This window comes from Pituophis catenifer, unplaced genomic scaffold (genome assembly GCF_029215685.1).
Source record: "Pituophis catenifer annectens isolate HBS135680 unplaced genomic scaffold, rPitCat1.0.hap2 SCAF_1, whole genome shotgun sequence".
NCBI classification, from domain to species: domain Eukaryota; kingdom Metazoa; phylum Chordata; class Lepidosauria; order Squamata; family Colubridae; genus Pituophis; species Pituophis catenifer.
The window spans coordinates 336,321,057-336,432,760 of record NW_027256881.1 but is presented as its reverse complement, the minus strand read 5'-3'; the positions used below and the strand labels follow the sequence as shown (position 1 = coordinate 336,432,760).

Below are 111,704 nucleotides of genomic sequence, written 5' to 3'. Positions count from 1 at the left end.
CTGGGGGGATGGAGTAAAAATTATTTGAGTTATTTCTATATCCTCATACTTCCATTTGATGAGTTCCAATGGACAAAACTAGAGGAGGGGGAGGGGGGAAGAAGAGGAGGAGGAGGAGGAAGGAGAAGGAAGGAGAAGAAAGGAGGAGGAGGAGGAGGAGGAGGAGGAGGAGGAGGAGGAGGAGGAGGAGGAGAAGGAGAAGGAGAAGGAGAAGGAGAAGGAGAAGGAGAAGGGGAAGGGGAAGGGGAAGGGAAAGGGGAAGAAGAAGAAGAAGAAGAAGAAGAAGAAGAAGAAGAAGAAGAAGAAGAAGAAGAAGAAGAAGAAGAAGAAGAAGAAGAAGAAGAAGAAGAAGAAGAAGAAGAAGAAGAAGTAGTTATTTATTATCTTACTATTCAGTGAGAAAATGGTGGACAGACTCAAGCTCCTAAACCACCAAAAGACTTTATAAAGAACCTGGTTTAAGCATAACCTGCTTGTTAGGACTTTCACATTCTCACCACATCATCATCCGGTCCAAAAACTATTTTTTTTTCTCTTCTTTTCAAAGTTAGAACAGCCATTTGTGACATTCTTAAGCAGGAAATTGTGGCAGGAAACCAGCCAGTGATGGCTGCAAGTAAACATAGCAGGTAGATTGTGTCTCGGTGGGTGTCTGGATTTTGCCCCCCTAAAGAGAAATATTTCACATACTCTTATCTACTGACAATACATTGAAGAAAAGTTATTTGTTGCGGTGAAGGAATCCTCTCAGGCAAAAGCAAAGATGTACAGATGCTTTAAAATCTCTGTAACAGTTTGTATTATTTGCCTCTTCATTGATCTGGATGGTAAAATGTAAAATGACCGTCTTATTAAATGAGGTTAAAACTCCCCAGTTGTAACAACAGGCAAAGCACAGAACCAGAGCAACAATAGTATCTTCCCTCTTTTACACCCAGTCTCTTATATTTAGACTGTTCATGGAGGTTCCATGCTACAACTACTGTATATATATTTTCCATCTATTTAAATCCCTGTAAAGTAGCAAAATGTAATCCCTTTGAATAAAAGCTCCATACATAAATAGACTTCTGCTGTGTTGGCACAAGTATCTGAGCAATCCTAAATTTCTTTTTCCAGCAGTGGCCAACCCATAATGCTCTTTGGAATTTCATAAATTATTGAAGGCAAAAATTCCCTCTTGTTTTATTTTAAATGTCAATAGACACTGCAGGTTCTATTCAGTTAACACAGAGAAGAAAAAGAGCTTTGGGCATCTTTCAGATTATTATTATTATTATTATTTGCAATTTATTGTGCTGGGCAAGCAATTTTGTTTCCCCAGCTACAAACAAGATCTTCCTCAATTTACTTGCTTATATTTTACTTACATTCTACCTACTCCGTTATTTCCCAGAAACTCTATCCAATATATTCTATCTAGGATGGCTTAAAGGAACAATGTTATCAGTTGTAACAAAGCTGTAGTCGATCAGCAACAGATATGGAGGAATAGTTGAAAGCACGGGGAATGCTTATTTTCTCAAATTAAAACTCTTCAGCAAACATCTATCTGGCTTCATCCACAAATCCCACATCCAGACATGCCCTGGTAACTACTTTTGTAAGACTTATTCCTTCCTTCCTTCCTTCCTTCCTTCCTTCCTTCCTTCCTTCCTTCCTTCCTTCCTTCTCTTTTTCCCTCCCTCCCTCCTTTCATCCCTCCCTCCCTTCCTTCTTTCCTTCTTTCCTTCCCATACAGGTAGTCCTCAGGTTATGACCATAATTGAACCAGAATTTCAGTTGCTAAATTATGTAGTCATTAAGCAAGACGTCACACCACCAAACCTAATTTTACTACCATTTTTGGAATGGTTGTTAAGTGGACACTTTAAAAATCCGCTACCCTAAAAATCCTGGAGAGTTATTATTGCACATCGGTATGGACAATTCTGAGTTATTGGGATGAAATATAGAATGAACCTGTCCTCCCCCATTGTGGGGGTCTCACTAGTTCTTCACATATTCAAGCATACGTGATGGTACCCAAACAAACAAGTTTTATTTATTTGTTTGTTTGTTTGTACATCAAATTTAGAAACTGCCCATCTCACTCACAGAGTGATTCTGAGCAGCCTGCAATTAAAACATAAAAACATTAAATGTTTATCCTCACTTTGCTTAGTATAACATTAAGACTGATCTCATTGGATGTTGTCCCACAGAACCAGTGGTGGGTTCCTCCCATTCGGTCCAGTTCGGCCAAACCGGTAGCGGTGACGATATGTCGTCACCGAACCGGTTCTCTCCCACCCCCCCACGTTATTCTTACCTTTTATTTGGTACCACTCCCCAATCTATTGCTGCCTCCTGAGTCCTAGCTGATGACTAGAGGGGAAAAAACTGTTTAAACTCTTGCCGTGGGGCTTCAAAGGGCCGTTCTACAGTTGATCAGTATTAAAAACAAACAAATGAGTTGGGTCGTAAGTGCGAGGACTGGTCGTAAGTGTGAGGACCTTCCAGCTAGCCACGCCCACCTGGTCACATGACCTCCAAGCCACGCCCATAAAATAAGCCACGCCCACAGAACCGGTAGTAAAAAAATTTAGAACCCACCCCTGCACAGAACCCATACAGGAATTAGATAGGGAGTTTTAAACACCATCAGGGAGGACTCTGATTAGAAGAAACTTGTTAAGGAGAAATTTATTTATTTATTTATTGAATTTATATTGCTGCCTATTCGCCCATGGCAACTCAAGGTGGCTTACAGAATATAAAACCACATTTAAAACAATAAAACTAATAAAAAGAATCAAATAAATTAATATAGTATAATATAATAAAATCACCCCCCACCCCGGCGACAGCAGATCACATGAGCCATTTAATGGGCTCCATCCTGCTCCGGGTTCCCCAGACCCACTGGCAGAACCAGATCTTCAGCGCCTTCTGAAAGAGAATTAGAGTGGGGGCCATTCTAATCTCTGGGGGAAATGATGTTCCTGTTGTGGCTCCGTTACCTGAGCCTGTGTCATTGGCAGGAGAGGACTCCGAGAGTGAAGGAGACGAGTTGGCAAGGACCCTCTTCTCTGGCAATGCCTTCGGTGTCCGCCGAAGATCAAGAGATAGGGCTGGGGCCAAGCATGTCCACGCAGCCACAGGTGGACAGTAATGAGGGAGATGAGTCTTGGCTGGATCCTCGGCAGCGTCGCAGAGATAAGCGCACACAACAGAAGAAGAGGCGTGCCAGAGATTAAGCTGAGTCACTGGACCACACCCCACAGGGTATAAAAGGGGGTGAGGTGGCCATTCAGACACTGTGATGGACAAAACTAACTACTATCGAGTCACATTGCATCTTTGGAAACAACATTATCTGCCTTGGATTTAATTACGGACTGGACAATTCTTGAACTGTGTGTATCTTGTTTATGAGTAAAGTTCTTGGCAAGCAGCTACTGGCCAAGCCTCTTATCGGAAGAATTTGTTGTCTGCCAGTTTATTTAACCCCCGTGCGTGTCTGAGATGGGGACAGAACAATTCCAGAGAGAGGGGGCCACTATGGAGAAGGCCCTTCTTCTGGGTCCCAGCAGGTGTATCTCCCTCGGGGATGGGACCCGCATCATTCCCTGCCTCCCCACTCTGATGGGTCAGGTAGATGTGACCGGCAAGAGACGGTCCCTCAGATAACCTAGTCCCAAGCCATGAACAGCTTTAAAGGTGACAACAAGCCCCTTGAATTGCACCCGGAAGCAAATCGGCAACAAATGCAGCTCCCGCAGGAGAGGTGATGCATGTGCACACCGGAGTCTGCACAAAACCATGCAGATCGTTGCATTTTGCACCAACTGGAGCTTCTGGATGCTCTTCAAGGGCAGCCCCATGTAGAGCATGTTGCAATAGTCAAGACTGGAAGTGACTAGGACATGACTGTTACTGTGAGTAAGGACCGTTGGCCCAGGAAAGGGAGTAACTGGTGCACAACCTGCAGTTGCACAAAGGCCCTCCTGGCCATGACCACCATCTGCTCTTTGAGCAGGAGTGGTGAGTCCATGAGAACCCCCAGATTATGCATAGGGTCTGTTTGGGATAGTGCCACTCCATCCAAGACCAAAGGTGGCAATTCTCCCTGAGCCAATGAACCCCGTCTGAATTTTTTGTCACATGACCATAGGGATGCTGCAAACATTGTAACTGTAAAAATTGGCCATAAGTCACTTTTTTCACTGTTGTTGTAACTTTGTTCGGTCACTAAGTGAACTGTTGTAAGTCGAGAACTACCTGTATACTGTTTTTAATATTTCATAAGATATAGAATAAGATAGATAGATGATAGATAGATAGATAGATAGATAGATAGATAGATAGATAGATAGATAGATAGATAGGAGAGAGTGAGAAACATAGATGGGGCACATACAGACTATTACATATCCATGTTATGCTTGGATTGCAATATATTGTAATGGTATGTGAGAATGACTGTGGGAGACAGAAGGAAGAACTGCAGCCTAGACAATATTCTGGGAAATGAAACCTGTGTCTGAAGCATAAAGGATGGGGAAAGCATCTCAGAAGGGACCCTCTCTAGTTTTCAGGAAAGTAAAAGCAAGGACAGGAGGGGTACTTTCAGATTTGCAAGATTCTGTTAATACAACCCTACAATAAAAATAAAGTTAGTAATCACGATCATACTTTTAGTCTGGACTACTTCAAAAGGCTAACTTATGTACATTTACATGCTGGCATATGTTGGCGTTCAGAAACAAAAAATCTTCCTGATACTTTTGGAAATTACTAGTCACAAAGGATCTTACTTGACAGCTGCTACGGTTCAAAAGCAGAGCATAGTACGATCTCGATTTGAAACTATGGAGAGTTACTATGTACACAGACAAAACTACACACTGCCTTGATCTAGAATCCAACTTGTTATTAGCAATTTCCTAAATTCTGAACTAGGCAATTTTGTGGTGCCCTTTTAGTTCTCCACAAAAGAATAATTGCTATGCTGGATCAGGCCAATGATTCATTGTAGGGACTTTCTCAAATATTAAGTTACCATTCCCTCTGCTCCTCCTTGAGTCAGCCGAACACTAAACAGACATAAAACACGCTGTCCCTGTTGCCAGTCCATTTCCTGACTTTATGGTTTATTTTCCAAATTGTATCCCCAACTTCCCTCCAAGCTAACGGGTAACCAAACCTAACAGAACTTATTCAACTTGAGAACCTCCTTAGACAGTGAAGAAATGAGAAAAGACAGCTTTATCACTGGGGTGCAGCTAAGGATAATTGAAGCCTATCATACTCATGAGATAGATCATAGAAATACAGTGGAGAAAAAGGATTGCTTTTCCTAAGAAAGGTGAAAACAGTTACCTGAAAATTCAACCTTTAGGAAAAAAGTATATTTTTAAAAAACATATTTAAAAATTTAGGTAATTTAAATAGAATAGAATTTATTGGCCAAGTGTGATTGGACACAAAAGGAATTTGTCTTTGGTGCATATGCTCTCAGTGTACATAAAGAAAAAATAAAATATATTCGTCAAGACTCATAAGATACAACACTTAGTGATAGTCATAGGATACTAATAAGCAATCAAATCATACTAGGAAACAATAAAAACAATATAAGTTGTAAAGATGCAAGTATAGCCATAAGTGGGAAGAGATAGATACTAGTAAGGATGAGAATAATAATAATAATACAGTCTTAGTAGTTAATTTGACAGTGGGAATTAGTTGTTAAGCAGAGTGATGGCATTCGGGAAAAAACTGTCCTTGTGTCTTGTTGATCTGCTGTGCAGAGCCCTATAGTGTCATTTTGAGGGTAGAAGTTGAAACAATTTATGTCCAGGATGCGAGGGGTCTGTAGATATTTTCATAGCCCTCTTTTTGACTCGTGTAGTATACAGGTCCTCAATGGAAGGACATTGAATAGGACATTAAAATTTACACTATTTATATAGTATATAAAATAAATTGGAAAGAAATTTGGTAGGCATAAAATATAGATCAACCAATTCAGGAAATAGTAGGCCATGGGGAGGGAAACTCTTCTGAGCTATTCCTATATCTCTTAAGGAGGATTCCTCACTTATAAATGGCACTACACTCCGACTCAGAAAAGTTACAAAATCACATGCTTCCCAAATGTCTGGAAAAGGAACAAAAAGTTCCTTTTTGTCTGGATGGACAAAAAGGAACTTATTTACATCTTTGATGAGAACGCCCTAAAATAAAAATCTTTTGGAATAATAAGATACATGAAATAATTAACTGTATTAAGTCCAAACTATTTGTAGCAGAAGTAAAATTAAGTTTGTTGTCTATCTGTTCGGGGTTAAGTTTGAGAACTATATGAAGGCATAAGTTAACTACTTTGCTGACAGCAGCCAAATAGTCAATAACTCACTGTTAGAAATCAAATTCTTCCTCATCCCTTGACAAATAGTTAAATAAACTCTGGCATTTGATACCTATGAAAAATTAACACATAAAAGGAGACGATTTTAAGAATATGCATCCCCCCCCCCAATTTTTAAGACTTGTGGCATTTCTCCTAACAGTACAAAACGAAAAAGAAAGAAGATCACTAAACCATGAATAAGCCATAGTTTGTAGTAAATGAAAAATGGCCCTTGATCATTACATGTTCCCTTGTCAAATGTTATCAAACAGAGACCCAGAATTCAGAATGAGAAATGGAATTGAGGTTTAGCAACTGCTACCCTTTTGTTTCATCTCCAGATAATCTTACCTGATTTTAAAAAACAAACCGGGTAGACAAAATAGGCCTTCCTTCAGACTTTTTCTTCTTTTCACGGAACCAATCAAAAAAAGACCATGCAGTTAAAGATGCTCTCTGTCTCACAGCAGAACAGCAGGCGTTTGGGTGGCCATGTGGGTAGAACGGAGCTGTTTGCCCTCAAAAAGCAGACTGCACCTGTGACGTCACTGGGAGGCTTCACTTTCAAGTGAAAACCTGATTTCCTCCTTACCAAAGCAGGAAAGTTTGAAAGGTGCACATTTAGATGAATGCAAACGGAATTCGTGATGCTCTGAGGAATACAACCGTCACCTTAAAACACATTTGTCATTTCCTTCGCCGACAGGGCATCTGTACTTTGTCAGAGCTGCTCAGCAGGCTGAAATTCAACTGGTAGAACCATTTCTATCCTGCCTGGTCTAAAAAACTACCAGTGTTTGTTTTCCTGACTGCCAGATCACTATGGAAGGCCCAACAGATTTTTAATTTTATTTTTTTATTAAATTTATATGCCTCTCACATCTCGCTATCCAAAGAGGATTTGTACAGTATATGGATGTTTGGCAGCTGTTCCTAACAGTAAGGATTCACTCAAATTCTTTTGCTTCTTAAAAAAAAAAGAACATTTTTTTTTTAAAAAAACACCAAACTATCAGTATAAGTTATATAGATTTTGAAATTTTTAGTGGGTGGGTTGAAATAGAGACTGATCTGGATGCACATAGCATCCTATAAACTAGGTACTGTGTTTCCCCGAAAAGGAGACCCTGTCTTATATTTTTTTGAACCCCGAAATAAGCACTTGGACTTATTTTTGGGGAGGTCTTATTATTTTGGGGCTTGTGGAGCAAGATGCAGCTCCTCTTGCCATCTTACCTGATTTCCAGCTCTGTGTTTAAATATTTTTGGGGAGGGCTTATTTTCGGGGAGAGGCTTGTTTTAGCGCATGCGCTCAAAAGACCGATTGGGCTTGTTATCAGGGGATGTCTTATTTTCAGGGAAACAGGGTAGTCATTTATGCATTATTAAGATACAAGGGACTAGACCAGTGGATATAGTGCAAAAGGAGGCTAATCCGATATTTCATAAACCACACTAGATGAGTTTTGCAGAACATATTAAGGCAAACAATGATTTACCAATTGTGGTGGTTGAATTCATACCAGGACACTAATCCAAAACTAGACAAACCCTACTATAGTTAAGTACAGGGGTGAAATTCGCATATGTGAGCGTGCGCCTCCTCCACGCATGTGTAGAGCTTTCTGCGCTTGCGCAGAGGGTCAAAAACAGGATGTGGTGACGTCTGGGCAAGTGAGTGGAGCCTCCCACTGCCAGCGCTACCAGTTCGCCCGAGCCGGATAGATCTGACTGAATTTCACCACTGGTTAAGTATGTCGTACAAACTCTGCTTCAATTATAGACTCTGTTACACTGTATACTAAAGCATAGTTTAATCATCATTTGTGAACAAACCAAGTAACCTAGTTCAGGCATAATATCAAGGGTTATAAATCACAATGGCTGGATTAACATAATCTACTAAATCTAAATTAAATCAACAATATTATAGGTTCATATAATGAAGCTAAATAGTTTTCTAACAGCAAGTATTGAACATCAACACAGACGGAAATGCTGAATTTTATTGATTATGTGCCATCAAGTCATTGTCAACTCTTAATTACCACATAAATAGGTTTTCCCTGTGACAATCTACTCTCATCAACACTATCTGAGTTTATCATTCTTGCTGCTGTCCTTCCCTTTCTTCTACCTTACCCAACAATAGAACCTTCTCCAGAGAGTTAGATATTTGCACAATGTGTCCAAAGTAAGACAACTTGAGTCTGGTCATCTGTGTCTTGAGTAAGAACTTCAGGTTAATCTGTTTGATCACCCATTGTTTGTTTTCTTTGTTGTCCATTGTGTTTTCAGGAGTCTTCTCCTACTCCAATATTCAAAACTGCCAACACATTTTTTTTTATCCTACTTTAAAGTCCAACCTTTACTTCCATAGAATGCCAGAGAAAATACACAATTCTGCTTGCACAATTCTGATCTTTGTAGATATAGACACATCACAGCATCTGATTATCTTTTCCAAGGTCTCTGTGGCCACTCTACCAATTGGTAGTTTGGGGCCTATTTATTAACTGACGGTTCTTTTATTATTAATGGTTGGTGATCCCAAAAGGCAGAAACTATCCATCACTTCAATATCTTTGTTGTCAATTCTAAGGTTGGTTGTTCTACCTGTTGCCATTAGTTTAGCCTTCTTTATATTTAATTTTAGTCCCATTTTTTTCATTCTGCTCCTTGAGTTTTATTACCACAACTTGCAGATGCTTTGCATTTTTGGCTGTCAGGGTAGTGTCATTAGCACAGCACAGCACAGATCATCCTCATCATCAATCCTCATCCTCATTATTATTATTATTTACTTTATTCATTAAATATGAAACTCAGTCAACTGAACATTCAAAAATGCATCACAGATACCATTGACTGGTGCTAATGGTTGATACGGGTTGCTGCCAGCGTCCTAGGTATCAACCAATTACCTTCTTAAGATGTACAATGTTCCAAGTAGCGCAGTTTTTTTGCAGTTCCACTGGTGTTATTACAGGAAGCTGCAATTTGTTGATGTATCTTATAAAATTCTTGGACATGGTACGAAGTGCCCCAATGACAATGGGTATCACTGTTATGTTTCATCCATAGCCATGTAGTTTCGATGGCCAGGTCACGATATTTCATGATTTTTTCCAGTTCTTTTTCTTCGACTCTGGCATCTCCTGGTACCGCGATGCAGAGGTGGGTTCTAAATTTTTTTACTACCGGTTCTGTGGGCATGGCTTATTTTGTGGGCATGGCTTGATGGTCATGTGACAATTATTTAGGATTTAACAGAGGTACTAGTCTACCAGGCTTTTAACTGCTTGCAGAGCTGTACCGATCTACCCATTTATTTTTTGCAGGCACTGATCTACTCATGTATTTTTGCAGGCACTGATCTACTCAGTGGGAGTATCTACTGATCTACTAATGGGAGCGACATGGCGTTCCCATGTAACACCTCTCCTGCGCGAGCTGCACTGGCTCCCGGTGGTCTTCCGGGTGCGCTTCAAGGTTTTGGTTACCACCTTTAAAGCGCTCCATGGCTTAGGACCCGGGTACTTGCGGGACCACCTACTACCACCAATAGCCTCCCACCGGCCGGTACGCTCCCATAGAGAGGGGCTCCTCCGGGTGCCGTCAGCCAAACAATGCCGACTGGCGGCCCCCAGGGGGAGAGCCTTCTCTGTGGGGGCACCTACTATCTGGAACGAGCTCCCCCCAGAGATACGGAGGATCCCGGATCTGCGCACCTTCCGCCGCGCCTTAAAGACCTTACTATTTCACCAGGCCGGCCTGGCCTAATTTTCCCCCTCTTTTATAAAAGATTTTTAAAATTTTAAATATCTTTTAGTATTTATATATTCAATTTTAAATTGGTTTTAAAAGTTTGGGGTTTTAAATTTGTCGGGGCCAAAATTATTTAATTTGATTTTATTCTATTTTTTAAATTTTGTATTGTATGTGTTTTTATTGTCTGGCTGTGCACCGCCCTGAGTCCTTCGGGAGTAGGGCGGTATAGAAATCTAATAAATAAATAAATAAAAAAAATACTCATGTATTTTTGCAGGCACCGGTCTACTCATTTGTTTTCTTTTAACTCTGATCAGCTGTAGGGCGGCCCTTTGAAGCCCCGCGGCAAGAGTTTAAACAGTTTTTTTTCCTTCTAGCCATCAGCTGGGACTCAGGAGGCAGCAATAGATTGGGGGTGGGGCCAAATAAAAGGTAAAAATAACGCGGGTGGGTGGGTGGGGTGCGGGGGGGGCACGGGGGGGCAGGACCGGTTCGGTGATGTCATATCATCACCACTACCGGCTCGGGAGAACTGGGCCGAACCGGGAGGAACCCACCACTGCCGCAATGTCAATAAATTGTACGTTTCGGTTTTCAACAACTGTGATATCTGGCGTGTTGTGTTCCAAGTGACGATCTGTCTGTATTCGAAAGTCCCACAAGATCTTTACCTTCTCATTTTCTATAACTTTTTCCACTTTATGTTCCCATAACTTTTTGGATACAGGTAAGTCGTATTTTTTATATAATGACCAGTGGATTAATTTAGCAACTCGGTCGTGTCTAGCTTTGTAATCAGTTTGTGCGATTTTGCTGCATTCACATATTAAATAGTAAACATTTTGCTGCATTCACATATTAAACAGTTTCGACTCTGTTGTTGCAAAGTCGGCAGTTTGGATTGTCAGTGGATTTTTGTATCTTTGGTTATTGAAGACCACTCGGAGGCTTCATCTGGTGCAGAATGTGGCCACGCGGGTAGTGATGGGAGTGCCCCGACACTCCCATGTTACACCTTTCCTGCGTGATTTGCATTGGTTGCCGGTTGCCCTCTGGGTGAGATTCAAGGTGCTGGTGATTACCTATAAGGTCCTACATGGCTTAGGCCCGGGATATTTGGGGTACCATCTGCAGCCAGCAACAGCTTCCCATCACCCGGTGCGTTCCCACAGAGAGGGCCTCCTCAGGGTGCCGTCGGCCAGACAGTGTCAGGCCGACAGCACCTTTCTCTGTGGGCGCACCTACCCTTTGGAATCAACTGCCCCTGGAGCTCCGGGTGGCCCCCAACCTCCGCTCTTTCCGCCGCGACCTGAAAATGTGGCTGTTTTGTTTGGCCGGCCTGGACTGATGGGGTTTTAATTCTAATTTAATTTTAACTTGTTAGTCTTAATTGTACTTTTAACTGTTATATTATGAGATTTGGATTTATTTTTTTATCTTTTTATTAGATGTTTCTTAACTGTTGTGAGCCACCCTGAGTCCGGCTAGAGATAGGGCGGCATATAAATCTCATTAATAAATAAATAATAAATATGCTCTCGGTGTACATAAAAGAAAAGATACGTTTGTCAAGAATCATAAGGTGCAACACTTAAAGATAGTCACAGGGAACTAATAAACAATCAAATCATATTAGGAAACAGTCAATATAAATCTTAAGGAAACCAGCAACAAGGTTACAGTCATAAGTGGGAGGAGGGTGATAGGAATGATGAGAAGATTAATAGTAGTGCGGACTTAGTAAATAGTTTGACAGTGTTGAGGGAATTATTTGTTTAACAAAATGATGGCGTTTGGGAAAAAACTGTTCTTGTGTCTAGTTGTTCTGGTGTGCAGTGCTCTATAGTGTCGTTTTGAGGGTAGGAGTTGAAACAGTTTATGTCCAGGGTGCGAGGGGTCTGTAAATATTTTCACACCCCTCTTTTTGACTCGTGCAGTATACAGGTCCTCAATGGAAGGCAGGTTGGTATTAATTGTTTTTTCTGCAGTTCTAATTGAACTGATACAATGAAAACAGTGTACCTCCATTACAACAACCACAGAATCAAAGCCCCACCTTTCTATACGTGCATCACAATCAGGGGTGCTATTCAGCAGGTTCTGACAGGTTCTGGAGAACTGGTAGTAGAAATTTTGAGTAGTTCGGAGAACCGGCAAATACCACCTTTGGCTTGTCCCAGAGTAGGGTGGGAATGGAGATTTTGCAATATCCTTCCCCCTGGAGTGGGGTGGGAATGGAGATTTTGCAGTATCCTTCCCCTGCCACACCCACCAAGCCATGTCCACCAAGCCACGCCCACAGAACCAGTGGTATAAAAATTGAATTCCACCACTGATCACAATGCTTGGAAAAATGGCTGAGGCTTCGATTGCATGGTTGTGGCTGCCATCTTGATCTTATTTTAACACCACCCCACGCCAGTGGATGTCTCTCTTTACCAATCGAAAAAGGCAAGGAGCCTGAGTGGTGCAGCAGACTAATGCTACTGTTAAAGGTAGTATTTAGCTTCTAGCTGCCTGCAATTACTGCGAGTTCAATTTTCACCAGGCTCAAGGTTGACTCAGCTTTCCATCCTTTTTAAGGTAGGTAAAATGAGGACCCGGTTTGTGGGGGCAATAAGCTGACTTTGTATAAATTATACAAAAGTATGAAGGCTATTGCTTAACGCATTGTAAGCTGCCCTGAGTCTCCGGAGAAGGGCGGCATATAAATAAATAAATAAATAAATAAAGATGGTGGTTGGGGCTGTGAGATGATGCTTCACCCATTTGGGATGTGTCAAATGGTTGGGGCATTGCTTCTGCTGCTGCAGGAATTCTCTGGTTTTTCTGACTTTCCCCTTACAGGTAGTCCTCGAATTCTGACCATAATGGAACCCAAATTACAATCATAAATCATGCTGGTCACCAGGTGATGTGTGCCTGATTTTATTATCTTTTTTGCAGCGGTCATTAAGCAAATGCTGCAGACATAAAGCAAAGCCATTGTACCCAATGGGTGTTTTTTGCAAGAAATCAGAAGTAAACGCCAATTTCCAGCAAAAAAAAATGTCGTAAATCATGGTCACATGACCATGGGATGCTGCAAACAGCTGTATATGCAGGTCAGTTGCGAAGTACCCAAATGTGATCATTGACCCATGGGGGGGGGCAGCCATCTGGGTCTGAAGTAGGCTGAAGGAAGTCTGTCACAATTTTGAAAGGTCACTAAATGACACATCGTAAATTGAGGACTATCTGCAGGCACCAGGCATTGTAGTATTATTTTGAATACAGAAGTAGATCTATTAGGGAATACATGAAAACAAAAGAGAGACTTGCCTGTATCTAAGCTTCCTCTTGTTTGTTATTTGCCCAATCCCTATATAGGGCCTTTGTTTTTTTTTCTATTGGATTATTTTAACATGGTTGCTGATAGGATTCTTTTTATACTGTATTATTCTTTGCAAATTTGTGGTTAGCTGCCCAGTTATATCTTTAAAATGGCCGGTCATATACATTTTCTAAATAAATAATTAAGAGAGGGAAGCACAAAAAAAAGAGAGAAAGGAAGAAATAAGAAATGTCCTTCTTTCTTAAACACAGGACTTGTTTAATTAGCAACAGGGCAGGTGAAAATCAGAAACAGGAAGGAGTTTAACTTTCATAATTGAGGCCGAGCGGTCAGAATAGGCCTATGTGTGCAAATGTATTTTCCAACTCACATTCAGCCTTAATTCATCCACCTGAGCTTAAACATGAAGTAACCACAACACAAAGCCAAGGTGTGATTCTCAGAATGTTGCACGTTCCTTTCTTGTTTGCATTCTCAGACTAGAAAGGTGTAGGTGTTAATTTGTCTGAGTCTCATATTAGAAATCTCAAGATTCTTCCCCAGAAATGGGGGGGGGGGATTGAACCAGTGGCGGCATATAAATCAAAAAAAGATGGCGGTTCGGACCGGTTCTATAGAACCGGTAGTAAAACTGATAGGAGGCTCCGCCCACTGACCCTGACATCATCAGAAGCGATCTGCGCAGAAGCAAGGCACGAGCAAAGCGAGCACACGCATGCAATCCTGTTGCGAACCGGTAGTAAAAGTAAGTAGAACCCACCCCTGGATTGAACCACTATTTAACTGTAGGTAGCCCCCATAGATTAGGTCTTAAAAATAGTGTACACTACGTCAATCCTTTCCTGAGGATTTGAACCACAGGTCTTGAACCTTTGCTTCTCATATCTCAGACATTAATGAAACCAATGCTGTAGTGCCTCCTAGTGGTCAGTAGTAAATATAACTATGATCAGTAATGAATACCGTATAACCATGTTAATATAAAGCATGGTTGACTAATTTCCTACAGAGCCTGTCATAAAATATTATACACCCTGAAAGTATTTTTTTTAATTTAATTTTATTATTTCTTTCCAAGAGGCCCTCAAGACAATCACCCAGAATAACAGAATGTTGGGAGAAAAATCCAGCCCAGTTCCAGGCCAGGAGAAATACACTGAAAATAAAATGGAGGCAGGCTGCAGGAAAAGAAGTCTCTGTTTATTTGGTAGCCAGAAACTAGTGACAGCAGCATGTTTCTGGGGTGGCTGATAACATGGGGATGAGAGTAGGTGGGTTTTTATACATTTTGGGGGGCTTTGTGATTGAGATGCCTATTCCTGTGTAAGAATATGTCCTTTGATATTTTAATGGCTGTTGCCAGATTCCTATGGGGTCATGTAGGGGTCATGGCTGGCTCTACAGGCAAAAGGGGAAATGCAAATCCAAGGTGTTTTGTTTGTCTGAGCTAATCTTGTCAGTTTGGACTCCTTGCCTCTTGTGTTGCTTATTTAGGGTTTCTGGCTGCCCCTTCCTTATGAATAGATTGGCTCAGTCTTTCTGAATGGATACAAAATCTCCATTCCTAAAAACTGGCCTCTTCATGCTTCTGCTTGAGGCTGTCTTCCTATGGCAGAAAAACTGGGGGTTGCTTTCTGCCTTTGTTAAGATTTTTCTCCTCTAGCCTGCCGCTTTTTAATATTAAGAATAAAGAATATTTTAATCTGGGGAGGGGGGGGCTTCCTACAAGAATAACAGTTGGAAGGGACCTTGGAGGTCTTCTAGTCCAACTCCCAGCTCAAGCCAGCAACTCTACATTAGTGGTTAAACTAGTGGCACAGTGGTTAAAGTGCAGTATTGCAGGCAAACTCTGCCCACAGCCTGGAGTTCACTCCTGACGGGGCTCAAGGTTGACTCAGATGTCCATCCTTCCAAGGTAGATTAAATTAGGACCCAGATTGTTGGGGGCAATATGCAAATAATGCTTCGACATTGTAAACAAAGAGCCTTGGTAGTACAGTGGTTTAAAGCACCCTGGTTATTAACACAGCTGCCTGCAATTACTGCAGGTTCGAATCTCACCAGGCTCAAGGTTGACTCAGCCTTCCATCTTTTCTAAGGTAGGTTAAATGAGGACCCAGTTTGTGGGGGCAATAAGCTGACTTTGTATAAATATACAAAAGTATGAAGGCTATTGCTTAACGCATTGTAAGCCGCCCTGAGTCTCCGGAGAAGGGCAGCATATAAATCAAATTAAAAAAAAACAAAAAAACCCGCCCAGGGGGTGCTCTAAAGCTCTATGGGGAGGTATATAAGTCTAAATGCTATTGCTATGGCTGTCTAATCTCTCCTTAAAAACCTCCAGTGATGGAGTACTCATAACTTCTGAAGGCAAGTCACTCGACTGATTAATTGTTCTCACCAGTGGTGAAATCCAATTTATTTTTACTACCGGTTCTGTGGGCGTGGCTTGGTAGGTATGGTGTGGCTTGGTGGGTGTGCCTTGGTGGGCATGGCAGGGGAAGGATACTACAAAATCCCCATTCCCTCTCCACTCCTGGGGGAAGGATATTACAAAATCCCCATTTCCACCCCACTCTGGCGCCAACCAGAGGTGGTATTTGCCGGTTCTCCAAACTACTCAAAATTTCCGCTGCCGGTTCTCCAGAACCTGTCAGAACCTGCTGGATTTCACCCCTGGTCTCACTGATTCATTTTGGATCACCGTGCAACTGAACTATTGCAATTCACTTCATATGGGGCTCCTTTTAAAAACCACTCTGGAGTTTCAGCTGGCCCCAGAATGCAGTGGCATGGGTAATTATGGATAGAACATAAGCTGCCCATGTGTCACTGCTACTTCATGAATTACATGGCTGCCCATTAATTACAGGTGCAATTCAGAGGGCTGGTTATCACCTATAAAGCCCTTATAAAACCAATTGCAGGGCTTAGATATTTAAGGCAGGGCTCTCCAACCTTGGCCACTTTAAGCCTGGCGGACTTCAACTCCCAGAATTCCCCAGCTGGGGAATTCTGGGAGTTGAAGTCCACCAGGCTTAAAGTGACCAAGGTTGGAGAGCCCTGATTTAAGGAACTGCCTGACTCCTGTAGTTTCAGTCTATGGGACACTTGAAGTCTCGTAGATTAAACAGTGGCGTCTAATGGGACACAGAAACCTGCCCTTTTCTGCCATTGTAGCTGCCCTCTGGAACCCCATTCCATTCCAAATGCATATAGCTCCATCCTCACACTGTTAAAGTGAGCCCATTGGTCTAGTGCAGGGGCCTCCAAAATTTGGCTACTTTAAGACTTGCGGACTTCAACTCCCAGAATTCCTCAGCCAGCATGGAATTCTGGGAGCTGGCTGATGAATTCTGGGAGTTGAAATCCACAAGTCTTAAAGCTGCCAGGTTTGGAGACCTCTGATTTAGTGAAATGTTTCTCAACCTTGCAATGTTTAAGACATGTGGATGTCATGTGGAGCTCCCAGAATTCCCCAGCTGTCTGCGTTAGCGATTAAAGCACCAGGATAGAAAACAGGAGACTGTGAGTTCTAGTCCCAATGTAGGCATGAAAGACGGTTGCTAATTAAGTCAGTCACTCTCTTTCACCTCAATTCACTTCATAAGGGAAAATAGGAGGAGGAAGGAGCATTTGTCACCTTGAGTTATTTATAAAAAGAATAAAGGTGGGAGGCTTTTTAAAGAAAAATATTTAAAAACCTGGCTCTGTCTGCAGGTCCTGGGCTAGAGTGAATGATCAGTCCCTTTGTGACTCTCTTTGTTGTGTAACAGTAACAGTAATAGAGTTGGAAGGGACCTTGGAGGTCATCTAGTCCAACCCCCTGCTCACACAGGAGACCTGTACTAGGGATTCGAACCGCCAAACCGCCGACCTTTCTGATCAACCAGCTCAGTGTCTTAGCCACGGAGCCACCTAGCCAGGCAATTGGGAAATTTTGTTTTTCTCTAAAACTTGTTTTGGGTTACAAATAGTCCCCGACTTACAATCATTCATTTAGTGACCATTCAAAGTTGCAATGGCACTGACAAAAGTGACTTATGACCGTTTTTCATCCTTATGACCAGAGGTGGGCGGCACATGAATTAGCAACCGGTTTGCCCAGCACTGAAAAGGTGAGCACACGCGGCTTGCCTTCTGCAGCTTGCTTTCTGTGCATGTGCTTTGCTCTCTCGGGCAGCTTGCACGCATGCATGCGGCTTAAAAAGTGCAGCTAAATAGGACAGCTTAGCGCCAAGCCGCAGGTCGCAACCGAACCAGTCAGAACTAGCAGCAGTCCACCAATGCTTATGACTGTTGCAGCATCACCACCGTCATGTGATCAAACATGAATTCTTGGCAACTGGTGTGTATTTATGACAGTTACGCTGTCCCGGGGTCATGTAATCGCAACTTCCCAGCCAGCTTCTGACAAGCAAAGGCAATGGGAGAAGCCACATTTGCTTAGGAACTGCACGATTCATTTAACAACAGCAAAAATTCACCTAACGACAGTAGCAAAAAGGTCATAAAATAGGGCATAATTCACTTGACAATTGCCCTACTCAACAATAGAAATGTCGGGCTCAGTTGCCATAAAACAAGGACTACCTCAATATTTTATAGAGGTGTATCTATTGTTTTTTGTTGTGGTATCCTGTAATCTGTCCAGACTTGTACAGATTATAGTGGCCAGATAAATTAATTAACTGCTTTTCTGTTTTCCACTATTCTCAGAACAGCAAACAGAGGGGAAAAAATGGAGAACTAAAAACAATACACCAATAATAATATTTACCATAACAGTATTGACCAATAGCGGGAGAAACCAAATTCTAACATGCACACATCAATGTACTCTCTTAAAGACGCACATTTTTTTACTTGCTTACATGATGAGTGGAAACTGATTAAAGATGAAATTCTTATCTGTAATGGCAGATGTTCCGTAAGAGATACCAACATTGAGAAGGGAATCTTTTCTGAGAGATTGGCTGACTCATAATTTATTTTAAATCGGAAAAAAATCCGTAAAACACCCACCCCAATTTACAGCAAAACAGAGTAAAAATATTTCAGAAATAAATGCTCCTAGCTTAATGGCTGGTATAATAATTCAAGCATGGAATTATAATGACCGGTAGTGCAGTGGTTAGAATGTGTTGGAAACAGGATGAGTTGGGCATCCACTGAGGTAAAAAAAAAGGCAAAATGGCAGCCCTGAGTCATACAAATGAAGCCCCACTCCTTTTTATGTATTTCACAGAAAAGCAACCCTAGCTGCATTAACAGAGAGAGAGAATAAAGATCACATGAAGTGTTAGTGCCTCTTTGTAAGGCCATACTTGGATTACTGCATCCAGTTTTGGTCACCACTGTCAGATGTAAATGCCTTATTCTCTAATGTGTAAATAATGTATATATGGAACATCAGGGGTTAACTTATTCTTTGGACTTTAATGTATTCATAATTTACCACTCCCATTCCTGGCTCCACCCCTTGTATATATAAGGAGCCATCCTCCCCATTTTACTTGCTTCTATCTTGAATATTCAGCGAATATAGAATGCCTATTATGATTAAAGAAAAATATATTTAAATCTCTAACTTCTATTATCTTTATTGAGTCTGATCCTGAAAATATTGCAACAAGCTGGTAGCAGAGGATGGTTAATTGACTCAATAAGTAATTAAAAATGTCCAAGAAAGATAGGCCCAACACCAGGGCCTACAGCAAAGAAATAGAAACTGATCAAGAGACGATCAACGAATCCACTAATGCGATTTCGAGAGAATCCGAAGAATACACCACTGAAGAAGAAGAACTGATGAGTGAAAACAACGACCAGGAAGAAATCGAGATAGAAAATAACGAACTCAGGTCAGAGATATTAAAGATACTAAAAAGCCAAAAGAATGATGAAAGCCTCATCGCGGACCTCCAGGAGATGCTGAGAAACAGCGGAGCAGCGAGAGAGAAAAACGTCTTTAAAGAAAAACCCAAAGATCAAAAAACTGTGAGTGAAATGACTACTGAGAAAATAGTTGTAAAAAAGAAAAGATGTGACATCGCGCGAAATTTTGAATGGCAGCCATCTTGGTTTCAACGAACTTCAAAAGAGAGTGAAGCAGAGCCAATCAAAACGCTCAGTTCAAAATTTCTGGCGCGAAAAACGCTATCAGACGAAGAAAGTGAAAAAGAAGTCTCAAACTCTTCAGATGAACCAAAATCAGAAAGTGAAGACGATTTAACAAAGTCTCAAGTAAAGTCAGCAATGAAAACGCTTTTTGCTGCTTTTGGGCCAAGATTGAAAATTTCCAAGACATCAACAAAGAAGCAAGAAATCAAACCGACAACTCAAGACCTGCACGCTCCCATCCTGACTTCGAAAACGACGACACCCGAGCCCAGAGAGCCATGCCGATTCCGTCCTACACCGCAGACAGAATCGAGTGCCAGCGCACACAAGAGAAAGAGAAGAACCGTCGCCATCACCAAAGCCCCAAAAACCGAGCCAGAGACCGACTCATCTGAAGAGGAGCGGATCGAGAGAGCTGAAATGGAGAGAACCTTCCACAACGGCGCCAAAGAAGAAATGAGCAACGCGCATGTGCAAAACTACGTAGACAGCCCCGAAAGACTTGAACTGGCCAGAGAACCGCGCAGACTCGTTACAAGCATCCCAATGCCGTTCTGTAATTTCCTGCACTTGAGAGACCACGGACTGCCTCAGGTTGTAAGTAATGGACAAAATAATGTGGGGAATTTACCCAGTGACTTCCCAAAACTTAGAGTTGATGGCATTAATTTACAAGAGTGGTACCAACAGCTTCAGGTTATTTTTATGAAAGAAAATTTACTATTCTTTATAACTAGTCCTCCAAGAAGACCTTGGACTTTAAAAATAGATTGTTTACATCATAGAGCATTTTTCATAATAATTTCTAGCGTGTCTCCTGCAATGTATCATAGCATCAAACCAAACCTAACTGTATCAGAAATAATTCAATGCATGTTTAATCTATTTCACAGCGATAGCGTAGCCACAACCACAAGAATGTCTAAGGATTTCTTTTCTTCTAGAGTGAAACCAGGGGTTTCTATAAGTGAGCATTTGATAAATCTAAACAAAATAAGAGCTGAGTTGCAATTGAGGGGGGAAGTGATTTCAGATCAAACAATGAAAAGTGTTATTATCAATTCACTTGATCCATCATGGGATAGCTTTATGTCACACTTAGATACCATTAATTTGGGATATTTATCAATAGAAAGTCTATCTAATAAATTGATAGCAGAAGACAATTCAAGAAAAAATCGTTCCAGTAACCAAACAGAACACAAATCTTTTAGAAAAGTAGTCTTTCAAGATAAATATAATGAGGCCTTTAGATGCCACAATTGTGGATCCAGGGAACACAGTAGAAGAGACTGTCCCAAAGTCCCAAGGGAGAGACATAGGCCAGAATATAGGAGCAAATACAATTACAGACAATCTTCCACAGATAGACACAAATATAGAAGTCCACCAAATTACAGAGAAAGTAGAGGGGGTAGAGAAAATTCAAAAGAGAGAAAATCTGGGTCACTAAATGGGCTAAATAAACAAGACAGCATCAGAACACAACAAGATGAGAACAATAATTGGCTTATTGATTCTGGTGCAACAAATCACACCACTAACAACAAAAGTATATTATCTTCATTTACAGAAGATAAGTTTGTGATAAAGGTAGCTAATCAAGAAAAGGTTCAAGTATTAGGCAGAGGAAATGTGACCTTGCCTGGTTTAGGGAAAATAGAGGGGGTATTATTAATCCCAGAAATACCTCACAACATACTGAGTGCTATAAAACTAAGCAGAGAATCTGACATCAATATAGTTTTCTCAAAGGGGAAAGCAACTATAGAAAAGAACAAAACAAATGTAGGCACTGTGATGATAAAAGGGGGTCTACCCTATCTGATAACCAAAGAAAGATGGTTACATAACATTGATTCAAATATGGAAGATTGTATTGAAGCAGATGATGAAAATGTCAGTAACAGTGACAATGATGAATGTAAAATAACTCATGATAACAAAAATGCACACAATGAGAAGAAACCAAAAATAGGTAAACCAATTCATGATGAGTGTGCTCACATCTTACATAGGAAGTTAGGACATGCAAGCTTTCCTGTAGTACAAAAAATGACTGAACACGCAGAAGGTGTCAAAATAAAAAATTGTGAAAATTATTTGGAATGCTCAGTATGTAAATCCACCAAACTAAAAACCAGTCCCAGACCAAAAAAATCTAACAGATCAACCAACAATATTTTTGATTTGGTACATATGGACTTAGTTGGTCCATTAACTCCATCAATTACCTATAGAAAACGTTACTTCCTAACAATAGTGGATGATTACAGTCGCTATGGTTTTGTTTACACATTAAAGCACAAGGATGAAACCTTTCAGAAATTTAAGGAATTCTACAAACGCATAGAAACACAACATAATATCAAAATAAAACAAATTATGACAGATAGGGGATGTGAATTCATGTCTAAAGAATTCTCCCAATGGTTAAAGGATAGAGGGATGCTACATTTCACGTCCAATCCATTTTCTGCATTTCAAAATGGGATTGCAGAGAGAAAGAATTCCACACTACAAACCATGATTAGATGCACATTAGAGGATGCTGGTTTAGGCAAACAATTTTGGTCAGAAGCCTTACATTATTCAAATTACACTCAAAATAGGACATGGTCCAGTATTGTGAATAAGACACCATATGAGGTGATGTACAATAGAAAACCCAAATTAGCACACATGCACATATTTGGAGTTACTGCAGACGTACACATACCTAAACAATTGAGGAGAAAGGGAGAAAACGTATCCAGGAGATTAAGATTCATGGGATACGAAACTGGAACCAAAGGGTACAGATTCATTGATAATAATAACAAATTTATAGTATCCAGAACAGCTGTGTTCCATGAGCAGGCCAATTGGTCTAAATTGCACCTTAATGAAATATTTCCTAATAAAAGCAAAGATAATATATCTTGCGAGGAAGGAACAACAGAAAATCAAAGTATTAACAAAAGTAAGAACAAAACCAAAACTTGGACAAATAGTCAGCATAAAATAAAGACAGACACATTAACAAAAAAGGAAGCTAGATATTTGCATGACAACCATAGCAAACCTGAAAGAAATATTAGAAACAATAGAAACCAAATACCAAATAAATACAAAGATTACATAATGCATATGGATGAAGAACAAATAACACCTAATACATATGAGGAAGTATTGAAACTTCCCCGTGAAGAAAGAGAAAAATGGGAACTAGCTATGGAAAAAGAGATGGAAAGTTTACAAGGATTAAATGTATTCACACCTGCGATCGCACCTAAGGATAAAACAATTATAGGTACCAGGTGGATTTATAAAATTAAGAATTTAGAAGGAGGTAATACCTTATACAAGGCCAGACTAGTTGCACAAGGTTATGCACAAAAATATCCAGAAGACTATACTGACACATATTCACCAACAGTGAGAACAGAGAGTGTCAAAACAGCTCTTGTAGTAGCATCTGCACTCAATCTGGACGTGTTTCAATATGACATACAGACTGCATACTTACACGCAAAATTAGATAAGGAAATATATGTAAGAGCACCACACAGTCAATACACTAATAAGAACGAAATTTGGTTATTAAATAAGAGTCTGTACGGATTGAAGCAATCTGGCAAAAGATGGTACGATTGTTTGGTAAAAGTACTTAAGACCATGGATTTCAACGCCACCACTGCTGATAACTGTTTCTTTGTAAAAAAGAGTAATGATCATATTGAATTTGTATTAATTTATGTTGATGATATTTTATATATTGGAAAGCATAAAGAGAGCAGGGAAATCTTTGTAAATAAGTTAAACGAACACTTCTCATTAAAATCACTAGGTAGAGTGAACAAATACCTTGGTGTACAAATTAACAAAACAAAAAGGGGATTCAAACTTACTCAGAAAGATAAAATCATTGAACTCCTAAACAAATGTAACTTAAATAATGCCAAAACATGTGACACACCCATGCAAACTGATTTTCTCAGAAACATTGATGAATCTTCCCCTGAGTTTAAAGACAACACATTTTACAGATCAGTTATAGGTTCACTCCTTTATATATCTAATTGGACTAGGCCAGATATTGCATTACCTCTCAATTTATTGTCAAGATATGTTAGCAGACCAACCTTGTATCATTGGGAAGCTGTCAAAAGAATTTTAAGATATCTGAAAAGTACATTAGATTTTTGTTTAATATTGGAACCCAATAATGACAAAGAACCAAAAATTACTTGTTATGCTGATGCAGATTGGGCTGGTGATACATCATGCAGAAAGAGTACCTCTGGTTATGTTTTTCTATTGAACGATTGTCCAGTTTACTGGTATACTGGTAAACAAGAACTGGTAGCCACTTCTACCACAGAAGCGGAATATGTTTGCTTGTCTAAAGCTGCAAATAACCTTGTATGGTTCAATGATTTGATCACAGATGTTTGGAAGAAACCTACTTTACCATTTATTATGCATGAAGACAATAAAGCGGCCATTGAAATATCTAGATCCGATGCAATTGGACAAAGGTCCAGGCATATTGATATAAAATTTAAGCACGTGAGACAACTATCTCAAGACGGATTCATCAAAGCAATACATTGTGATACTTCTGAACAATTAGCTGACATATTAACAAAACCCTTACCTTCTAAACAACACAAATATTTAACTTCTAAATTATATGTATTATATTGTCCTGAATCTGAATGTAACTGGTGTTGTATAACGAACCGGCATTTAGAGGGGGATTTGTCAGATGTAAATGCCTTATTCTCTAATGTGTAAATAATGTATATATGGAACATCAGGGGTTAACTTATTCTTTGGACTTTAATGTATTCATAATTTACCACTCCCATTCCTGGCTCCACCCCTTGTATATATAAGGAGCCATCCTCCCCATTTTACTTGCTTCTATCTTGAATATTCAGCGAATATAGAATGCCTATTATGATTAAAGAAAAATATATTTAAATCTCTAACTTCTATTATCTTTATTGAGTCTGATCCTGAAAATATTGCAACAACCACAATAGAAAAAAAGATGTTGAAAAAGTACAGAGAAGAGCAACAAAGATGATTAGGGGGTTGGAGTCTAAAGCATATGAAGAACAGTTGCAGGAATTGGGTATGTCTGCTCTAGTGAAAAGAAGAAGGAGACCATGGTAGCAGCATTGCAATGTTTGAGGGGCTGCCAGAAAGAAGAGGGGGTCAAACTATTTTCCAAAACACCAGAAGACAAGACAAGACAAGCAATGGATGGAAATTAATCAAGGAGAGAAGCAACTTAGAACTTAGGAGGTATTTCCTGACAGTGACAATTAACAAGTGGAACAGCTAAGCTTGCCTTCAGAAGTTGTGGGTGCCCCATAACTAGATGTTTTTAAGAAGAGATGGGACAGCCACTTGTCTGAAATTGTAAAGGGCCTCCTGCTTGAGCAGGGGGCTGGACTAGAAGACCTCTAAGATCTCTTCCAACTCTGTTATTCTGTTACATCATGGCCACCATCTAGAATATATATATATTTGTCTCTCCGTTTGGATGCCTCTGAGTCCAGAACAATTCCCAGAACTTAACTGGGAAAGGGCACGTCTGCCAATTTTTTTTTCCAAGTGAACATTTATTACATTCCATTTCTGCATCTGCCTGTAAATATTTTTTAGACATTTGCATAAACATTCGTATACTTTGTCCTCGGCATAAAAGTTTGTGGTTATTTTTGTATTCTTTTCTCTTATTACATACAAGTCTGCATCCCTGGATTAACCATTAAGCAAAATAAGCACAAGTTTAAGGCACCAAGGGAAGGGCGGGCACCACAAAGGGTTTTTCTTTAAGACTACCATGGGCTTAACTCTTTCAGTGCCATAATCAGCTTAGTTTTCAGCACTGACATTAGTCTTATCAGCTGAACAATGGAAGAGCTAAGGAGCATCATTGTTAAGTCGTGAATAGAGCATCAATTGATTTTAATTCAGCCAGCGTGTTGCAAGCAATTTCCATTAATTTACATCAGGGGTGTCAAACTTGATTTCATTGAGGGCCGCATCAGGGTTGTGTTTGACCTTGGGCGAGGGGGGGACCTGGGGGGGGCATAGCCAGGGTGGACATGACCAGCTTGACGTCACTTATGTCAGGGGCATCTGTCATGGCCCGAGCGCTCTGCCAGTGAAAACAGAGCTTGGGTGGGTTGTGTGTTTTCACTGGCGGAGGGCTGCAGGAGGCCATTGCAGCTGAAAACGGAGCTTGGGCAGGCCACGCGCGGCCTTCCCGAGCTCCATTTTCACTGGCAGAGGCACTGCGGGCCGGTCCTTTGCTGTTTCCAGGGCAGCCCTGCAAGCCAAATCTAAGCACTCAGTGGATCAGATCTGTCCCTCGGACCTTGAGTTTAACACCCCTGATGTACACCTTTTTATACTCAAGTTTTCCTGCATGTAGAAATCTTCACAAGCCTTTTTTACCTGATACATGGATTTTGGTGAGCCTATTTTAATATAGGGGCGCGGTGGCCTAGCAGTAAAGATGCTGGCGTGATTGACCAGAAGGTCAACAGTTTGAGACCCAAGCACTGTGTGATGGGTTGAGTTCCTGTTCTTGCCCCAGCTCCAGCTAACCTAGCAGTTCTAAAGCATGCAAACGTGAGTAGATAAACAGGTACCGCTTCAATAGGAAGGCAACAGTACAGATCTAAGCACTCTGGGGGTCAGATCTGTCCCTCGGGCCTTGAGTTTAACCAGGAGGAATCTGGTGGGTTCCTCCCAATTCGGCCCAGTTCTGCCGAGCCAGTAGCAGTGACGATATGACGTCACCGAACCAGTTCTGCCCCCCTGCCCCCCCGCGTTATTCTTACCTTTTATTTGGTCCCATCCCCAATCTATTGCTGCCTCCTGAGTCCCAGCTGATCTGCTAGAAGGAAAAAAACTGTTTAAACTCTTGCCGCGGGGCTTCAAAGGGCCACCCTACAGCTGATCAGTGTTAAAAGGCAGTGTGGTGGTAGACCGGTGCCTCCAAAAACAAATGAGTAGACCGATGCCTGCAAAAATAAATGAGTAGACCAGTGCCTGCAAAAATAAATGGATAGACCGGTACAGCTCTGCAAGCAATTAAAAGCCTGGTAGACCAGTACCTCTGCTAAATCCTAAAGAATTGTCACATGACCATCAAGCCACACCCACAAAATAAGCCACGCCCACAGAACCAGTAGTAAAAAATTTTAGAACCCACCCCTACAACAATATCCTGTACGCCTTGGCATAGACTCATGTCAGCCATATGACCATGGAAGTGTTTATAGACAGCGCTGGCCACTGCCCCCTAGAGTTGGACACAGCTAGACAGGGGAAACCTTTTCTGTTTTTTAAAAAAGCCTATTTTAAAATCTTTGGAGATTCTCAGAGCAAGCCATTACAATGGCATTCTGCCTCATGCCTTACTCTGAAAAATGCAAGATAAATCAGTGGTTCTCACAACCTGTGGTCCATGGCCGCCTGGGAGACCCCAATGTCATTACAGGGGGTCCGTGAAGGCTTGAAGAAATGTTGTCCCAAAGGTGCTTTTTCAAGAGGCAACTGGACTTTCTGGTTTTTCTTTGAAGACGTTTCACTTCTCATCCAAGAAGCTTCTTCAGCTCTGACTGGATGGCGGGGAATAGAAGAACCATCCAATCAGAGCTGAAGAAGCTTCTTGGATGAGAAGCAAAACGTCTTCAAAGAAAAACCAGAAAGTCCAGTTGCCTCTTGAAAAAGCAGACTGAGACTCTCCATAGACATTTGAAGAAATGTTATGATGTAAATCTTGAGTTAAGTCTTGGGGGTCCGTGCCGTGGCCATGGTCTGTGGCCACAAACTATATTTCAAGGGGGATCCGTGGTGAAGAAAAGGCTGAGTGTTATGTCCATATAAGGGCATCCGCCCTGATTGGCTGCCAGCCATCGGGCGGGAGATTTGAATCCCTGTCTAGGGGCGGTGCGTCTGCCGGGAGCGAATATAAGGAGAGCTCCGGCAGCGCGCCAGCAGTCTTCTTTTACTTGTTACTATGTAAATAAAGTTGTTACATGTATCGAGCTGGTCACGTCTTCTGTTCCTGCGCCTGATCTAACACTGGCGACGAAGGACTAGAGAAGAGAACCTGAGAAAGACTCACGGCACGATCGCCCAAAGAGCTGAAGTCACCTCACCACAGCGAATTCCAGAATGGCTACCCCGCAAGCCCCGATGACCGCGCTGAACCCGTTCGACCCATCCCGGGAGAAGTGGAGGTCATACATGGTCCGATTCCGGCAGTTCCTGCGAGGCAATGGATACCAGAACCTCGATGATGAGAGGAAAAGAGCCCTCTTCCTGGCTCATTGCGGATCGGACGTCTTAGAGATGGCGATGGACCTCGTGGCACCTAGGGACATCGAGGAGATGTCCTGGAATGACCTGCAGGACGTCTTACAGGAGCACTATGCACCTACAGGCACCCCCATCGCAAACAGGTTCACCTTCCAGCAAAGAAACCAGCGGGAAGGTGAATCAATCAAAGAATTCGTGGCAGCGCTCCGCCAACTCGCTGCCAACTGTGAGTTCGACAATGTGGACAATGCCATCCGGGACCGCATTGTGTTTGGAATGCGAGATGTGGGGCTGCAGAAGAAATTCCTCAGCAGGAAGAAGATTCCGCTTAAAGACGTCCTCGACGAGGCAACAGCGGCGGAAACGTCCGAACAAGCAGCCGCTGCAATGGTAAAAGCAAGAGGGATCCATAAGATCCACAAGTCGGGCCCAACCTCATCGGACGAGGCAACCACTCAATCCGAGTCTGATGAGGAAATGGCCGTCCACAAGGTGTCCCGCCCTCCCAGGCGGGAAACCCCACCGCATGGCGACCGCGGAGAGCGATGCGGCAGCTGCAGAGGCGACCACCCCAGAGCGACCTGCAGATGGAGGGACGCGACCTGCCGCCGATGCCTGAAGAGGGGCCACATCGCCGAGGCCTGCAGAGCCACAGACCCAGCCCCAGAGCCGCCCAGACCGCGATTCCGGGAAAATCGCAAAGATAACCAGAGGACATCCAAACGGTCCTCAAACCAGTCCCGGCGCGGGGAGGAGGAATATCCCCGAAACAGAACGGTGCACCAGACCACCACCATTGCTCACACAAGCGACGAGGGGACCACCAAGTTCCACGTGACGCTGCTAGCAGAGGGGTCTCCGTGCAAGATGGAGGTAGACTCCGGATCCGCCTTCTCCATCATGGACTGGCAGCACCTACAACAGCTGAAACCGGCATACAAAAGGACCCAGCTGAAAGCCCCGAAAGACAAACTTGTGGACTTTAATGGAAACCCCATCGACATCCTAGGCAGAGCAACCATCCATGTGAAGTACAACGACTTCGATGGAAAGCTGCCCATCACCATCGTGCAGCACAGCCGACCGAACCTGCTGGGCGTGGAGTGGTTCAAGCCTCTAGGACTTTCACTTCAGGGCATCCACGAGACCCGCAGGGACGAACTCGACTCCATCATCGAAGAGTTCAAAGAAGTCTTCGATGGTAAGCTGGGGAAATTTGTGGGGAGGCCAATCTCCTTTAATCTGGACAAGGGAATCACCCCAATCAGGCTCAAGCCCCGCCGAGTTCCATTTGCCCTGCGGCCGAAAGTAGATGAACAGCTGGATAAGCTGATCGCCCAGGGCGTACTGGAACCGATCGATCATGCCTCATGGGAGACCCCCATTGTGACCCCACTGAAGCATGATGGGTCTGTGCGCATCTGTGCTGACTACCGTTGTACCATCAACAAGGCGTTGGCACAGAGCGCATACCCAGTCCCAGTGGTGCAACACCTGCTGCATTCCCTGGGATCTGGATCAATCTTCGCGAAACTGGACCTGGCCCAGGCTTACCAGCAACTGCCAGTGGATGACAAAACGGCGGAGGCTCAGACAATTGTCACGCACAGAGGGGCATTTAAATGTAACCGCCTCCAATTTGGAGTCAGCGCTGCCCCTGGCATATTCCAATCCATGATGGAACGCCTTCTCCAAGGCGTTCCAGGGGTGGTGCCTTACTTCGATGATGTGCTCATCTCCGGTGACTCGAGACCCCAACTCCTTGAAAGGCTCAGGCTTGTCCTGCAGCGATTCAAGGACAAGGGTTTGAGGGTCAGGCGGGACAAGTGCATCATAGGAGTACAGGAAGTCGAGTTCCTGGGCTTCCTCATTGATAGCACAGGCATACACCCCACCAAATCAAAAGTGGAAGCAATCCATGAAGCTCCAAGCCCAAAAAACAAAACGGAGCTTCAGGCTTTCCTTGGGTTGCTCAACTTCTACGCCATTTTCTTAAAACAGAAAGCCACAGTTGCTGAGCCACTCCACCGCCTGCTGGGGAAATCGGCTTCCTGGAAGTGGGGCCAGGAAGAGGAAGCGGCATTCCGGGCCATCAAAGGACTATTGACGTCCAAAAGCGTCCTCATCCAGTACAGCGAGACGCTCCCCATCAGACTGACCTGCGACGCGTCGCCTTACGGGGTGGGGGCAGTCCTCAGCCACGAACTGCCCAATGGCTCGGAAGCCCCAATCGCGTACTTTTCAAAGACTATGTCCGGCGCAGAACGGAACTATAGCCAGCTGGACAAAGAAGCCCTGGCCATCGTGGCTGGAGTGAAGCGCTTCCACGAATACCTCTACGGAAGACGCTTCACCATAGTCACAGACCACAAGCCTCTCCTGGGACTCCTCGCAGGCGACCAACCAACCCCGACCTTCATGTCCCCAAGAATGACGAGATGGGCCATCTTCCTAGCTGGCTACTCCTATAGGCTCGTGCACCAGCCAGGCACAGCCATAGGGAACGCTGACGCCCTCAGCAGATGCCCGTCAAGAAAGCCGGTCGAGGACCCAGCCCCCACGCTCCACCTACTTCACATTGATGACGACGCCAGCTGCCCGGTGTCATCCGCAGATGTGGCCGTCCACACCCAAAAGGACCCCACACTCCGCCAAGTGAAGTCCTGGATCCTCAGAGGGTGGCCAGCGGAAAAGCCAGAGGAAAGGTTCAGCCCGTTCGCAAGGAAACAGGAGGAGCTGTCCACCATCAAAGGCTGCCTGCTATGGGGAGACAGGGTGCTGATTCCAGGCACCCTGCAACGGCGGACGCTAGAAACCTTACACAAGGGGCACCCGGGCATCGTCCGCATGAAGGCCCTGGCACGGAGTTATGTCTGGTGGCCCTCCATGGACAAAGACATTGAACAATGGGTCTCCAGATGTGACCCGTGCCAAGAAGTTCGCCCAGCGCCGCCGCAATCCGAAGTCGCGAAGTGGGAGACCCCCAGCAACCCCTGGTCGAGGATCCACATTGACTTCGCGGGTCCGATGCAAGGGCGACACCTCCTCATCGTGGTAGATGCCTTCTCCAAATGGCTCGAGGTGGTGCCGATGGCATCTACCACAACTGAAGCAACCATCCGAGCCCTGCGCCGCCTGTTTGCCACACACGGCCTACCGGATGTGCTGGTCTCAGACAACGGCCCCCAGCTCACATCCCTGGCCATGGAGTCCTTCCTGGCAGGACTGGGCATCCGCCACGCCCTGTCCGCCCCTTACAGGCCGGCCGGAAACGGACAAGCCGAACGCATGGTCCGGCTGACCAAAGAGGCCCTCACCAAGATGGGCCCGGGGGACTGGCAAGAGCGCATAGACAACTTCCTCCTCACACAGCACATCACGCCACACGCCACCACCCACAAGAGCCCGGCCGAACTGTTGATGGGCAGAAGGTTGAGGTCACCCTTGGACCGGCTGCACCCCCAATACAGCCCGGAAGTGACCGCAACCACCAGCCGCCCGCTTCGCGCCTTCAGCAAAGGAGATTCAATCTTCGCGCTGAATTTCAGCGGCTCTCCTAAGTGGCTGAAGGGGAAAATTGCCAGCACAACCGGGCCCAAATCCTACATCGTTGAGTTGGAAGATGGACAGTTCACGAGACGCCACATCGACCAACTCCGAAAAAGGTGGGGGGGGGCACATGAAAACCAGCCTGACGAGGGAGGCCTACAACACCCCGACGAGGTAGGCCTCCAACACCCCGGCGAGGTAGGCCTACCACACCCAGACCAGGTAGGCCTACAACACCCCGACGAGGTAGGCCTACAACACCCTGACGAGGTAGGCCTACCACACCCCTGCGAGGCAGAGCAGCACCACCCCGACAAGGTTGGCCCAGCCCACTACCAAATGCTGTCACACCGGCAGCCCAGCGAGGTAGACTGGGGCCAACCGCACGGGGGATGGCACCACCAACCCAGCCAGGTGGGCACCGGGCACGGCAAGGCCAAGGACCACCAACCCAGCCCGCAGGTAGACCGGGACCTGCCCAGAGGAGGAGCAGCGCACCCCACCAGTTAGAGCAGCCCATGCCAGCCCAGCAAGGGAGACTGCAGTTCCAGGCGAGTAGACCGGGACCCATCCAAGACGGGCACCCCCAAACCTATGGGCAAGGGTGGCACTCGACTCCCCGGCGAGAGGGACCCCCGCCCATCACAAGAGGCAGCCAGGAAACAACACCCCGACCCGGATGACCCCAGGCACCACCCAACGGTAGACCAGGGACTAGGGGGAAGGGAAAGCCGACAACAACCCGGCCAGGTAGGCCTGCACCACCCCGGCAAGGGAGACCTCCGCCGCCCCGCAGAGGTAGTGCCGCAACAACAGCCCGACCAGGTCGACAACCACCGACCAGACAGGGTAGACCAACGCCAGCCCGACCTAGCAGACCAACACCACCCCTGCGAGGTCGGACAACGCAACACGGGCCAGCACCTCCCGCAGCCGGCGGGCCGGTCCAGAGGGCACCAAACAGAACCACCACCCACCCGGCACCAGGCCGAACCGCAACCGAACCGCAGCGCCCGGGAGACCAGGGAGGAGCAAACGATGGACTTACCGAGACTCAGACGCTCTTCCCGGGTCGGAACCGAGCCACCGAGACGAGGAAACAGATCCACAGGCCAGGAAGAAGACCACCAGAACCAGCCACCCAAGGTCTGCGGTCCGGCCGGAGGCGTTGGGGGTGACCCCGCTCACTCGACAGCCGAACCAAGCCCGGTTCCGGAGAGGGAGCCCGGAGACGACAGAGCCCCGTCCATCCAGGTCGGAGACGGAGAACAAGTGAGACTGCGCAGGTCAGCTAGGGTGCCGAGGCGTCCTACGTACCTGCGCGACTACGTGACTTTTGTAAACGAGATTGACAGTTCAGACTAAGGGGGGAGGAGTGTTATGTCCATATAAGGGCATCCGCCCTGATTGGCTGCCAGCCATCGGGCGGGAGATTTGAATCCCTGTCTAGGGGCGGTGCGTCTGCCGGGAGCGAATATAAGGAGAGCTCCGGCAGCGCGCCAGCAGTCTTCTTTTACTTGTTACTATGTAAATAAAGTTGTTACATGTATCGAGCTGGTCACGTCTTCTGTTCCTGCGCCTGATCTAACACTGAGAACCACTGATAAGTTGTTTATTGGTACCAAGCCAAGCTTCGCCCATTCTCTACCTATATGCACCCCTAAAATACTTCCCATAATCCTTGCGCCCAACAGAGCAGTGGTTCTTGGCATGCTTCAAAATCAAGAGGATTTGCAAGTACAAAACCAGCTTTTGATGAAAAAAGCTGGAAGCACAGCAGTGTTAGGTGAGGCCCGGATTCGCATCTCGCTACGCGTAGCAACTGTTCAAAGAGGATTTGATGAGTGGGTGGGAATCTTGGCCACCACCCATGCAGGGAGGGAATATTTGTTTCCTTCCTTTCATACAATTCATGCTGTGTTGGCCTAGTTTCTGGCTCCTCCAGCGCACAAACATAAAAAGACATTGAACCCAAGAGCACCCAGCTTTCCACCGTAGAATCCGACCTAAGGTTTGGTCCAGGAAGGTTCTTGTCTCTTGGAACAGAATTTTGGCACACGGCCTTGTAATTCGAACTTAGCACCCTCCCTTCTTTATATATTCATCCGAAGGAAACAGAACCTCACGCCCATGAGTTTCCTCTCCTGGAATACATTTAGATGAACTCTCACTGAGTTACAATTGCTCCTTCCCTCCAGTCTTGGAGGTGGCAAATTTAGTGGATCTGGGTTGGTTGGTTTGTTTGAAGGCCAATGGAGATTTAGAGCAATTTTATTTAGAGCTGTGTTTCTCAACCTTGGCCACGTGAAGATATGTGGACTTCAACTCCCAGAATTCCCCATGCTGGCTGGGGAACTCTGGGAATGAAAGTCCCCACATCTTCAAGTGGCCAAGGTTCAAAACGCTGGTTTAGAAGGTGATCCAAAGACTTTGTCCTTCTTTATTCCTCCTACCACTGAGTAGTAACAGCATCCCTCTAGCACAGAGTTTCTCAACCTTGGCCGCTGGACGATGTGTGGACTTCAACTCCCAGAATTCCCCAGCCAGCAGAGCTCTAGCAGGTAGAGATTATCAAGTCTATAGGAGCCTTGGTAGTACAGTGGTTTAAAGCACCCTGTTATTAAGACCAGCTGCCTGCAATTACTGCAGGTTCGAATCTCGCCAGGCTCAAGGTTGACTCAGCCTTCCATCCTTTCTAAGGTAGGTAAATTGAGGATCCAGTTTGTGGGGGCAATAAGCTGACTTTGTATAAATATACAAAAGGATGAAGGCTATTGCTTAGCACATTGTAAGCCATCCTGAGTCTCCGGAGAAGGGCGGCATATAAATCAAATTAAAAAAAAAAAAAAAAAAGTCCCATCCCACCCACCCCCATTTTTACAGTGGCACTGAAAAAAGTGACTTATGACCAGTCCTCGTGCTTACAACTGTAGGAGGTTAGCACACACCCCTTTCCTAGGAGAATGAAACATTTTGGGAAATATCAATAAGGCAGAATGTTATGTTTCCCTCTGTCCACTATTAAACCATCTTTCCAAGCAGTCTCCATGTTTCCAGTGTCTTTTTCCCCACTTGGAGCAGAACCTAGAAGGAGATTTCTTCCAACACAACCATTGCAGCATCCCCTCGATCCTGCAATCAAAATTTGGGCAGTTGGTGACAGTTTATATTTCAAACATTTGTAGCATCCTGGAGTCGTGTGATCACCATTTGAGACCTTCCCTGCCAGCTTCCAACAAACAAAGTTAGGGGAAGCTGGATTTGCTTGTTTGTGTGAGTCACTGAACAACTGTGGTTAAAAAAAAAAAGATTATAAAAGTGGGCACAATGCATTTAATAACTGCTTTGCTTAGTAATGGAAATTCTGGTCTCAATTCTGGTCATTAATTAAGGACTACCTGTAATTGCTTTAATTTATCGGCCATACTTTTTTTTTTTCTTTTTACAACACTTTAATCCCTTTATTCAGGATGAAGTCGGGGTGACTGAATAGAGCTAAACACTTATTTTTTAAATTTAATTTAATTTTATTATTATTTTAATTTGTCGGCCATACTAAACTGCATAATTCTGGATAGATCACAGGATACTACATTAGAAAACAATAACGATACAAAATACAATACCAATTAACTTCTCAAAACCAAATTTTGAGAAGCTTTGTTAAGTCGAGGACTAGCTGTAGAGATCCTTCTAAGGCCACTGCTGATAAATAGGTTGGGAAGAATTCTAGAAGTTAACAGCATCTACATGGTCAAAAAAGTCAAGATGATAGCAATGTTGTTAAAGGCTCACCATTTTTGTCCAAGCATTCACACTGTGTGGGCACATCGTAAAGAGCAGAGATTCAGTTACCCTGCCAAGAGGGACATCTTGAATTTTATGACCCAGCTCCTTGGGCACCACTGTATTCTTCACATGCTTCTCTAACTTGTTTTCATCTCAAGAGGCCCAAGTTCAGGTTATCTTTGAAACTTTGGGAGATCGAAGTTCCCACAGAGGGAGGGAGGAGGGAGGGAGGGAGGAAGGGAGGGAGGGAGGGAGGAAAGAAGGAAGGAAGGAAGGAAGGAAGGAAGGAAGGAAGGAAGGAAGGAAGGAAGGAAGGAAGGAAGGAAGGAAGGAAGGAAATGAATTAGGCTGCTGTAAGGATAAAGGCATGGGCTTAATGTGTTCAGGTAGCACAACAATACTGGTTTGTTAGGAGGTTTGACTGTAATTCATTGTATGAACTCAACCTTCCTGCCCCAAAAAGGTGGAGACTGAATGCTGCAGAACTCTACAATTTATTCCTTCTTGAAAATTGTTTGGATCCACCAAGATCCTTTGTTGTGTCTGTGCATATATCCAAACAAAGGAATGGAACCTAGTACAGGTGGTCCTCGACTTACAACAATTCATTTAGTGACCAAAGTTACAACGGCACTGTGAAAAGTGACTGTTGACCGATTTTCACACTTACGACCATTGTCACGTGATCAAAATTCAGACACTTGGCAACTGAATCGTATCTATGACCATTGCAGTGTCCTGTGGTCTTGCGACCACCTTTTGCAACCTTCAGATGAGCAAAGTCAATGTGGAAGCCAGATTCACTTAACCCAGGGGTCTGCAACCTTAAATACTCAAAGAGCCATTTGGACCCGTTTCCCACAGAAAAGAAAACACCGGGAGCCACAAAACCCTTCCCGTGCCTGACTATTTCTTGAGCAGCCACAAAACTAGCATATGTAGTTTAATTAAATGTTCTGTTTTCTTCTGAAACTTTTCTTGGATTTATCCATGGTTGGCCTACCGGGGGTTGAAAAGTTCAATAAATTGCGTGCCGGCGGGTGTCACACATTGGCAGTTGTGACGCATATTTTCAGTGACAGGGAGCCGCAGCAGAGGGGTGAAAGAGCCACATGCGGCTCCCGAGCCGCAGGTTGCTGACTCCTGACTTAACCATATTAGTAGCTTAAGAACTGCAGTGATTCACTTAACAACTGTGACAAGAAAAGTCATAAAATGGGACAAAACTCACTTAACAAATGTCTCACTTAGCAACAGAGCTTTTGGGCTAAATGGCGGTCGTAAGTCAAGGACTACCTGTATAGACTCATGGGACTGTTTCAAAACTGTATACAAAAATCCTTCATTAGAATTAACAAATCATCCTAGGCTTACAGCCTGGATTCACGGCTGTCTTTAGAAGAGCACTTGACGGCCGTGACCAGGAGGATTTTTCACGGATTTTTCATCAGGTTCACCTGATTTGCCAGTTGCGTCCCTTTCTGGATCAGGACTCCTTACGCACAGTCACTCATGCCCTCGTCACTTCCCGCCTGGACTACTGCAATGCTCTCTACATGGGGCTCCCCTTGAGGTGCACCCGGAGGCTCCAACTGGCGCAGAGTGTGGCCGCACGGGTGGTTATGGGAGCGACATGGCGTTCCCATGTAACACCTCTCCTGCGCGAGCTGCACTGGCTCCCGGTGGTCTTCCGTGTGCGCTTCAAGGTCTTGGTTACCACCTTTAGAGCACTCCATGGCTTAGGACCTGGTTACTTATGGGACTGCCTGCTGCCACCAGTAGCCTCCCAACGGCTGGTACGCTCTCATAGAGAGGGGCTCCTCCGGGTGCCGTCGGCCAAACAATGTCAACTGGCGGCCCCCAGGGGGAGAGCCTTCTCTGTGGGGGCATCTACTATCTGGAATGAGCTCCCCCCGGAGATACGGAGGATCCCGGATCTACGCATCTTCCGCCGCACTCTCAAGACCTTTTTATTCCATCAGGCTGGCCTGGCCTAACTGTTTCCCTTTTTTCCTTTTTTAAAACATAAATTTTAATTCGTTTTTAATTTATTGGGGTGTTTTAAATCTGTCTTCGGCCAAATTGTTTAATTCGATTTTATTCAGTTTTAAATTTTGTATTTATGTTTTTTATCCTGTGGCTGTTCACCGCCCTGAGTCCTTCGGGAGTAGGGCGGTATACAAATCAAATAAAACTAAACTAAAACTAAACTAAATTACTGGCATTTTAACTGGCATCTAACAAGCGTTTTCATCTGTAAATGCATCATTCAGCAATTCTGCCTTCCGTGCCAGGCGCTAAAGGATTCCATGCAAAAAGCAAAACACACAAAGGCAAGAGTGGGCATTGTCTAGCTGTCCATTGTTGCCTCCAAAATCTGGAATTCAGATATAGGTTGCTTTTTCCCGTACAAGCTCCACGTGACTACTGTGAATAACCCAACTTTCATACACCACAGGGAAGCTAAGCTGAGACACATGGAGAATTTCAGAATGTGCGGTAGGCACACTTACAAAATGGCTGCCATGGGAGACTTGCTGCCTTGTTCCCGTTTGTCAAAAGGTGAACAGGTTCCTCAGGATGTTGCTCTTGGCTATCTTAATTAGACTTTCATTTCTCCAAAACTCACTGCTACCAATACTAGACCGGTGTTTCTCAACCTTGGCAACTTTAAGATGTAGGAACTTCAACTCCCAGAATTCCCCAGCCAACATCGGGAATCTTAAAAGTTGCCAAGGTTGAGAAACACTGGACTAGACACCCGTGCAGTGATGGCAAACCTATGACACACGTGTCAAAGGTGACACACCAGCGTTCACCAACACCCATAACAACTATTCTCAAAAGCACACCCTGTTTGTGAACATTTTTCAGAGGCTGCAGAGGCCACACAACAATGGGGTGTGATTTCATATGGCCTTCAGACCCTCTAAACATCATGCAAGTATATGGGTCATGCTTTCACACACTTTACATGAGCTAGCAGACCAGTTCAAGTCATGAATCAAGTCATGAATATAAGGCATGTTCAGGAATTGCTTACAGGTAGTCCTTGACTTACGACAAGTGAGCCCAAAATTTTTGTTGCAAAGTGAGACATTTGTTAATTGAGTTTTGCCCCTATTTTATGATTTTTCTTGCCACAATTGTTAAGTGAATCCCTGCAGTTGTTAAATTAGCAACAGGGTTGTTAAGTGAATCTAGTTTCCCCGTTGACTTTGCTTGTCAGAAGGTCGCAAAAGGTAGTCACATGACCCTGGGACACTGCAACTGTCATAAGTATGAGTCAATTCCCAAGTGTCTAAATTTTGACCGAGCATGGGGTTGCCGCAACGGTCATAAGTGTGAAAAGTTGACATAAATCACTTTTTTTCAGTGCCATTGTAACTAACATTGTCACTAAATGAACTGTTGTAAGTTGAGAACTACCTGTATTTGTTTTTAAACCTGGAGGCTTCATTGAAGAAGAAAGGAGACACAGATTTATCAGTTTTGTTAAGAATTGTTATTCTTAATTGGAACTTTAATAGAAAATGACCATGGAAAAAAAGATTAGAAATGTCACTGAATTCTGTGGTTTCATAGCAGAAGATCATCACACCAAAAAGTCCCCACCCACCTTTTATTCCACTATGTTATTCCCCCCACCATGAAATATTTTTTCTGCGATAAGTTTTAAATGAATTAGTAATTATCTCAACTTGGGTGGAAAAGAATGGCATCATTTCTCCCCTCTTCCTGTTATTAAGACCGAGTGGCTGTGGTTTCCGACATCCCGATATAGTCAGTTGGTGCCATCACTGACTATTGGGGGCAAGTCGTTGGCCCCCATGGAGAGGGCTCGCAACTTGGGTGTCCTCCTGGACTCACAGCTGTCTTTAGAAGGGCATCTGACGGCTGTGGCCGGGAGGGCATTTTATCAGGTTCGCCTGATTCGCCAGTTGCATCCCTTTCTGGATCGGGATTCGTTAAATACGGTCACTCATGCCCTGTCACTTCCCGCCTGGACTACTGCAATGCTCTCTACATCGGGTTCCCCTTGAGGAGCACCCGGAGGCTCCAGCTGGTCCAGAATGCAGCCGCGCGGGTGGTTATGGGAGCGATGTGGCGCTCCCATGTGACCCCCCTCCTACGCGAGCTGCACTGGCTCCCGGTGGTCTTCCGGGTGCGCTTCAAGGTTTTGGTTACCACCTTTAGAGCGCTCCATGGCCTAGGACCGGGGTATCTACGAGACCGGCTTCTGCCACCAGTAGCCTCTCACCGACCAGTACACTCCCATAGAGAGGGGCTTCTTAGGGTGCCGTCAGTCAAACAGTGTCGACTGGCGGCCCCCAGGGGGAGAGCCTTCTCTGTGGGAGCACCTGCCATCTGGAACGAGCTCCCCCAGAGATACGGAGGATCACTGATCTGCGCGCTTTCCACCGTGCCCTCAAAACATTCCTATTCCAGCAGGCCGGCCTGGCCTAACCTCTTTTTTAAACTGTTTTTAAAAATTTTTAAATTTTAAATTTGTCGTATAAAAATTGGGGTTTTTAAATTTTGTTTTCTGGGCCAAATTATTTAATCGTATTTTAATGGTTTTTTTAATATTTGTATTACATGTATTTTATCTTTTGGCTGTTCACCGCCCTGAGTCCTTCGAGAGTAGGGCGGTATATAAATTCAAAAAAATAAAAAAAATAAAAAAATTAAAAAAACCATTCATTAAATTTATATGCCACTCGCCCATCTGCAAAGCAACTCTTACAATTAAAATCATAAATGTGACAGTATTAAAAATATTCACTTACGTTAATATTTTTAAAAACTTACTTAAATTACTTAAGCACTGCAGTGATCCATGCCAAATAACAGGGCAGATGGAACTCACTATCACAAGAAGTGAGAACTTCTTTAATTAAAATGACAACTTTGTGTAAAAGTGGGAACAGTGCAGGGAAAGGGAATATTAGCCCTCTACTAAATGGGCTACTTTTAATGCTCTTAACCTTTTAATGGAAAAAAATTGGCCCCGATGGTATGCTGAAGCAAAAAAGCACCAAGACTCTTGAAGCTTCTTAAAACTGAACTTCGGTTTATAATAGCAGATAAGCTCCACACTTCCAAAGGCTAAGCAATCCTGGGCTTGTTATAGCTAATTGTGAATTTTATTTTAAAACATTTTGAAGGTTGCCATTTAAAAAAACAAACAAAAAAACCCCAGACTTTCTTTGGAGGGGCAATTGAAATAACTTGTTCTGAACCTTCTTTTCACAGTGACTTGATCCTATCACAGCAAAAAAAAAAAAGAGAGACCTGCCTTTAGATGGCGTCAGAAGAGGAGGAGGAGGAGTTATTTTTGGTGAAAAGGCAAGAGTGGTTGAATTTCTTTCTCTTTTTTTTTTCTTCTTTTTAATTTAGCCTGGCAAGAGTTTCCTCTTTTTTTTTTTAAAGCAACTTATTGCACTCCACACTACTTGCTAACCTCTCTCATGGACCTTTTGTATTTGGAAAAGAGCCTTCCTCCCTCACTCACTCCCTGTAATCCGTTAGCTTGAGAGCTGCCTGCATTTCTTTCTTTCTTTCCTTTCTTTTTTTTCTTTTAAAAAAATCTCTCTCTCTCTCTCTCTCTCTCTCTCTCTCTCTCTCTCTCTCTCTCTCTCTCTCTTTCTTTCTTTTTCTTTTTCTTCCCCACCTCCTCCAGCTGTGGCTTTAGGAAAAGCTTTGCCCTCAAAAGTCTGGAGCACTTTCTGACAAGAGGAGGAATACAAAAACAAAAACGAACTTGGGGCAGCCAAGAGAAAAAAAATCACACACACAACCCACTTTCACAAAGGGTAAGCAAAATTATTATTATTATTTTTTCTCTTCTGCTCCAACCCCCCTCACCCTTCTCCAGCCCTGGCTTGGCCCCTTGGAGTTTGCCATCCCAGCAAGGCTCAAAATCCCGCGCCAGGATTTGGGACTTCCATGCTACCGAGCTGGTGGAGCTGAGCACAGCTTGCCAAGGTTGCTCCAGCTGAGAGAGAGAGAGAGAGCGGTAAGGTCCTGAAATCGGGCAGGATTCCTCACCTTCTGAGCGGGTGGGGAAGCATGGGGAGAGGATGGGGGGAGAAGGCAATGCTTGCCAGATGTTCCCAAAGCTTCACACGTATGCAGAAAATGGCATGTCATTGTTTCTCGTGAGCCAGCAGATTGGTGCTGCTGCTGCTGCTGCTGTTCTTTTCCCCTAAGCATAGCCTCGACCATCTGGTTGCAAAGTTGCAATTTCCATCTCCCTCAAGACTTTTGCTTTGACTTTTCTTTTCTTTTCTTTTTTTTCCCTTTTTGGGACTGCTTTTAATTACCTGTCTTCTGTGGCAGCCTGTCAGGCGGTGTGGAATTATATGTCTGCCTTTCCTTGCCCTGCCCTGCCCTCCGACTAAAAAGCACGCTTCTCTGTCTCTGTCCCTCTTATCTCTTCGTTTTTTTATTTTTCGGTGTATATGGCAATCTCTCCTTTTCCCTGGACAGTTTTCCAAAATACCCTTCCTTGGAACAGCCAATTAACGGTGGTGCTAAATTTTGCAAGAGCCGCTGGAGAGCTGGCACAGCATCTTCAAATCATATGTTCCTCAGATTAGATCCCAGAAAACGTCTGAAAACCACCCACCCAAAATAAAATAAAACCCCCAAGCACCACCCATTTAATTAAATCCCTGGGAACGTATTCTTTTAATATATTCAAGTAAACATTTGTCAAGATGAAAAGCAAGGATTTACATCTCGTGGATTAGAAGTGCAAATAACAAGAGGTTAATAAAAGGAGGTTTAGCCTTCAGAACAAGTTGGAATTGGATCAAGATTAGAATCCAGATGTTTGGGAGCTCATGCTTTGGGGGAATTTGCATACATTCTGCTCCTTTAATAGATATGCAAAAGCAGAAGTGAAATATAATGACAAAGTTGAAAGATAATATTATGGGTTCCCCCCCCCCCAATGCCGGCAGAGAGGACATGCTATGGACCCTGTCAGGCAAGAAATTTGGGTGGGCAGGTCCAGGAGAAGAGCTTTCTCTGCTTTGGCTCCTAACCTGCTGTAAGGGCCTGAAGACCCCTCTCTCTCCTTTCTCTCTTTCTCTCTCTCTCTCTCCCTCTGGTGTGTGTGTGTGTGTGTGTGTGTGTGTGTGTGTGTGTGTGTGTGTGTGTGTTGAAATCACTCTGGAGGTGGTTAGTAGATTGAAGGAAACTCCACCTCTTGTCGTCTTCCGTTCTTTTCTCCCCCCACATCTTCTTTTAATCTTTTAATGTTATATTTTTAGTATAACTATGATTATTGCTATTACTGTTTTAGTTTTTAATGTTTATAAGATGCCCAGAGTCGCCCCAGGACAAAATGAGCAACACATAAATCAGTTAGATAAGATAGATAGATAGATAGATAATAATAATAACTTTATTGTCATTGTACATGTATACACAGTATACCAGGTCCAACACACATAATAATCCCCAAACACACTCCCACCCAGCACAATTCCTCACCCCTAAACCACCCAAACATCCACACAACAGACCAAGTAATGCTGTCCAACAGCACACTGATGGTGGCTCTTTAGTTCATTGTTGAGTGCAATTATAGCTCTGGGATAAAAACTATTCCGAAAACGTGTGGTCTGAGTTTTAATTGTTCTGTATCTTCTGCCAGAAGGCAACAGTCCAAAAAGATTGTAAGCAGGATGGGAAGAGTCTCTGAGAATGTTATGCCACTTCCTCAAACAGCGAGATAGATAGATAGATAGATAGATAGATAGATAGATAGATAGATAGATAGATGATAGACAGACAGACAGACAGACAGACAGACAGATAGATAGATATCCTGCAAGATGACCTCTTTCTAGTTAAAACTTTGTATGAAAGCAAGTCCACCACTTTTTAAAGCAGGGGTTTTTTTTATCGGTGAACCATCATATCATCAACAAATTCCTTCTTAAAATATAACTAAAATCCCTTTGCACTGCACATAAATCCAATAAATAAGTAAGTAAACAAACAAACAAACAGACCTGTTAGATTACCTCTTTTTGCCTTTCAATGAAAGCAGATCCACTACTTGGGCTTTCTTGTATCATCAACAAATTCTTAAAATGTAACTAAAATCCCTTTGTTCTAATTAATTGAACCTATCAATTTGGGCCCTATCGAAGCAGAGAGAAGAATTCACTTCCTCTGGGTTATATCTAATCTGCACATCCAAGATAAATACTTCAACCAAGGTAGAATTACAATTTCTGCCTTTACATTTTGCTAAATTTTGCCATTAAGTTCTTGCATTAAAAACAACAAGTGTAAAAAGAGGCTGGTATGAGATGAAAGTGTGCATAGAAAAGCATGGAACTGAAAAAAAAAATATTCAAATCTTCTATATCTCAGATATATCATGCCAGAAAATGTGCTGTCAGGTGTATGTATGTGTATATGCGTGGATATATTTGTATATGTGAAAAATGTACACAGAAAGTTATATCATTGTTATGCAGAATATTAAAATGTGAACTAATGCAGTTAATTTAGGAAAGGAAAACAATACACTGGTAGAAAATTTGGGAAGGACACACTGCTTCCTTCTTTATCTTGTCCTCTGAAATGACAGTCAGTAAATTTGATTTATTTATTATTTTATTACTGTAATTAGATTTATATCCTATCTTTTCTTTTTTCTTCTTCCACTATATTCCATCAGTTCAAGTCTACTTTCTTTCTACTCACTCTTTCCATTGGTTCAAATATATTCCCTTCCTTCCTTCCACCCATTCACCCATCCACATATGGCCAGATTGTGCCATAAGCAGATGGAGAGGCTGAGATTCTGAGAAATACATCTTTGATTTATACCAGTTGCTTTGTTATGACTAACTCCAAAAAAGGCGTCATGACCTGGATCTAAAATTCCGACAGTGCCCCCCCACCTTGCAGTCACATGACCGGACTTTGGGTGCCTGGCAACATGACTGCATTTATTGTCGTTGCAGTGTCTTGCAATTACATGTCCACGTTTTACAACAATTTTGCCAGAAAGCAGCACTATCTTCCAGTTTTCAACAAAACTGCACCTATGGGTTTGCTTAACAACCACGGCATTTGCTTAACAACTGTTGTGTTCGTTTTATGATTGCCATGTTTGCTTAATGACTGTCACAATAAAGGTTGTAAAATCAGGTTGTGTGACTGTCCTGTTACAACCATTATGATTGTAATGGGCAGGGTCTGTTACAGTCATTACTCCAGGACTACCTGTAGGTGCTTCTTAGAGTGAATTCATAGCGCCGTGATGGTGAACCTCTGGCACGCATGCCAAAGATGACACATAGCGCCCTCTCTGATGGCATGCAAACTGTTGCCCCAGTTCAGCTCCACCATTCCCACCAGCCAGCTGGTCATCCGGTCTCTGCCATGCATGCGGGGGGGGGGGGGCACATGCAGGGGGGCACGTGTGAATGCACAGGGGTGGTGCGTGTCCGGGGGGCCACACATGCACGGGGAGCAGGGCGTGTGCAGGGGGTGTGCGCGCATGTGTGGTGGTGGTGGGGTGCTAGCAGGGTGGCACGAGCGCATGCGGGGGACGTGCGAGGGGTTACGTGCGCATGTGTGAGGGCCGCATACACATTGCATTTTGGGGGTTGGGCCACGCGCATGTCCACTCACGCACACACTTTGGGCACTCAGTCCGGAAAAGGTTAGCCATCACTGTCATAGCAGATGGCTGAATTATTTCGTTCCTGTACTGTGCAGTATCTCAAGTCACAGTTGAGATATCTCAACTGTGTATCTCAAGTCTGTGTATCTCAAGTATCTCAAGTCAGGAGCAGAATAGAACTGGAATGATTCTAGTTTTGTTTGTAGGCTTCCCAGTTGCATCTGTGTGGACACAGTGCCTTCCAAATATGTAGCAGGTGGAATTCTGGGAAATGTAGTCCCAACATTTATAGAAAGTGCAGTACCAGGTTGAGATAAACTGAGATTATCTCGGTTTAATCCAAGAAAGTTCTTCTCATGTACATCTGCCCTGGAGATGCTGTGGTGGTGGCATCAAAGGGTGGGTGGATTTTCCTTAACCAACTCTCTGACTACCATAAAGGAGGAGATTTAGGTGAAAACTCGGAGAAAAGGAGCCTGGTGGTGCAGTGGACTAAACTACTGTTAAAGTAGTATTTAGCTGCCAGCTGCCTGCAATTACTGCGAGTTCAATTCTCACCAGGCTCAAGGTTGACTCAGCCTTCCATCCTTCCGAGGTAGGTAAAATGAGGACCCGGTTTGTGGGGGCAATAAACTGACTTTGTATAAAATAGAACACCGCTTGGGGGGGCCGAAAGCCCTACTAAGCAGGTATATACAAAAGTATGAAGGCTATTGCTTAAAAGCATTGTAAGCCGCCCTGAGTCTCCAGAAAAGGGCGGCATATAAATCAAACTAATAAATAAATAAATTGAGGGGTGGGTTTCCTCTGAATTTTCTTCATTCTGCTTGAGATCTTCAACATGTTAAATAAATCACAGGTTCCGTTCTACAAACATGAACTAGAGGATGGAAAGCCCTGCAGAAAATGTCCTGATTTGCTTTGTAGCACAAAAAGAGGCACCCCTTAGGGCAAAAATCAATCCTCATCTGCTTTCCATTAACATCTCAAACCAGAGACTGAGCCAAATGGCTAAATTCTCTCCAGCTCTGGTGGTGAAAGGAAGAATAGCTGCCCTCCCTTCCTCTCCGGCACAACAATATGTTTGGAGGAAGAGGAGGAGGAGTGGGAGTTAGGGGGAGAGAAAAGATCTACAACAGAGTAACTGCATCTGAGTTGCCAAAATTTAGACATGCACTAGAGGGCAGCAAAGAGAGCTTTACCAGATCTCTACTGTCCTCTAATGTTTGTGATTTTGCAGCTCTGAAATGACAGTCCCTGTCTAAGACAACCTTCTGGTGCTCCCCAGATGCCACCAGACAAGTCCAAATAGGCCTAGTGCAAATGCTGCTACATGTTCCAACACATCTGGAGGACACCAAGTAGGAAGGCTGAGCCAGCTATTTCCTGAATCTGCAGAAATTTAAAGCACAAGTTGCAAAATGCAACAGGACAAGAGGCTGGGGGGGGGGGGGTTTGCTGATAAAAGACAGGCTGGTGGGGGGGAGGCATTGGGTTGGGTGTCCATCAGCTGGGACTGGGAGTTGCTGAAGGGTAATGAGAAGTAATTATTCATAAGGGCCCAAGGGAAGCTGCTTCACACACTGAAATGCGAGGCAATTAATGAGGCTGAGGTAAACCAGGCCTCAGCCTGGAAATTCTGGAAGGCTGACAAAGGAAAAATGCTGACTTCAGACAGGCATGCTCTGAGCTGAATTCCTTTCTTGCTATTCCTTTTCCTTTTCTTTTCTTCGCTACCACCAGCCACACTATCAGCTGAATTTCTCTCTTTTTCTGTCTCATTGCTTTTCCTTCCCGTGATCCATTAACCTCTTCTGCTTTGCTCTTCCATCCATTACTTTGCCAACCTTCTGTTCCCCTCCAGTCTGCTGAAATCCATTCTCGTTCCTTCTTCCTTCCCTTCTCTTTCTTTTTCTCCTCTGCCAATATTTTTCTTCCTGCGCAGCGTCCACTTAATATTTCTGAATCGCTTTTTCTTTTTTGCTTTTCGGTCTTCACTCTCTCTTCTCCATCTTTTTCTCTGTTGGTTTCAAGAGGCAAAAAGCCACCGAAGTCCAGAAATTTGAACATCTTTCTTGTCATCTGTCTGAAAAATGTTTTCCCATTAAAGCATTGGCTCATTTAGTGCTTTTGTAAGCAGTTTTGTTCCAGAACTTTAAAAAAAAAAAGAAAGCTTGAAGCACCATGCTTCATTTTATGCTCTGCACACATGTCTTTTTTTTTTCTTGTGTTCAGTCATGTCCAATTCTCAGAGTCTGCCTGGACACGTCCCTGCAGTTTTCTTGGCAGCTTTTCCAGACGTGGTTTGTCACTGCCTCCTTCCTAGGGCTTAGAGAAATGACTGGCCCAAGGTCACCCAATTGGCTTCATGCCTAAGACAGGGCTAGAACTCACAGCCTCCCAGTTTCTAGCCTTCTAGTTAAGACACATGGTAAACCTCACTTAATCACATATGAGAGATAAGTTTCAGCCAGGGGTGAAATGCTCCCGGTTCGGACCAGATCTCCTGATCCGGTAGCGATGAAGGCGGGTGGTTCGGAGAACCGGTAGCAAAAATCCCTGCCCCCCCACCCATGCCCAGCTGAGCCGCACAATCATCAGAGGTTTTTTTTTTACTTTTAAAAGCATTTTTTCTTCAACCTCTTCGGCCGAAAAAATGCTTTTAAAAGTAAAAAAAAAAAAGCCTCTGATGATTCCGCGGCTCAGCTGGGATCATCAAAGGCTTTTAAAAGAAAAAAAACCTTTTTTTCTTTTAAATGCCTCTGACGATCCAAGCTGAGTTGCCTGATCGACAGAGACTTTTTTTCTTTTAAATGCCTGTAACGATCAGGCAACTCAGCTTGAATTGTCAGAGGCATTTAAAAGAAAAAAAAACCCTTTTTTTCTTTTAAATGCCTCTGATGATCCAAGCTGAGTTGCCTGATCATCAGAGGCATTTAAAAGAAAAAAAGTCCCTGATGATCAGGCAACTCAGCTGGGATTATCAGAGCCTTTTGAAAGTATTTTTTTACAACCTCTTCGCCAAAGAGGTTGTAGAAAAAATGGTTTTAAAAGTAAAAAAAATAATAATTGGCCACGCCCACCCAGTCACATTACCCTCCCCCACCAAGCCACGCCCACAGAACCAGTAGTAACAAATGTTAGATTTCACCCCTGGTTTCAGCTCTGTTTTTCCATCACTCAGTGGCTAAATTGTTACAGGTAATTCTCGACTTACAACAGTTAATGTCCATTCGAAAAATGTGACTTACGATCATTTTTCACACTTATGACTGTTGTAGCATCACCATAGTCACGGGATCTTGGCATCTGACTCGTGACCATTACATTATCCTGGGATCATGTGATCACTCTTTATGACCTGACAAGCAAAGTCAATGGGGAAGCTGGATTCTCTTAACAACCGTATTACTACTTTAACCACTGCACTGATTCACATAACAACTGTGGCAAGAAAGGTTGTAAAATGGGGCAAAACTCAAGTGTCTCACTTAACTGAAATTTGGGGGTCAATTTGGGTTGTATGTTGAGGACTACCTGTATTTTAATATTTCCTGTTGTTTTTTTCCCCTTAAACTCTGCTTCCTCCTCTTCTGCTCCGTACTACTGTTGCCTCCACTCACTATCCAATCTTCTCCAGTGCAATGCAATAGAGAACTGGCATATGCTGAAGGACGAGATCCTGCTTCAAGACGCCTTAAACATCCCCCGTCCTCACTGCCTTCCAGAGAGCGGCTGAGGATGACCACGAAGGACCCTAGAACCTCTCTTGCAGTGGCATAAGTGGTGGCTCAAAGAAAGAAATGTTGGGGCAGAGTCGGTCAACTTGGTCCAACCCAGCTGACACTATAAAGAGTACTGCCACCCAAGATGACAACGGTCTGGAGATTTCTCACCTGGACACTTGTCTCTACCATGTCTACAGGCAACCTTCCTGGCTACACCTTTCAGTCACAAGGTACAGTGTTACTGGCCCAAAACACAAAATTCTACCATGGTTAATGATCTTTGAAATCTTGTATTTCTAGTCCCTAAGCTAAAGGTGGACGCTATATGGCTCACCGCCACATAGGACCTTCAGACTTGTTTCTGCAAAGATCACGTTGCTAACATACAGCCCCATGAGCCGTGGCGGTGCAGTGGTTAGAGGGTAGTACTGAAAGCTACTTCTGCTGACTGCTGAATTTGACACTTCAAATCTCACCGGCTCAAGGTTGACTCAGCCTTCCATCCTTCCGAGGTGGGTAAAATGAGGACCCAGATTGTTGGGGGCAATAGGCTGACTCTGTAAACTGCTTAGAGAGGGCTGTAAAGCACTATGAAGCGGTATATAAGTCTAAGTGCTACTGCTATTGCTAGCCATTAACCTTGCATTGGTAGTGCAAAGTTTCACCAGTATTCTGCGAAAATCCTAAAATAGAACAGGTAGGTGAACGTTCCAAAGGAATCATCCAGAGTGATAGGGTACAAAAGGGGAAACACTGCACAACCTATCAGATCATTTTAATCTTTCCCTTAATCAGGGTACACATCTTTATTAACAGAACACTTTAACCAAAATTCTGATAAAAAATAAAATAGCGTTATGCTGCTATGCACACCCAAAGTCCAAAAACTTGGATGGGGGAATATAAATACAACTTATTTTCACTAACTTGTCCATCTTTTAAATTTATTTATTGCCTTGTTATTGAGTTAACGGGTTAATAAAAAAGCACATCTATTCCTATATTATATATTTGTTCTTTTTCAATATTTTTGAAAAATAAAGTCGAGTTGTTGTTTAAACAGTTCAGTCGTGTCCGACTCTTGGCGACTTTATATGCAAGTGCTCTCCATGCTACCTTGTCAAGCACAGCTTCTTTCAGTTGTTGAATGTTCATCTTTGTATCAGTTTTGATGTTATCAAGCCAGCGTGTTCTTTGCTTGCCCCTTCTTGTTCCACTAACCATTCCTAGCACCATTGACTTCTCCATTCTCCAATGAATTTGCATGCATAACATAACCAAAGTAAATCAGATGTAATCTTGTGATTTGGGCTTCTGTGGTTTCATACAATTCAGCACCTCTCTGTTGCTTGCTCTGGCTGGCTGTGGTATACACAATAATTTTTGCCAGCACCATACTCAAAGCTGAGTGCAGGTAGTCCTTGACTTATAACAATTCATTTAGCGACTGTTCAAAGTCACCACAGTACTAAAAAAAGTGATTTTTTTCATTCTTATGACCACTGCAGCATCCCCATGGTCGAAATTCAGACGCTTGGTAACTGACTCATATTTATGACGGTTGCAATGTCCCAGGGCCATGGGATCACCTTTTGCGACCTTCTGACAAGCAAAATCAATGGGGAAGCCAGATTCACTTAACAGCCATTTACTAACTTAACGAATGCAGTGATTCACTCAACAACTGTTGCATGAAAAGTTGTGAAATGGGGCAAAATTCACTTAACAACTGTCCCGCCTAGCAACAGCAATTTGGTCTCAATTGTCATAAGTCAAGGACTACTTGTATAACTAGTTTTCTCTGAGATCCAATGTATAACTACTGTATATATTTTATTTTACACATCTAAGCACATTTTTTTTCCTGAGATCAGATACATAGATCTTACCAAACTCTCTAAGGGGTCCAAGGCAGAGGTGAAATGCTCCTGGTTCGGACTAGATCGCCTGATCCGGTAGCAATGGAGGTGGGTGGTTTGGAGAACCAGTAGCAAAAATCCCTGCCCCCCACCCTCCCCATGCCCAGCTGAGCCGCACAATCATCAGAGACTTTTTTTTTACTTTTAAAAGCATTTTTTCTACAACCTCTTCCTGTTTTTAAAAGGAAAAAAAGTTTCTGCCGATTAGGCAACTCATCTGGGATCGTCAGAGGCTTTTTAAAGCATTTTTTTACAACCTCTTCAGCCAAAGAGGTTGTAGAAAAAATGCTTTTAAAAGTAAAAAAAAAAAAAAAAAGTTGGCCACACCCACTCAGTCATATTATAACCCCCCCCCACCAAGCCACGCCCACAGAACCGGTAGTAACAAATTTTACATTTCACTACTGCCTCCAAGGAACTAAAAGGGTAAAAACCCTGATTTAAAGACCCCCTCCTCAGTTACTCTTTTCCTGTCCTCTTCTGCCTTCACAGAAGAATTTCTCTCCAACCTCAGCCACTACGAGATTGCCTTCCCCATCCAGGTGGATCAGAATGGTGACTTCCTCAGTTTTGACATCAAAAGCCATCGGAAATGGAGGTCTCGCCGGAGTGCAGGCCACCCCTCCTACGACACGCCTGAACAGCACGTGTTCTACAAGGTCTCTGCTCACCGGACCCAATTCCTTCTCAACTTGACGTTACACACCAACTTGCTGGCGAGGCGCTTTCGAGTGGAGTATTGGAAAAGAGGTGGAGTAGACTACCAACATGAGTTCCATGAAGATTGCCACTATGCTGGTCATTTACAAGATGAGTATCTGAACTCAAAAGTTGCTATCAGTAATTGTAACGGTCTGGTAAGTGTCTTGTTTTCTTCCTAACTTCTGGTGGGATTCACAAAACAACCATTTGCTGGTCATTTTGAACAACATTTTTTGTCCGGCTCCAAAAGACATGCTGAATGACTTCAAAGGGTTCTTATCAAATGGAAGAAATTGTAGTTCATTACAAACATGACCTTACAGATAGTCCTTGACTTACAACCCATTTTGTCAGTCCGTGACTTACAACCAGTTGTGAATGCTCCAACATTGGGAGTTTTTAAGAAGAGATTCGACAACCATTTGTCTGAAATGGTGTAGGGTTTCCTGCCTAAGCAGGGGGTTGGACTAGAAGGCCTCCAAGGTCCCTTCCAACTCTGCTATTCTATTCTATTCTATTCTATTCTATTCTATTCTATTCTATTCTATTCTATTCTATTCCATTCCATTCCATTCCATTCCATTCCATTCCATTCCGCAACTGTTCAAAGTTACTGTTCAAACTGTTACAACCAGTCCTCACACTTACAACTGTCACAACATCCCCATGGTCATGTGATCAAAATTTGGGCACTCAGTAACCAGAATGTATGCGCTTAACAACTGTGGCCAGAAAGGTCATAAAATGGGGCCAAACTCACTTCAGTGTCTTGCTTTGGGGCCATAAGTCAAGGACTATCTGTAAAAAAACTGACAGTCTGGTGATTTGCCTGCAGGAAGGGAAGAGTATGGTCAAATTCTTTCTTCTCCCAAAAACGTCGACAAGCAAACTGCAACTGTGATGTCTATTTGCAAACCATACTAGTAAGGCATGAAATAGCAGCTGGGAAAGCAAAACATTTGCCAGAAAAAAAGGGTCAAAGGTAAAGTTGCCAGATTCCTTCTGCAAAAATCCAGCGGCTCAGCAGATGACAGCAAAGAGTTAGTTTTCTGCATCTCTTTGCCGCCCCCTGGCTGCGATCCATTTTTTTGCCACCCCAGATCCGGTAACCAAAGTAACCTCTCCGTCCTCCCAGACTTCAGGCTGCTCAGTTGATCCACCATCAAAGCAAATGCCTGCTGAGTTCTCATTTTTAACATTGCTCAAACTGCTTCATTGCCAAACGGCTCCTACCATTAGGAAGTTTCTTCTCATGTTTAGCTAAAGTGCCCTTGATTGCCAAATCCCACCCATTTGTTTAAATTCCTAATGCAGTGGTTCCATTTCGGAAATGAGGCCAGGTAATTTGAAGAGAATTTTATAAGCGTCCCTTGGAGCCTCTGTTCTTTACATTTCCCCCCCCCCCATCTCCACACCGTACCACAAACACACATGCCCCAACTGTTGCGCTCCACGCCAAGAGTTTTCTTCCCCCTTCCCAGCTGCCTTCATCGACTGATCCTTGAGTTTCTGGCAACTTCCCGCCAAACTATCCTCACACTACCTCGCTTGTGTTTGGAATGATGGCCTCTGGCCAAGAGCTACAAAGCTTTCATAGGAAGTGAGAAACCACTGCTGGCCCATCACACCCCCTCGCAGGGCGGCTGAAGTTGAATGCTTAGCTGCAGGCACACAAGAGCGATTCAGGGTTTGTTGTGGTGAGGTTGGCAGAAGCTGGGGGGGTTTCAAAAGATCAACCGCTATTTAAATTTGCTAAATTTCTTAAGAACTGCTTTTAGAAGGAAAATAACACCCTTGCGATTCTCTGATACTTTTCGTTGTTGTTGTTGTTCTGCAATTATCTCAAATTAAACCAGAGCGACAGAAATTTGTAAGAGATGAGGAATGTGTAAAAGCCTTTGATATACAAGAGCTCTTAACAGTACAGGCCATCCTTGACTTACATCCAGAGGTGGTATTCAGCCGGTTCAGACCGGTTTGCCCGAACTGGTAGCGGAAATTGTGGGTGGGCCTGCCCACCCACCCTGGCTCTATGCCATCCTATTTAGGTACCTTTTTTAAGCCGGCGCATGCGCAAAAGGTGCACGTAAGAGCAAAGCACATGCGCGGAAGGCTGGGCACATGTGCGGAAGGCGAGTGTGCACACGCACAGTGAACCGGTAGTAACATAATTTGAAACCCACCGCTGCTTACATCCATTCGTTTAGTGACTGTTCAAAGTTAACAGTGACGCTTTAAAAGTGACTTATGACCAGTCCTCATGCTTACAATAGTTACAGCACCTCCACGATCACATGATCAAAATTTGGGCGTTTGACAATTGGTATGTATTTGCAAATGGGGTCACGTGATTGCCTCTTGCAACCTTTCAAGCAGCGAAATCAGTGAGGAAAGCCAGATCTGCTGAACAACTGCAGTGATTTGCTTAACAACCGAGGCTAAAAAGGTCATAAAATCAGGAGCGACTCACTTAATAACCACTTGGTTTAGCGAACGGAAATTCTGGTTCTGTTTTTCAGCTGAAATAGAAATAATAGAGGAAGGGATGCTAGTAGTAGACAGAGCCACCTCACTTGTTCACCCATCCCCTGGGGTTCCCAGGTCTGCTGTCACAACCAGGTCTTGAGGGGCTTCCGCAAGCTCAGAAGCAATGAGGCCATCCTCACTTGGGAGGGGAGAAGATGTCACAACAGAAAAGGCCTGCCACTTAGGGCCCGCCAGAAGTAGCTCCTTAGACAAGAAAACCCTTAGCATGCCCATTCTGGATAGGAATAACTTGCCACGGCCAACTTGCCATGGGACAGCTCACTCCAGGACAATTCAAGACACAAAAGTTAAATTAATTTCGACGGAACTGTGGCCAATAATAATAAAATAAAGAAGTCAATCCAGAAATACAAAAGTTACAATAATTTGAATGAAAATGTGGTCACTAATAATAAAAGTAACTGAATGAAATGATTAATGCAGCATTGAATTGTCCCAAGGCAAGTAACCCTGTGATGAGTTGACTGTGGCAAGTTGGCTGTGGCAAATTGGCTATGGTGAATTGGCTGTAGTGAGTTGGTCGAGTCGAGTTGTTCCAGACCCTGCTCTCACTCTGTTGGATCTGGTAGGACAGGTGGATGAAATCAGGGCAAGGTGCTCCCTTAAATTACCATACCCAGTCCCATACCCTGATACGGGTTATAGATTTATTCCAAATCCATTCATCTTTTAGTTAGGTTATATAATTTCATAGGTGCTCAGGATGCTTGTCGTTTGTTCCTTAAATGTTGTTTTAATTTTATATATTTTGTATTTGTTTGCTTTAATCTTGTCATACCATCACAGTTGCAACCTGTTTGTAGGTGTTTATGTGAGAAGAAAAAGTTTACCGTACTTTTTGGAGTATAAGACGCCCCCCGCCCCCCAAAGAGGATGGAAATGTTGGTGCGTCTTATGCACCGAATACAGCCATTTTTGGCCTCCCGAAGCCCTGCCCTGCGCGTCCCATTTTTGCGAAAAATGGGCCCGTTTTTCAGAAAACAGGGCGCGCAGAGTTTTTGGGAGGCCTGCAGAGTGCTCCTGTGGACTGGGGAGGGCAAAAACGGGGCACGCAGAGGGTTTGGGAGGCCTGCAGAGTGCTCCAGGGTCCAGGGAGGGCAAAAGCTTTTTTTTCTTGCTTACCTCTTCGAAATCTTGGTGCGTCTTATACACTGGTGCGAGATATAGTCCGAAAAATACAGTACTCATATTTACCCATGAGAAAAACACACAATCCTCTACCTCAGTTGCTTTTTCATTTTATTTATTTATTAGATTTTCATCCCGCCTTTATTACTTTATAAGTAACTCAAACATACATAATACTCCTTCCTCCTCCTATTTTCCCCACCCTGTGAGGTGGGTTGGGCTGAGAGAATGGGATTGGCAGGACTAGAACTCACTGTCTCCCGGTTTCTAAGCCTGATTCTTTAATTACTAATGAAACTGGCTTTTTTTTAACTGGAAAGAAAGTGGTACTTTGAACTAACCATTACAAATGTATGGTTAATGCAAAATGGTATTTCAAAGAATGAGCCCTTACTTATGTACCTATTCAGGCCTTTAAGCCTTTCCAGATGCTTTTCTTGTAATACCCACCCCCTCCCCAAAAAATCAGACTGAAATTGAGAAAGCCGTCTAAGTTGTAAGACCTTGATGAGCTAATTGTCTGCCAGCATATATCTGGTATACAATTCATGTCCTTTTTCTCTCTAGATTTTTGCTTTCTCAATTTTCTTCCCTGTCAACAGGGTGCTGGACTGACACTAGGAGACATGGGTTCAAATCCACTATCTGCTGTAGAAGCTTATTTGGTGACCTTGGACTTCTTCTTCTTTTGTCCCCAGCCTATTTCACTTCTTTTGTCCCCAGCCTATTTCATAGGAGTGTTGTTGTGCGGGGAAATAAGTTGAGGGAGTGTTACATAGATACATATCCTGCCCTGAGCAGGCAAAACAATCTAAAAAAATAACCAAGTCAGCATCTCAAAACCACCCCACTTAAAGAAAGTGGGAGAACAGAGACATTAGATTGAATCTATTAATTGTAAAGGGACTCGGTGGCTCAGTGGCTAAGACACTGAGCTTGTCAATTGAAAGGTCGGCAGTTCAGCAGTTCGAATCCCTAGTGCTGCGTAACGGGGTGAGCTCCCGTTACTTGTCCCAGCTTCTGCCAACCTAGCAGTTCGAAAGCACGTAAAAAATGCAAGTAGAAAAATAGGGACCACCTTTGGTGGGAAGGTAACAGCGTTTTGTGAGCCTTTGGTGTTTAGTCATGCCAGCCACATGACCACGGAGACGTCTTTGGACAGCACTGGCTCTTCGGCTTTGAAACAGAGATGAGCATTGCCCCCTAGAGTTGGGAACGACTAGCACATATGAGCAAGGGGAACTTTTACCTTTACCTATTAATTGTGTTGTCTCAAAGGTGTTTTTTTCCAAGAGGCAACTGGACTTTCTCTGTTTTTTCCCTGAAGAGGAAGGTTTTACTTTTCACCCAAGAAGCTTCTTCAGTTCTAAGAGCCAGATCTTCAGTCAGAACTGAAGAAGCTTCTTGGATGAGAAGCAAAATGTCTTCAAGGAAAAAAACAAAGAAAGTCCAGTTGCCTCTTGGAAAAAGCACCTTTGGGACAACCATGAATTGGATGACTGAGAATCTCCATAGATATTGTGTTCTTTTTATTGAATGCAAGCACGCAGTTTCCTGCCTTTCTTTGTTCCAGCATGGTGTGATAATTGCAGAAGATGATGAGTATTTTATTGAACCCCTGACACTTGGGGACAATATCAGTGAGGAACAAGGAAGAGAAGGAAGCCCTCATGTGATCTACAAACGATCGTCTCTCCAGCACCCACATATGGACACAGCTTGTGGTGTGTTAGGTAGGACCTCTATTTGACTGCATTTGATGAAGAAATGTCTTATTGTGATTTCTATTATATTTTTATACTTAGAATAAACAAGTTTCTAGCCCTCATTCTTCTTTCTTTTTTAAAATGTGCTTTAAAGGACATTTGGATGCTTATTATCTGAAATTATGTAGAGAGAGAACTAAGACTTAAAGGAGGGGGGAAGTTCTTGGAACATTCTTATATTTTCTACCCTTCCTATGATTAGCAAAGCACACAAAAATTATGCAAAGTGAGAGAGGCTGAGGGCAACAGAAGGTTATTATCAACATGTAAGACTTATTCAAGTTCCTATTGGCAACCACAAAGCCACACTTATTTTTTTTTCCTTCGCGTTAAATTCAGGGTAGTTAATAGGCTGGATTAGATTAAATGTAGGAGACACCACAAATGTCAATAACATTAAGGCAGAAACTTTAAAAGCCATCCAGCTAGTTTTAAAATGTTTTACTCCAGCAGACATTTGGTTTGAGGATGTAGTTGTGGATTTGAAATGCGGCCAGGGAGAAGGGAAAGAGACACATACCACCTCTCTAAATTATGATGCTGGAATTCATAGGATTAGATTCCCAGTTTCCGGAAGGAGGAGAGGAGAGCGAGCCAGCTGACCTTGGATGTCTGACATTTTTTTCACATTAAAGCTGCCAAGCTTACCCTTTGTGTATTGATGCTGCGTTATATTCCCCGGCTGAAATAGAGTTCCCAATCTGTTTCCAATTTGTTTCTTGGAAAACAAGAACTACTGGACAAATGTAATCTTGGAACAAGAAGTGGGCGCTTTGCATTCAGGTCCTTACCATCAAACACCGCCTTCCTTGCCTCTCATTCCAGATTTGGTTTTACTGTTGATGTTTCATGCAAAATCCAACATGCATGCCTCTTTCTGAATAATAATGGCTAATCCAAATAGGCCAAAGGAAGTCTGTGTCAAGTTCCAAGTAACACCCCCCCCAAACGAATAAGACTCCGAGGTAGGCATTCCCTCAAAGTTCCATTTTATTAGAGATGACATATTGGCACATCTGGGAAAACCCAAATCTGAAAGTCTCCCGGGTTTTTCCCACCCAAAGGAAAGTCAAAGTCCCTTCCCCTGCACCCATATGTCTATCACATGGTCCAATCAATCCACTGTCCCAACTGGAGCAGTGGTGGGACTTAACTTAACAACTGGTTCTCTGGCTGGTTAGGCATGGCCAGTTGGTCATGTGACTGGGTGGGTGATGTCACTCATCACACCCAGCCCCACCTCCCAACCACTCGCCTCAAAGGCAGAGGTAGGATTCAGCCGGTTGGGGCTAATCCCACCACTGCTGGCCCCACCCCCGCTCATTTTTCAGCCTGTTTTTGGCCGTTTTTGGGACAGTTTTCAGGCTGGTTTTGGGGCCATTTTCAGGCCGTTTTCCAGGCTGTTTCTGCCCTGAAAAACAGCCTAGAAACAGGCCAAAACCTGAGTGGGGGTAGGGCCAGCCAGTGGTAGGATTTGCTGGTTCACTGAACTGCGCAGAATCTTAACTACCAGTTTCCTCGAACCGGTGCGAACCGGCAGCAGCCCACCTCTGAACTGGAGATGTTTCCCAGTCACGCCTCTCCAGGTGCAGGGTGAATGTCCTTGACTCCCAGAGGAAAGAATGTTGTTGTGGCTATATATCTCTACCCACTCCATGCAACCCCTTCCCACTTTCCCACAGCAGGCCTGTGCATTAAATGTGGCAGTCCTGAAAATCCAAAGAGAAAGATGGCTTCCAGAGCTGACAATCTGCTTTTGAGGGTGAACAGCAAACCACTTGATTTCTGGTGGCATCTGGAGGAAAGAGCATTTAGTTTTTGTGAAGGAAATTATCCACAGATTTAATCATTTGATTCCTCATTATTTACAGTAACAACTTCTTAGTGATATCTATACTTACCTTTTATTTGTTATATACTTATCAGATTTGGAAACTGCCCATTTATAGACGGACCACAATTCAGCCCAAAATTTCTGTTGTTAAGTGAGGCATTTGTTAAGTGAGTTTTGCCCCATTTTACAACCTTTCTTGCTAGTGTTGTTAAATGGATCATGCAACTGTTCCATTGTTGTTAAATGAACCTGGCTTCCCCATTGACTTTGCTTGTCAGAAGGTCGCAGAAGGGGACCACATGATCCCGGGACACTGCAACCATCATAAATATGAATCAGTTGCCAAACATTTGAATTTTGATCACATGATCATGGGGATGCTGGTCGTAAGTTTGAAAAACGTCACTTTTTTTTAGTGTTATTGTAACTTTGAATAGTCACTAAACAAACTGTTGTAAGTCGAGGACTATATGTAACATGACCACAGGCGTCACTGGTCAGCTTTCTTGGGCATATATTAAAACACTAAAATGCCCAGCACTTAATTTTTTGGGAGGCCTCAGGACAGAATGTTTCTTTTTGAAGCTCTCTACTCCTGTATATTACAGATAGTCCTCGACTTACGACCATTTGTTCGGCAGCCATTACAGCAGCACTGAAGAAAGGGACTTACCACCAGTCAATGAAGTTATGGCCATTGCAATGACCCCACGATCATGTGATCATAGTTTGGTGGCTTGGCAGCCACAGTTATGACTGCAGGGGTCTTTTAACTCCCCCCCATCCACCTACCTCTCTGCCCATCTATGCTCTTTTGGCCCGCTGCATTCCACAGCCTTTGCTGCCCTAACTGACCTTCACAATCTTCTTGCTCCCACTGCTGACCAAGCATGCCCGCCCTGTCCTTTCACAAGGATTCTTTTGGCATTAACCTAAAACCAGGCCACCCACCATGATGGTTTATCGTTGAATTTGTTGAATGTGTTCTTTTGGAAGCAATTTTAGGCATAAGAAGTCAATTGGTTTTGTTTTGCGAAGTATTGGGGGGGTCCGAGGGGAGAGGAAGAAGAGAGAATGCTAAATTGAATGTTAGTTATCACCTTTAAAGCGCTCCATGGCTTAGGACCTGGGTACCTACAAGACCGTCTTTTGCCACCAATAGCCTCCCACCGACCAGTTCGTTCTCGCAGGGAGGGACTACTCAGGGTACCGTCAGTCAAATTATGCTGACTGGCGACTCCCAGGGGGAGGGCCTTCTCCAACCCTTTAGAATGAACTGCCCCCTGAGATACGAAATATCCCTGATCTCCGTGCTTTCCGCCATGCCCTCAAAACCCTGATGTTCCAACAAGCGTGGCTAAACATATGAACATGTGAATGTTTTTAAAATGTTATCTAATTTTAGGTTCTATTTAATTGGGCCAAACTATGTTATAATAATAATTTTAACTAGCAATTTTATAATATTTGTGTATCTATATTTTTCTTGACTGTACACCACCTTGAGTCCTACGGGAGAAAGGCAGTATAGAAATATAATAAATAAATAAATAAATAAAGACGTCATCGCTACTTCCCTGCAGATGAGAAGCCATGGAAAGGTAGACCCTGGTGGTTGCGGACACTGAAACCCTCCCCTTTGAAGACCCTGGGCAACTTTTCTCAAAGGGGACAACTGCCTCTGAAGAGGTCAGTCAGCACTGAGCGTTATGTGGAGACTCTTGTGGTGGCTGATAAGATGATGGTGGGCTACCATGGCCGGCGAGATATAGAGGAATACATCCTGGCTATCATGAATATTGTAAGTATTATAACCAAGAATGCTATGTGGGAAGGCCCTTGGGAGACAGGAGGAGGACCCACAGCTTAGGGGCAGGTTTGTCTCCCAAGATCACTCGCACATACCTTACCATCACACACTATGGGTAGTCCTTGAATTATGACTACAATTGAGCCCAAAATTTCTGTTGCAAAGCAAGACACTTGTTAAGTGAATTCATAAATCACTTTTTTTTATAATGCTGTTGCAACGGTCACGAAATGAATTACTGTAAGTAGAGGACTACCTGTATTACCATAATTTTCTACTCCCATTTTTGTGACCTAGTAGTCTCCATAGCTGACTAATCCCTAGCAGCTTCATTTGTGGATATTGATTTCCACATTTTCTTTTTACCAGACATTCTCAACTTAGTGCCATTTGGATATGTCAGGACTACAGCTCCCCAAATTCCTCTCCTAGGTTGGAATTTTGGTAGTTACGCGCCAAAGACCTTCAAAAGGCAAAACAATGAGAAAAGCTCATTACAAAGGCTGACATATCCTTCTCACATTCGTTCTTTATGGAGCTGAAGGTTTCCAAGTCCCCAGTACTTTCTCAGATCTTCATAGTAATAACAATAGCATTTAACCACTGTGCCACCATGGCTTTTCATAGCTAGCAGCCAAAGTTTAGAAGAAAGAGGATAATGCCCAGGACAGGGAAATCTATTGCTGGGCCACAATGGTGCTTGATAGAGACAGAAGACTGACTTTTATGAAAAGAGGCTTCTGGGTAGGAGAGCAGATTGGTGGAAGTCAGATCTGGTTAACCACAAAATCTCCCTTAAACATGCCTCATTCCTCTACCCTCTCATTTTAGCTTGAAAAGTTCTTCCATATTCTGCCAATCCTGCAAAGGATGCCATTTCTGATCAGTCATGATGCTGAATCCATCTTCTTTTTAACACTGGTGTTTCCTTGTTTCCTGGAGGTCAGGTTGCTAAACTTTTCCAAGACTCAAGTTTGGGCAATATCGTGAACATTCTGGTAACCCGCCTTATCCTGCTGACAGAGGACCAGGTAAGGAAGGAATTCCCAAAGCAAGGAGGAGGAGTAGATTATTTTAAATATATATCTATACAGTGTTTTGATAAAGACTGGGCATACTACAAAGTAACATTCAGTCACTGTACTACAGGCAGATCATTCATTCAGCATTAGGAATGAAAGACTATTTTGTAGTTGTTCAGTTGCTAAGTTGTATCCGACTCTTTGTGATCCCATGGACCATAGCACACCAGGCCCCACTGTCTTCCACTGTCTCCTGGAGTTGCCCAAATTCATGTTCATTGCGTCACTGACACTATCTAACCCTCTCATCCTCTGCCATCCACCCCCTTCTCCTTTTGCCTTCCATCTTTCCCAACATCAGAGTCTTCTCCAATGAATCCTCTCTTCTCATCTGGTGGCCAAAATATCTGAGCCTCACCTTCAGTATCTGTGCTTCCAAAGGACGGTCAGGATCTATTTCCTTTAGGATCGACTGATTTGATCTCCTTGCAGTCCAAGGGATTCTCAAGAGTCTTCTCCAGCACCAAGTTTGGCATATTAGGGAAGATCACTGTGAAGAACCATCACCAATCCCAAGGCTAATTCTTGGAGAGATGGACCAGAGGCACAAAACAATCTAGTTATATATGAAAAATGTTTTCACCCTCATCGTCTGTAGAGATTCTCAGTCATCCAGGTCGTGGTTGTCCCAAAGGTGCTTTTTTCAGGAGGCAACTGGATTTTTTTGTTTTTTCTTTTGAAGACGTTTCTCATCCCAGAAGCGTCTTCAGCTCTGACAGGACAGTGGGGAATGGAAGGATTTATATTCCTTACAGAAAGCTGGTCATTTGCATCCTTTTAGAGGGTTGTTGAAGCCCATGGAGGTTTATCTGTGTCCTCAAGGTCACCTGAGTGATGCTCCTGGTTCCTGTAGTCTGCAATTTTTCCCCTGGAAAACCATTCCTACTCCCCCACCATTCAAAGGGTGTTCATCCCTAATTGTATTGCTAAAAGTCTATAGAGATTCTCTATAAACATCTGGGCCCAAAAGCCCTACTAAGCAGGTATATACAAAAGTATGAAGGCTATTGCTTAACGCATTGTAAGCCACCCTGAGTCTCCGGAAAAGGGCGGCATATAAATCGAACCAAATAAATAAATAAAATAAATAAATGGTTGTCCCAAAGCTGCTTTTTCAGGACACAGATAAAGCTCCAAGTGCTTCAACGACCCTCTAAAGGGATGCAAATGACCAGCTGTCTGCAAGGAATATAAAGCCTTCCATTCCTCACTATCCTGCAGGGTGGATTTGATTTAAATCGAGTTGATTTAAATCACAATTTAAATCATGATTTAAATCACTAGTAAAAAGGCTTGATTTAAATCAACTCGATTTAAATCATAATTTTTAAAGAGCAACTGTCATCTCCGCTACTCCTTTGACCCACTGTTGACTCACCGATAGTCCCAGTGTTGCAGAATATACAGCCTCATGCTACATAACTAAGCTCCATTTCATGCTGAATAAACTAAATTATTTATGTATCTTAAATAGAAAGCTATCTTACGATAGATTTTTACCCCAAAAGCTTTTTATTAAAATAAATTCGATAAAAATAAAAAAAAAATCTGATTTAAATCAAAAAAATCCGATTTAAATTTTAAAAATCTGATTTTTTTGATTTTTTTAAAAAAATCATTGATTTTTATCCACCCTGCTATCCTGTCAAAGCTGAAGAAGCTTCTTGGATGAGAAGCGAAATGTCTTCAAAAGAAAAAAGAAGGAAGTCCAGTTGTCTCCTAAAAAAGCATCTTTGGGTTTCACCCCCATCATGCTACTGAACATTTTCAAAATGACCTAGAACTAAATAAAAAGAGAGAGCTGAAGAAACGCAATGACCTTTAGATCCTAATAAAAAAAAGAGGAGGTTCTTAGAAGGAAAGGCTCGTATATAATTTCCTCTCCAATGCAGGAAATAATAATTTCCTAGTTATGGAAAATCAGAAATTACCCAAATAATGTGGGAAAGGATGAGGAGATAATGTAGGAATATGGGAGGAGGAGGAGATTGTCAACATGAAGGGAGTTCCAATAACAAAATGTAGTTGCAAAGGAGGCCCCATCTTATGTTCCAAAACAGACAAAGGTGCCAAGGAAAGTTCTTCAAAAATTGAGGGGTCCTTGGTTGGTGCTCTCTGAGCTTGGTTGTTTTCTTGCAGACATTTCATTACCCAATTAGGTAACATCATCAGTGCTAGTGATAATAGCACTGATGATATTACCTAACTGGATAATGAAATTATATTGGGTTGTCTTTATTTTAGCTTTTTCGGCCAAATTATTTAATATTTTTAATTCGTCTTTTAACTTTTATATTGTTGTGGGTTTTATCTCTGGCTGTACACCGCCCTGAGTCCTCCGGGAGAAGGGTGGTATAAAAATTTAATAAAATAAAATAAATAAAATAAACGTCTGCAAGAAAACAACCAAGCTCAGATAGCACCAAGGACCCCTCATGAGAACCCTGAGCTACAATTTTTCTCCTTTACTGGTCTCCAAAGATCATCAATGAATAGACTAGCTCCTCATAGCATCATTCATGTTAAGACTGACCTGTTATCTTCTCCAGCCATCCCTGGAAATCAACCATCATGCTGGGAAGTCCCTTGACAGCTTTTGCAAGTGGCAGAAGGCTATTGTGAGCCTCAGCAGTGATGGGAATGCCATTCCTGACAACGGCATCGCTAACCATGATACTGCGGTTTTGATCACCAGGTAAACCTCTAATTTCGGGGAGGTAAAGTTGGAGTGGATGGGGATGAAAAGCCAATACAGACAGCCCTTGAGTTATGAGTATTTGTTTAGTGACCATTTGAAGTTATGATGACAATGAAAAAGTGGCGATGAAAAACAGTCCTTGCATTTAGAGCCGTGGTGGTGCAGTGGTTAGAATGCAGTATTGCAGGCTACTTCTTCTGACTACCGGCTGCAAGCAGTTTGGCAGTTCGATTCTCACCGGCTCAAGGTGGACTCAGCCTTCCATCCTTCTGAGGTCCATAAAATGAGGACCCAGATTATTCTTCTTTTTCCTAATGTATTCCTGCAGGTGCAGGGTCTGCTTTTCGGATCATTGAACGCCACTTTGTATGGTCAGCTGTGTCTCCAGGGTGCAGGCCCGTAGCTTGCATATCTTTGTTGATGGTAACTTGCCATCTCTGTTTTGGACACCAGTGAGGTCGCCGGCCATTGTCTTCTAGTTTGTAGGCAGTCTTGGCCATGGTGAAATTGTTGGGGTCAATATGCTGACTCTGTAAACTGCTTAGAGAGGGCTGTAAAGCACTATGAAGCGGTATATATCAGTAAGTCTAAGTGCTATTGCTATGACCATTGCAGCCACCGCCTGATCGCATGATCAGAATTTGGGTGCTTGGCAACCAACATGTATTCACAGTGGTTGCAGCATCCTGACATTACGTGATCACCATTTGCAATGTTCCCAGCCAGTTTCAGACAAGAGATGTTAATGAAGGAACATGAATTTACTTAACAATTGCATGATTCACTTAACAACCGCAGTAATTCACCGCAGCAAAAAAAGTAATAAAATCAGTCGCAATTCACTTAATGACCAGCCTGCTTAGCAACAGAAGCTCTGGTCCCAATTGCAGTCATAAGGTCAAGGACTATCTGTGGTGCTTATGCTGAAATACAGTTTCTTCTCTTCCTTGTAGTTTACTTTCATGAAATAAAAACTTCATATTTCTTTCCTACTTTTTGCTGGAATACTCCTTTGCCTGACTCAGCTCTGAAATCCTGCAAGGTATCCACTGTTTCTCTGGGGAACTACGTCTTTCTGGGGAATTATATCTTTTGTCTCCCTTCATTCTTGATGTGCAAGATAAGGAAGGGAAGAAAAATATGCTAACTTGGAAAGCCTTGTCTTTCAACACAACTGCTTGAGCAATTGCTTGTGAGTCTTCCCACTGAGTCCCTGGGGCATATTTACAAAGCCAAACCTTGGACGAAAAACCAAATGCCTTGTAAAACTTCTCTGTGCCTCATAAATTCCGCATCTCCAGATAACATCCTGCTGTGCTTTGGAGTTTGGTTTTTTTTTTTGAAGGGCGAAAGAGTTCATTGGTTTGGTTTTTGCAAAAGGCACACATGTCAGTAAGAGATGAACCAGGAAACTTACAAAATTAAGGTTTAGCCAGAGGTGGGCTTCAGATCCTTTAGCAAAGGGTTCACTGCCCCGTTGCTGGGTGGGCATGGCCGTGGTGGGTGTGGCCTAGTTGGCCACCTGCACCATGGTGGGGATTGCCCTTCCCCAGGCTCCAGTGGCTTTCCTCGAGCCTCCGGGAGGGCGAAAACAGCTTCCCCTGGGATCTGGAGGCCCTCCAGAGGCTGGAAACAGGCCCGGTTCCGGACTTCTGGAACCTCCAGTGGGCCCATTTTTTGCCCTCCCAGACCCTCCGTGCGGCCCCTGCACTTACCTGGAATGATGAACGGGCTGCGTGGAGACTCCTGGGAGGGGCGGGGTGGGAGGGGCGGGAAAGGGAAGGGTGGGTGTGGCCAGCCAGGGGTGGCATTTGGAGGTTCACCGAACCCCAGAAATCCTTGGCTAGAGGATTGCCCGAACCCTGCCAAACCCCCAGGAGCCCACCCCTGGGTTTAGCCCATCTGCCCATATTCATATCCCATTTGTAGCCCCCACAAAATTTTGCAGCGGTATCAAATGAGGTAAAGTTTCAGGAAAAAGGAAGAACCAATATCTGGAGTGGCAGCTATTAAGGATGCTAAGTTTGACCGTGTTGTTTGCAAGGGTTTATAGGCTATTACAAGGATGCATGACAACCATGATGTTGCAGTGGTCAGTTGGATAACAATTGCTCAAGTTTCTTTCAGAGGAAACCTGTTTAATTTGAATTTCCCAAAATATTACATGAACTGAAATAGAATCTGCCTTTCTGACATTTGCAATATGGTGTTCTTTTCAAAACAGCGTACAAAGAGGGAGTTCTGTTTTGGAGAAGTGCACCTCGTTAACACCTATGAATTTTCAACCAGACATTAAAAAAAAAAAAAACCATAGTAAAATCAAATAAGAAGTAATGAATTTTAAATTTGCAAAAAGAAAAAGAAAAAGAAAACTCACCTGTTGACCAAAAAAAAAAAAAATCCAGATGAACAGAATAATTTGGTGGCAATTCTTTACCCTTCCAGTGAATGAAAATCTTAAAATCAAACAAGTTTTGGAATAGTACGTCTCCTTTTACAGTGATTTGGGTACAATTTCCCGTCTTTAAAGACATGGCTGCCAGTTTCTCCCGCTCTGTCTGGCTCAGCGCAAGAGAGGAAAATGTATTCACAATTTCCTTGCTTCTGTTGGGTATCCCTGACATACCATCTCATAGTAGGCCTCCCTGAAGCCTCCTGGGAATGAAAACAGTCCGTGGGGTGGCCGCAGGGCATCCCCCCCCCTGCACCCTGTTTTGGGCCTAGGAGGCCTCCCTGAAGCCTCCTAGGAGTAAAAACAGGCTGTGGGAGGAGGGGGCTCTGCACACACACACACACACACCGTGCCTCATTTTGGGCCTAGGAGGCCTCCCTGCACTTACCTGGGAGCCAAAATGGGGCATGTGGGGACACCTGGAAGGGGCGGGGCAGGGAGAGGTGGGGCCAGCAAGCAATTTAATTACCAGTTCGCCCAAACTGAGCCGAACCGGTGAATCCAACCACTGATCCCATGTCTGTCTATCTTCGATCGTCAACAGAGATTCGTGGCCTTTTCCTTCTTGCCCATAACCAAGGCATAAACATGTGGCAGCCCCATAACATTGGCTTCATCCCATCCCTAGCCCATGAGTAAGATAGGCTTAAGTCATCCTTGGCTGCAATGTTTTTTTCCCATTTCCTCCTACATTGTCAGTCTCAGGATATGTAAAATCTGTTTAAACTTCTTCCCTGTTACTTTGGAGGAAAATCAGGGAACTGGCAATGACTAAGAAGAGAGGCGGTTGAGGCTGGAGAGAGATCAGCAATAAGGAGAGCAACTTTCATGCCAGTACGGATAGTCCCCGACTTACGACCACAATTGAGCCCAACATTTCTGTTGCTAAGCGAGATAGTTGTACAACAGTGAATTTTGCCCCATTTTACGATCTTTCTTGCCACAGTTGTTAAGTGAAGCATTGCGATTGTTAAATTAATGACATGGTTGTTAATTGAACATGACTTCTGCACTGACTTTAAATGTCTATGGAGATTCTCAGTCATCCAGGTCATGGTTGTCCCAAAGGTGCTTTTTTCAAGAGGCAACTGGATTTCTTGGGCTTTCTTTGAAGGCGTTTCACTTCTCATCCAAGAAGCTTCTTCAGCTCTGACTGGATGGTGGGGAATGGAAGACTTTTTCAACAGTTCCAAAAAGGCTCCACACCCATTTGCACCACTCAGGTGACCCTGAAATGACTCTCTAAAAGAATGCAAGGACCCCACCATCCAGTCAGAGCTGAAGAAGCTTCTTGGATGAGAAGCAAAACTTCTTCAAAGAAAAACCTCTTGAAAAAGCACCTTTGGGACTCCACTGACTTTGCTTGTCAGAAGGTTGCAAAAGGTGATCACACAACCCCGGGACATTGCAACCATCATACATACGAATCAGTTGCCAGGCGTCTTGAGTTTTGTTCACGTGACCATGAGCATGCTGCAATGGTCGTAAGTGTGAAAAACGGTCATAAGTCACTTTTTTTCAGTTTTAAATTTATTTATTTATTATTTATTAGTTCGATTTATATGCCGCCCTTCTCCAGAGACTCAGGGTGGCTTACAATGCATTAAGCAATAGCCTTCATACTTTTGTATATACCTGCTTAGTAGGGCTTTTTGGCCCCCCCCACCCCCCACCCCCCGAAGTGGTGTTCTATTTTATACAAAGTCAGCTTATTGCTTCCACAAACTGGGTCCTCATTTTACCTACCTCGGAAGGATGGAAGGCTGAGTCAACCTTGAGCCTGGTGAGAATTGAACTCGCAGTAATTGCAGGCAGCTGGCAGCTAAGTGCTACTTTAACAGCAGTTTAGTCTACTGCGCCACCAAGGCTCCTAAATGGTCAATAAGTGAATGGTTGTAAGTCGAGGACTACCTGTATCTCTCTCTCTCTTTTTTTTTTTTGCTGATGCTCAGAGGGGTGGAGAGCCTTAACTGAGCAGAGGGGGAAGCCTTAAGTTCAAGTTACTATCACCTTGACCTGAAGTTGTGCCATCACAAAGTTTACCAAATTCCCAGGAAAAGCATAACTTCTCCAAGACCCGGTTTTCAATCCTCTGCCTCTAACCAGCAGTTTAGCAAAGCACAGGTAGTCCTTGACTTGGAACCATTCATTTAGTGACTTTTCAAAGTTACAACAAGCGATTTACAGCCAGTCCTCACGCTTACAATTGTCACAGCATACCTGTGGTCACGTGATCAAAATTTGGGCGCTTGGAAACCAGAATGCATTTACGATGGTTGCAATGCCCTGGTATCTTATGATCACCATTTGCAATGTTCCCAGCCAGCTTCCAACAAGCAAAATCAATGGTGGATTTTTCGCTTAATGACCGTGTGATTCACAGCTACTGCAGTGATTCGCTTAACAACCATGGGGAAAACGTTGGTAAAATCAAGTGCCACTCACTTATTTAATAACCTTACTTACTCACTCACCTTGCTTAGCAGTGGAAATTCAGTTCCCAATTGTGGTTGAAAATTGAGGGCTACCTCAGGGGTGAAATGCTCCCGGTTCGGACCAGATCACCCAATCCGGTAGCGATGGGGGCAGGTGGTTTGGAAAACCAGTAGCAAAAATCCCTGCCCCACCCACCCCCGCCCAGCTGAGCCGCACATTCATCAGAGCCTTTTTTTTTTATTTTTAAAAGCATTTTTTCTACAACCTCTTCGGCCGAAAAAATGCTTTTAAAAAAAAAAGCCTCTGATGATCGCGCGGCTCAGCTGGGATCATCAGAAGCTTTTAAAAGCATTTTTTTACAACCTCTTCAGCCAAAGAGGTTGTAAAAAAATGGTTTTAAAAGTTTTTTTTTAAAGTTAGCCACGCCCACCCAGTCACGTTACCCCACAACCACCAAGCCACGCCCACAAAACCAGTAGTAACAAATTTTACATTTCATCACTGGGTTACCTGTGTTCTTTCTTTCATGGTCTGCTTGTTTTTCTCCCTGAAGTTAGTCACAGGAAAATTTGGGATGTTGAATTTGATGGATCTATGGTCAGACTCAGCAAAGCTCTTAACATAATGGTGGGTAGTGGTTCCCAACAATTAAAATCAAATTCCTTTAATCCCTCCCAGCGGTCCAATTTATTTTTATTGATTTATTTATATCTCGCCTTTATTATTTTTATGAATAATTCCACAGCAAACACATACCTAATACTCCTCCCTTCTCCTATTTTCCCAACAACAAACCTGTGAGGTGGGTACAAATTTACCCATCTGGCTTTCAATGGTAAATTTCAGGGGCCATTTTATTTTATTCAAACTTTATTTTCAGGAGATGGTTGTAAACATTCCACTGATGAAAACGCAAATATTGGCGTCAAAATTTAGCTTTATGTACCCCACCCGCGCTGTGGTGTTTTGATAGATTCTTCATTTGGTGATTAGTTTCCGGGCAATAATCCTGCAGAAACCACAGCTAGCTTAATCAGTGCAATGGAATCTGATCTAATATGGCATTTTTCTTTGTTTCTTCTCTCTTCCCCTCCTTCTAGATATGATATTTGCATTTACAAAAACAAACCCTGTGGAACTCTAGGTAGGTACAAAACGTGCCATCAAAGGCTTATCATTATAGCCTATGCTAATTTTTTATGCTGATTTTTTTGAAGTGGAAAAATTTTATTTGGGCTGGGATCATACAACTCGACCAAAATGCGGTTTGAAAAAGTGGTGGGATTCAATTTTTTTTACTGCCGGTTCTGTGGGCGTGGCACGGTGGGCGTGGCATGGTGTGGCTTGGTGGGCGTGGCAGGGGAAGGATACTGTAAAATGTCCATTCCCTTCCCACTCCAGGGGAAGGTTACTCTAAAATCTCCATTCCCACCCCACTCCAGGGGAAGGTTACTGCAAATCCCCATTTCCTCCCGATCAGCTGGGACTTGGGAGGCAGAGAATAGATGGGGGAGGTGCCAGTCAGAGGTGGTATTTACCGGTTCTCCAAACTACTCAAAATTTCCACTACCTATTCTCCAGAACTGGTCAGAACCTGCTGAAACCCACCTCTGATTTGCAGTAGTGTCTATCACAGGAGTCTCCAAACTTGGCAACTTTAAGACTTGTGGACTTCAACTCCCAGAATTCCTTAGCAGGCCATGCTCTCTGGGGAATACTGGAAGTTGAAGTTCACAAGTTTTAAAGTTGCCAGGTTTGGAGATAAATACCGCTGTCAACATGACAATATGTGCTTCATGATGTCATTATGAAAACTTAGCAGTTGGGTCATCATGCATATAAATTGCATCATTTTCATCCTTTGTCTCTACCCAATCCCATAAACATAAGTAGAGCATGACATAAGTAGAGCATGCCCAATAGCGGACAATGAGTTTACTTAATGACTGCAATGTTTGATTAATGACTGCAGCAGTCACTTTACTGGGTCCATTCTGGTCATAAGTCAAGGACTACCTGAAATTGTATTTGTAAGGGCCCATTATATGGGTAAGGCAATTAAATTTTGCTTATGTGATTTAAGGTTTATAGCATCTTGGGGTGAATGCAACCAATTAAGTGGCAACCTAGTCTTCCTTTTACTGATACCTTTAATTCTGGTTTCTTTTCTGGATACAGTTGGCCTGGAAGTACAGTAGATTTATATATAGTACCCGTAGTAGCATGGCCTAAGGAGAAGTATGCATGGCCACATTGGCTAAGGGTTCTGGGACTTGTAGTTAAATGCATTTGTAGAATCACAATCATCCTCACTTGTGGCTTGCAGAGAATGGCTGAATTAAAACTTTCAGACTCTCAAAAAGTTTGAAATAGTGAACTGGGATTGTCCATTGTGGCAACTTGAGGTAGATGAAATCTGTAACAGATTTCGTTGGGGGTGTTTTTTGGAACCCTGACATTCTCAAGTAGGGGGCCTGGAGGGCAGCAATATAATAGCCTTGATATAATTAATAATATGGAAAATGTGTTGTTGTTTTTAAGGTGATGCCTATTAACTTACCTTTAACACAGGGGTGGGCAGCTACTTGTGGACTTCAATTCCCAGAATTCCTGAGCCAGCCATACTGGCTCAAGAATTCTGGGAGTTGAAGTTCACAGGTCCTAAAGGGGGCCATAGTTCCCACTCCTGCTCTAACAGATGAGCTAATTAATGAACATTTTAAAATCACAAAGACCAAATTGGGAAGTGGGCTAGAGCCACGCAGTGGGTCGACTTCGCTTCTGCTCCCCACAGTAATGTTTTTCTTTCTCCAGGATTGGCCCCTGTGGGTGGGATGTGTGAACGTGAAAGGAGCTGCAGCATCAACGAAGACCTCGGCTTGGCCACAGCTTTCACCATTGCTCACGAGATAGGCCACACGTGAGTCCACTCCCATTGTTGCGCTTGTGGCATATGCAAGCAGCTTTCATGCTACTAATTTATGTATTTATTTAGAAAATTTATGTTAGAACTTAGACTTAGAATAACTTTATTGTCACGATGCATATACACTGATCGGCATACATTAAAATGAAATTTCGTTGCATACAGCTCTCAAAGGGTCACCACCTCCAATTTACATTACATAAAAATGACTAAATAAATACAAAATTATGCATATACCCACATATATTATACGGCACAGAGAAACAACCCAGTCTCGTTTGTATGTGTTGTGGCTCCGTTACCTGAGCCTGTGTCATTGGCAGGAGAGGACTCCGAGAGTGAAGGAGAGGAGTTGGCAAGGCCTCCCTCTCCAGGACCCTCCTCTCTGGCAATGCCTTCGGTGTCCGCCGAAGGGCAAGAGATAGGCCTGGGGCCAAGCACGTCCACGCAGCCACAGGTGGACAGTAATGAGGGAGATGAGTCTTGGCTGGATCCTCGGCAGCGTCGCAGAGATAAGCGCGCGCAACAGAAGAAGAGGCGTGCCAGAGATTAAGCTGAGTCACTGGACCACACCCCACAGGGTATAAAAGGGGGTGAGGTGGCCATTCAGACTCTGTGACGGACAAAACTAACTACTATCGAGTCACATTGCATCTTTGGAAACAGCATTATCTGCCTTGGATTTAATTACGGACTGGACAATTCTTGAACTGTGTGTATCTTGTTTATGAGTAAAGTTCTTGGCAAGCAGCTACTGGGTTGCTGCCAAGCCTCTTATCCGAAGAATTGGTTGTCTGCCAGTTTATTTAACCCCCAGCTGTCTGTTTGTGTGCGTGTGTGATACGGGGACAGAACAGTATGTATACATGTACATGACGAGAGAAACTAATCTTGTGAGTTTGGCATATGAATGGCATAAGGGACAAAGCTGTTACAGACTCTGGTCGTCCTGCTAGAAATACTTCAAAACCTCCTCCCAGAGGGGAGCAACAGAAACAGAAACACATGGCGACCCAAGGCAGCTTACAAGGACATAAAAACACAATATGAAAGAAATAAAAAGAAAAATAATAAAAAAAGAAAAATAATAAAATAATAACCCACCCTCACCTGGGCGACAACACCCATTCATACTTGCCATTTAATGGGCTCCATCCTGCTCTGGATTCCCCAGGCCCGCTGGCAGAACCACATCTTCAAGGCCTTCTAAAAGAGTGTTAGTGCACCCATTTTGGGTTTCCATCTTCCTTGAATGGGGAAGACCCTTCCTGATGTAAAAAACAATCATAACGTTTCTCCCCTTTTCCAGGTTTGGCATGAACCATGATGGTGTTGGAAATAGCTGTGGAGCCCGGGGACGGGAGACAGCTAAACTCATGGCAGCTCATATTACTATGAAGACCAACCCCTTTGTGTGGTCAGCATGCAGTAGAGATTATATAACCAGCTTCCTGGAGTAAGACTTGACTCACTTCATTATCGAATGTTCCTCATCCCCCAAAACCAGGGTTTTTTTCTCCCAAATCCTTGTTATTCATAACCTGTGCTCCTTCCCTCTACCCCTAGCTCTGGAATGGGACTCTGCCTGAATAACGCTCCACCCAAGCAAGACTTCATCTACCCTACAGTGGCTCCAGGACAAGCCTACGATGCAGACGAGCAATGCCGGCTTCAGTACGGAACAAAATCTCGCCAGTGTAAATATGGGGTAGAGAAGCCTTCCTGCTTTTCCTCTTGATTCCCAAGGGGTTGGAAGGAAGGAATTTTAGTTAGGCAAGAACATTGGAGGTAGTCCTCAACTTACAACCAGTCACTTAGTTTCCATTCGAATCCTAATAAAGCTACTTATGATTCCCAAGTTCTGACATCCAGCTCCCTCCCTCTGGGGCCATATGACCACATTTTAGATGCTTGAAAACTGGCTCACATTTGGGGCTGTGTCAGGGTTCCAAGTAATCCACCCATAGCAAGCAGAACTCCGAGGCAAGTAGGTTCCTCAAAGAACAAGTTGAGTGGACATATCATATTGGCACAGACTGGTGAAAACCGACTCTAAAAGTTCCCGCGGTTTTCACCTAATTAAAAGTAAAGTTTTTATCCCCTTTCCCAAACAGTCAGTCACATGGCCCAATCAAAGTGCTGCCCGGTTGCTTGGAAATTTCACTCCTCTTTTCAGCCACCTGTGGGAATGTCCTTGGTTCTCAGGGGAAACTATTTTGTTTTGGCTACAAAATCCCAGCTATCTCTATTCCCCCCTGCCTATCTCTCAGCACCATTGTGGCAACACTGAAGCCTCCAAGATGGCCTCAGTCAGGCCAGCTTCAGAGTTGAAAGGCTGTTTGTAGCATCCCATGATCAATGACCTGAATTTTTGAAGTTTTTGCTGAAAACCAGAGTGTACTTCTGGTTTCCAGCAAAAAACTGCCCATAGGAAACAATGGATTTACTCAACAACCACGGCGTTCACTTAATGAACATTGCATTCATTTAGCATCACAACAGAGGTATTAAAATCAGCTGCCATCACTCACAAGTGCGACTGTCACAATTTTTGCATCAACCACGACGGTTGGCAGCATGTTTTCAAGCTATTAGCTATGGCTAACTTTTTCCTATATTGAATGCCCCTGATGTTTGTTTATTTCTGGTCAGTCTTAGTAATATGCTTTTATGCCTATCAGATTAACAGTTTATCAGGAATCAGAGAAGATGGTGCATCCCTTGAAGCCAAAACATAATATTTCTTGTAGTGATTTCGGTGTCCCCAACGAAGAGCAAATCAATGAAGAGCAAAACAACCGTTACAACATCCTCATGGTCACACGACCAAAATTTGGATGCATGGAAACTGACTCATATTTATGACTTTTCCAGTGTCCCGGGGGTCATGTGATCCCATTTTGCAACCTTCTGATAAGCAAAGTCAATGGGGAAGCCTAGTTCAATTAACAACCTTGTTACTAATTTAACAACTGCAGTGATTCACTTAACAAATGTGGTGAGAAAAAGTCATAAAATGGGGGCAAAACTCACTTAACAACTATCTCGCTTAGCAACAGAAAAGTTGAGGCTCCATTGTGGTCATAAGTCGAAGACTACCAGTACTATGGAAAATAAGCCCACACCCTTTTCCCTGTGATATTCATTCATGTGCAGAAAACTTGTAGCTGTGTGTTATCAAATGGAAGAAATTGTAGTTCATTACAAAAATAACCTTACAGGTAGTCCTTGACTTACAACCATTTGTTTAATGATATTCAAAATTACAATGGCACTGAAAAGAATGACTTAGAACCATTCCTCACACTTAGCCACAGTGGCGCAATAGTTAGAGTGCAGTACTGCAGGCTACTTCTGTTGACTGCCGGCTGCCTGCAATTTGGCAGTTCAAATCCCACCAGGATCAAGGTTGACTCAGCCTTCCATCCTTCCGAGGTGGGTAAAATGAGGACCCAAATTGTTGGGGGAAATATTTGACTCTGTAAACCGCTTAGAGAGGGCTGTAAAGAACTGTAAAGCGGTATATAAGGCTAAGTGCTAAGTGCTACTGCTACAACTGAAACAGAATCCCCATGGACATCTGATCCAAATTTGGGCACTAGGCAACCATCATGTATTTTACGAAGCTAGCAGCATCTCAGAGTCATGCGATCATTTGTGGCCTTCCCAGACAGCTTCTGACAAGCAAAGTCAATGGGGCAAGCCTGATCTGCTTTACAACCACATAATTCACTTAACTCAGGGGTGTCAAACTCGATTTCATTGAGGGCCACATCAGGGTTGTGTTTGACCTCGTGGGGCCAGGGTGGACATGGCCAGCTCAACATCATTCATGTCGGGTGCGTCTGTGGTAGCCCGAGCGCTCTGCCAGCGAAAACAGGGTCCCGAGCTCTGTTTCTGGCTGCAACAGCCTCCTGTAACCCTCTACCAGTGGAAGGTTCCTCCCGATTCAGCCCGGTTCTCCCGAGCCGGTAGCGGTGACAATATGATGTCACCGAAGCGGTTCTGCCCCCCCGCCACCCCCCACCGCATTATTCTTACCTTTTATTTGGCCCCACCCCCACTCTATTGCTGCCTCCTGAGTCCCAGCTGATGGCTAGAGGGAAAAAAACTGTTTAAACTCTTGCCACTTCAAAGGGCCGCCCTACAGCTGATCAGTGTTAAAGGAAACCAATGAGTAGACCAGTGCCTGCAAAAATACATGAGTAGATCAGTGCCTGCAAAAATACATGAGTAGATCAGTGCCTGCAAAAATAAATGGGTAGACCGGTACAGCTCTGCAAGCAGTTAAAAGCCTGGTAGACCAGTACCTCTGCTAAATCCTAAATAATTGTCACATGACCATCGAGCCACGCCCACAAAATAAGCCACGCCCACAGAACCAGTAGTAAAAAAAATTAGAACCCACCTCTGCCCTCTACCAGTGAAAACGGAGCTCGCAAGGGCTGCGATGGCCTCCTGCTATGTACATGCGGCCCTCCCGAACTCCATTTTCACTGGCAGAGGCACCATGGGCCGGTCCCTCGCTGTTTCCAGGGTGACCCTGCAGGCCAGATCTAAGCATCCCGCAGGCCGATGCAGCCTGCAGGCCTTGAGTTTGACACCCCTGACTTAACTGCAGTGATTCTCTTAGCAACCATGACAAACAAGGTTGTAAATTTGGGTGTGACTCTCTTAACCACTGCCTGCCTTAGCAATGGAAATTCTGACCCCAATTATGATCATAAATTGAGGATTACCTGTATTGTTTTGCATTTCGTCTTTTGGACCTGATTCATTTAAAAAAAACATATTCATGTTCACAGAGTAAGTGTGCTGAATAAAGGTGGCCACATACGGGAAAATGAACATATCCTTATACTGTATAGAACAAACCTGTTTTGATTATTTATTGCTATAATCCGTACGCTCTAAATTTGCATTTGTCTTTAGGGCTAACTTCATGTTTATTTGTGGCGGTTTTGAAAACCATTTTTCTGCTTATTTCAGATAACTGAAAGATTGTTATCAGTACGCCCATTCTTAATTCAGATCTACAAATAGCTAGGGAAGCAATTAGCTTGAGTTTATGTTGATGCAAACTTATGCAGTCTGTTGTTTCTGAAGAAGACGCTTACATACTGAAAACTCTACTTTTCCAAATTTTGTAAATTCAAGAATTGCATTTTAATGAATGTTTATAAGGAGAAAATGCAGATTATCGAAGACAGTGGATTAGAAAAATCTAATGCAGAAATATGCAGAAATTGCCTGTAAAATGATCCTTGGACAATCTGCAAAAAAATCATGTGAGTTTCCAGGGAAAAAAATTAAAAACATGCATAAATCAAGGCTGAAACAATTGATTCAAAACTACTTATGGCTGGAAAAATGAAAAAGTCAGCTAAACCAAAACTGAATTCACTCAGCTCCATATCCCACCCCATTACTCTTCTTGGCACTCTCTCTTTTCCTGTTCCTACAATCCACCAATTGTTATTTTGTTTGTCATCCAGGAAGTTTGCAATGAGCTGTGGTGTCTTAGCAAGAGCAACCGGTGTATTACCAACAGTATTCCAGCTGCAGAAGGGACCATATGCCAGACTAATACCATTGAAAAGGGGGTAAGGAAAAACCACGATATCAGGAAGGGATAAGCATCTCAGACCTGGGCACTAGAAGATGTGTGGACTGCAACTCCCAGAATTCCCCAGCCAACATGAAGTTCATATATCTTCCAATTGCCAAGTTTGAAAAACACTGATCTTACTAATGGTTTGATTTGATTTATTAGATTTCTATACCGCCCTTCTCCCGAAGGACTCATGGTTCGAATTCCAGAAGGGTATGGCTAGCTGATGAGTGCTAAAAAGCTGGAAATAGCTATACTAGTCTCCCTTTATTTCTTTGCCAGTAAATTTAAATTTAACACTGATCTAATTATCGTGTTTCCCTGAAAATAAGGCCCTGTCTTATATTTTTTTGAACCCTGAAATAAGTGCTTGGCCTTATTGCCATGCGCTCAAAAGCCCAATTGGGCTTATTATCAGGGGATGTCTTATTTTGGGGGAAACAGGGTAGTACAGTAAAGGCTCATTGCTCAGTAGTAGCGGATCTAGTCTTTGCATGCAGAAGGTTCCAATTTTACCTAAGCTGGGACCACAAAAATACTTCTACCTAGTACTGTGACTCCCTGTAACAAATGAGCCAATTTGAAATGGCTTCCTGTTTTGTTTTGTTTTGTTTTGTTTTGTTGATAAATCAGATCTATATTCAAAACAGTGGGGATTGGGAACCTCGAGGAGCTGGGGGTAAAGCATATGTCTCATATTCAAGGGTTCAGATAGTCCTCGATATACAACCATTCATTTAGTGACTGAAGTGACAACAGCACTCCAAAAAGTGACTTACAACCATTCCTAGCACTTATGACCATCACAGCATCCCCACAATCATGTGATCAAAATTTGTGTGCTTCACAACTAGCATGTATTTATGAGGGTTGCGGTCATATGATTACCATTTCTGACCTTCCCAGCTGGCTTCCAACAAGCAAAGTCAACGAGGGAAGCCAGATTTCAGCCAGATGGAGTTGGCTGAAATGGCAAAACTGACTACTCTGCTCAAAGAAAAGAACATACAAGTACTTTTGTTTCCATGTGGAAACCACTTCTGAACTATGTGCTTGATGTGGAAAAGAATGAAACTTTGATTCTGGGTTTTACAGATTAGACTGATAGACTTTTGTAGAAACGACTGGTTCATACTATTATAGTAAAACAAGAAGTTGTGATTTGTTGTTAATGCCTTATTCTACGGTAACAGATGGAATCGGAAGTCAGTGCTTCTTTTTCTTTCCTACCCTCCCACACTTTTCTTTGCCCTTTCCCCTTCCCTCTCCCTGTCCTCTTCTTTGCTTTTGTATTTTGTATTTTATAATACTTTATAACCCAATAAAAACGTATTCAACAACAAGGGAAGCCGAATTTGCTTAATGACCCCGTGATTCCCTTAACTTAACTTAAGAAGAGCCTGTAGTACAGTGGACTAAAGCACTGTTATTAACATCTGCTGCTTGCAATTACTGCAAGTTCAAATCTCACCAGGCTCAAGGTTGACTCAGCCTTCCATCCTTTCAAAGGTAGGTGAAATGAGGACCCAGTTTGTGGGGGCAATAAGCTGACTTTGTATAAATATACAAAAGTATGAAGGCTATTGCTTAACGCATTGTAAGCCGCCCTGAGTCTCCGGAGAAGGGCGGCGTATAAATTAAAGCAAAAAACAAAACAAAACTGAAGTGGTTCGCTTAACAACCATGACCAAAAAAGATGATAAAACTGCATCACTGTTCCAAGCACATCAACCTGGTCCAACAGATCCTAGAGAAGTTGACACCTTGGCTTAGCAACCTGGTCTCAAATCTGGTTGTAACTCGAGGACTAAAGCAATAGGATTATGAATAACCACGTTGGGTTTCTGTAATATTGCCTGTGTTTTTTCTCACCGTCCACCCTACTCAGTGGTGCTACAAGCGGGAATGCGTACCTTTTGGCATGCGGCCAGAAGGGGTGGATGGAGCATGGGGCACCTGGTCACCCTGGGGAGAGTGCAGCCGGACCTGCGGGGGAGGTGTTTCCTCATCCACTCGCTATTGCGACAGTCCAAGGTAAGCGGTCCACTGTCAACATTCGGTGCAGCCTCTGGGCATAGCCCTGTGGGCCCACAATGATGCATTCTTTCCCTTTTCTTTTTTTTTTTTTGTTTTTGTTTCAAAAGGCCAACCATTGGAGGAAGGTATTGCCTAGGGGAACGAAAGCGCTACCGGTCGTGTAACGTTGATGTGAGTAACACTAACCACAAAAAACACTGTGCAGCATCCTAGAAATTTAGAGCCGGAAAAACTGTTTAGGCCATCAAGTCTAACACTCTTTCTCAGTGCAGGAATTCATATTAAGTCATCCCCAGACAATGATGTGTAGTGTCTGTCAGACACATCTGGAGGAGGAGGGCCCTCCTCTTTCCTGGGAAATTAAGCTTCTCTTTTGAGCTTCTCTTTTTTTCTCTCTCTCTAATACTCAAGTGAATCAGCCTTCCTGTATTTTAAAACCATTATTCCAGGCTCTGCACACTATTCCATGTGATACAGAATAGTCTGGGCCTATTTTCTGACATTGTTTCAGGTACCTGAGGAGTTATAGAAAATAAAAAGAAAGGAAGGAAGGAAGGAAGGAAGGAAGGGAGGGAGGGAGGGAGGGAGGGAGAGAGAGAGAGAGAGAGAGAGAGAGAGAGAGAGAGAGAGGGAAGAAAGAAAGGAGGAGGGAAGGAAGGAAGAAAGAAAGAAGAAAGAAAGAAGGAAGGAAGGAAAGAAAAAGAAAGAAAGAAAAAAAAAGAAAGAAAGAAAGAAAGAAAGAAAGAAAGAAAGAAAGAAAGAAAGAAAGAAAGAAAGAAAGAAAGAAAGAAAGAAAGATAGATAGATCAACACATACATCCTCCTTGGTCTTTTCTTCTTCAGGCTAGTGTTTCTCAAGCTTGGCAACATGAAGATATTTGGACTACATTTCCCAGAATTCCCCAACCAGTATGCTGCTGGGGAAATCTGGGAGATGTAGTCCACACATCTTCATATTGCATAGGTTGAGAAACATTGCTCTAGAACAGGGGTGTCAAACTCATGTCGTCACGGCAGCATCACGTGACGTATCGGGACCTTTTTTCCCCCTTTGCTAAACCGGGCATGGGCGTGGCCAGCACGTGACGCATCCGGCTCGTGGGTTGTGAGTTTGACCCCCCCCCCCGCTCTAGACTAAACTTCCTACTTTCCTAGCAGAACATAGTTCCATCCATTTCCATGCATCCTTTTTGCTCTTCTCTGAAACAGTTCTGGTTTTTTTCTGAATCCTTCTTAAAAGTGGATGCTCAGAACCAGACACGATACCTAAACTGGCATCGGAACCGCTAATACTTCCCATACTTGCAAACTGCACTTCTTTGATGCTGCCTGAAATTGCATTTAGCTATAAGGAATTTTGGGTTGGCCAGCTGGTGGGAATTCATATTCTTCAAACTTCATGAGTCATTTTGGTTGAAAGATAATTCACCATATTAATCCTTGCTCCAAACTGTTGCTTAATAATGTGGAGTTGCAACTTTACCCTGTCTGCACCTCCCACTATGCCTGCTACAAGTGTTCTCAAAACTGCACCAAACAGCTTGTTTCCCCACCTCCCCCCGGCAATATTTTGAAATTTAAAATCAGTCTTTGGGGGAAATGATTATCAAAATGACCCTTTTATAGAGCTGTGAGAGGCACCAGTTTCCCTGTGTTGTATATTCCCAGAATACGTCCATTAGAGATTGTTGTGTTCACAAATGCTTAATCAGAGCAGTTAAAAACATCATGTCTGCATTCATTCAAAATACTAAGTGCGGTCAGTTTTAACTTCAGTTGGTGGCACGGGGGTTTAGTTTAGTTTTGTGTTTATGCTTTTGTTTTGGGGCTATGCAGTGTGTGAATCTAGATCAGGGGTCTCCAACCTTGGCAACTTTAAGACTTGTGGACTTCAACTCCCAGAGTTCCTCAGCCAGCTTTGCTTTGTTGAAGTCCACAAGTCTTAAAGTTGCCAAGGTTGGAGACCCCTGATCTAGAGCACTTGACTAATTAATGCTTCAGTCTATTACCGTGATGGCGAACCTATGGCACGCATGCCACAGGTGGCACGCAGAGCCGTATCAGTGGGCACGCGAGCTCAGCTCCACCAGCTGATTTTCAGGTCTTCTGGGCCCACCGGAAGTTGGCAAACTGGCCATTTCCAGCCTCCGGAGGGTGTCCAGGGGAGTGGGGAAGGCCATTTTCGCCCTTCCCAGGGTCCTAGAAAGGCTCTGGAGGCTAGGGAGGGCAGAAAAATGGGCCTACCGGACCCACCATGCCATTGCGTGCCAAAAGTGGGGGGAGCAATGGGGGGGGCAAGTATGCGTGTGGGCACACGCGAATGTGATCACCCCGCGCTCCCCTCACTTTTGGCATGCGATGGCAAAAAAGTTAGCCATCACTGGTCCATTATGTGAACCCATAAAATTGTCTGCATGCTCGGCCACAGAATTCCTTGTACAGGTAGTCTTCAACTTACAACCACAACTGGGACAAGAATTTCTGTTGCTAAGCAAGGTGGTGGTCAAAGTGAGTTGTGCCTCGTGTTACGACCTTTTTTTGCCACAGTTGTTAAGTGGATCACTAAAGTTGTGAAGTGAATCATGCAGTCATTAAGTGACTCTGGCTCCCCCCCATTGGCTTTGCTTGTCGGACGCTGTCTGGGAAGGTCACAAATGCTGCTCACATAACCCTGGGATCAGGGATGAAATGCTCCCGGTTTGGACCGGATCGCCTGATCCGGTAGCGATGGCGGCGGGTGGTTCGGAGAACTGGTAGCAAAAATCCCTGCAGGCCCTCCCCCCATACCCAGCTGAGCCGCACAATCATCAGAGGCTTTTTTTTTTTTACTTTTAAAAGCATTTTTTCTACAACCTCTTCCGACGAAAAAATGCTTTTAAAAGTAAAAAAAAAAAGCCTCTGATGATCGCGTGGCTCAGCTGGGATCATCAGAGGCTTTTCAAAGCATTTTCAAACCTCTTGGCCGAAGAGGTGGTAAAAAAATGCTTTGAAAAGTCTCTGACGATCCCAGCTGAGTTTCCTGATCGGCAGAGGCTTTTCAAAGCATTAGAAAAAATCCTTTGAAAAGTTTTTTTAAAAAAAAGTTGGCCACGCCTACCCAGTCACATTACCCACCCACCCCCACCAAGCCACGCCCACAGAACCGGTAGTAACAAATTTTACATTTCACCCCTACCGGGGATGCTGCTACCATTATACATACATGCTGGTTGCCAAGCGCCCAAATTTTGATCGTGTGACCATGGGGAGGCTACAACGGTTGAAAGTGCAAGGACTGGTCGTAAGTCACTTTTTTCAGTTCTGTTGTACAAGCAAATGGTTGTAAGTCAAGGACTTCCTGTGTGTAGCATTTTTTTCATCTATTAGTTAAGAGTCACAAATAGTTTTACTTTCTATTTGAATATATCTCAATGCCAAAAAAAAACCAACACTTTTCCTGTAGACCCTACATTTCAAGATTAAGCTCCATCCTAACAACCAAATATGTTTATTTCACCATCATGATGTTTTTGATTAGGAGCCAGAAATAGCTTTACCATCCATGCATTGGTGGACATAACCAAACCCAGCTGTTGATAATAATCCTGGGATTTTCCTTTCTTCCTTGATTCTTACCCTGCTTTAGGATTGTCCTCCTGGGTCAAAAGACTTCCGAGAGGTTCAGTGTGCAGAATTTGATCACATCCCCTTTCGGGGCAAATATTATACTTGGAAGACGTACCGAGGGGGTAAGTGTAGCATTTTCCAACAGACTGCTTCAACGTCCGCATGGCCTTAATATAAGTGGGAGTTAACAAAATTTTGCAGAGTGGGGTGTTTTTGCACAATTGGCCAACTGTGTTTTGTTTCCAGGGCACCCTATTCCAATCGTATCTCTGCTTTTTCCATTTTTCTCTCCAACAGTCAGTGAGAATTCCATGCAGGTGTTTTTCCTAGAAAGGTTTTGAGTTGGGTTGGGGTTTTATGCATGATGTGTAAAGTTTAACACTCAGAGTTGAAGCTGCTATTAACATATTTGCAAGGGGCATAATGGCTCAGCGATTAAAGATGCTGAGTTTGTTAGCTGGAAAGCTGACAGCCTGAGTTGGAGACCCAAGCACTGCCTGATGGGTTGAGTTCCCATTACTTGCCTTAGCTTCTGCCCATCTAGCAGTCCAAAAACCTGTAAATGTGAGTAGATGAATAGATACCACTTCAATAACAGAGTTCTGTGCGCCTCAGCATATAGTCATGCTGGTCACATGACCACATAAGCAGGGGTGGGTTCTACTTAACTTTACTACCGGTTCGCAACAGGATCGCGCATGCGCAGAGGCATCTGCACATGTGCAGATTGCTGATGATGACATCTGGGGCGGTGGGCGGGGCCTCCCTGGTTCGAACCAGGGGCAAGCCACCACTGCACATAAGTGTCTTCGGACAATAATGGCGCCCTCGGCTAAGAAATGGAGATGAGCATCACCCCTAAGAGTTGGACTCACCTGGACATGAGAAAACTTTTCCTTTATTAGCATATCTGACAGCTACTGCCTGGCTTCTGTCATGGTCTGTAAAGAAAGGATGCCTTATCCTATCTGACTCCTGCCAACTGCAGAATATTGTATTCTTACAGGCCAGTCTAACTGACAAATGAATTCCCTTATTTGGACCAAATGAGATGTTCTTGTGGCCCTCCAGGGTACAATTGCATTGAAGTAATAAAAACACAAAGTTATTGGAAGTGTTAAATCAATTTTCACTCGTCTGTTTATTGCTTTGGGATTCTATTTTGTCCTGTGGCCTCCTCCTAATTTTTGAAGGACATAATGTTCTTTAAAAATGCTTTCAAGATTGATTTAAAAATTGCCTTTTTTCTATCACCCTCTTTATAAGTAAATAATTGGCTTATATTTATTGTATTTTGAGATAATTTTCTTATAAAAAGTCTATATTTAATATAGTTGTGAGGTCCAACCCGGAAAATAGCCTGGGAGAAAACTGAAATGTTAATAACTTATTTCACCTTTACCACTCTGAATCTTAATATCTTGTGTTAATCAATGGAGTAGCGAGCAGTTGCTATTGCTTAAGGCATCAGTTGGCTTTAATCCAGCTGTGCAAATAGCAGAGAAAATGAGACATAGATAGACAAGAGAGAAAAAAAGGGAAAGCAGGTGCTTTTCCAGGCAGCTCCTATTTTTCAACTCTGATTTACAACTGCAAAAGGAGGCACAACAAGGGGACTGCGCAGCTCAGGCTTTTACAGAGATTGTGTGGAATTTCACATTCCCCAATCCCCTACCCTCAATATAGAAATAGCTACAAGGCAGCAGATAGAAACAAGGGAGAAAAGATCCAGGAAAGGCTGTGGAGAGAAACTCAGACAGGCAAGATTGTCCAAAAAAATAAATAAATGGATGATTTTTCACTGTGAATGATTATTGCAGCTAATTCCTTTGGGACAAGAGCTACGGGATGAAGAAGCAAAAAAAAAAAACACGTAATGAAAACAGATTTTGAAATGCTACAGCAGTGTTTCTTAGCCTTGGCAACTTTAAAATGTGTGGACTCCCAGAATTCCCCAGCTGTCACGTTGCAATTAAAGTCCACACATCTTAAAGCCACCAAGACTGAGAAACACTGTCCTTGTGGTGCTTGTTCTGAGGAAATAATGTTTCACCCAGGAACTAGGCATTTATAATTCTTCAGATAAAGGGGGGGAGGAATATTGCAAGGGAATGAAAGAGGCAAAAATCTTCAGCTATTCCATGATAATCTTAAAAACGTCTGGGGAAGGACATTTTCTGGCTAGCCTGTTGCAGCTTTCATTCCCCGCTAAGGAAAAGTTAAAAGAAAAAAAATTGTGCCGCATCCAGCTGCCGAGAGCTTGCCCACCCAAATATACTGTGTAGGATTTTTTATGTTGGAAAGAATTTCGAAGGTCATCCAGTTCCCTGTTCTATGCCGAAATCTTGCAACTTCAGCATTCTTGGCAGGCAAATTTACAGCCTCTGCTTAAAACTCCTGCAGAGAAGAAAAGGCCATCCTCTCTCAAAGTAGCTTGTTCCAGGGTCAAACAGTTTACAGGAAGGTTATTTTTGGGTTTAGCCCAATGGCTGCCCTGCCACTTTTCCCCATTAGTTCTTCTGTGGAATCAGGGAAACCAGATTCATGTTATCGTCCCCCTTAGGACTAGTAAGGTACAATAATTGGGCGGGAAAAACCAGCATTGTGCTTTCCTTTAATTATCTGTCCTACAGGCTAACCTTCCTAGTTTTTTTTTTTCTTTGCAGGGCTTGGTTTCTTGATTTACCAGCATTCTTGTCACTTTCCTTTAAACATGCTTAGTTCCTTAAACAAGTCCCAGACCTTTGGCATACGGCTCAAAGGTCAAGTATGGCCCTTGGCCAAAAAAGAAAAAAAAAACCCACCAAAGCTGCATATCCTGGCTTATAGCCTTCCAACTGAGATTCCTTTCCACTCTTCCATCTGTTTTTGCTAAACACTCAGACTTGGCCATTCAGCCAAACCACCTCTGAGACATCTGTTAATAAGCTCCAGGTTTCTCAGCTGCTAACCCTCTGAAGGAGCTGAGCAGTGTAGAACTCCAGGAAGCCAGAGCTGAAATGAATTTAAAATATAAGGGGACAGAAGGATATGCAATCAATTTTCCTCGTTCAGATTTGTAGGCATGGCTTCAGTTTTTAACTCTCCTAGGCTAAAGAGGTTCCTCTTTCACTTGCTGATACAATAGCCAGGGTTCACACAACACACTTAAGCAGGTCGGTTCAGGGTCCAGAGAGTAGCACATACCTGGTTACTCTGTTAGTAAAGGGGAGGGGGGCACTTTTAACCCAAAATAATATCAGGGAACTTGTGAGTCCTCCCATCAGCTATTTTCTGCAAATCCAGGATCCTAACCAACTACAGGTAGCCCTCAACGTATGACCACAATTGAGCCCAAAATTTCTGTTGCTAAGCAATAGTTGTTAAGTGAGTTTTGCCCCATTTTACAACCTTTTTGCCATGGTTGCTAAGTGAATCACTGCAGTTGTTTAGGATGCAAAACAGTTGTTAAGTGAATCTGGCTTCCCCAATGCCTTTGCTTGTTGGAAGGTCACAAAAGGTGATTCCATGATCTCAGACACTGCAACATTTGTAAATATGAGCCAGCTGCCAAGCGCCTGAATTTTGGCCACATGACCATGGGAATGCTGCAACGGCATAAGTGTCTTAAGTCACTTTTTTCAGTGCTGTTGCAACTTTGAATGGTCACTAAACGAATGGCTGTAAATTGAGACTACCTATATGGGATACTGATTGGCTCCACCCATCAATCAACACATCCCTCAAATATTAATTAGCTGCAGATTAAAGCCCCATCCATTGCAGCCTGGCTTTCTAATGAGAAGAGACTATTGCTTGGCAGGTGCTCTCTTGGCATAAAAGTTCACAAACAGGATCAGAGGAAATGAGCAAGGTATCCCTTGACTTGATTAATCTGATTGTTGGCTACTAGATCTACCAGCTATGGCTGGTTGCTTTCCCAGCTGTCAGTTTAGGAAGCTTTCTCTGGATCAATCAGGGAGTTTGTAGGCTCCCTGAGATCATCGGAGTGTGCTCCCCTCATTTATCGCCCCTAGGATACCAAGGATTCTAGGATTCAGGTTCAAAAAGGACCACCCGACAGTTGGGATTTCGATGGTCCCATGGGAGCTCCCAAAGGACATGTCATCTCACCGTGATGTCAGCCATGTCTCCCCTCCATCCAATTCTAAAGGCTAATCATTAGACTAGACTAGACTAGACTAGACTAGACTAGACTAGACTAGAATAGAATAGAATAGAATAGAATAGAATAGAATAGAATAGAATAGAATAGAATAGAATAGAATAGAATTCTTTATTGGCCAAGTGTGATTGGACACACAAGGAATTTGTCTTGGTGGATACGCTCGCAGAGTACATAAAAGAAAAGATACGTTCATCAAGAATCATAAAGTACAACACTTAATGATAGTCATAAGGAAACAGTCAGTATAAATCTTAAGGATACAGTCATACAGTCATAAGTGGGAGGAGATGGGTGATAGGAACAATGAGAAGATTAATAGTAATGCATTACCTTTAAAAGCCCTATACATACAGCACATCAGGTAGTAGCTCACCGAAATAAAATTCTCCCATTCAGCAGAGAAATCTAAAGAGGCCCTGCTGAGGGGCCATCTTCTAGCAGATATATATGGAGTTCAGCTAGAATCTAGAGATGATAGATATTCTTAGAGGCTCCAACCATCTGTTCAATAAACACACAAACTTTATGTGACTGTGGATTTCTAAAAGTTCCAGTTCCTTGTAATCTTGATTTGCTCTACAAACAAATCATGTGATGGCTTAACATGATGGCCTAGTTTACACAACTTGTTAAGACTGGCTGGGTTGTCTTAATATATTGAACAACAAATTCCCCAACTTCATTTTATCTTACTCTAAATTCCCTTAAGTCTAAATTTCTTTTTGCCTAATTGCATGAAGCCAGCCACAAAAATCTCTCACACTATCCATATGCCAATTAATTTCTAATACGTTGTAAAGTTATGGTGTATTCCAAAGGACCAAGAGAAAGTGAAGGGGTGGGGTTTTTTAGGTGGGGGGGTGTTAAGAAGGATTTTCCCTAGCAATTCTCAGAATATATCTTTAGTGCAGCAAATAGCTGCTTTAATTTAGGATCAAATGACTAGATCACAAGTTTAACTCTTTTCTAAAACAAGGAAGAAAAATTCAAATGGGTTTTCTGAAGCAACGAAAACATCAAGACTTGTTCACATTAACAGAATATCAGAATAACAGAGTTGGAAGCGATCTTGAAAGTCTTCTAGTCCAACCCCCGATCAAAATAGGAAACCCTATATCCAGTGGTGGGCTGCAACCGGTTTAACAACTGGTTCTGTCAGGGTGCATGTGCCTAACGCACTTGCGCGCATTGTTCAAAATACAGCAATTTGAAGCTCAGCTACTTACCTTCTAAGGCAGCCCCGGTAAGTAGAACAGCAGAGGTACGGAAATCAGCTGTGCCGCGTATATCAGCTGAGCCAGAAAGAAGGAAATATAGGACAGGATAGAGCAGAGGCGGGTGAGCGGGGCCAGCTGATCGTCAGAACTACCGGTTCGCCCGAACTGGCGGCGGCCCACCACTGCCTATAACACTTCAGACAAATGGTTGTCCAACCTCTTCTAGAAAGCCTACAGTGATAAGCACCATTCTGGAGGCAACTTATTAATTGTTCTCACTGTCTGGAAATTTCTCCTTAGTTCTAGGTTGGTTCTCTCCTTGATTAGATTTCACCCATTGCTTCTTGTCGTGCCTTTAGGGGCTTTGGAGAATAGGTTGACCCACTCTTCTTTGTAGCAGCCCCTGAGATATTAGAACACTGCTATCATGTGGCACATTCAATAATACATTATCAATAGGGAACATGCTGCCTAAGGCAGAGAAAATCACCATTTGCAAGTGCTCATCATATAACCTCTGACACCTAACAGTCCTTTTCTCCTATAGATTAATTTCCATGATCAACTTTAAAATGTTTCCTGTTAGAAAACTAACAAGAATTGATCAACTTGTAAGATCTGGCTTCTAGGGCTTTTGAATGACTCATGATTAGAACACCTCTCTGGATTTTACTACAAGGACTCATATAGAAAAATAACAACCAGCCTGATGAAAGGGTGTATCATTCCTCTGGTTCAGGAATGATTCAGCAATTAAATTTTATTAGTGCAGAACAGGATAGAATAATATATTTTGAGCAGAGGCAGATTGGAAAGAGGCCAGCCCAGAGATTCCAAGAAGCAATAAGACTTCTTTGAAAATACTGTATATTGTTACGTCCATTGCTTAAATCCCACTCAAAAGTTAAATTCAGAGTGGAATATTTGAGATAGAACGATTATGGATAACTTATCTTTTATAGTTACATATCTTGGAGATTTCTAGGACTCCCAGAATCCGTAGTCTGGTAGCATCATTTTATTAACAATTGAAAAGTTACACCAAAGTCCTGATTTTTGGCTACTAACATAGCTTTCCACCTCCAATGCCTACTAGGACTCTAGGGAGAATTTAACCAGTTTTAATTCTACCATTATTTTTGGCCACCTCAAAGCAGTCTATGACCCGAGCATCACACAATGGGGTGAGTGCCCATCTTCGCCTACTTCCTGTCCACCTAGCAGTTCAAAAGCATGCAAATGTGAGTAGATAAATAGGTACCACTTCAGTGGGAAGGGAACAGCACTCCGCAACATCACGCCACATAACTGTGGAAAGGTCTTTGGAAAACTTTGGCTCAATGGCCTCAAAATGGAGACGTATGCCACCTCCTACAGTCAGCAATGGCTAGCAGAATAAAATCCTTTCCTTCCTTCCTTTCCCCAAAACAGTATATAGTTACAACCACAATTGAGTCCAAAATTTATGTGGCTAAGCAAAACATTTGTTAAGTGAGTTTTTTCCATTTTATGACTACTTAGTTGTTAAGTGAATCATTGCAGTTGTTAAATTAGTAACATGATTGTTAAGTGAGTCTGGCTTCCCCATTGACTTTGCTTGTCAGAAGGTCACAAACGGGGATCACACGACCCTGCAACGGTCGTAAATATGAACCAGTTGCCAAGTCTCTGAATTTTGATCATGTAACCATGGGGATGCTGCAACGATCGTAAGTGTGAAAAATGGTCATAAGTCACTCTTTTCAGTGCCGCTGTAACTGTGAATGGTCATTAAATGAACTGTTGTAAGTCCAGGATTACCTGTACCAATGATTCTCAATTTTTGGCAAGTTGAAGATGTGTGGAGTTCAACTTCCGGAAATCCCAGCCAGTCATATGGAATTCTGGGAGTTGAAGTCCATACATACTCAACTTGCCAACACTGCAGTATATATGCCAAATACTCCAGTCTCCTGTCTTCTTCATAATAAGGCTGATTGAGCTGAGAGAGTATAATTGGCCCAAACTCATATCTTTCACGCCTAAAGGAGGACTGTTAACTACCCTATTTCCCCCAAAATAAGACATCCCCTGATAATAAGCCCAATCGGGCTTTTGAGTGCATGCGCTAAAATAAGCCTTCCCCCGAAAATAAGCCCTCCCCGAAAATATTTAAACGCAGAGCTGGAAATCAGGTAAGAAATCAGGCAAGAGGAGCCCCATCTTGCTCCATGCGCCCCAAAATAATAAGACCTCCCCGAAAATAAGGCCAAGCTCTTATTTCGGGGTCCAAAAAATATAAGACAGGGTCTTATTTTCGGGGAAGCATGGTATAGTATCCGATTCCAGTTTCCAGCCTAGCACCTTGGCCACTACACCAAACCAGTCCTCAGTTTTATTTCTTGTGGCACAGAATTTGGCAAGCTATATATAAAAAAATGTACAGAAATCACCTTGTCCCACAGAAGGCGGTGTGTGATACTGGGTACAAAAAATGCAGCTTCCCCATCACGTATCCAATGGCTCTGGCTGAGGAAGAGGCTTGGGACCTGTGCCACAACACATCACAAATGCACATTTTTTGGTTAATTAGGTAAAGATTCATTCTGCGTTCAGTAAAGGTGCTATTCCGCAATCCAGCCTCTAATGAACTCGTGTGAATGAATTCCCGGCTTGCAGGTGGTGTCAAGTCCTGTTCACTCAACTGTTTGGCCGAAGGTTTTAACTTCTACACAGAAAGGGCTGCAGCTGTGATTGATGGAACGGCCTGCCGCCAGGACTCCCATGACATCTGCGTCAGCGGAGAGTGCAAGGTGACCGTGTGTTACTCAAAACCGTTGGTTTTTCCTGCCCGCACAGTACTCTCGGCTTATTGCTCCAGCGCAATACAGGTAGTCCTCGACTTACGACCATAATGGAGCTTGCCGATCACAGTCGTAAGTCACGACAGTCGTAGATCATGATCAATCTGATTTTATAATCTTTTTTGCAACGGTTGTTAACTTTAAAGTCATTAAGCAAGCTAGTGATTTGCTAAGTGGCTCCTTTTGCTGAAAACTGGAAGTAAATTCTGGGTTTTGGTAAAACTGTCATAAAAGCAGGTGTGTTACTATGGGGGATTCTGCAAATGGCCATAAATGTTGCTGAAAGCCCAAAGTTATCGGCTATTGCTGAGCACATTGTAAGCCGCCCTGAGTCTTCGGAGAAGGGCGGCATATAAATCAAATTAAAAAAAAAAAAAAGTGCAGTCATGTGACTGTAAGGTGGTAGCCATCAGAACTTCAAATCCAGGTTGTAAGTACCCCCAAAGTAGGTCTGTTGCAACTTCAAAGAGTTGTTAAGCGACCGGTTGTAAGTCAAGGAGTTTTTGTATGCTACTTCTGGACTTAATTTGGAGGCGAATGCAAGAATACAATTAGGTGCATTAATAGCTTCTCCATTGGAGAATCAACCAATAGAATTCACTGGCACAAGATATATTCATGGTGTTTGTTCAGGTGGCTATAAAAGATAATTAAGAGCCGCAGTGGCGCAGTGGTTAGAGTGCAGTACTGCAGACTATTTCAGCTGACTGCTAGCTGCAGTTCGGCAGTTCAAATCTCGCCGGCTCAAGGTTGACTCAGCCTTCCATCCTTCCGAAGTGGGTAAAATGTGGACCCAGATTGTTGGGGACAATACGCTGACTCTGTAAACGGCTTAAAGAAGGCTGTAAAAGCACTGTAAAGCGGTATATAAGTCTAAGTGCTATTGCTATAATGAGACAAATTGATGAGAGAGAGAGATCTATCATGAACTATTGATCATCTTAAAAACACCAAGATTCTTGTTGGTAGTATTTGTAGAGAAACAGTCACAGGAAAGGCAATTGTCTTTATCCCATGCCTGTGAACTTTTGAAGGTGCCCTGATGGCGCTTTGACACAATTCACAAAAAATATTCTTAAGAGGCAGATTTAGCGTCGAACAACAAAGAAGGGTTATATAGGCTTCCTGGCAGCATCTGTATGGCCACTGGGAAATAAGAGGAGTATTTTTTTTTTATCTGATTGAGGAGCATTTTAGGTTTTTAGAGGAAGTAACAGGAAAGCTATTAAAGTGATAGCACCAGATCCACCAACATTTTCCATTTATTTCTCATAAGCATGTGGGCTGTGACCGCGTCTTAGGCTCAGATACTAAGGAGGACAAATGCCGAGTTTGTGGAGGAGATGGGACCACCTGTGAAACCATAGAAGGGATCTTCAACCATTCACTGCCTGATGGAGGTGAGGATGACTTTCTGACTCAGTAGGTTTAACAATGAGAGAGCTGTACGAGCAGAGTTGGCATCATTTCACACAAAGATACTTCTATTTTGAGAAAAAAAATTGTTATTGGAAAAATGAACACCCACTGAGTTTGAATTGGGATGTTTTGCTTGTAAACAACACTCAATGGCCAGTATCTGGAACGTCACATGCCCTTTGTCACAAGCAAGGGGTGTTTTTCAACTTTTAAAATACGTCTTCAAGGATGATTGCAATGATAATGCAGAAATGGTCAAATGAGCAACAACATAAACATAGACACTGTGCATTTAAAAATATTTTGGTCTGTTCCTCTGAAAACCTGGCGAAAGACAAAGCTTGGCTGGCTAAACTAATGTCCAACTTACTTGTGTGTGTAATCACTAAATAATGTAGATGTACACATTTAAATTGCGGTTTAGATTCTATTTTCATCTTGACAAATCTTAACCACATTTATAAGACTCTCATTTGGAAATGGGGAAGGAAAAGTTGTTTTGGTCAGACCCTTCTGTCCCCTTCTGAGTTTATATGGTATCCTAAACTAGGATTTAAGAAAACACTTCCTAAATTCACATAACTTGTTGTGCCCCCAAAATTAAATCATATTACAATTTAGTATTATGACCAGATTAACACAATGTATTAACACTGTGGTTGGATTCCCACAGTACATTTAATCACAACTACCCAATCACAACTACCCAACCTCTTTTTAGAGGGGTCAAAGTGGCCATCTATGTTAAAATTGAACAGCCCACTCCAGGGGTGGGCTTCAGATCCTTTAGCAACAGGTTCATTACCCCGTTGCTGGGTGGGTGTGGCCATGGTGGGCGTGGCCTAGTTGGCTGCCTGCACCCCGGCGGGGGGGGGCATTTTCACCCTCCCCAGGCTCCGGAGGCTTTCCCAGGCTCCAGGGCAAAAAACTGCATCCCCCAGGGTCCGGAGGCCCTCCGGAGGCTGGAAGCAGGCCCATTTCTGGACTTCCAGAACCTCCGGTAGGCCCATTTTTTGGCCTCCCAGACCCTCCGCGCAGCCCCTGCACTTACCTGGAATGATGAATGGGCTGCGTGGAGACTCCTGGGAGGGGAGGGGAGGGGTGGGGCAGGGTGGGTGTGGCCAGCCAAGGGTGGCATTTGGGGGCTCACCAAACCACGGCAATCCTTGGCTAGAGGATCGCCCGAACTCTGCCAAACCCCCAGGAGCCCACCCCTGGCCCTCTCTCAACAGAGGGAGAGGGACTACCTATCTCCTGTCTTTCAGCAGTCCCAAGAAGGTCCCACATCCATTTGGGACTCTGATTCAGGTGGCCCTGAGGGTACAGATCAATTCCCAAGTGGCCTCAACGACTCTCAAGAGTGCTAACGACCATATGACTGCAAAGGATATAAATCCTTCCATCCCCCACCATTCAGTTAGAACTGAAGAAGCTTCTTGGATGACAAGTGAAATGCTTTTGAGGGAAAAAAACAGGGAAATCCAGTTGCCTTTTTGGAAAAGCACCTTTAAAACAACCATGATTTGGATGATTGAGAATCTCTATAGACATCAATCTCTTTTTCTAGCCTAGCCTAGCATATTGTGTGAACATAGTCTATAACTCAGTCATTGTGTTGACAGTTTACGTGCATAAAATTCCAGATCTAGGTTCCATTTTTTTTTAAATCAAGTAATAGAGAATGGAACATTTTTTGTAAATCATGGCCAGTTAGAATAAAAAATACCTATCCAACCTGGTGCCCTCCAGATGTGCTTAAAGTGCACTGCAAAGCCAAGATAAAGGTAATTTTGGAAGCTGCTGTTCCAATGTAATTGGAGGGCATCAGGTTGAAGAAAACTTCACAGTTACCCAAACAATGTTACTAAGATGCAGAGAACTAATTTCAGTTCCTCAGACCACAGTTGCTGTATATTCTGAGAGTCACAATCCCACCGCAATTATCTGCAAGATTATGTAAAATTACCCTGTGTAAAATTTGCATATTTGATGCAACTCCAGTAAGTAAATACTTGGTTATAAATTCCCCACTCCGTTCTTAACATTGTTTTTCAGGCTATGAGGAGGTGATACTGATTCCCAAAGGATCTGTCCACATTGATATTCGGGAACTTAACCATTCTCTGAGTTATCTTGGTGAGAAGTTTGTATTATCTGGGAAATGTTTTAGGTCTTATGTTCTCGAAATGACTTTCTGTAGATGTTCCCCAGCAATTCTTTTCTGTCTCTACCAGTTTTCCTGTGCTTCAGAATGTGCTAAGGAGAAACTCTTGCTTATCTGGAGGTTATTTTGCCCATTAGCTTAATTTGTCAGCCTACAGCAAGTAACAAATATTTAAAAAATAGAAAAACACAATCTGAAGGATCAAAGTAGGTCCTCTTTTTTTTCTTCTTTAAAAAGTTGACATTGTTTGCAATAGCGGCAAATATCTGTAGCTCGAGTGGAGGATGAGGGTGGAGGTTCGTTCTCCGACCTTGTTGGTTGGTTTCTGAACGTTTCATTACCAGACCAGGTAACATCTTCAGCGGAATTTAGGGAATGTCAGTGTTGGTATTCTTCTGCTTATACGGGCTTCATGTGGTCAGTAGGTCTTGTGATGGTGAGGTCACATCAGATGAGGGTCACATCAGGTCAGGGTCTTATGATGGATCAAATGTGGGTCACAAGTGAGGGGAGCCGAATGTCAACCTGCAAAGCTTTCAAGTTGCCATGAGCAGAAGGGAGGGAGAACTGATAGAGCTTATTGATTTCCCTAACTGAAGTGCATTCCATACATTCTTCCTGACCGCAATCAGAAGGAGGGTGTTGGATTTCACAGCCAGCCAAAGTGGTTAATTGGAGAATGTGATTTATGACATGGCCAGAGAGGAGAGGAGAGACAGGGTCCTAGGGGAACGTAAATCTATGTGGGATTAGTTCTAACTGCATCCAAATATTGCCGAAATGGTGCTCCTAATAAATGACTGTATTTCTTTTGAAGTTTGGCTCATGGCTCATGAATTAATTAGGGCATCTTTCGGAAACTTCACAAGGTAAGGTGTAAGGGACCCACACCTGACCCATGACAAGACTCTCACTTGACATATCCCACACCTGCCCCATCACAAGACCATGACCTGATTTGACCCTCACCTGACGTGACCTCACCATCATGAGACTTAAACACGAAGCTCTTATAAGCAGAAGAACACCGACACTGACATTCCCTAAATTCCACTGAAGATGTTACCTAGCTTGGTAATGAAACGTTCAGAAACCAACCAATAAGCTCGGAGAACGAAGTTCCACCCTCAGTTGGTATTGTATTGTAATTTTTAATATCTCATCCTATCCCTAACCCTGGTTGTGGTTTACTGATGCATGCCCATAAAGAACCTAAGAATTTTCTTAGGTTGGCACTATGGGGATGGGCAGAGCAGAAGAGACTATGAAGAGCCTTGGTAGTACAGTGGTCTAAGGCAACCTGTTATTAAGCTGGTTATTAAGACCAGCTGCCTGCAATTACTGCAGGTTCAAATCTCGCTAAGGCTCAAGGTTGTCTCAGCCTTCCATCCTTTCTAAGGTAGGTAAAATGAGGACCCAGTTTGTGGGGGCAATAAGCTGACTTTGTATAAATATACAAAAGTATGAAGGCTATTGCTGAACACATTGTAAGCCGCCCTGAGTCTCCGAAGAAGGGCGGCATATAAATCAAATTAAAAAAAAATAAAAAAATTTTTTTTAAAAAAAGTAATGCAGCTACCAGCCTCAGTGCATGCCACCAAGGCAGGGGTAGGAGTCAAATAATTTAACAATCGGTTCTCTGCCCTAATGACCATTTTGCAGTGTGTGTGTGTGTGTGTGTGTGTGTGTGTGTGTGTGTGTGTGTGTTCCTCCATCCTATACAACATGCATTGCAAATCCAGGAGCTCGGAAAGAGTTCCCAGAGAAGATTCAAGGGGGTCCTAGAAGGTCTTGCACAGACGCCATCCCAAGCGCCCAACTCACCCAACATGCCCAGGTCCTTCTTCTCGCTCGGCCTCATCTTGAGGAAGGGAGGAAGAAGCCCTGCAAGCCCACCCCCACTTAGCCCGGCTCCCCCAAGGAAGGTGCCCCCTGCTTCTGCTGGAGAGCCCTCACTGCTACCTAAGGGGTGCAGCCTCTGCACTCTGCAAGCTTGCAGGGCCCGGCCAGGACAAGCAGTTCCTGAAGCCCTGTGCAGGGTCAGCTGCGGGGCTGATACACTCCGGGAGAGAAGTAGCTCGGCCTTTGTGGAGGCGGTGGGACCCGCCCTGCCACTGGGCTTGAATCCCACCACTGGGAATTTGGGGAGGGTTTTTTTTTTCTGCCTGGAAGGAAGTTGATTTTCCAGAACACGTCTAATCGGTTCGCCGAACTCAGCAAAAAAATTAGCTACCGGTTCTACTGAACTGGTGCGAACCGGCTGAATCCCACCACTGCACCTAGGGCAACCACTAGATGGTAGCAAAGAGATTCAGAAAACTGTAATTCTTTGCTGCCGTTAGTGGTTATTGATATTCCTGCAGCCTAAATCACATAGTCCTATCACAGAATACAGTACAACCTGCCAGTTCCTGAACCACGGCTGCTGCTGTTCCTCCCTGCAGTTTGCTTGTCTGCACAAGCCTTAGGCATCAGGAGAGATCTGCTTCCCCAAATGTAGGCTCTGAGCATTAGTGATGGGATTACTAATATTGCAAGGTGGGAGGGTGCGTGTTCCATATGGTTTCATTTGCCCGAGGCTTGGCTTTGTTGTCCTCAATTCGGGTCTGAGCCTGGTGCCGAAGCCGATGAAGACCACCAGACACGAGGTGCAGGTTTTGTTTCCTTTTATTGAAGCGCTCCAAGAAAAGGGGTCCCGGCTAGAAAATGCCAAGGAACCTTGAACAATAGAATTAAGAAAGGTTTATACATTTTCACTAAAGCGGAAGGCGTGATAAGACGGGATATATAAAACAAATCATCTAATGAACATTTTAGTAATGATCTAACCATTGTCCTATTGACCTCTAACCATCCCTATTCCTAAGCCTTGCCTAATGAACGCTCCAGCATTCTATCTGCTCCAAGCCATCCCTATTCCTAACTTCTAGCTGAGCTATGCAGGATGTCTTTGATACTGTTATCAGTCCTGTAACCACCTAGAATCAATGCAAATGTGACACGTGCATATTCTCTGTGAATAAGCATTCTTTGTTCTTGCCGGACAGACTCCACAATTACAGGCTTTCCAGTTTTCTTTCAAGTGCATGCCACGGCCTTGCTCAGAGGTGGGATTCACTTACCTTCCCTACCGGTTCGCAAATGTGAGCGCGTGCGACTTCCATGCATGCTCGGCCTTCCATGCATGCTTTTTGCTTGCGTGTACGCCTTCTGCGCATGCTCACAGCCTCCAAAACGTGGCATTACATCTGGCCGGGTGGGCGGAGTCTACCACAGTCGCCGCTACCGGATAGAACTGGCTGAATCCCACCACTGGCTTTGCTTCGTTTTAGCAGACAGCCCATCAGCTTCAAACACTTTCTTTTGACTTCTTCTTCCAGCTCTGAAAGGAGAAAATGATGAATATTTTGTCAACGGGAAACTTTCGATCGACCCTCCCCGGCGCTTTGACATTGCTGGAACCACATTCCACTACGGGCGCTCTCAGGATGAAGCAGAGTCTCTCGAGGCCCTAGGCCCAAGTAACATCACCCTGATTGTTATGGTTAGTTATAATGTTGGGCCAAAACAAGTGATGGGAAAAGGAAATATTAATAAGACAGAAAGCTTTACTCAAGTTGAGCAAGAGTTCCTCACTTGATGAATTTAAATTGTGAAAGAGATGAGGAACTGCTCATTAACATGGTCCTTTTTTTCACAGGCTAGAATTACCCAAGTGATTTAAATTTGTTTCAGAGCAGCTGATTAATTTTTATAAAGATCACTGAGGAGATAAGATAGATTGCCTTGCGATTAGTATGCAGTATATTTCCCATCTGTAGCTGTTAATCTATTCGTTCCTTTGTTAAATTCATAGAGCCACCTATCTTAATTCTGTGACTTTGGGCGGCTTACAAAGTTATAAATACAAAAAGAAAGCACCAAAATTATAACTCTGAAAGTCACTAAAACATTAAAAAAAAAAACCCAATAAAAACTTTTAAAACTGTAAAAAATACAATCTGTGAGGGAGGTTTTCCTAACAGTACAGCCACCCAGCATCCCTGGATCCCCAGGCCAAATGCCAAAGCCAGATCTTCAGCCTCTATCAGAAGGCCAATGTAATGATATGTGGGAATGACCTTCGGAGGAAAGGGGAAGAGTTACTTCTGCCCAAGGAATGGTCAGCTAAGAGAGGGCATTGCCTGCAATTGCATAATGGGCAGAAAAAGAAGCTCAGAAGCCTCCCACCCCACCCCACCAAAAAAATTTTTCACAGGCTGTTAAAGGAGAGAGTGGGAGATTTGTACTACCAAACTTACAAGATTCCATTAATGCAATCTTACAGTAAAGTAGCATTAACTCATCTGGTCATGTTTTCTGCCTGGGAAGGCTGATATGAATGTTTACAAGTTTGAAAGTACAAATCTCCCACCATCTCCTTCACAGTCTGAGAACTGTAGGTGGGGGGGTCCCTTCTGAGCTTCTTCCTCTGCCCATTATGCAGCTGTGGGATATACCCTCTTTTATCTGACCATTCCTATTCATCAACTCTTCCCCCTGTTCCCAAGGCAGAGGTGGGGATTCTGACCAGTTCTGGAGAACTGGTAGTGGAAATTTTGAGTAGTTTGGAGAACCGGTAAATACCACCTCTGACTGGCCCTGCCCCCATCTATTCTCTGCCTTCCGAGTCCCAGCTGATTGGGAGGAAATGGGGATTTTGCAGTATCCTTCTCCTGCCATGTCTACCAAGCCACGCCCACCAAGCCATGCCACACCCACTAAGCCACGCCCACAGAACCGGTAGTAAAAAAAATTTGAATCCCACGACTGCCCCAAGGTCATTTCCACATACCATTACAGCCAATAAGGTCAGGGTCAATGTGACCTCAAGGGATTTATGTTTCAAAGAGCAGGTGAGGCAACACAAAAGACTCTTCCTGGGTCCCTTCAGGTGACATTCCTTCAAGGTTGGGACCTGCCACATGCGCTTTATGCCAGACCTGATGGGACAGGTGTGATTGGGGTGAGTCAGTCCCTCAAATATCCCAGCCCCATGCCATGTGGGGCTTTATAAATCATCACCAGCATCTTGAATTGAACTTGGCAGCAAACTAGTAGTCAGCACAGCTCACAGGCCAGAAATGTAATGTGTGTTCATCTAGATGCACACACATAACTACCGTATTTAATAATATCAACTCCTTGTTGCTCTCATGCATTTGGCTATGTGTATGTTTTCACATCCAGAAGGTGATCTTTATTTGAATGGGATCACTAGAGCAATGTAATAGCATAGTTGTTGAGGCCTCAAATGTACACTGAATAGAAGAAACAATTTAAAATAAAACCTCTGACCTCTCATTTCCTCCTGCAGTAAATGGTCGTATATGATCCTTTTCTTTCAACAGTTTTGTGATACTGTTGCCTGTCTATTGTTATAGGTTCTTGTGCGAGAAGAACTGCAGAGGATCCGATACAAGTTCAATGCACCCATTGTTCGCAATTCCATGGCCCAATATTTATGGCAGTATGTCTCATGGACCAAGTGTTCTGCCATTTGTGCTGGAGGTAAGAGTTTAATGATCCTGTTAAAGTAAGGGAGAAAGCTAACAATAAGTTGAATATTGACAGTTGGCTGTTACTGACAGCTAAACATTACAAAAGAGATTTTCTTAAAACTTTCTCCTTCTCATATTTTCACCTTAAGGATAGGGTTTTTTTTTTACAAAATAGTAGTTCCCACTTTTTGTATAACGCGGAAGTCTAATGATGACAACTACTATCCTTTGTCTATTTTCTTGCTTGACATCAAACAAGCAGCCTACCTACCACAATTAAAGAAATAAGACTACATTAAGTATCACACAACATTCATCACTATTCAGCTTCTTGATTACATGTACACTTTGTATATTTTGTACAATAACATCTGGATTTCCTGCGTCCTCTGCATAAATCTAGTGTCAAATGACATCTTCACAAAGTACTGTAATGCCCTCATTTTTGTGATGTGTGCAACTAGCCTCAGAATGAATTTCCGAGGTCAGTAAAATGAGGACCCAGATTGTTGGGGGGCAATGTGCTGACTCTAAACCGCTTAGAGGGGGCTATAAAGCACTATGAAGTGGTATATAAGTTTAAATGTTAGTTTAAACTTATATGTTTTTTCTCTGTGACACACCCTACAAATATTCACGTACACCATGTATTTCCACCAGTTATTACATAATATGATAAAACACTTCAGAAGCAAAATGCCAAAGGGCATGCAATCAATATTAACCATATGGTGTATTAAACATACATGGCCATAATATTTCAATAGTATGTGCCAAAACTCTGGTTCATCTAGCTTGGAAAATATCTTCATGTCTATTTCATTTTTCTTGGGATGTCATAATGCTGTCTTTGAATTTATTTAATTATTCCGTTCCATCTTCATGCACTAAATAATTCCTATCTCCATTTTAGCCAGTTCTGCTTTCAGTTTTGTTCTCAATGCTTTGGGTTTGTTTATTATAGCGTGTATTACAAGTTCTGTGTCTATATTAAGAATATTCTGATGAGTCATTGGAAGACAGCCAATACTTAAAATCACAGAATCAAATATGTAAGGAACTATAAGGATCATCTAATCCAAATGTTGAGAAGGACAGGAAGACCAATTAAACCATCAACCATTTCCAGTCTCTTTTTTATTTATTTATTTATTTATTTATTTATTTGATTTGTATACCGCCCTACTCCCGAAGGACTCAGGGCGGTGAACAGCCAACAATAAAATACATAAATACACAAAATTTAAAAACCCGATAAAATCAAATTAAACTTTTTGGCCCAGACAAATTAAAATACCCCAATAATTTAAAAACAGATTAAAATTTACATATTTAAAAAGGGAAGAGATCAGGCCAAGCCCGCTTGATGGAATAAAAAGGTCTTCACAGCACGGCGGAAGGAGCGCAGATCCGGGATCCTCCGTATCTCCGGGGGGAGCTCATTCCAGATGGTAGGTGCCCCCACAGAGAAGGCTCTCCCCCTAGGGGCCGCCAGTCGACACTGTTTGGCTGACGGCACCCGGAGGAGTCCCTCTCTATGAGAGCGTACTGGCCGGTGGGAGGCTATTGGTGGTAGTAGGCGGTCCCGTAAATAACCAGGCCCTAAGCCATGGAGCGCTTTAAAGGTGGTAACCAAAACCTTGAAGCGCACCCGGAAGACCACCGGGAGCCAGTGCAGCTCGCGCAGGAGAGGTGTTACATGGGAGCGCCATGTCGCTCCCATTACCACCCGCGCGGCCGCACTCTGCGCCAGTTGGAGCCTCCGGGTGCTCCTCAAGGGGAGCCCCATGTAGAGAGCATTACAATAGTCCAGGCGGGAGGTGACGAGGGCATGAGTGACCGTGCATAACGAGTCCCGATCCAGAAAGGGACGCAACTGGCGAATCAGGCGGACCTGATAAAAAATCCTCCCGGTCACGGCCGTCAAGTGCTCTTCTAAAGACAGCCGTGAATCCAGGAGGACGCCCAAGTTGCGAGCCCTCTCCGTGGGGGCCAATGATTCGCCCCCAATAATCAGTGATGGCGTCAACTGGCTATATCGGGACGTCGGAAACCACAGCCACTCGGTCTTGGATGGGTTGAGCCTGAGCCTGTTCCTCCCCATCCAGATCCGTACGGCCTCCAGGCACCGGGACATCACTTCAAGGGCATCGTTGGGGTGATCCGGGGTGGAGATGTACAGCTGGGTGTCATCAGCACTTTTTTGTCAGCACTTTAAAATAATAACTCTACCTGTAACAATAGTTACAGGTATAATAACAGAAACATGATGGCTTCACAAAAATATTTCCCCTCTCTTGTAAATCAAGGTGGGGCAGTCTTGAGTTTATTCTAGAAATCTAGAAACTTGAATTAATATTAGTTTCTCAGAAACTTTAGATCTATCCAACTAAATGTATTTGTGTCCCCTTTATAGCACAATACTCATTGTCTGCAGACCTTTAAAAATAATATTCTGGGATTGGACAAGTTGTTCTCTGGTCTTCAAATGCCTATTATTTGATTAGGAGATGTCCTGGCTATTGAAAGAAAGGGGGGAAAAACCCTACCGTTTTCTAATGTTGGAGATTTTGCATCCTCACTCAGCCTCCCCCATCATCCCACAGGCAGTCAAGTTCAACCCGTTGTATGCAGGAATCAAGCTGACAGCTCCACGGTGCTCAATCATTTCTGCAACCCTGAAACCAAGCTACCGGAGAGGCAGCGGCCATGTAACACTGAGCCATGCCCGCCAGCGTGAGTTTAATTCTTTCCAGTGTTTGGAGGGCTGCATTTAAAGAGGGGGTGGGCAGGAGCTCTTTTCAAAAGGGACTGAGGATTAAGGGTGGATGCTATACAGGACAAAGCAGCAAGGGAAAGAGAATATATGTTGAATATGCATATACAAAAAAGGAAGGGTCAAACAACAACCTAGAGCACGGGTGTCAAACTCGATTACATTGAGGGCCTCATCAGGGTTGTGTTTGACCTCGGGGGCCAGGTGGGTGTGGCCACTCATGTCAGGGTCACCCCTCCCAGGCTCCGTTTTCGGCTGCGACAGCCTCCTGCAGCGCTCTGCCAGCAAAAATGGAGCAGCTGCAGCTTCCCCGTGGTCCTGTGATCAAATTTCGGGCACTTGGAATCTGGCATGTATTTATGACAGTTGCAGTGTCCCGGGGTCATGTGATCACCTTTTGCAACCTTCTGACAAGCACAGTCGATGGGGAAGCCAGATTCACTTAACAGCCGTGTTAATAACAACTGCTGTGATTCACTTAACCCCCGTGGCAAGAAAGGTCATAAAATGGAGCAAAACTCACTTAGCAAATGTCTCGCTTAGCAACAGGAATTTTCGACTCAATTGTGGTCGACAGTAGAGGACTACCTGTACGAAGTGAATCTCGAGACAAGGATGTGTTGTGTACCCTCACAGTGAGCAGAATGCATTACCTCAGGTAGCCAGGGAAATTAAATGAAGATTAGAAGAGCTTTGTTTAAAGCTCAATTTAAGACTGTGGGAGATAGCTGATCAGGTCAATTAGCACCTTTTTGAAGTGCCCATCACACACTGTCTCCCATTACATTCAGTGGTGGGTTACCCCTGGTTTGGACCTATAGAACCGATAGTAAAACCAGCGTGAGGCTTTGCCCACTGACCCTGACATCATCAGGACGCAGCCCTGTTGCAAACCGGTAGTAAAGAACCCACCTCTGATTACATTATCAAAAGTGGAATGGCAACAGGGCCGATGAGTTTCAAATTTTGGCAGGATTAATGTTAGCCATGCCCTTATTTTTTATTTTTATTTTATTTTATTTTTAAATTTATATACCGCCCTTCTCCCTGAGGACTCAGGGCGGTGTACAGCCAGAATTAAAAAACATGAAATACAAATATTAAAAACAATTAAAATATATATAAATTTGGCCCGAAATTAAAAATACAAACCAATTAAAACATTTAAAATTTCTTCTTAAGCCAGCCCGGCTTGCTGGAAAAAGTGGGTTTTAAGGGCACGGCGGAAGGCACTAAGGTCTTGGATTCTCCTTATCTCTGGGGGCAACTGATTCCAGAGGGTAGGTGCCCCCACAGAGAAGGCCCTCCCCCTGGGGGTCACCAGCCTACATTGATTGGCTGATGGCACCCTGAGGAGGCCCTCTCTGTGGGAGCGCACGGGACGATGGGAGGTCGTCGGTAGCAGCAGGCGGTCTCGAAGAAAGATTTTGCTTTCTGTTTCCCATCTCAACTAGTTGGGTGATCGGGAACTGGTCCGAATGCAGCCGCAGTTGCAATCAGGGAGTGCGGACCCGAAGCGTGATCTGTCAGCGCAAAATCTCCACCACAGATGAGAAAACTCTGGATGATTCCTCTTGCAACTTGCCACGGCCTCATGTGCTGGAACCCTGTAATAATCACACCTGTCCTCCAGAATGGGTAACCCTTGATTGGTCTGAGGTAATGAGCTTCTCTTCAGGCCTTCTCAGTCTGGCACCTTCCAATTTTAGTCTGTCTTTCTTTCTTTCTTTCTTTCTTTCTTTCTTTCTTTCTTTCTTTCTTTCTTTCTTTCTTTCTTTCTTTCTTTCTTTCTTCCTTCCTTCCTTCCTTCCTTCCTTCCTTCCTTCCTTCCTTCCTTCCTTCCTTCCTTCTTTCTTTCTTTCTTTCTTTCTTTCTTTCTTTCTTTCTTTCGTCAGTGGTAAAGGTAAGTGAAACTCTCCCCTGCATACACCATGGTTACCATCCATAACTCCAGTAATAGCTAAAGTGATTGGGATTGAAGCAGATGATGTACATAAGACTGTGATTCTCAACCTGTGATCCACAGACCCCTGGGAAGGTTGCGATGTCATCACGGGGGGTGGGGGTCCATGAAGGCTTGAAGAAATGTTATGATTTAAATCTTGAGTTAAATCTTGAGGGTCCAGGCCATGGTCCAGACCCAATATCCAAGATGAAGTCCATGGTGTCCATGGAGTCCATGGTGAAGAAAAGGTTGAGAACCACTGACGTAATTTATTGGACCAAGACTGTGTTGATCCATGTTCAAGTCTATCCTCAGCCGTAAAGTTCTTCAGATGACTTTGGGGCATCCATTCTCTCTCCCAGCCCAAATTCTCTCAGAGAGTTATCGTGAAGAAACATTTGGAGAGGGAGAACATTGTATGTTACTTTGATGTCTTGGAAGAAAGTCAACTTATAAATCGAATGAATAAACAATAAATAACTTCTGGAAAGCCTCTGAGATCTCCTCAAGTGCCATGTGTACTAGACGTTAGGTTCATGATTACCACTGTTTGTGTTATAAACTAATTTTGCTGGATCCAACGGGAAACAAAAAAAAAAACAAAAAACGTTGGATTCCACTTTCTGCCAAACTCATGCAAAGTCACAACATCCACACCCAAGATGATTTAACCGATTTATTTTCCATCACCCCAGAGGCTGTAAAAAAGCATGGGAATTGCAATAAATCACAACCAATCAGTGAATTCCAACTTTTTCCTTCCTTGTAGTGTACTCCAAGTTGTGGACCTGGTTTCCGTCATCGCGTTGTCCTTTGCAAAAGTGGCGACCATCGTGCCACGCTGTCTACCTCCCAGTGTCCCGAGAGCTCCAGACCCCCAAACACCATAAGGTGCAGTCTTCGGCGCTGCCCACCCCCACGGTGGGTCACTGGCGAATGGGGAGAGGTACACAAAGTTTATTTTTCTCCTACAATTTTAGTGAGTGAAGAATTGGTCAAGAGGCAACACACTGCATGTTGGGAGTCTGTTTTTTTTTGCTTTTCAAAAGTAACTGAAGAATGGTTATGTTTTCAGGGAAACAAGCCAAAGCAAGTTCACTAAATCAGCCTTTTATGCATTCAGAGATTAATAATGTTTGAATCGGAAGGGCCAAGGAGAGGATGGTGATGAAAGTGTTAAAGACTCCATGATCTAAATGTCATGATATGCACCAAGACAAATTCCTTGTGTGTGTCCAATCATACTTGGCCAATAAAAAATTCTATTCTATGCTATTCTAAAGCTGATCTGCCATACTAATTGGTTTTAATCTAAGACGAAATCCTTTGAGGTCCATTTTTTTTTCAAAAGTAACTGAATTAGTCCAGAACTAATTCTTCCACTAATTCTTCTTCTAATTAGTCCAGAACTAATTCTTCCACCCCCACTATCCAGTCAGAACTGATGAAGCTTCTTGGATGATAAGTGAAAGGTCTTCTTCCTCCTCAAGGAAAAAAACATATTCCGGTTGCCTTTTGAAAAAAAAGCATATTTGAGACAACCATGACCAAGATGACTGAGAATCTCCATAGACGCACATTTTAAAGTTGGGAAGCTTGAGAAACACTCAAGGCACAGCAAAAGGCTGAAGGGCTGTGCTTCAAACTCAAACTAATAGATCTGCTCTTTTGATTTAGCCAAATTTCTTCATCTACCTTACTCTTTCCTGCAGTGCTCTGGGCAGTGCAGTTTTGGCCAGCAGAGGCGTTCTGTCCAGTGCGTGACCTACACAGGACAACCATCTGGGGAATGTGTGGAAGCCCTGAAGCCCTCATCCATGCAACAGTGTGAAAGCAAGTGTGACTCTGGACTGATAGAAAACCCTGAAGGTAAACCCATTGCATGGAATGATTTGCAAGCTGAGCAAAGAACCTCCCCTTTGAAATGGCCAAATGACTCAAACCTGTTGTTTGCATTCTGGATTGTAATGTGGTTCAGAAGCCTGAAACCATAGATTGCCAAATGTGAATTTGGCGTGGGATACTTTTGGCCAAGGGAACATGTAGAAGGACAGTGATGGCTTACGTTTTTGCCATCGCGTGCCAAAAGTAGGGGCTATGGGGGGGCCAAGCGTGCATGTGCCCACACCCATAATTCAATGCGCCCCGCCCCCGTGCATACACTCGCGACCCCCCCTGTGCTTGCTTTTTTGCTTTTTTAATTTATATGCCACCCTTCTCCGGAGACTCAGGGCGGCTAACAATGCGTTAAGCAATAGCCTTCATACTTTTGTATATTTATACAAAGTCAGCTTATTGCCCCCACAATCTGGGTCCTCATTTCACCTACCTTTGAAAGGATGGAAGGCTGAGTCAACCTTGAGCCTGGTGAGATTTGAACTTGCAGTAATTGCAAGCAGCAGATGTTAATAACAGTGCTTTGTCCACTGTACTAAGGCTCTTCATGCATGCAAAAAATATGGAACACTTCATGAATTTGTGTGACCCCGCTTTTGGCACTTGATGGTCCGGTGGGCCTGGTAGGCCCATTTTTTGCCCTCCCCAGGCTCCAGAGACTTTCTAGGAGCCTGGGGAGGGCGAAAATGGCCTTCCCCACTCCCCCAGCGGCCCTCTGGAGGCCAGAAATTGCCCGTTTCCCGACTTCAAGAAAGGCCCAAAAGTCAGCTGGCCAGTGCACAATGCGGGCTGGAGCTGAGCTAGGGCAATGCTCGCGTGCCCACAGATATGGCTCCGCGTGCCACCTGTGGCACGCGTGCGATAGGTTCGCCATCACGGTAGTAGGAGATCTGCCATGCAGTTCATAAAAGCCCAGCCATGCTGATTTTTTTCACCACAGAGCATTACAGTGGCATGAGGGGTTGCATACTAAAAGTAGACTTTAATTCCGGGGTGTCCAACCATGGCAACTTTAAGAAGTGTGGACTTCAACTCCCAGAATTCCCCTACCGGCATGCCTGGCTGGGGGATTCTGGAAGTTCAAGTCCATAAGTCTTAAAGTTGCCCAGGTTAGACATCCCTACTTTAGTTGTTGAGTTTTTTTACTCCAGCATTTAAGGGCTGCAGGAATAACGGTGGGTGACATGATGATATCATCAGAAAAAGGAGACTTAGAATATTTGGCCTTTTTTTGTTCATTTTCTGAGGCGCAGAGTTTCAAGTAATACAAGTAGCATCTTATAAGTAGCATCAGAAGCATCTAGAAGCCTGTAATAAACGGCCATTGGAAGACCATAGGTGGTTGTTCCTTGATGTATGATTTAGCATTCGATCTGAACTTTGCCCTTATGGCTTGGTCACCAAGCTATGGTTAAACTAAACAAGTTTAGCATGTTATATGGATAAATGATTAGTTTTGTTGAGTTCTTGACACTATTGAAGCTTGGTTGTTTACTTGCAGATATTTCATTACCCAACTAGGTAACATCATCAATATGATGGAATGTGGAATTTGCTATCTTTTTATATATTGTAGCTTTCCCTGAAGTTTTGTTGGGGTGTGGTTTCCTTCTTGGAAAGGTTCCTTGATTAGAGTATCCTTTTCTGCCTTATTGTTTGTCTGGTGTTAATCCCTGCTTATCTGAACGTTGACTGCTGGAAAAGATGCATTCTGATCTTTTCATTTCCTTCCTAGACTTTTTAGTATCTCTTTTGAATGGTGTGTAAATGTGGTGTATCTCTATTAGATAAAAGACTAAACAATCAGACAAACAATCGGGCAGAAAACAATACTCTAAACAAGGAACCACCAAGGAGGAAACCACACCCCACCACAACTGGCAGAGGAAGCAACTACAGTGGTGGTAAAAAAGTTTGTGAAACTGTTTGAATTTTCAATATTTCTGCATAAATATTAACTAAAATGTGTTTTCTACCCAAGTCCTAAAATTAGATAAAAGAACCCAATTAAATAAATAAGTTAGAAACATTATACTTGCTCATTTATTGAGGAAAATTATCCAACTATACATGTAAAGAGACAGCAATTCCCACTCTCACTCACACTTATATTAACTTGTTGGGTAATAAAATGTCTGTAGCAATAGCAATAGCACTTATATACCGCTTCACAGTGCTTTACAGCCCTTTCTAAGCAGTTTAACAGAGTCAACATAATGCCCCCAACAATATGGGCCCTCATTTTACCCACTTCAGAAGGATGGAAGGCTGAATCAACCTTGAGCTTGGTGAGATTTGAACTGCCAAATTGCAGGCAGCTAGCAATCAGCAAAAGTAGCCTGCAGTAATGCACTCTAACCACTGCGCCACCATGGCTGTAAGCAAACAACCACAGAAAGCAACAAGAACTCCACAGTTCAACCCCAAGCTACAGATATTCTATCAGAATGACTAATTCATTGTTTTTTTTTCTCTCCCTCCCTCCCTCCCTCTTGCCTTCTCTTCTTCTCCAGAATGCAAAGATGTCAACAAGGTTGCCTATTGCCCTTTGGTGCTGAAAGCTAAGTTCTGTAGTCGTTCATACTTCCGGCAGATGTGTTGCAAAACCTGTCAGGGCCATTAAACGGATACATGTCCATTTGGAACTGCAGGAAAACTGGAAAGGCCCAGGAGGGGAGGAGACAGCTGCACCATTTTCCCATCTCCACCAAGATCATCAGTGAAAAAGCCAGCACCATAGGCTTTGGTGCTCCCAGAAACCAAAGAAAATCTCTATCTTCCCCATTGGCTAAGGACCGTTATTAAACCACTGCTGAAATGTGCCCTGAGGCAGACAGTGGGCATATCAGGCTAGGAAGTACTACACGGAGGCAAGAGGGAGGCCGAATGGATGGGAAAGCACATTTAAGCGCATTACTTGAAATGCTAAACATTTGTATTTATTTTATTACACAGCTAGGTACCATGATTGCTGGCCAACTGCACTATCACAGCAATAACCCCCCACTGCCCAACAGGGAAGGAAATTCAAGGCACCAGCGCCCCACCGACATGTTTTAGACCTTGCCCCCAAAAGCAGTGCGTGAAATTTCCTCATATGTAGTGCCGCCTTACAGGCAGGCCTTTGGCAGGGTTACAGAATAGGGTGGATAAAAGAACCGAAGAGAGAAGTGGATGGAATCACAAGCCTACTATCAAACGGTAGAGCAAAGATGCATGGACTTCAACTCCCAGAATTCTCCAGACAGCATGCAATCCCAGTATTTGGGCTGGCTGACATGGCTAGCTGAAGAATTCTGGGAGTTGAAGTCCACACACCTTAAAATTTCCCCAAAATCCTGTAGAACAGAAATCATTGATTTTTTTTTTTCTTGTACACAACACAAGAGATTCCATAAAGCTCACTTGGTTTGTGAGTTTGTTCTTGTTTTAGCTTTCTAAAAGAAGGGAAAAGACAAATGAATGACCTCCAAGGTCCCTTCCAACTCTGTATTATTATTCTGTATTCTGAATTTCCTTACAGGCATTGGATCATGCGTGAGGAATTTTAGTAGTTTTCTTTCAAATGTAAGAAGTTCAGTCGCAATCTTTTATTATCACAAAGTGAATGTTAGCAGCCAAAATACATATATGGGAAAAGGAAAATCCTGTTTGTTTATCTGGTTTTTAATTTGTTTGCTAATACCTTGAATCTGTGCCAAATTTAGAATTCTTTTTAAGGTGCATGTTTCAATGATATTTGTTGTGATTTTTCCATCCCCCTTATCACTCTCTTTAACCCCCAGCTTTTCAACTGAGAGTAGCAATAATTGGTGCTATGGTTTCAATGTAACATCACTTTAGCTTATTTTTATTCTGCCATAGAAAATTTATTATTGATTCAGATGTAATCCATGTTTTTTATTTTTGTTTTAATTGCAGGAATGACTTCTTTATGTGACATGGAGTGTGTATGTATGAAAGCCCTGTATGTTTTATTTTGTTTTATTAGTTGAAAAATGTTCAAGGCAAATACTGCTCAAATAGAATTCTGAGTCACATGCAATTTAATTTCCTTTTTTAAAAAAAAAAAAAATCCATGTATAAACCATAATTTCAAATGCTTTCATTCATCCACCTTTCCTCCCTATTATCTATCTTCCTACTACCGTATATATATGGACATAAAATAAAATGCTTTTCTTTAAAAAATGATATGTCATGTGACGCTATATTGATTGTGTTTGTGTAGTGTTTTTCCAATTCATTATAGCATTTTTCAAAATACTACACAAATAGAATCCTGACATACCGGTACATAGAGCAGCAATCTTCATTTTTTAAAACTGTATACATGCAAATAATTATATATTGCTAGGATATAAAAGACAAAATCAAAATAGACTGTAATTTTCAGTTTCTCTGAGGCTCATTTTTGTAATTCGGTCAATTTTATTTGACTCATTTTCTGTCTTTCATTTTTCCGGGTTTTTTTATTTGTAAACTTTATACTTCCAAACAAT

The 111,704-nt window shown here is 43.4% G+C and overlaps 1 protein-coding gene across 1 annotated transcript; it reads left to right on the top strand.

The window, feature by feature from the left end:
• The first annotated feature begins 48,822 nt into the window (after nt 1–48,822).
• ADAMTS10 (ADAM metallopeptidase with thrombospondin type 1 motif 10) lies at nt 48,823–110,355 on the top strand. The gene is made up of 24 exons (XM_070931807.1): nt 48,823–48,910; nt 51,092–51,456; nt 56,550–56,709; nt 60,160–60,377; nt 61,334–61,417; nt 64,018–64,163; nt 70,155–70,198; nt 71,869–71,974; nt 73,290–73,436; nt 73,547–73,688; nt 77,476–77,583; nt 79,480–79,625; nt 79,736–79,799; nt 83,254–83,356; nt 91,278–91,411; nt 92,739–92,862; nt 94,937–95,017; nt 98,426–98,589; nt 100,469–100,595; nt 103,192–103,321; nt 104,816–105,020; nt 106,076–106,252; nt 107,019–107,175; nt 109,716–110,355. The coding sequence occupies exons 1-24, from the start codon at nt 48,823–48,825 to the stop codon at nt 109,823–109,825; spliced, it is 3,330 nt and encodes a 1,109-aa protein (XP_070787908.1). The 3' UTR covers nt 109,826–110,355.
• Nucleotides 110,356–111,704: the final 1,349 nt, after the last annotated feature.

What these genes read in the sequence shown, in the direction of transcription:
- ADAMTS10 (XM_070931807.1), top strand. Translation starts at nt 48,823, where the DNA reads ATGACAACGGTCTGGAGATTTCTCACCTGGACACTTGTCTCTACCATG. An exon ending in GCTCACGAGATAGGCCACAC is followed by an intron (nt 71,975 to 73,289) that starts GTGAGTCCACTC and finishes CCCCTTTTCCAG; the next exon opens with GTTTGGCATGAACCATGATG. An exon ending in CGCTATTGCGACAGTCCAAG is followed by an intron (nt 79,626 to 79,735) that starts GTAAGCGGTCCA and finishes TTGTTTCAAAAG; the next exon opens with GCCAACCATTGGAGGAAGGT.